The sequence below is a fragment of the Zosterops lateralis genome (genome assembly GCF_965231275.1).
Source record: "Zosterops lateralis genome assembly, chromosome: 2".
Classification (NCBI taxonomy): Eukaryota; Metazoa; Chordata; class Aves; order Passeriformes; family Zosteropidae; genus Zosterops; species Zosterops lateralis.
In genome coordinates, this window is record NC_139763.1 from 36,763,221 (window position 1) to 36,907,399 (window position 144,179).

The 144,179-nt window shown below is 38.2% G+C and overlaps 2 protein-coding genes and 1 long non-coding RNA gene across 3 annotated transcripts; 2 read left to right on the forward strand and 1 right to left on the reverse strand.

The window, feature by feature from the left end:
• Positions 1-52,427: 52,427 nt before the first annotated feature.
• Positions 52,428-63,364, forward strand: ARGLU1 (arginine and glutamate rich 1). Its single transcript, XM_083884977.1, has 4 exons — positions 52,428-53,044; positions 56,976-57,201; positions 59,532-59,615; positions 60,886-63,364. The coding sequence occupies exons 1-4, from the start codon at positions 52,689-52,691 to the stop codon at positions 61,048-61,050; spliced, it is 831 nt and encodes a 276-aa protein (XP_083741103.1). The 5' UTR covers positions 52,428-52,688; the 3' UTR covers positions 61,051-63,364.
• Positions 63,365-66,395: 3,031 nt separating this feature from the next.
• Positions 66,396-68,632, reverse strand: LOC310906010. The gene is made up of 3 exons (XR_014589325.1): positions 68,616-68,632; positions 68,234-68,303; positions 66,396-67,004 (listed from the first exon to the last, which is right to left on the reverse strand). It is a non-coding gene; the product is annotated as an uncharacterized lncRNA (long non-coding RNA).
• Positions 68,633-69,023: 391 nt separating this feature from the next.
• Positions 69,024-113,372, forward strand: EFNB2 (ephrin B2). The gene is made up of 5 exons (XM_083854413.1): positions 69,024-69,989; positions 91,355-91,638; positions 108,023-108,115; positions 108,871-108,984; positions 110,596-113,372. Exons 1-5 carry the CDS (start codon positions 69,862-69,864, stop codon positions 110,976-110,978), a joined length of 1,002 nt encoding a protein of 333 aa, XP_083710539.1. The 5' UTR covers positions 69,024-69,861; the 3' UTR covers positions 110,979-113,372.
• The last annotated feature ends 30,807 nt before the right edge of the window (positions 113,373-144,179 follow it).

A 144,179-nucleotide genomic window follows, 5' to 3' on the forward strand; every position in this document is an offset into this window, starting at 1 on the left:
GCTAATAAGTTGCTTCCTCCATCATGGCCTGAGACATTTTCTGCCAATATTCAAGTGCACTGAAGGCTGGATAGGGGGAGCAGCCAACAAACCCTTCTCCAGAATCTTAGACACTCATTATATGAACACATTTTCTTCTTACAGATAAGAATAGCCAAATTCTCAGCTTGCCTAAATCACCACAGAACCATTTAGAAGCATCACACCAACTTAAACCAATTTGAGAGTCTTCATGTGCAACACCAGATGATTTTCCAGATACATCAGGTTTGATAGTTATGCTGGTAAAAGTGTGGAAGTCACGTCTCCTTTGAATGTTGATATTAAAATAAAGAAATTAATCTTAATTCTCCAGCCTAGTGAGTTGTGCCTACACACAATGAGGTGGCAATCCCCAAAGAATGTTGGGAAGGTACTGCTGAATTAAGGCTTGTAAAAGGCCTAAATAAAGAAATAAAAAGCAACAATTATGTGATGTTTCAAAAGAAGTACTAGCTAGTTTTATTTTAAATAAATAAATAAATAAATGAAATCTAGGAAAATAGGTATCCCATCAGACTCTCTTTTTAAGAGAAGAAAAAAATAATATTGAGGAGGATAAACATCTATTAATTCAACAGATTTCTATTATATGTCGAAGGTGGCTTGCTCTAATTTGGGGTTAACACACTCCAGCTCAGAAAAGATCAATGCAAGAGCTTAATTTTACACACTGAAAATTATCAAAATATATTTTCACCATGAAGAAATTAGTCTCCAGAGGTTTATACATGCATGACACCTGATAGGTTACAGTCATGAGACAAATCCAGGTGTGTAAAAGTTGAGTTAAGACCTCTGTTGCAGGAAAAGAACTGTAACTGTTAAAACTGAGGACAAAAGTATTTTTGAATACAGGTCTTAATGTCAGTTCCAATGTTGATAGAAGCAATCATAATTCCTTACTCTAATGTGATAGGCCATATCAATGGGGTTTTTTCTGCCATTATTCTTTTATTTGTCTAGGTCAAACATCTCTATGAAATACATACAAAGACCGGGGGGTTTATGTATTGTCTTTGTTTTGGGATGGGGTGTTTCTTCACTCATTAAAAATATTTCCTTTATTAAGAAGCAATAGGCAAACTGAAAGGAGATAATAACACAAATTATATGGAACTATAAACTTGTGTGAAATGTCTACCAAGTTATTCAGGCTACTGGGATGAGAGAACAAAATACATTTAGCAGGATATGACAATATTTAACAAGCAAGAGAAGAATTTATTCAAGCAAAGGTAATAACAGATGCAAAAAAAAAAATCATATTACTTTTGAATTTTTTTTATTTTTATTTATAAGTAAGTTCATTTCATGTTTTTCAACAGATTATTTACAAGGATCACCACAGATATGTATAAGCACAGTGAAAAACAAACACAAGATGAATCCATTCTACTTTAGGAAACGCAAGGTTCTTCCAGGAATGTGGTGTTTTTTTTAATTTATTCTTCAATGATAACAGTCTTTTGACATATTTGCTATGTGCTGAAGAATATCACACTTGGATTTCCTGCTTCAGTACACAAGAGGCATTGATATTCCTATGATAAGTATTCTAAAATGCCTTATTAATATGCTAGGTCTACTGGTTTCTCAAGTCTCAACACAGAAATTGAGACATTAATTTTCTTTTCATAAGGAAAGAATTTTCATAATAGCCCCTTCATAAAAATCAACCTATCCAATTTTTAAGGATCTTTCTTATGACTTTATAGTTCATGTCAAGCTGGCACTTAGCTTGTTGACATGCTTATTTCTTGATTTAGGACTTAGCAGTATAAACAAGCTTGTAGCCTGGAATTTTTTTGCATCCTTCAGGGGAGTCATGGGAAAAAACTGCACATGGAGGCTGCTTTTTATGACCATGTGCTCTCAGTCTGAGTCAGCTGTGTTTGCTTTTAAAAAAATTGAGTCAATGTGATGGCCTATCTTGTAGTGACACTGTGCAGCTGCACACAGGCTAAGCCCATATTACTGTTAAAATGCAGTTTGACAAGTGCTATGAACAGACCATTAAATGGGGAAATGGCAATACTTAAACTAAAGAAACATTTCCTCTCCTTATGCTTTAGTGACCAAATTAAGCAGCCTGTAAAGGGTTTTCCTATATATGTACCCTCCTTATGTATTGTTCAAATTTGGGTGGTTTTTTTTTTTTAAGTAAAATTAGCATTTCAGTAGCAAAAATGTCAAAATAATAGGAAACTATACTGTACAGGGGTCATAAAAAAGTTTCAGTCTTTTAAAACTCCTACAAAATTTTAGATTATCACAGTCTCAGAAAGACCAGAAAAATGTTACTGAAAAATGTTTTTTGACAAGGAGAAATAGACCTGTCTGTGGCAACATCCAAGATCAGACCTAGAAGTAATGGGTCTATTTAAAATTGAATGTGGAAAGCACAAGTACGGTAGGACAGGGAAGACAGACAAGGAGAAGTATCACTCTAAATTTGATTAAATGCATACCTATTACATCATGCCTCCTCTACTAGCTGTCACTGGAGACACTACTCAGGGCAGAAAACTTGTTCTGCCTGTATTAGATCTATATGGATAAATGCACCTGTCCCAGAGAATGATTGTTCACCTTTGAGCAGGTGCTGCAGCTCTTTTCACATACATTACTTGGCTGTTCCCATCTAGAGGAAAATGGCCTCACTCATACTGCATACCATTTCCTGTTTGAATCCCCTCTGCCCCATGCTGGTGGCCCTAGAACACAATATTTTTTGGTATGTTGCGTTTTATTCCAGTTCAAGGAGTTTGAACAATTGTTCAAATAATGCTTCTGTACACCAGAACAGTAGTTATATGTCACTTGCTAAGGAAGTTGTTGCAGGCATTACAGGGGTGTTTCAGAGTGAAAATCTTGCCAGGAACATCCAAAAAAACAAATTTATTGAAATCTTTTCCAATAATATTTTTCCAATAATGAGGGACCTACTAATTGAACTATCCCCCAACCTATAGCAAGTTTTTATCGGATGGAGAGCTACAAGCATACTTCAAAAGAAAGCCAGGAAGTCAAAAATACTTCCAATCTGTAAGACTTCAGCGCATTTCACTGTGTTCAGTTCCTTACATGAATGGACAAATCAATTATATTGAAGCTGTGAAAAGTAACAAGAGTATTTGAGATGGTGTCCCAAACACACAACTGCAATCAGGACTCTACCTCTGTTCCTTTACCTCCACCCACATGGTCTTTGTTTGGTTCATGCCTGAATGAAAGACAGAGCAGCATCTAGATTAAAATAACTTCTAAAGGATGTGAATGAGTGCCCTGGTCAAACATTCAAAACTTAGGATATCAGATAGTGGCAAGAAGACAAATAACCTCAGACCATTCCTTCAAAAGCTTGTCAGAGCAAGTCATAGGGAAGGCATGGATATCTGTAACTATAAGCACAATACCAATAGACAGATTTGATATCACTATGTAGTGCAAATGGGCTGAACATGGACAGCAGTATTCCGTGTGAGGTTGTACAAAGAAACCACAAATGTAAATATTAAACTTCGCCCAGACGGGCCCATCACTGGTACAGGCAAGTTATTACTGCTCCAAATACTATTTACCAATGTCTAACTACAGTAACCAAATGTTTGGTTTGAACATGTATTTTAAAGGTTGCCTTAGCTCAGCTATTCCAGTAGACCTATTCTGAACAAAACAGCAGCCTAGACAAAACCTACAGCTGGGAATTTTTAGGGAGGGATTTCATGTATCTGAACAAAGGATTGAGGCTGAAGACCTGACTAGTTTTGCTGGTGTGTGACTGCAATTTAAGTGATTCATATAGTTCTGTTAAATTGCACTATTCAGGTAAGGTTTAATTCTTTACTGGAAACCTCTGTTTACACCAATTTGTTAAGCATAAAATAATGACAGTTATTTTTCAGAAATATTTTTTCAAGGTGTGGACTGACTAAATTAGTGGGAAAATATTGGAATTAAAAAACCAACGCAAAAACCCAACGCAAAAACCCACAACTCACAACAAAATGGGGGTGGGGGGAAGGAGATTATGTGTGATTGAAGTTTAGAAGTACATAAATCACTTCAGAAATACAATTTGCAAATTCATTGTGCAAAGTAATTAATCAAAGCATGGCTGAGTTACAGTACTTGAGAGACTTTGATCTGACAACTGGAAGAAATATAAAGAAACTACTGCGTATCAAGCTACAGTGTTAGGATGTAAAGTGTTTCTCCATGCTAGTCACAAGTTTAATTACTTCTTCTTTTTTCTGCTGACAGATCCAAATTAAAATAAATGGGCCACATCGAGACAAATTTCAGATGCATGGAGTGCTTAAGAATATATTGTTCCCATAATACAGAAATACCATGGAATTTATTAATAAAGCTGTTCTTTTCTTTTTTTTTTTTTTTTTCTTTTAATTTCACTGGGAATTGTATTGGGAAAATAAAATGGAATATAACAAGTGCTTAACATTTTCCATTTAGCATGCTTAATTTAGAGGTTTTAAGGGGTTGTTCTTTTTTTTTTTTTACAAAAGCATATGTGTCTACTCAGATTTATAGCTGTCTATAACAAGAAAAATAGTTATAGTAAAAAAACACAGACAGTAGTCACATATTAACTGAACAGCCTTGATACAGTCATTCCTTACTCTCAATATAAAGAATTTCAGTTCAAGTAATACATAGTGATTAGTTTGCAAATCTGAATTGCTGAAAGTGATTTGAGGTGCTTCTAAAATAACTAAAGGCATTTTAGAGTGACTAATTGCAAGAATAAAAATGCAAATATAAAATATTTATTGGAAAAATATCTGTAAATCTGTGCATCAAATTTAAAGGTTTAGGAAGTGAATGGCACCCTTGCTAAAGGAAATTTTTAAATCAGTATGTTCTGCTGCCACAAAACCTGTGAAACATAGATGGGGCTAGTCTGTCCTAGTGGAACTCACATCAATAAACATGCAGTCAGAAACCAGTCAGGATCAACACACCCAAGGTCAAGTTTTCTAGTCATCTGCCTCAAATACAAAAACCACGAAGTTGAAAAGAGCTGTCATTGCTGCATCACCTGCGTTCTGGCTTTTAAAACCATAGAAGTTTATTTCCTAGTCTGTATCAAATATTTCAGATGATTATGTAGTGTCCAAAAGAAGCAGACAACATGTAGAAGCATTCTCCTTCTTATCCTAGTCCTGGCAGATGGGAAGAGGTCTTGAACAGCTCTTTAATCTCAAGGCCGGTGATCTCACTCTTTCCCTTTTCACTTTCTTATCCTCCCAAAGCTACCTTCCAAAATATTTCTTCCCCAACTTCACAGTCTCCTACTTTCTTTTCACAGTTTTCTGCCCCAAGTTATCTGTAGCCTCTACATAGCAGTCAGTCAATAAAATCCATAATTGCTTACATTAATGAAGAAGTAGGGAAAAAATTCTCCTTTTTTTTTCTATTTGAGTGGCCCAAATGTAGATGTTTCATTGGCTACTCTGCTATTACACAGCCGTAATTCCTCAGCATATGCTACACACAATGGCAGTGAAGAAGGTTCATTCTCCTGTCCCTGCTGACTAGATTGCATTGAGTGATTATGCAATCTTGCAGCAGAGGCTTCCAGAAACACTACTCGATGTGTATGAGCCACAGTGCCTGTGGGTAGGCTGGAGTTGTAGGTAAAAGGTGAACTATGTAAGAGGAGAGTAGCGTTTAATGTATTAGCACTTCCTCTGGGAAACATAAGTAAAAGACAGGCAAATCAGAAGATGTGAACACCTTGTCTCTGTGTGATTCACTAGTGAAATTATCCTTAAATAAGGTGGTTTTAAAGTAAATCCTTCACTCTTAAGAGTCTGAGGCTTTAAGGTCCCCCGCATCTGGGATCCACTGACATCTTCGGATTTTATTTACTTCACAGCATTGAAGGAGCCAGAAATTCACATGGACTGTCAAGCCTGAAGTATCAGTCCTAAAGCAAAAACAGAATGAATAATCTTTTATTCTGCAGACAAAACCAAACCACAACCTTAAAGCAATGGAATAATTTAATTGCAGCTGTAGACACAATGTGCTCTGCAAGCTCCAGCCGCACTGTATCCTTCCTGAGGCCCTGCTTCCTTCCAGACATCAGAGCTGGATCACAGGCACCCAGTCCCAGCGTTCAGAGTACTCAGGTCTGCTGAGTTCTCATGTCGCTAAAGCTTTGTCTTGCAATCCACCTATTCCCTCAGCTTTGCAAAGGGTGCCTCAGTCTCTTTCCAGGTTTTGAAAGATGGTACAGCAGAGGTGAACAGGAAAAGCAGTGCCAGTTTGGAAATTTGAAAATAAAAAAAATGAAACCCAAACTAAAACAAAATCAAAACCCCTTTTGACTATTTCTTTGCTCCACATCAATCCATACAAGCAAGAGAGGTTACGGAAGGCCCAGAAATGGGATATACTCTTGTTCACAAAAGTGAACAAAATTTCTTTAAAATGTGTGTATATGCCTAAAATCCTAAGACATAAGTAATAATTATCGTTTTCAAGATTTCATTGTCTTCCTCAGAAGTTCACTGAAGGAAAAAAAAATCATGCAAAAAAAAAAAAAAAAAAAAAAAGGTTGTCTTTTCACTTAGAATGAGGAAGTGATTCAGTCGTTTCCTAGAACTTTCTTAAGGTAAAAAGGGTTGCAAGGACATTTGAATAACAACAGACAATCCATAACATGTCACTAACCTTAGTTATATATCTTGGAAATTCATTCTTAGGCACTTTTTTCAGCATCTTACACAGCAAGGAAGATGTTGTGATTGTAGCCTCCTTCCTCCTGCCTTAATTCCATATTATTCTTTCAATAAATGTGTTTATTGTGAGATTTGATTCGGAAAACAAAGGTGGAGGTAGGGTGTTGAGGAGTAGGAAAGCAGTGAAAAGCAGGCAGAATGGGAATCTTTGTGGATAAGAGTAAAAGGTAAAGGGACACAAGAAAGTAAAATATAAAAGGGAAGGAAGCAGAAATTATGAAATGTCATTATCAAATGGCAGAGAATTTTTTTTATAACGACCCAACTTTTAGTTTTAAAGGACTATGTCTAAATGTTGTATTAACCATTCAGAGCTTTATCCTATCTGTATAAATAAAACTGTCATGAGCACTCTGTCCTTAGGCACTCTAGAAGCTCTGTAGCCACTGTTTTTTTATATTGTTGATGTTTCTTTCTGAGACTAGGAGATGCAATATTCTACTCCATTGGATTGAGCACTTTGAATTTTTATAAATTCTTATGTTCTCTTACCACAAGTAACACAAGTGTTTCATATGTCTGCAGATATTTAATCTTGATTTTTCTTCTATTAGCATTCAGACAGTGTAACCCTTACTTCTTACACAAAAGTGAACAATGTTCAACAAAATGAGCATCTGTTTCTTTCATCCCTTCACTTTATCAGCAGGTTATTTGCAGAATCTTCTATTCGCTCACCTATTTTGCTTGAAGGAGATGAAAAAATTACTGATATGATTGCCATGAATTCTTCTCCTTTAGCAACCTTTGAGGTACATTGAAGTTATTTTCTCTGAAGTATCCAGTAAAATCAAGTCTTTATAGAAGATGCACACCAAGATCCATTTTTCTCCACTGAATTAAGAGTCTATATAGCATCAATATAAATGCTCATGAAAAATATTTTGTGTATTTTTTAAATAAAGTCAGCAAAGACCATCTTAGGCAGCTGTGGATATAATTAATTTCTTTCTTTTGTTTTCAGAATTGAACAGTTTTCCACAAAATATGTGTCATCTATATCACTACCTTCATCTCAGAAGATATCATTCCATTTCTATATAGTGGATATGGTAACAACGGCAAATTTCTGGCAGCATGGATTATATCCCTTTTGGTGTCCTTTCTCTCACAGCCACAACTTGCTTCTCTTCCATACTCTCTGAATACTTTTTCATGGGATTCCATGGCTCTCTTTCTTGAATATGACTTGGAGAATTTTTTTGAATCTGATTGTCTAAGAAATAAGGTTTTGTAGTTTTTTGTTTGTTTATTTGTGTCTGTGGGTTTTCTGGTTTGGTTTTGTTTGGGAGTTTTCCTGCATCTGAAAATGAATGAGAAATTTTAACAATAAAATTGATGTCTTTATTTTGGTCAAATTCCCTGCTGGAGGAAGTTTTGTGATTCTCGACTTAGAGTTAGAAAACAGAAAAAGAAATTTAATGCCACAAACCTAAAATCAAATATGGAAATATTGTGGTTGTATGTGGAATAAATAGTAGCTGAAAGTTTTGGGCAGCATCTTCTCTTCCCTATTCCCTTAGGTGAGATTACAACTCAAGCATGCGGAAACTTAACTGGCACTGAAAAGTGTCCTCTGCGCTGCCATGTCATACTGCAGGGAAAAATGGAAGGCGGCAGACATTGTGGGTTAGGGGTGCGATATCTGCCAGCCCTTCGGTGCAGAAGGGAACGGGAGGGGGAGCTCTCAGTACATCGCCCAGCGACGGAGGGACGCTCAGCGCAGCCGGGCAAGGAGGATTCGCTTTCCCACCGCTTTCAGATTTCCTCACCTGCAGAGTCTGACCTTCGGCATTTACTAACCAAATAATATTCTTTAAATTGCATCTTCCCCTTTATCGATCACCGATACAGAAAAAAGAAAAAAGAAAGAAAAAGAAAAAGAAAAAGAAAAAAAGAAAAAAAAAAAAAAAAAAAAAAAAAAAAAAAAAAAAAAAAAGATCTTTTCTCACCTTTGCCTTTTGATAAAATGCATCTAACTTGGTTCAGCAAGCAACCACAGCAAACAGCTGGAGAAAGAGCTGGGACAGCACCACTAACAAGTCAGAGATACAAGAAATGTTGCACAGGAAGAGAACCATACACAACTGCTTTTTGCCTCTTTTTCTGCTAACATTAGGTCTTTGCTTCATATGCTTGCAGACCAGCACGACGATCTTCTCCTGTCCTGCAGCCCTATATGCCAAATGCAAGCCATGCCTTGGCCTGCTATCTGCCAACAACTAACTCACCACTAGAAAATCACATTTCCTCTTTGCAGCTCTCCTCACTTATTACAAGGTGCTGCACTCACTCAACTTGAAATCAAGTAGAGACACTTGGGATGCCTGAAAATGAAACAGCTAATTACAGAGCAGCTACACAGGCAAGTAGCAGGGCAAAGAAGTTAATTTTATAAACAAAACCAAAATACTATTGTAATCAGTCAGGAATAATTCATCCAGTCATTGCTGCCTAGAAATTTTATAGCAGGGAACATAAATATGCAGAAGGATTGAAACAAAAGTTTAATAGACATGGGACAGGCTAGACACAGAAGGTAGACTGTATATATTTTGAATCATCACCCATCATAAATTCATAATAAACCAGGATGACTTAGAGTGCAAAAATCCAAGGCAAGACAGGTACAACCCAGAAAAAAAAATCTGTAAATGGTACTAAAATTATCTGATTTTACTCATCTGATAATTCAGCAAGTAGTATTCTCTTCAAAAGAGAAAACAATTGGACATTTTCTATCCTTTCATTATGAGTTGGATTCAGACCACTGAATACTGTAAAATCAATAGTTTTTAGGTAAGCTACAATAAAAAGAAGGAGTTAGAGGAAGATTATTAATAAATACAATACTTGATACAAATAAACAGTGACTATTGATTATTAAGCACTTACCAACTGTTCATTATTGGCTTCTGAAGTTAGAAAGAAAAAAGAAAAAAACAGCTAAATTAAGTCAAACAATAATAAAAGTAAGAAATCTGAATAAATGCAGAAAAAATAGTTCCTAGGATGGTCCAGGGAATAGAAAGAAGATTTAGATAAGTCTTGATTAATCTAACAGAACTAGATGCTGAGAAACAAGTATATGCTAGAGAAGTCAAAGAGCTAGTAAAGCTGAGAAACCAACATTCATCCAAGGATGATCAAAAAAAAGTATTATTGGTAAAGATTAGACTGGAAAATTAAAAGAAAGTTTAGAATTGCTAGAGAAATAAAATGGCATCTTAGTTACTTCTAAGATCAAACTGGAAAGGAAACTATGGCTGCCAGCAACAGCAGAGGACATTACTCAGGATGTTGTAGCTGCTCCCCATTATTCAGGATGTCCTTTCACATCTCATGTCCTTACCAGACAGAGAAGCAAGTCAGAACTGGTTGGTATTCCACAAACAGAAAAAGAGGCTAAATATGTCAAATTCACTTTAGAAGTAAATTATCCACTGCAAATTACTCACAAGTTTTATTATTCCATAACTCATGCAGTGAATGAAGTTCATCTACTATTAATGAATTCTCTTAGTAGGACTAATTTAAAGATTTGTGGTTAAGCACTCAAATGACATGCATCAGACTCTCAAAGAATGCTGGCTACTATTTAGTTCCCTGACATCAAGATTTGGCAGTTTTCTTTTTCCTTTCTTTTTTTCTGTGACACATATTTTCCATGAATTATTAATGCAAAAATGTTTAAAGTTAAAATATACTACAAAAGTAGTATGAAAGAACTGCTGGGTCTGTTGATACATCTCCAAGTCACTCCATGGAGGTAGCACCCAGCCTCTCTGCTGAACGTTATCTATATATGATAAAAGATATACATATATATACATATAGTTATAGGCAAATATCTAAATTGCAATCCCAAAGTTGTAGATGAACAAGCACAATAGTCAAACTTATCAGTGGAGAGAACATCAGTAATAGAAAATATTAATCGTCTGGCTAAAGCAGAGAATGCACTAAATCAGCTTGGAAATGCCTGCACATAGATAGTAAAAATGAGAAAGAGAAACTCTATATTCTGACTTAAAGGAAGGATCCAGAAGGCTGCTTTGAAAAATCTTAATCATTTTGAATGGAATTGATAGAAGAATGGAGAAGTATAAATTCTGATCAGAGAAAGATGCTGAAGTTTAATGAAGAGTCTTTTTGTCATCACACCTGGGAATCTGCCACTTCCTATAAATTTACTAAGTAAGGGACTGAGCTACAAATTTGGCAGAGGGACACTGAAGTCCAATGTTCAGTTGTATTTAATTTATAGAAGATCTTTTAAGGGAAAGTTTTATTTAATTTACTTATAATTGTTCCTTATTTTTTCTGATTTGTATATAGTTTACCCATTGTGGTTTATAGATAAGAAATTATTGGTTTAGGCAGGCTGTTGATGGAAAAGACATGACTTCTTGTTTCATTTGCTCCTATCACCAGCAGCATGCTTCCTGACAGCAATATTCCTACCTTTTGTTCGAGGATGTTTGGAGATACTTGAAAGATATTAACAGCCTATGACCAGGAGCAGAGGCCATGTACCAGGTACATATCCCAAAGCTTCATTCACTCTGCTCCCTCCTCTTTCTCAGCCAATGGTTGTTTCTATTTCTGCAAAGAAGAGGAAATTTGGAAGACCTCTTACTGAAACATTTTACAGAATGACTTTTGAGCAGTAGCTGAATCCCTGGAAGATAGATCTCACATTACCTGGGTACCACACACACTCTTTATGTTACCTTTATGTGTCACCACACACACACTTTATGTGGCTTTATGTGGTGTTCATGATCCAGAACAGTCTTCAGGCAGGCACGCAGGTGTGAATCACTGAAATGAGCCTGGGCAAGCTATCCTTTACCAGATTTTTTTCCTTGTCTAAATCTAAACCTGCACTCTCCAAAACCAGACAAGTGGAGAAAGCGGAAGAGCCTACCCTCAGTCAGAGGTACTTAATTTACAGCCATGTACCTCCAAAATTGATTACCCATTTGCACATATAGGTCGTCCTGCTCTATTTATAGCTCTAAATCAAAAAGAATTCTTTACCCAGCAAGTTTAAGTGATGCTACGGCTTTGAAAATTGAGTGACACAATCAGAAAAACATGGAAGGAAATAATACCTAAATAGTGAAATGAGTCCCTTCCTTTCTTGTGAGAGAAGAGAGAGGGAAGTGAAGGTGTGAGTCATTTCCAGATTTAGTTCTGGAGCTCTCTGGGAGGTACTCAACTACAGCTAAAATGGCTGCCATTATAAAGTCCTGGATAGATGAGATGCATAGAAGATAAAGTGGTAACCAGAGTCTCCCTTGGAGCACTTTAACAACTCGGTTTGAATTCGTAAGCGGCCTGATTGTACATGTGCAAATACTTCCATATAAAGGTTAGGCACCCATTGTTATTGCAGCGTCTGTTAAAAAAAGATAGCCATATCGGTTGCTAGGAGATGGCAGACTTCTGGAGAAAAATCACTCCTGATAAAAAAAAAATTTAAAAAAAAAATTTTACATAAAGACCCTCTTAAATATAAATATCTTTGACAGCAGCTATTACTATTCCCTGAGTTTCTTCACAAATGAATAAATGGCAGAAAAATATATTATTTGAATACCATTATATCCTAAAGTGTTAAATAGATTTTTCTCCCACTTCTCCCCTCCCTTTTTTTGTTACACAGAAGCGATATTTACTTCCAGCTAAAATTGCTGCCTTCCTTTTTCTAAAGACCATTCAGTGAAAGAAACATTTGGAGAATTGAGCTCAAAAATTGAACTCACTTGTCTTTCCTTCCACTGTAAAACCAGCTTTGATTAAAATGAACTGTACTGTAGGATAAACACTTTGTGGGGAAGGAACTTGATGCAAAAGGACGAAAAAAAGCTGCAGCAAGTCTTCACAAATGGATAGCTGGGAGAAAGCAGGTGGGAGGCTGTGCCACATGAAAGAAACTAACCATCCAATTTCATTTCAATAATGTTTGGAATTTTCTTCCTACTGCGGTTGCTGGAAGTACAGCTGCCCTATAGTTGTGTCCATGTGCCCAGCTTTTGGTGAAAATGACCTTAACAAATAAAACATGAAACAAACTATATACTTTCTGTTTTAAACTTGTGTAGCCAATAAATGAAACAATAATCTTTCCTAATTTAGTGTGCTCAGATTGGCTATTGTGGACATGAGAACTCCCCAGCTGCAAAACACAAAGGCACACTGCCTGCACAATATGGGGATTCAGCAGCTGTGCCTTCCATTGACCAGAGCTGGGAGAAATGTAGATCAAATACCGACAATAAGAGATCGATGATGTAAATATTAGCATGAGAAAGAGTGCACCAAGCTATGAGTGTGTGGTTGTTTTGTTTTTTCTGCTTGTAATAAAGTTTCTCTAGAATTTTGCACGCAGTGGGATGTGTGTGCGCATGCATGTGTGTTAAGTGCTCCCAAATCAGAAAGCAGCATGTTTCCTTATACAAATATTGACAGGAATCCTTCAGTTTATTTGGAATTTTCCTGAGAAAGCTGCAACAATATGCAACAACCTCTTCACTACTTTTCACACAGTTATTTCAACTGTTGGCACCAGGAAATCCTTATTGTTTTAATCAATACCACTTGGAGTGATGACGTTTCTTTTTTACTTTAAGTGACTGACACAGTGCATTTCCTTGCACAAAGTTCTCATGAGACACTTTTATGCTGTGCTCAATATATCCAACAGAAAATATGTATTTGCCAGAAGGCTGAAAGGACGGGCTGCTATTTTTTCCTCTAACATTTTTCATCCTGATACTTTATGCTTCATTGCTGTACTTTCAAACTCACAAATGACCCCAAGAAAAGCAATGAGACTTCTGTCAATGGTTATAATGAAACATCTGAGTAATATCTGGAAGATCAGGATTTGTTCATTTAATGAAGCTTTGACTTTAACCTTGATGGTGCCTTCCTCCTCCATCTCCTTTTTAATGCTTACACTTGAACAAAAAAACTATACAATAGTGCTTTAAATGCATACTTTAATGCTTTACAATAATTTCAGAATTGATTAATGTTATTAAGACAATTTGAATATAATATGCATATACGAAATTAATAGACTATGATGCATGAAAGCAGTTCAGTAGTCTCTGTCCCTGTGCTAGCAGCAGCAAGAAATACTCCATTTTGAGTACTCAGAGAACAGGCAGGACCATCACTCCCCTGTTCCCACAGACCCTGAGCGGTGAAGGACTTCAACACTCACAGCACTGGTGTCAGTGTTTGGGATAAACAGAGAAAATGTCTTTGTTTGCATAGCACTATATATGTTCATCACTCAGTACAATAAATGAGTGTGCAAAATAAACATTTCTGACTTCAAACTTTTTACAACTAAACACATGCCCCTTAAAGAGCTTAATTGCTGCAGCTGCACATCCACTGATCTGCTGAAGCTTATGTGCTATGACATCCTCTCTGTTCTTTTTTTCCTGACTTGATCAAGCAAATTTGTAGCTTCCAAGCTTCATTCAGCTAAGTATTGCAAAGCAAACAGCATTTTGTGTTTTCCGAGTTTGTTTGTTTGGGTTCTTTTTTCCCATTTCTCCTCTCTTTCCATGATTGGGACTTCCTGTTTACCTCTCAAGGACCTTCAAATCATCCTTCAGTTGCAAACTTCCTCTTTCTGCACCATCCTGTACCACTCCAGACAGCCAAAAATTAGACATCTGCTTTAATGAAGGTGGGATTAAAGCCCAAATTTTATCTGTATCACAAGGCCCAAACTTCTGAGATGTTGACTTTTCTTCTCATGGACTCTTGAGTGTAAGTGACTGCATGGTGGTCCATATTTCTACAGTTAAGGCACAAAAAGTGACAACCATCTCATCCTATTTCTCTGGTGCAAAAGTAATGTGGGTAACTAAAAGAGATGGCAGTAAAGCATATTCTGCTTTCTGAAAAGAAGCAGGTTTGAGATGGAGAATACAAACAGTTGGATTGCCATTTCTTTAAAATCTGAACTAATTTGTCTCAAACAGAGCCAGTCTTATGTGATCTATATCAGCCAGTTCAAGGAGTTAAAAAGTAATTATCAATGTTTAGACCTTGAAGTAATACAACACACAAGTATAATTTTTCCATTTTGCTAAGTTATAAATCACTGACTAGGTAAATTTCTGAAAATAGTTCTGTTTTAGAACATTCATAATTAACCATCTTATTTGGGGCAAATGCAGGGTCTTATTCCTTAAAATTAAGTTTAAGAGCAAATAGAAATCATAGCTATTTTCCTGGGAATCCTTCCAAAAAAGAGAACTATGTGAGTGTAAAGGTATTATTGCTATGTTGTAAGATTAAACAGGACATTCTGAAAAAAATTTACATACTGAAAAAAAAAAAAAGTATAGCACCAAATGCATAGCACCTCTTATACTTGTAAGACTTAAGTTCAACAATAGAAGGGGAAAAATAAAGGGGGGGGGGGAATTAATACGTCAGGAAACATGTCTACAGCCCTAAAGATTACCTTTTATTTTTCTAATGACAAAAAATAATTCCTGTTTCATATGCAGCAGAAACTTTGGACAATAGCATTCTGACTGTAAAATGCTCTTGAAAGAGAACTTGGTGAGACTTGCCCTTGCTAAGCTTGAACAATTTTATTTTTCTGAAACTCCCTGAAAAATAAAGGAAAGGAAAAACAACTCCGCAGAAAAATACCCGGTTTTGTGTTGTAGTCAGTCATGAGAATTAGGAAACACATTCTGAACTGTACTGAACTACAGACCATTTGACCATGCAAGATATTTGGCTCTTATGTCACTGGCATTTAATGCTGATTCTATGACTAATAAATGCATAAAGTTGGGAAGGGCACAGCTGGGTGCATGGCTGAGTACAGCACAAAATTTTCAAAGTGTTAGGGGTGGTAAAATTACCTTTGACTTCAGCATAGTAGGGCATACTTCACTTAAACAACCAACTTGCAACACTTTTGACATTTATACCATCCACCTCCTTAAAAACACATCTAATTAGTTTAACTTGATCCAGACAGCTTTTAAAAATTACAATAAAAACAAATCCCCTGATATCCCCATTTTACTAGCAATAAGTAGAGAAAAGTCTGAGTTTAAATGCTAGCTTTGACCCCTACTCCTCACAGAAAGTTAACGTACAGAAAAAAAGAAGAAAAAAAAAAAAAAGGAGAGAATCCAGTATGTCCTTTATCAAAAGTCAATTCAAATCTCAATCTAAAGTTCAAACCTTCTGCAGCATACATGATCATTAAGATGAAATATTTAGTGGCTCTGTATTCTGGTCATCTTTTGACAATAACCTACAATGTCTCAGAGGTGGCAGGTGCTGGAGAATTCAGTTAATTTTTAAAGAATATCTCATTTTTCAGGAAGGATGGTTGAAAACGGTTAATTTGTATTTTTAGCATGCCATTGATTAAATTGCACCTTCCATTTTAAAAGTCCTGAACAACTGCTATAAGTATGAAAAATTTTAGCTGCTTTGAATCTTTTACATGTGGTTTATAAAACCTTGAAACATTGCTATTTAATAGCCATCTCCATCTGTTTTCCCAGTGAATGGGTATAACTCTTTGTCCTGTGGAAAACAGGAAGTCACATTTTTGGAGTTCATGCAATGCTCTTTAGTGATAAGCTTTTCACAAATCATAGCTACTAATAATGTTTCAGGCTTCCCTGTGTGATAGGTGCAAGGTGAACACAAGGTTGGAGGAAAATTAAAGTAGAACTGCTTTAACAGTTTTTTCAGATTAAAACCTCACTAACATTTAATATTTGAATTCAAGCAAGTGGTAAATGTTTTAAAAGTAAAGCTTTTGTGATTATTAAATGAGCACAATATGAAAATTGCATTGCTAAACATCCCATTGTATTCACGTGGATACACACAGAAGATAGTCCACATTTTGGAAGGCATATGCAAGGAAAAAAGTTTTTAAATACATATTTTTGTGTGGAACTCTACTCACAGAATTAATTCACACCACATACAGGACAGAGGAAAAAGTACCTCTGTTAGGGGGGTTCAGAACAGCACTCCATGCTCTCTGAGATTTTCAATATCTTCATCATAGATTGCATTACATTTCCATGAGTCTTTACTAATCAAAGGAATTAGGCTGATCTGGTACCCAAGACCTCTGGGGGCTGGTACCACACTTCATGTCCACAGTTACCAGCCATGCTTACAAAGACTGTTTTCACCATAGGTAGTCCCGCTCCACCAGAAGGTTCAGCTGTGACAGCCAGACGTAACTGGAGCGTGCAATAGCGCAGTCATAAATTATAGAATCACACAATCATACAATCAACAAGGCTAGAAGAGACCTTTAAGAGCATCAAGTCCAACCATCAATCCAGCACTACCACTGCAGCCCCTAAACCATCCCCTAGCACCAGACCCAGGCACTGCTTAAACACCTGCAGGACTGGCAACTGCACCTCCTGCCTGGGCAACCTATTGCAATGCCTCACCACTCTAACAGTGAAAAAGATTTTTCCAATATCTAATCTGAATCTTCCCTGTCTCAGCTTAAGGCCATTTCGTCTAGTCATCTCACTGCAGGCATGGTAGAAAAGACCAGCACCCACCTCACCCCAACCTCCTTTCAGGGAGTTGCAGAGTTGTGCCATTGCAGGACAAAGCAAAGGGGAAGCCTCTGCCTTCGAGATGTACAGCCCAAGTCTCCCTGGCAGTGAAAGAGAAGGTAACCTTGGACAGCTTTGTGAGATCTGATGAACAGTAAGGGCTTGGATGAGCACGACTCTGTTGTCTCTTTCACTCCCTTCTTCTTTCTTCTTTGATGCCACAGAGAATAAAAAAGCAACTAATTTGCACTTACCTGAATCAAAAGTTCTGGATAATACTTACACATGCCATACTTGAGAGGATACCCCTACATTTCAAGAAAAGATCATTTCTATAAACATTTCTGCCTCAATATATGCAAATCATTAACATTAACTAAAAAGGGTGGGAATTAAGCTGAAGTAAGCTTACCAAACCAGCTATATTAGCAATAGAAAGCTTCTTTTTTCTTTTAATTTCCTCTCCTCTGGCAATAGGATTCCAGAGAAACCAGCTTCATAGAAAATGAGCAAGTGAACAAGTGCCTAGAAATTAGATCTACACTGGAAATAAGGACTTTCCAGATGTAATTTCTAATGCCATTTTGAGACTGACTTCACAGAGGAAATGAACCCTTCAATTAATATTTGACTGATTCTGTTGCCTTGTCTTCAGTGATATTTTTTTTAGTCTGAGAGAGTAAAATCCAGATTGTTGTGACAATTGTGAGAACAAATTAGTCAGCATTTATAAATCACTTGGAAGAAAAATTGGTATTGCTGATAATTATGAAATTGAATGAAATCAGCAAAACATGTTGCATTGAAAACCAGTTGTTTTCTGCTTTTTTTCATCTCAAAGTTAGAAATGCAGAACTGCAGTAATCTATTATTGGTGATGTGGTTGTGGAGGCTCCAGTACTCCATTTAAAGCTGTTGGAATTCATACTCCTATCTCAGTATTGACATAATTTTGCCTTTCCAGTTTTGTAGGAATGTGAAGATTGAGTCATTTGCACAAAACATCAAAAGTCTGAAAATTTTAATAAGTTTTCCTTTAGCTTACAACCACCTAAACTGTGCAAGAAATAACTGTGTGCTTTGATCAGGTTTACAAATAAAGTGGATGACTCCTGGATTCTTAAAAGAATAATTCACACCTCAGTTAACCCATATCTCCTAGGAAACACTGGCATTTGACTCTGTGCGGAATTGAAGGTAAAAAATTATTGGGGAAGGTAAACCTCAGGGATCTGCTTCCCCTGCAGCCAGGCAGCCACACCTGCACACATACATGTGCACACACACAACCCATGCCTCTCACATCATAGTTGTGTTTTTCTGCGGTTTTTTTACAGTTTATTTTATTATCTTACTTTATTTTACTTTTACAGTTAACCTGAGGCTTGCACAAACAAAAATGCATTAGTTCTTTCTTAGCTGTATGATGAATACAGGCCACTGTTTGTTCTTGAATTACAAAACATTGGTACTAAAATATATAAGAATAAACACTGGAAAAAAGGGATAAGTTTTTTTTGTTTTAAACATCTGTTTTAAAGTGATATGAGGGAGTTAAATTAAATTTAATAATCTCTCTTCCTTCCTCTGCTTTTGAAATCATAAGACAATGCGGTAGGACATGTGTTTCAGATCTAGTGTGGTATTTTCAGATGTAGACAATTCATTATCCGTGGTTCTCCTTTTCTGCATAAACCATGATTTTTCTAAGTACAAAATTGTCTGCTAAATTGTCCCCAGGTTACACAACATAAAACAGCACTTATGTATAATAAGGCATTACCTCCACCTGCTATAGACAGTGTTTATTCTGCACATTTTGTTTTCTCTGTTGGATTGCAGCCAGTGAACTCAATAGTTTGTTGGAAAGCAACGGATCTTACATGTCAAATTGTCTGATTTATTTTACATAAGTTTAATCATCTGTCAGCCTTTTTTCAAAGGAATAGAAGGGAAGTTCTTCCATGCTTTTTAAGAGATATTTCTCCAGTGAGGTTTTTCCATGCTTTTTAATGGATATTTCTCCAATGAAAAATGCATTTTTAATATCTTTGTCATATTCTAGCTCACACATGTGTGTGTTTAAATCAGGCCACAGGGTGTGAGCTGATTTAGGCACTGAGCTACAGGACTTCTGCACTCACATTAACCACACACTTGAAAAGACTCATCACTTGTGCCAACCACCTGCTCATTCTGATTTATACAACGTCTTCTAGACAACCTGGATTATATCTATGCTCATCTTTATGCCTACAGCTGTATGCCTCAGGGCATCACACCTCCTTGGACCAGTGAATCAACCTAATCAAGAGAACTTTATCACACAGAAGCTAAATCTTTTGACTGACTGTCCATTTGGATCAGTCAGTTGAGAACAAAGCAGTAAGTGACATAACATTTTTTCTCTTCTGTGCAGGACAGAACTGTGCTTAATTAGGCATTTAGGAGCAACTTAACTTCTACAGTTCTTACCACACATGTTATTTTCAAGCAGCTCAATGATCTGAAACACCAATTAGTTTCAATTCACACCTATTATCCTCCTTTAGTGCACTGTTAATTCAAAGTCCAAATTCCCATCCTTGTCGAAAAGTGGTAATTTTCCCTTTTTGTAAGTGTTTCCTCTGAAGTTCTGAAAGATATAGTGCCAAATAACATTACTTAAAACTTCACACGGAGGCCTTATACCACTTGCCAATTTTCCACTTTTCATGTTTTCAGGCCCAGCATATTCTTTTTCTTTCTCTCCATTGATGAACATATTGTTTCAACTCCCTAGAAACATTCCCTCTTCAACATTTTTCTTTCCAAACCAGTTATTTACAGTACACCAGTGGTATCGCCAAAGATGACTAAGATGACTGCAGTCTCAAAAAGCACTGCAAACAAGCATGCAATATATGTTAGAAAGGTCTAAACATAAGGTCTTCACCTTTTTCACATATCACAAGCCATTCTGCACTAACACCAGAAAAACATTCAATGCTTAATATAACAAAAAAACCCAGAAGCTTTCAGGTAAGAGTGCCTAAAGAAGAAAATTCTCCATTATTTACCAGTTAATTTTCAGATCACTCATTTTCACCAGGCCATAGTCCAAAGACAGAGGAAAATTCTTAGCCAGGTTTTTACTATATATGATTACAAGTCTGTAAAATCAGTGATACCTACAGTTCTATGGCCATAGCTGATAGAAATTCCTTATTTGTTCCAAATATGTCTATTTACTTAGCAGATGAAATCAATGGGAGGGGAATAACTTATTGCATAAATATGGCTTTTGTTTGAATGTCTTTAAGGCATCTTAAATCAGGTCATGCTTAGAAGAAGAATCAGAAAAAAAATACCAAGTAACAAAATAAGCACTTTAAAAATGCATTTATTACTTTACCTTTTCCTTCAGAAAAAGAAATGCTGATGACTGATTGTATTAATTGCCCTTATTAACTTTTTTAATAATAATAATAAACTTTTTCAGCTGTTCCTTAGTTTTTGAATGCTTAATTTGAATTTTGGGAGAAATATAAGAGGTGGGATAACATCTCCAATCTCCTGCTTGTGAGTTGACAGTACAGGATTACCCATCACTATGCAACAACTTTCCTTCCATACAGAAAGTCACTTACCTGTGCACCTGCTGATGTTCTTTCATGCATGCTGTCTAAACAAATTAGCATGTTTCACAAACTGCTCCCAGCTAGTACAAATCAAAATATCAGTTACACATTAATCTTTTCAGTTAAGCTGCCAATGTTGCTCAAAATCTGTCAGAGTGCTTTATCAGGCCAGTCTACCATCAAACATCTGTACATTCCACATCTATCTGACTAGTTTTACATGTGATCCTCTTAATAATGGTGACAGATTGCATAAAAAATTATTGTGTTTGTAGGTAAGAAGACAAAGACAAAAAGATTTTTCCCAAAACACTGGAGAGACAGATCTACACTTCTTGATTGGATTTTCAGGAAAAAATTATGTAAATCCATTGATTTGGATGGAAATCTGGAATTACCTCGGATATGAACTATGGGCATGTCTTATTTCAGCACAAATGTAAATCTCAGTTTTTATATATGCATGGTATATGCTACTGCCAAACAAAATATCTCCAAGCTCAATTTTGTATGTCTCCTGCACACTTCCAGTCAAACGTACATATGAAAACCACTCAATGAAAAAAAAATAATTTTCCCTCATATCAGCAGCTAAGAGATCTAGCATATGTACAAAGGTCAAAATTTGCAGCTAGCTGTATTACAGACACAAGTAACCTCAATGCCAGACAAAATGTAAAAGCCAGACTAGAATGCATCCAAGAGGGACTATTCACTTGAGATCATTTTTATTCAGATTCATAGAACTACCTTCTCATACTCATGTTCTGAAATGAAAAGGCTAGACAGCACAGAGCACCAGCATTCAAGTCCCAAAAAACTGTTAAACAACTGCTTCTCTGTATGTAAATTTGCACAGACCCTCCCCAGCTTTTGAAGACGTCATAACAAAGCAAGGACAAATCTTATCCACAAATGTAGTTAATAACCTTCATATTTGTCTAAAGACAGTGAACAAGGATTACCAAAAAAATACGCAAAGCACAACTACTTGTCATAATTATTTCTCCAAACCAACAAGGAATCTAACTGCACTTTCTTTGCCAAGGGTTAATTCTGGATATCTCAACAGCACATTTTCTAGAGATTTTTGTTCCAGATTGCAGTTAAATCTGGCCAGGGATTCAGACTCTCAAAATTGAGGATGTTCAACCTCTAAACAGTCACAAATGCTCAGCTTTTCATCTACAGCTCCTATCAAATATAGAAACATCTTTCATATGTTTAGTTTTTATACAGATTTCAGTACTCTTCAAACTTATTTTAAACCATTTCATTGCTATCCTTCCTGCCTGTTAAACACATCAAGTGTTTCAGTGCCAGCTGGTGTCAGAAAAGAAAGTCTAAAAACAAAAACCATACTGCTGGCTGTCTTCTACCCTTACTGGCACCCACTACTTGAAGAGAGATTTTAACACTACTTTTAGCTCTTCCAGCTTTCCACAGACACCAGAATTTTATAGTGGGAGAGGCAATTAACAATACTGCTGTCCTGTAAGGGGCATTTTTGGAGTTCCTTTGCTCAGTTCCTTTATGACCTTCTATTTTGAACACTGTTTGTTTGCAAAACTGCTTTCAAAAAAAACCCCTAAAAAACTCAAACAAATTAAAAATCACAAAAAAAAAAAAAACCAAACACAAAAAAAAACCACACACACAAAAAAAAAAAAAAAAAAACAAAAAAAAAAAAACACAACCCCACACAAACGAAAATCTCCAACAAAAAACAAACAAACAAAAAACAAAACAAAAACCACCACCAAACCACAAAAAAATGCAACTGAGAGAAATAGAAGGTAACTCTCATTTTTTAAATTCTATTCTGGAATGACCTGTGAGCAGAGGAAAAAAAAAAAAAAGCCTTTGTATTGTGTGCATTCAAAAATTTCAGATTTATGCATTCAATCTAGTAATGTCTCCACCTTCCCTTTTATCTCCCCCACACTGACCCTTCACAAAAAAAGAGGCTCCAACCACCTTATTTCCCTCTATGCTCACCACAAGCATTGGAAGAGATACTAAACTACACCACCACATCAGATGAGACAGAGCCATACAGCTCCATGTGTTCAAGAGCACAATAACTTTGAAAAAAAAAAAAAAAAAAAAAAGGAGATTATATAAATCCTTTCAAACTAACATGCTTGAGTTATGCCCTACTTTGGTCTCCAGTTAAAGAGATAACTAGGAGATATCTCATTTATTCCATACATTGAGCCTGAGGTTTTTTTGCAAAATTATAAGTTTTTACAGTCAGTGTGACAATTTTCCTACAAGCAGGAAGGTTTTGTACATACAAACATTTTGGAAAAACTCAGATTTGCAGTTCTTTTGGCTTTAATTGGATCCATTTTGTGAAGCACCTTTAAGTGAAGACTATGAGTTTTTAAACAAATTCCTACAGGACTGAACCGTTATGCAGTAATTGTAGGAAGACTTTAATAAAACAATTGCTTAATATTTTCTGTTATTATTTTCATAAGACAATTAATTAGTTAAAACCATTTAAAAATTAGAAGGCAAGTGCATATCAGTTCTCTCACCATTAGAAATTTTAAAAACACCTGCAATGTTTATCCGTTTAGAAGAACAAAGTCTAATTTAGTCAATGTTAATCAAGTTTGTGGAAAAATATCAACATATTAGAAATTACAGTATGTAAGTCTCCTAATTTTACCTCCTAGTAGTAAAATTGAAAGATCTAAAATGTTTTTTAACATGATTAAAATATTTTAATCCCTATTGCTGTTACTTTTCATAGACTCGTGGAATCATTAAGATTGAAAAAGATTTCCCAGATAATCTGCTCCAACCTTTTGACTGAACACCCCCATGACAATGAAGCCATAGCATGAACTGCCATGTCCTGCTGCTTCTTGTAAAACAGTACCTTACAATTTTTAGCAAATGCACTGAAAATAAGTGTATAAATAAACTGGTAAAAGTAGCTGCAACTGAATAGAAGCATCCCTTCATATAACTCTGGTTTTCATGTCTACTATTTTTATGAGACACAAAAGCCTTTTTTTACCTATAAATAGATGTTTTAAATGAAAAATTCAACCCAAAGCATTATTAAAAGTTTAAATCCAATGTCTTTGGTTATTATTCATTGCTGGAACAAAAAGAAACAATAGTAAAAACTTCCATTGGCTATGCCCATTCTGGCAGACAGTTTATGAAGTGAATTAATAACTACTTTGCAAGCATAACTTTTGAACTTGCAAAATAATAGACATTTTGGCACTGTTCTAAATGTTCTGATAGAATTGCATTTGCTTCCAATCTCCAAATTTCTAGATAAAGCAGAATAAACTTTATGGCTCAGTTCCACTTAAAGACAACTAATTCTAAATAAACCATCCAAATCAGGAGAGAAATTATAATTGTGTTATGGACGTCCTTCAGCCAGACTAACTTACCTCTCCGAGAAACCTGTTCCAGTATTTCTATAGTACAATTTACTGTAATTTTTAGACAAAACTAAGAGTGAGGACCATGGGAGGATGCAGGCATCTAAGGCAAAATACAGGCCAATGCAAAGGCCTGTGTACAAAATAGCAGTTTCATATTGGAGGTGCTTACCAGCAGCCCAGCAACAGGTAATAGAGAATAAAGGTTTTTAAATATATCACTGTAGTCACTGTTTTCCAATTCACAGCTCTGCAAACTCCCTGCAAAGCCATGCATTCTCTCAATGCTTATGTTTAAACAAACAAACTGAGAATTCCCAAGCAGCAAAGCCCGCTTACATTCTCCAAAGGGATCTGTCATGTAGATAACGATTCTCCCTCTTCCATACTTTTCCTTTTTCTCACTGCCAGTAATGGAAACCCTACTGTACAACCACATTTATGTTCCTATGGAACTTGACTCTCCCTGCACATTGTATAGGAGTACAAGGTGTCCAATTCTGGCACCTGAAAAGGGAAGAGTTTCAATGCCTAAATCTCAGTAGTTGACCTATATCTGCAAGTGGTTATATTATATATGTAGTTATATATATAGTTGCAGCCAACTCCACAAACTTATTGGATCTAAAAGAAACACTACAAATGTGCCACACTCTATAAAAATAATCAGCCTGAATGCCAATCTCAATCTGGTCTTGTAAGCAAAGATTAGAGTGCCTATTTCTGAGCCAGTAAAAATAAAACAAAGGGGCACTCTACAGTTACAGAATAAGATAACACCAGTCCTGCAAATACAATTCAGGAGTTTAAATTTAAATTGTTCTGATTTAGTTTCCAAAAACATTATTAGTAAGTGTAAAAAATTAAAAATAAATATTTCAATATAAATATATTAATAATATTTCAATATATTATATTTATATAATATATAAAATATATTAATAAATATTTCAAGAATGCTCAAGAACATCTCAATTGAAGTGACACTGTCAAACTTTTGTACTGTCTCACAGTACAAAGCAAAGACATTCCAAACCAGGAACAATGCCCTGATTCCCACTCCCTCCTCCTCTTTTTTATGTAACCCTTTCAACACTTAAAAAATGAAAACACATCTTATTGCAATAGCTGATGATAGTTCCTCACATTTACTGTTTCTAAAAATATCCAACTTTGACAGAATAACTTGCACAGAATGTCAGATGCTGATGTATTTTGAACTAATCTTTAGGAAAACAAAGATATTTCATCCCAAAATATTCAAGCAATTTACAAATATGATTCATAGGTGATTAATTATGGTCTTGATATTACTTGCTATACCAATAAAAACAGTAACTCAAGCCTTCAAACCTTTTTGAAAGTGGTCCAAAAACACTTATGAAACTTTTTGAAAGAGATGTCCAAAACCAAAAGCATTAATCTTCAAAAGTATTTTATAGCTTTAATATAAAATCCATGTATGTACTCAAATTCAGGTTGATACTTAGCAAAATCACTTTTATAACAGTAAATACTTGTAATAGTTCCAAACTGACTATTTCTTATGACCCTCCCTTTGAAATCTTATTATTCTGGGATTTGTAAATGCTTTTCTGTGAGGACTGAGAAAATTTCTCTCTTCTATATTGTTTATTATTTTTTAACTGGTTTTAAATGTTAAGATTCCTCTTTTGCAAAGGATTTTAGGTAAGGTTCTAGAAAATTATATTTAATTTTATGATTAAAGTTCCAGCTTCTCAGAGACTGTTCACATATAGATTATATGTAAAAATAACATAACCCAGACAGATTTAAAAACAAAACAAAGCCACTCAACTTCTGTGAACCAGACTAATGACACAGGCCTGTGATGTTTTTGTCCCTGTTTCTAGGCACTCTGTAGAGCCAAAAAGAATAAAGTTTATGCCAGTCTTCATCTAACCATGGGAAAGAAACAGCCAAAGATATATAGCCAGAACTGTTTATGAGATAAACAAAAAGTTTACTGCTTCCCACATACTAGGGAAACAGTTGGATTACACATCAGCATCTGGTTTCTCCAGACAATACTACCAGGAAGTTAATGAAATTGGAACAAGGAAATTACTATGACTCGGCACTCCATAAAAAAGTGTAATTTATCATCAGTAAAAAAACAATGGGAGCTTTGCTGATAAATTAACAAAAGAAAATAAAAAGGTGGTATAGCTGTAAAACAATAAATCAATTTTTTTTTTTTAATATGTTAGTTCTGTTCCAAAAGCTGATGTCACCTAATATTAGAAAAAAAGGCAACCTCATTCTGGTGAGAATTTGTGACCTTTTTGGGTTACAAGTAAGATGTTTATTTGAAGTTTCAAGATATTCATGACATGATATTCAAATGAAAACTCTCTTTGTTCTATTCTAAAGGGCTTTGATTCAAGCAAGACAAGGAAACCAGAATACATTCAGCATTTAGGAAAGGTTCTTCCTCTCACTATAGGCAAAATAAGTTTTTTGGTTAAAAGACTCATTTAATTAACCCTGAGCTGGCAGTTTGGTCACCTGACAGGAAAAATATTCTGAAACTCTGACATTTCATTGCCTGAAACTTCTCAACTTCACATTTTTAACCTTTACTCAATCCACATTGTCTATGGAGTACTACAAAATGTCTTGTATGAAAGTTCCAAAGAAATAATTTCCTTCAAAGCCAGAAAATTTCTCTTTCAGGAATGTACTTTTCATGCTCTTTGGCTGTTTCCACAGCAGATTTATTCCTGAATAAGATCTCAGTTATGGCACTACAATGGAGTAGACTATTTCCACTTCGGGCTCTTAAGAGTATCTTCAGATCACTGTGAACAGAGCACACCTAGGTCAGTACACCCTGAGGGACAGCACTTATCCATTAGCCCTGGACCAGAAAGATTTTCTCAGGCTGGTCCATTTCCACTCGTGCATCTGCGTGCCAGAAACCTGGCATACCCCATGGCCTACACAAAATTCCCTGGCTGACTTATATCAGCAACTGGCAGCACTTCTCAACAAAAGGAGGAAACTTTGGCCCCGATCTGGGTTCCTTACTCATAAGGCATATTTGTTCATGTGCCAACACAGCAGCAGGCAGCAAGGAGTCACCCTACAGGCTCAGTCTTCCGCCATTAGCAAACTCATCTTTTCTAAAGACAACTTGAAGGGTATGGTAAGCCTTCTCTACTAATTTCTCCTGCATGGGCCTAAGAACACAAGTGCTCCATACCAAATTAAAACTCTCCTTTGGATCAGTATGAACAGATAACAGCAGCAGGCAGAAACGCAGTTCTTAAGTCTGGAGGGAATAAGGGATAGCACCACATGTCTGCATGCTGGAGGCAGAAAATTGAGTTAATGGTGGAGAATCCCAGTTCTCTAGGAGTTTCTATTAGAAGACAAGTATAAAATGAAATGTTACTCCCTTCAACTTAATAATAATAATAATAATAATAATAATTAAAAATCCTGTAGTCTTTGGGGTTTTTTTGGAGCAAATACATTGCTCTCCCTATTCTTGTAACTGATGAGGAACAGGCATGCACTACCAGCCCCTAAACTACATCTTCATGTCCTTAATCATCTTGAAAACCTGTAGCAGTAGACAGAATAATCTCTTCCTCTAGGCAGCCTCTACTCTAAAATAATGCCCACCTAAAGTCAGGCCTGTGTTCTTTTGCACTACACCAGATTAGGGAAGTCTGGCAATGTTACAAAAAGCATCTTCTTAAAAGAACCTCCAAAGATATTCTGTAAATTAAAGGTGTTGTAGCACCTACAGACTTCAGTTCCAAGAAGTACAGAACTGTACTAAAGACTCAACACGTGTCTATTGGGGCTGACCTTCAAATCAAGATGAACGACATCTCCCTTTCTGACTATACAACTCCCCAAAGTAAGTGATTTCACTCCACAAGGGAAATTCCAGTGGCAAAATGGCACACTCAAAGCTGCAGACTTGTGGTTGCCCTCTACTTACATCTAGCATGTGTTCACCAAAATGAGCCCAGGGGCTCTTGGGAGAAGGTGGGCTGTGGGAAAGCTTGCTTCAGAGATGGCATAGTTTGCCAGAGCTCTTTTCTCAGACAGTTGTCAGTATGGAAAGTAAGCTGTCATCAGATCCTTTTGCAAGCCAATGCATTTTACTAATCTGGCAGAAAAATACAGCAGAATAAAACCTGACTAGCTTCCTGCCAGACTAGTAAGACGAATTTATCTTACTGCAAAAGCTGACACAGGGGAAGGGGTGGAACCATATGGCCAGAAATTGGAGTAGGGGTACAAATGAAAATGGGGAAAAGATTTCCCAGTCTTCTTGGCAACATCTACATCGGCCACTTACCCACAGTCTGGGTACTCACCCAGTTCACAGCACAAGATGGTAAGAGCTTTAGATAACGTGCAGTTGATAAATGGCAAGGGCAGGATGACGCAGCAGCATTTCAATGAGACACTACGGTTCATGGACTTGGCCCTGGCCCCCCCTCAAGTCAGTGGAACAACTACAGTCTTCTCCATCTGGCTGGGCTTACTATCTGTCTGTCTCATCAAAATCCCACTGCAGTGTTTCCAAAACAATAGCCACTCAGAGGAGTACTCATATATTGGATAAAATACATGCCACTGCAGATAAAGGAAAAAAAAAAGACAGCACAGTAGGATAGAAGTGCCTCTAGCATTTGAAGCTACAGTGCTCAAGAAATATATTGCCTCATTATGAAAAATACTGCTTATTGGCAAACTTTTACCAACATTTTGTCACTCCATAAAATTAGTACACTGTGACTGTTCCCACTGAAACTGCAAAAATTTCCACTGTTTAAAAGGCATGTATAAGTCATTACACGATTTAAGCCACAGATATGAAACTCTACAGCCTGGAAAATACAAACAGTAGCATTGTAACAACCCAGGAACTGTACTAAAAGTTAAACAATGCTTTTGGACATTAAAGATAAGACATAGAATAGGCTAACAAACTACACAGCTGATGAAAACAGTAATGAATTGAAGACTTGAACAAAAAGCAGGGAAAGGAAGAACATCTGCAATACTTAACTACTGAAGGAAACAAAGGACAAATATTCCTGTTTCTTTAGCTGCAGTCTGTATCCCCACAACAGTTAAGTTAAAATTGAATGTATCTAGGAAGTAGTACAGCCCAGCAGGAGAAGTGTACAGAAGCCAAGGATAATCATATGCAATTTTATAAACCCCATAGGCAAAACACTAATTCTATAGCTATGTGAAAGAGAGCAGACCAGCTGGAGATTCATAATTTTTTCAGAGAGAAATATAAAGTATCCTCATTATTGAGAATGCTTTGCTGACAACCCAGTTGTTACACATATGCACACACGCACTCTAAGTAGGAAGGACCACACCATTTATTTGACTGATTTAATGCATAAATTATGAAAGTTTCTTAACAGCAATATTTTCAGCAAATTCCTGATTTCAGGAAACCATCAAGAAGGTCATTCATATTGTAAACCCTTCAAGGGATAGAAGTATACTGCTAAATAAAAGTGAGCTAGGAGGGAGGCCAGGTATTGACTCGTTGCTTAATTGTTATTCAAGTCCCTGGCTCTGTTTGGGGATGCTGCAATGTCATGTCCAGCACCATACCCCAAAACCCTTAAATAATGCCAGCTTATTGCAATGACCACTCCCAAAAGCAAAATAGGTGCAGAAAAATTGAGAAAAGCATGTCAGAATTCAAGTAAATTCTTTTTGCCATCAAAAGCAAAGAAATATTAATACAGAAAACATTATTTCAAAATGAAAAGTTTGTACAGTAGCATTTAGTAAAATTTGAAAACCCTGATGCAAAATAACATGAGGAGGAAAAACTTCTGATTTGAAGACAATTTGATATTGAAGATATTAGATAAGATTAGATATTGAAGGTAAGTAGGAAGTTAGTAGGTACTTAAGAATTTCTAAAGAAAGCGCTGCTGAGTGTTGCATGCCACATAAAATCATCTTAAATCCTGATGAAAAGCACAGGACATATATTCTCCCTATTAATGCAAAAGAAGCAGACTAAAATTAAAAGAAGCACCAAGCCTCATAATGATACTATTATGTACTTTCTGTGAGACATTTAAAAAGGACATAGAGAAATCTAGGGCTGGGATCAAATGAATTATTAATAGTAGGCAGAACCCAAATACTAGAGAGATTGAAACAGATATTAGACAGTTTAAAAATAAAGCCAGCCTCCTTTTGTACTGCTACCTAAGGAAGGCTCCACAATTTTTAAATACAGATGATGTTAAAGAAATGTGAAACTTAGAAAAGAATGTTGCAAGTCCAACATCTCAATCTTAAACATTGCACACTCTAAAGCCTAAGATAAAGGTTGGAAAGTCTAAGACTCTAATTCCCGAGTTAGTTCATTTGGCTAACACAGGATTAATACAGGGCACTGTTTGCTGATCGCCGTAATGAAATTGCTCCACGTGGGATGCTGAGCCAAGGTAATTAATAAACTTAAGAATTTCTGGACCATGAATGCTAGTGAGACATTTGACTTGTGAGCACTTTTTTCTAAAAAGGTTTTAGAGGAATGCAGATTTAGATGCATCTACATACTGTATAAAACACCAGTGCACTCAGGTGGATAATTAATCTGTAATTAGATCAATAAAGATAAACAGACAAACCAGGGATGCTGTTATATGTTCTGTATTACTTAACCAAGCTATTGCATTTTTATCTTCATTAAATTAAAGGATTACTGCTATAGAAGGCATACAGATATTGGAACAGGGGGAAAAAAGATCACTTTCCCTGATAATGATGTGAAAGTCTTTGTTAAGGATTTGTAAAAGGTCTGGCTGTGTTTCTGAAGGCTTAAGGAATTGTTCAGGATTGTTGTAATACAACACGAAGAATGCTAAACCTAAAAAGACAAAAAGGGACAAGCAGCAGCCTAATTTGTCTAGTGACACCAGAAGAAAATGAAATAAAGAAAAAAAAAAATAAACAAAAAACCCACTTAGAGATTTGTCATTCTTATCCTATTGCTCTATCAATGCCGAACTTTTGACCAATAAAATATTTTGTGATCTGATAAAACAATATTCAGTCCCATATAAAAATATGAGCTGTTTTAGGTAGACATATGGATATACGAGGGTGGAAAAAAATGTTTACATCTATTTACTAAATTTCACTCAGACTTTTGAATATCTGAACATGCATAGTCTTAAAAGTGTTTCAAATGACACATCACTATAAAATGTTTCAAGCTAGGAAAAGGATGAAAAAATTGCAGCATCACCAAACCTAGTTCAGATGGAGAAAACAAACAAAAAACCCAGCATAATGGGTTTAGATTCTTAATATTTTACAGCTGACTATCTCTCCCACTCTGTGCACAACAAGCAGAAGTTCTTGTGAAACCTTGGAAAATATTCTCACATATTTATTGTGGAGACTGAATCTTTTTCCACAGTCAGCAACCATTCCATAAACTCTGCAATTAATTGGGAAGCATTTTCCCTCAATGGGAAAAGCTAATTAATTGAGAAGAATTTTCCCTCCAAATTTAGGACCTCAGAGGCACAGTAGCTTCCCCGTTTACTTGTACAGAATGGAAAAATTACCTGACAACACTTCTCCCCAAGAAAAGGAGACTGTAACTAAGACATGGAAGAACAAAATGTTGCACCACATAATTGTTCTTTGTTGTCAAGTGCACTAAAATTTTTTATTTGTAATGTGGCCTACAAGAAAATTGTGACAAGTGGTATCTCTGAAATACAGCATGTATTCCAGTGATGAGAACTGCATCTCCTGGGTGCAGGTAACAGTAACCTGCTTTGTACAAAAGGCACAGAAGACTATAAGGAGTCACAAATTATATATTATTACATATCTAAATGTAAATGAATTACATAATTACTTTTACATTTTCAGTAAGATAGATTTCATCTTCAGAACTTAATGAGTTTGTTAATGTAACAAATCCCAAAGTCCTCTGCAGTAAATGCTTTTATGTACAGCCAGAAAGAAATATGAGATACTTCAAATGACAGCCTGAATGCTGCTTTAGTACCAGGGATAATTTAGTGGTCTCCTTCTGATTCAGTTGTTGTTTAGGTCAGCGGAAGTTGTGAATCCCTTAAATGAGAACTGTGATCAAATGAAATATAATTCTCTAATAAAGGATAAGTTGTTGCAAAGCTATATTTTATACACTAATTCCATCCAGCAGTTAAAACTCGGGTCCCTGAACAATAAAAAGTGTTCTGCTGAGCACAGTCCTTCCAGCTGCTAAGCTGCTCCTTCCCCCACTGTCTTCTATGTAACCAGGCAAATACAAAAGAGACCAATCAAACAAGATTTTTGTTTACCTTTCACTGGGAGATAGAAAGTGGTGAGCCTGCATATACTCCTTTGTCCACAGAGGACATACACTAGATTTTGTTTGATACACATTTTTAAAGTTCCTTTTAAGTTTTCACTTCTTAGGGAATGGTTGAGTTGCTATAGCTTTTGGACCCTTGCTAACAGGAGCTTTTTCCCCCTCACCAGAATTTGAAGCTTTTGATCTCTTTTATCTGCTGCTTGCTCATAGCTTAAGAATTGCATCTGTGGCAAAGCTTGTTCTCTTAAGAGTCCATTGACTTATTGCTAGAAAACAAGGAAATAGCTTTCTTTTCACTCAAGTCCCTGTTGAGATAATACATTCTGAAGGAACACAGTCTGTATGGAGTAATCAGAGCTATTGTTCATCACTGTTTGAAATGCTACTGGGAAGATGTGGGGGGAAGGTGGAAATCCAAGAGGGCTTCTACATAAGAAAAACATAGAGATGGCAACCCAAAGTAGTCTTTTCTTAAATATCACGTATCAGGCTATGCTACATCCTGGACAATAGCATACATTGAACATTTAAAAAAAAAAAAAAAAAAAAAAAAAAAAAAAAAAAAACAAACAAAAAAAAAACACAGAGCAAAAAGCTAATAAATATGTGTACTTTATTTCATTTCTGTGCGACAAGGGAAGACAAGGCATTAGCAGCACTCATCTTTCTAATTCCGAACAAAACAGTTCAGAAGACCATCTCATGGTAAGACTGGATTATGTTTTCAGGCTGATTTCCTAAACACTGGTGACTTTTCATAACATCCCTACCAAGGAAAGAAAAAGCAGTCACTGGCCTCCACTGCACTATTATGCCCAGAGTTCACTAGCAGAGCACATTCCACAGCAGCTGGCCAGAGGGCTGAATTTCCTGGCCTCAGCTGGAAAAAGAGATCTTCACTTCCATCTTACATTGCAAAGCACTGCAAGGGGCAAACGACAACTGTCACCAGTGGAGCAATGGTAGTGCTTCAATTGGTCAAGACCAAACACCTTCCTACAAAAATCCAGGTGCAAAGATGCTCTAAATGTGACCTACTGGCTCCCAATCAGCTCCTCACTGCACACCATCTGTGATCCCATAAATTGGTTCTGATAGTGCCAGTCTATTCCACCAGGATAGTGGAACTATGATCATGCAGCTCCTTATTCTGGAGCTTATTCTCCTATGGAAAGGGTTTTCCCAGAACAATTTCTTTATTTCCTCTCAATAAGAGAGAAAAAGTGGGTTGAAACTATATTTATATAGCGTCTCAGCTGTGATGTTCACGCCTCACAACTGCAAATTTTATTTTTAAAAATCTTTGAGTAGAATTACACTCTACAAAAGAAGGCTCATTATTTTAAGAGTGCTTTTTTTTAACTTCCATTTCACTTGATTAACACACTGTAGAGACTGTACAAACACCTAATGGTAAGAAAATTTTATATATCACAGCCAAATTCTTAATTTAATACATTACCATGTAAAAGAGCCCACACATTCATGTCATAGAGTTAATTATTAAGAGTGGAAATTTTGTGTGTGTGTGTGTGTATGTGTTTAACACCTCCTTCTTTTTTTTATTTTCTGCAAAGAATTTCATTTTCATTCAGAGGAACAGAAAATTTCAACCCTGGAAGTAGAGAAACCCTCTGCAAAATTCTGACAATGCAACTTCTACATTCTAGAAAATGAAATATTGCAGGATAAAAATCATTAATTTTATTTGCTTCTGAGTTTGGCAAAAAAAGGATATGAAAGCATATTAAGTCATTAATTTCATGTTCTACATACAGTGTCATAAGGGAATAAAGATTTAAAAGTTAGCAGAGCAAGAAAGACAACCACAGCAGCACTAATAAAAATTAAAAAAAAAAACAACCAAAAAAAACCAACAAAAACAACAACAAAAAAAATCAGCAGTCTTGCTATCTTCAGAAAAAAATATATTAGTGTAGAATGACAACTGCCAAACGAGTTCTTCAAACTTTACATAAAAAACTGTAAAAAAGGATAACAAAAGGCCCTTCTGGTCTTCTATTCCCTCCCAATTTCTTGTCAAAAGCCATTTTTCTGCCTAAGGAAAGGGAAACTATGCAAAGAATAGTCATTTAGGCCCAGGGTTTTTTTTGTTGTTGCTGTTTTTTTACAGATATGGGATGTTATTTCACTTCATTTCACTTGCCAAAAACTCTCTTTTCATAGTTCAAGTCATCAAGCACTAAGGATATTGCTAAAAAAAACTAAGAAAAAAATGGCAGAGATATACAACATTTAGACTCGGATTGCCCTTTCCCCTTGTAATTTCTACACGACAAAATTTATTAGGTCCTGCATAAAAATTTTCTTACAAAGATTTGCCTCTAGAGACACATCATTTTGAGGAAAACTCTTCAGAGCAATCTTATATCTACTGGAATTTTGGTGGCTTCCTCAAGTGAAGTCCTACCTTATGCATTCCCGCCCTGGAGGGTTGTTACTCCAGTATGCACCATCCACCAAAGAAATCAATGAAAATTCAATGTTGCCTGAAGTTGCATCAATCTGGAACAGGAACACTAAACATTTCCTCTACCAGCTCCCATCATAACTGAGAGTCAAAACTGATGCAGTCAGTGTCACAGCTTTCCACAAGAATTAAGAGGTAGTGGGGAAAAGCCATTACAGTAAGGAGATTGAGATAAAGCTCTATGCCCTCCAGGTTGTTTTCTATGAGTACAAGTTAACCTAGACTAGACCTTCAGCTTCAGTGACAACACCCAAAGAGAATTTTAACTGCTTTTTTTGTTTTGTTTTGTTTTTAAAAAACTAGCTTTTCTAAGATGCACACTTAAAATAATGTCATAAATTACAAATTAATTCTGTAAAAACAGTTCGGCCACAGCGATATGAGTTCTCAGCAGTAGTACTGAGTATCTCCTAATAATACTTTTGAAGTCCAAAAACGCCCTCAATAATTTTTCAGCCAAGTCTTCAGGCTGCATATCAGTTGGTTTAACTGTTTTGAATACCACAGTGCAAATGTATTTAACACACTTATTTATTGCCTAATTCCCTTTAGATTCTGTTATGTATGGACAACATTTTTATACAGCAATTCTGACAGAAGCTTTAAATAAACTTAATTTGTAACATTACAGCTCTACTAAGCTTTTCAAGGTAGCAAAACAAATAGTTTCCAGTCTTAACACAAGGCTTAAAAAGAAAAAAAAAATCCCAAATCAAACAGGAAAAAAACAACAAAAAATTATCATATAAAGGCCATTTCTGTTTTCACAATAGATCTGTTCTTACATAGTCAGCTACAAAAAAAAAAAAAAAAAAAAAAAAAAAAAAAAAAAAAAAAAAAAAAAGTCCAGCTGCCTCTGAACTTAGTAAGGTCTGCAATGATGCCTTACAATTGGCAGTGAGAACACCACCAGTGTCAGTAAGAATGATAGCAGTGAGGACTAAAGAAACAGATCACAGTTACATGGTCAATCAAAAAGCTGTCTCTGCCTTCCAGTATGGACAGTCTTCAAAATTTCATCATGGTTAATGGGGTATTTAATATATTTTTCTTGAAAGTGTAGTCCCAAAGTTTGTGATGATCATGTAATCCTCAAGTTTAATTTGAAACTTCTAAGAAACATTTAAAAACTAAACATCATGCATTCAGAGGAGAACAGAAAGAAACAACAACAACAACAACAACAACAAAAAAAAAAAAAAAAAAAAACACAACAATCCAACAAAAAGAACCAAATACCCTAAACAATAAAAAAAAACCCTCCAAAAACCCCACAAAAAACAGAGACAGTATTTACTATTTTTTTAAATCTTCACTTTTTAAACTTGTCCCAGATTCCGTACATTTGGAAAGAGATTCAGACCTCAGCTTAAGATCCTACTCAAGGCAGTTGTGTAGACACCAGTTCCCCACAATAGCCCTTGCAGGAAAAAGAAAGACAGGCAGCTGCCAGGGATAAGGGTTCCCACTTACACTGCCACACATTTGCTGAAATAGGATTTGAGCAGGTCTCCTTCTCTTCCCATCAGGTATTTAGGGGACTTCATTGGCCCCTAAACTTAGATGAGAATTCTTTCACACCAAGTTCTAAACTAAGAAAAAAGTAAAGGTTAAATCTCCTAAGCTATGTATCGATTAACAAATATTAAAAAAAAAAAAAAAGAGATAAAAGTTCAGGAATATTTGAATTCTAAGGGACATATTTAGTTCTATTATAATGTATTATTCATATAGGATACAAGCATTACAATATATCCCAATAAAACAAAATCAATTAATTAATCTTTGACAGTAAATCAGGGCTATGAAATCAATATAAATTTCTATTCCTATAAAACCAAAATGATTTCAGGAAAAATGCTACATCATCTTTTCACCACCAGTGGTCCAAGGGTAGCTACAACAGCCAAACCAAAGAAAGGTTTAATTTCTTGTGCACGTTATCATATGGCAATAGACATCTCTGAAATGGCAGCCTCAGAAACAACAAATTCCCTAAACTGAGATGACTGCCAAGAACCAAGTTCTGTGTAATGAACTTGCCCACTCTCTGATGTTTCACATGTTCCTGTTTTTACATATCACGAGCAGTCAGCATGACTTTAATACAGGCCTTTAAAAAATGTACATGCTTTATGTTAGAATCTTTATTAAAGGAAATCAGTACATAAAATACTTAATATCTCCAGTCACATTCTATTATTCTAAATTTTGTTTTTACAAATGAGGGAGTCGTTTCACTGAAATAATTCTTTTCCATTAGGGTTTGCCAGTTCAGAGATAACTACTGTAAGGTTATCCAAGATCTTCAATCCCTGTGGCTTGACACAAGTAACACACTGCCAGAAAGTCTCACCCCTCACAGAGCTCCATTATTATACATATTTGTAGTCCAGCAGGGAAGGATGACAGTGAGTCAGCCATAGTCACTGCCCCAGGGAGATGATCCTTTCTTGATGTCAATCACAGTGAAGATTCTCTCCCTCTTTCACTTGCAGAAAGGCTGTGATGGCCAAGAAAGGGTTCAGGAATGCAGTTAGCATTGAGCCACAAGAGGTCTTGCTCAAAGGTGCTCATTTAGGGCTTAAATGCTATTAGAATGATGCTACTGAGACAATGTATTACAAACCCAAACATTTCACTTAAAGGACAATTTTACTAAGCTTTATAAAAGATCAAGTACTAAGGTTCTAGGACAAGTAGATTCCCCTTCTGTTGCTACACAAAATGTATTCTTTGGGTCTGAATTAGTGAAAGCAGTCTTTGCCTTCCTAAACCCAAGACAGTTGGCTTCATTTTCTACTATGGTAGCTTAAACTAATTACATATACAAGAACAAAAAGGGTGGTTGGAGGAGCATAAGAGGAAACATTGATGCCTTCAGCCATGGAACAAGACAGACTCATCTGCAACATCTTCCCTGGAACTGTACAGGATTACTCAGTGTGAGGCCAGATTTTGAACTCTTTGTAATGATGATAATCCTAATAATAATAATGTGTTTGGAACAGGCAAATGCATCTTAAATAGTAATGCTGGAGTCATCATTAAACTTACACGTGTTCCTGATATTAGACCACAGCAGGATTACCATGGATTGCTGGTACACTTTGGTTTCTGCAAGAATCTGCTCAGTAGGGGCATTCAAAATGCTGCTCCCATAGGTATTTGTACCTGTAGAGCCTATTAACATCAGCTATAAAGACAGACACACAGCAAACCATATTACCTGCCTTTTCCAAACCCATTCTTTGTCGGAGTTCCCCAATTTCACAAGGATTCAGATGCATTTAAAACACAGGGTGATATAAAACAGAGTATCAGACTGCATTTGTTCACTGAATACACTTGCTTTCCAAAGTCTTTATGAAGCAAGACATTGTATTTTTACTAAGATCCACTACTATTTTTCATTGTCATTACTATTACCATAATCACTCATTAGTAAAATGAAGCACAGAAATTGGATGCGCAAAGAAAACACCCTGATCAGGCAAAAAGTGCCATTTTAAACATGCTGTTGCATCTACAGACGTACTTGACATTACAAATACACTTTGTTTCTATAAATTGAAAACTACTTTAAACCAGTGATGAAGTTATTTATTCAGCAAGGAAGTTAATGTGCTTTTCAGAGAATTGTGGATTATAATGTGTGGACAATGAAGGGAAAAGTTCTTATCTCTGTGAATTGTTAACTTGCTGGTGGTTCTGCTCTAACATTAATGCTCTGCAGGTGTTGCTTACAAGGAGATTTATGGTACAAAGAACATATATTGAAATATACAATATATATTGAAAACTTTGCTTTTAATGCAAAACTCCTTTTCAACTAATTCCTGCACTGTTACGCACCTGAAGCCATAAAAACATTAATGATCTCCCATAAAACTTAATAATGGACAAATTTATTTGTCTCAAAATAGACAAAAATAATTGGACTGAGAAGTTACATGCCAGGTTTCCATTTGGAAAAAATAAATAGTGATTCTGACTACAACAAAATATTGAAGGTTCATAATGGAAATGCTGACCAACTTCACCCATGCTAGCTAGACATATAAATGCTCTCAGACAGTCTGTAAAAATCTGAATCTTTCTCTGATAAATTTTGCTTACATATCCAAAAATGAAAATCCACCTTTCCCAGCTTTTCAGATCAGTACAGATATAGGTACAGAAATTCCTATCTTGCAAATTTCCTGACTTCCTAGAATAGTCTGTAAGCAGGAATTACTATAAGACATCAGTGAAGATGTATTATAAGAAGTGCTACAAAAGCATGAATTACACTTTTTTTCTTTTTTTTTTTTTTTTTTTTTTTTCTTTTTTTTTTTTTTTTTTCCTTAAGACACCATCCTATGAAGAGGTCACCAAAGCCAAAATATAATTGCAAAGTTAATATTCTCTTTACAGGGCAAATTGAAGGCATTTGTTTCAGATTGTCTATCCAATACAAGCTGGGAAAATAGCAATCTTATCAAATCAAGCATGGTTTATATTACAGTTTAGCAAAAGACACTGTATCTGACACTTCCAGAAATGAATCAGATATCTGGGTACAATAATTTCTGTATAGCAGTAGGCCTAGGCCAAGGCCAAACATGCAATGAAAATCATTAATGTAAAATCCTTTGCCCTATGCAGCTCTTGAGTCTTTTTCACTAGATCCTTTCAACAGAGAATCAAACAGCTTATTTGTGATTCATGTTTTTGCCTCTCCTGAGGGTGGTTCCCAGTATAATAACCTTTGCCAATGGGACCAAATCAGTCTTCAAGAGCATGTTCCAGATTTAGCCCTGTGATTCAAGCTCCCACCTGCTTTTAAAGGGGAAAACCCTTCTCTGAGGAACTATTAACCTGACATGTTCTCCAGTCTAGACTAATAATTATGTTAAGAATTGAGTGAGTCCATTATCCACATGGAATGGGTGGAGGTTTTGATAAACCAGTAATAACAGGCGTGAGACTAGTCATGAAGGGTTGTTCTTACTTGCCTTCTTATAAAAGGGAACTTTAGGCTCATTCAGGAATTCTGCTTCCATTGGGACTGACAAACAGTGTGTTTATTTCCATCAAAGGCAAGGGACTGCCCTGTAGTGCCTATAAAATGGGAAATGGAATATTGTTCAACAAAAGTTGACCTGCTCCTGTAGATTTTTGTCAATACTGCTTTTGTTCAAAATGGGAAGCAGTGTTCCTCTAATTGTATCATTCCAATTCTTCTCATTGCAATATTCTAATGGATGCATTCATTTAAGATATTCTATGCTTTAAAAAAAACCAAAACCAAACAAACAAACAAACAAAAAAAAACTCACAAGCAAAACAAGTGTTGAGAACTGGATAGAAACTGGTGATCCTCAGTAGAAAAAAAAGTAATGTACAATTCACAGTAAGTTGTGAAACACAAGATTCCCAGGCCCCGTTTCAGGAGCGGGCCTGGCTTAGTTTTCCCGAGGAGCACCACGGAAGGAGTTTCAGTTCTGCAGGAATCTGTCGCTCCATCGGCAGCCGGACCCGCGGGACTGGGGGCTGTGCGCTCGGGTGCCCTCTACTGGCACACGCACTATTCCTGCAATCGTGTTGGCAGTCCGGCATTAATGCACGCAGGTAGCCAGCTCACTGTCCAACATCCACAGGCATGAGTGCAAATCCTTTTTCTAACCTCCCTGAGCTTATCCAAATCTCTTAAAATGTTTTTTTTCCAATTCAAGAGTGTTAACCAAAGTACCTAGCTATACAGAAAACTCTTTATCCCATTTTGAAACAGGCAAGAAGAAAGATTTTCAAGCACTCTTCAGACAAAGGAAAATAAAGTATATAGGGGACTATTATAAAATATTCAAATTATTTGCTTGCATTTTCCTTTCAAATATCTCAAAGAATTGCAAGGAGATTGAGATGCATTGTTAACACCGTTTGTCACAGAGGGAAAACAAATGAGGAAACTAAAATGCAGCTATTTCTTACAAGCAATGTTTTACTGAAAAATAAATAAAATATCGCAGGATTGCTTCTACATGCTGTTTTTCATATCACTCTTAAAAACAGAATATCTGAACTGGTTGCTTTCATATTAATTCAGGAGTTTGACATTTTTAAATAGCTGCACACAAATGTCTAATGAAAGATAAATCTATGACCGTTTGAAAAAATATTGCTGATATCTAACTGTGCAGAGTTATGTCAGAAGTAACAACAGTTATGCTCACTTATAGTATAAATTTCTGTCATAAATGAACACTTCAGAATGAAGCACAGTCAGTTTAATACACAGACATACAAAGGTCCCAGCACAACGATCACTCAACAACTATAAGTCTTCAGCTATCAGCATAGTTTCAAAGAAAGCTATCAGCTTTCTTTTGATAACAAAAATATATTTAACATAAAGCTTCAAGCCTACTTTAAAAAAAAAAAAAAAAAAAAAAAAAAAAAAAAAAAAAAAAAAGTATGTTTAGAAACAGCAATTTGCATGGCATGTTTCGCTCCTAAGCAGCAAGTTCTAAAAGATGACTATGCTTAAAATCACTATTCAATTTACTATTCAATTTATAATGTTTCTGTAATACAAAAGCTTGACAATTCAGAGTGATGTTTTTCTTTCTCTTCTATTCTCTGAAGTAACTAACAGGAAATAGCAATCCTAAGAGACTGAACCCTGTTGGGGAACAAAGATGGCAAACACAGATACAAAGAAGATAGAATAAAAACTCTAAGATTCAGTTAAAAAAAAAAAAAAAAGCAAATATGACCCTAAAGCTCTTGTAGATACCTTAATGTATTAACATAAGAAATGGACATCACTGAAACAAAGAACAAAAAAATAATCAAGAAAGAAGATCTAGCCACAGGGCTTTGTTTTCCTGCAGATGAGAAGCAGTGTGCTACAGTTCCTATAGAAGCACAGTAATTGGTGTGTTGTGAACATCCAACTCATCCACAGCCCAGAGGACTGAGTTTATGTTACACAATCTAACCCTTCCCAGCAGCATTAGCCTGGACTCTTTCTGGACTACTGCCTCTCAGTCACTTTCAGCATTGTACTCAGGTCTGAGAAAGTGACACTTGCCACAGCACACTGGTTTTATGTAAGCCCCGGTGATTGAGGAACAAACCTTCTCACAAATCACTACCCACTGCTAGTAAAGATAAGATCACTGAGAACGCAGAACAACTGCTTGCAGCATGACAGAGCTAAACTAGATGGTGCCATTTGTGAGTGGTAACCTCATTCTTGAGTGAGGTTACCTCTGAGAAAGGGCAGAGTAAGGGCTGTGGCCACATTGTCAGGCAGGCTGCAAACATGACCAGAGCACTGCACAGCCTCTTTTTGTCAAGCTCATCGTACACTCATCTGTTAATAAACAACAATGGCTGTTACAATTTGGCCTTAACAGACTCTGCCAGTTTTAACTTATAATAAAATTGCACTCCTTTAAATAGGGTCTTGCTGCAATACAGATACTTCATTATTAATGTATGTTTCAAGGCTATATGGATATCCTATTGAAATTGCTGAAGTTATGATTTAAGGATTTTTTAAAATTTTCTTTTTCAATAGCAAGCTTTGTTCATTTAGATCCTGGTAGGTAAACTTGACTGTTCAACAAAAACCATTTTGCTTGCCCTCCTACTAATATTCTACTACTCATTCTGTCATCTCAGAAAGTGAGCAAAGAAAGCTACTGGCCTGTGATTTGCGAAGTCTCTTGCCTGCTATAAGCTGTGCAGCTGTAAGCACTGCTCTCCTGCAGGCTCTGTCCCTCATTTGTGAAGCAGAGATAATAGCTACTCCTTGCTTGCTGCACAATAGCTATGAGAAGTCAAACACAATAAACCCTTGGGAACACTGTGGTCATAAGAAGAGTAAAGCAGCAAAGATGAAAAGTCAGGACGTACTTATTTTCCTGGCAGAGCACTGCTCTCAGAACAGTAAGGCAAACAGGCAGACCCTGGTATAACAACAGGTAGGGTTGATGGTTGCTAGTAAGGTGTATTTGGCCTATTGTTTTTAACCGGTATTGTTTCTGTTGCTAGCTTTGTAGAGCACTGTGATCAAATAATTATTGTTTCCTTGGTTGCCAACTATTTTTCTTTTATTAGTAATACCAACCTTTGTTTATTCTTCTTCCTCCCATGGGAAATTTCAACACATCTCCAGAAGGGATGTCGTATGACTCTCATTTATAATGGGATCTCTCCCTTTCTTCCCAGGCAAGGCTCTTTCTTTCTTTTTTTTTTTTTTTTCCCCTCTGTATTTGTAGAGAGGAACAACAAGTCAAATCTCTCCTGTGTTCACATTCATGTGACCTGAACAAGATGAACAGATCAGCAGTTCTCACACATTCGCCTAGGAGATGTACAGCTGAAGAGAATTCATCTCGGACACCATTCCATTTGAACTGTTTAACATTCATCCTGATAACATTAGCAACAGACCATAAATAAAATTAGTATATATATATATATAGCTATTACTCACTCGCAGCCTGTACCTTGGTGTGGTTTTGTCTGCTTTAGTTACACCCCTCCACACACCTGATCATCCTCTACATGGTTGATTTTGCCTTCTTATCATGAACTACTACCCTTTGTCCTAGAAAATCCTTTCCTTTCACTAGGTCATCATGTACTTCTGTCATTCTCATTTGTAGCCCCCAGCTCCACTACTGGCAGCTCCTGCTGATGACAGATGTCTCACAATCAGCTGCAAGCCTGCTCTTGGCTCCAAGCCTGAGGGAAGCTCCAGACTTTTGTTCACATTTTCTCTTTGCAGCAGCACTTTTATACAGATGCAGCAAAGTCACCTTTTCCTGAAGTACAGCTTCTTAGAGAATTCCAGGTCTCTCTGCACCACCAAGACTGAATACCTGTAGAAACAGCCTGAGAAAAATTGCAAACAATGCTATCCAGCAGGGTGAGTAAGCATGGATGGCATTTTGCCCTGGAAGTCCTGTTTTGAGCAGTCAGAGCATGTCAGTGCATTATTTCATTGCCTAAATACACAGCAGGAGCTCCAGAACTGAGTGTGCAGATGAACCTTCATCATACCAACCCCAGGCTGCATACATTCTCCTGCACCATCTAGTGCAATACTTTCATCTCTTCCCATGACTCCTGTGCCATTCAACCTCAGTATTATCTTCTCCTACTAATTTCTTCTACTTAGCTTTGGCAAGCCATAAAGAACACATAATTGTCCACCATGGAGCTAAATGAAGAGAGTCTACGATGTGCTAAGTCATCAAGCAACTAGCAGGAAAGACTATACATTCAGATTAAGTAGATATTCCAATGCTATACACATTTAGATTGACCTGGTGCCTATCTATCAGGTGCTGGCAGCCAAATACCACAGTCTTGTAGGCTGCAAAAAAATGTCTTAAGGGGCTATGTCTGTACAGATCCAATATATAAAATAATTGTATCAACTTCTGGCCTTTTTGCCCTATGTGCTCCGGAGCAAAGAAACCAACACCAAAGGACTTGCTAACTCAGCTCTACATGATGTTACCACATTGGCAAGTAGAAATTTTCAATAAAAAGTCTGTGAACTAAGACAGTGGCTGCTGAGAGCTGGATGCGCATGTGACCTGCTTTTGGCAAGAGCTTCACTTTCCACTAGCTCTAGACTAGTCCTGCAGACTGCAGTCCCAATAGCAGAGAGAGTTCTAGAACACATAATCAGATACCACAGAAACACTGAAACAGTTCATGCTGAAAGGGACCTTTGGAGGTCCCCTTGTCCAATCTGCCCTGTTCAAGCAGGGCCACCTAGAGCAGGTTGCCCAGGAAGATGCCCAGAATATCTCTGAGAATGAATATTCTAAAACCTTCCAGGGCAACCTGTGCTGGGTCACCCTCACAGTAAAAAAAAAAAAAAAAAAAAAAAAAAAAAAAAAAAAAAAAAAAAGTTCAAACAGAACATACTATATTTCAATTTTTATTTTAGATTTAGTCTTACCCAAAAATAACCCAGTTCACCCAGTTTGAGACCACTCCAAATGAAATCAAATTGATGTTTGAGAGGTTTACTTCAACAGCAAAACCAAGATTTTATTCTAGCTGAAATGTGATTGTAGATTTGTTCACTGATCATCTACAAACCATGCTCTGCCACTCATTCACAATCAGCAGTACCTGCCTTTAAAAAGTGGTGTTTAACATAGTATTTTTTCAAATGTTTTAACATTGTATGGACAACCTTTTTCTTCTTCCCTTAACTGTTTCCCCATCTCTAAAAACAGGACAAAAAGCAAAATACAGAGAACTGTCCAAATGCAAATATACCACCAGACTACATATTGCAATGATTTAAACAATAGAAGCATATGTTTCATCCATTCAAAAGTTGGTTAAAATCCAGGTAAGAGATAAAGAAGAAATGTGCTTTCCATTCCACATTTACTTTGTTTCCCAGATTACCAAGATTATATCCCAAGGCTTCTCAAAGCCACAATGAGCATCTGTGATAGAAACGTAAAAACAACTTTACCAAACTTGTATTTCAACACCAAACACTGTCAATGACCAGAAACCACACAGATATTGATGCCAGGTTCATCTCTGGAACAGTACAGAGGCAGGAGATACTCCATGCATTTAGAAGCGGGTTTTGTTCTAAAGCAGTGTCATCTTAGCCCCAAATGAACCAAATCCACTGTGAAATCAGTGCCCAGCTGGGCTGACAGCCGATGAAAGAGACTGTGCAGAGACACAGCAGAGTGTGTAGCTGTGTGCAGCGTGGCAGGGCACTACATAAGCAGTGGGTTGGATGCTACACATGCTGAAGGTGCCTGGTGTTCAGAGCTTTGCCAATCATCAAGACAGCCCTGTTCCAGTACTGCTGAGGGCACGGGTATGGTCACAGCTCTGCAGCAGATCATCAGCGGGGACATGTCTGCCAGATCCCTCCTGAAAATACTGTTCAGTTTGACCTGCAGAATTGCTATAAGTGCAGTTAAAATTTTTTCAGATAATCTGCATACAATTACTACTGATACAATTTAGGAATAAAACATGAGGAACAATACTAGGGGAAAATAGCACATGCCACAGTATTTTTGGTCTTCCAAAAAGAGTTGAGACACTCAAATGAAAACTCCCAGTAGAACAGACTTCAAAATCTCTATTTCCTCATTAGTATTTTATTACTTTTAAGATCATTTAGAATGATATTTACAAGTACAGGTTCTCAGCTTTTGTCATCATAGTGAGATTTTTCTCAAAAAGTTTCAAAAGTAGAATTTCTGTTAAAATGAAACTGTACAATACAATTGCATCATACCCCAAAACTTAATTCCTTCAACTTTAACCTAACAAGTCAGGGAAATTAATTAACAAATCAAGTTGCAAAACAAAGCACTACTTTTGTGAATACAGGAGGCAGAAACTGGCATTCAGAAGACTTCCTGCTAAACTGGCTAGCTCATGTCTTATATTTTTTAACTAAGCATAACTGCTATTTTCTGCCCACTCTAACACGTACAAGTTTTAAAGTTCATCAATTTGCATGGTGATTAGAAAAAAAAAAAAAAAAAAAAGAAAAAAAAAAAAAAAAAAGAAAAAGGTTTTACCTGACCTTTTTTTTGATAAAATTTTAACAGAATAGCTGTAAATATTAAATAATGCTTCAGGACCAATTCCCATTAATTGTGGTAGCATTGATTTAATTCTGAAGTGTGGGTAGGATGCTCTTCCCATTCCTGCAACGCTATTTTTATCACGAACAAGTTGTTTCTTGACTACTTAAAAAAAAAAAAAAAAGTAATCACTCCCAGTCATTTTCATACAAAAAAAAGTGGTACTACTAGAGATATTTGTGTATTTAAAGAAATAGGCAAGAAAAAAGCAGGAAAAATCATGGTTACAGATAAAATATACAAAACATTCAGGATATAAAATTTCCACAGCCAGTGGAAATTTAATCCAAATACTTTTTTCAGAATTAAACATAATTTAGGAACTCATCAAATACACATGCTAACTAGGAGTCACCAAGCCAAGAGGAAGTGCTGTACAAGGAGGCGTGGCTGTTGCCCTGTTAAAGCCAAGGTGTCTGAGTCAGCACCACAAAGGTGGCATCTTCATCTATTCAGGAGCCAAAAACTGGGAGTCCTCTCCTGAGGGCACTGCCTTTGAAGAACAGAACACGGCTCACTCCTTTTGAAACGCAGCTGCCGTGGGAGAGGAAATGTTATACGACACCCAAGCAGTTACAGCACCTGCCAAGCTTTGTGATCCAGCTCTCAGGGTTAGCCCTGTCTCTTTTCTCATGATTATGTAACAAAATTCAAAACTAGTCTGTTGAATAGATTTAAATCCAGAGCAACTCACTCCCCCTCTTCCAGAGTACCACTGACATTAGGTTACAACATGTTGCCTCCTGCCTCAACATTCATTTTCTGTTTTGTGAAATCTGTGAGGGGAACTTTGCCCCTAGCTCCCTTCTCACCTTCCTCCGGCCTAGACATTGGGCCTGGTGATTAACATATGGTCATGGGAAGGAAGAGAAATGATATGAATGAGGACACACCTGAATCCCATTTTCCTGCTTGTTCAACTAGTCTAACCACTATGTTAACCACTGAATCATCAGCAACCTGGTTTTGAATAATAGAGTTTGTTGCTACTCTGGTTTGTTTTGTTTGTGGTTTTTGGGGTTCTTTTAAAGACATTATTCCAGTATTCACATTGGATTAGTCCCTCACGAGGCTTAGATGACACTTCAACTCATTGCTGATTGGCTTAAATCCCTAGTTACACATACCAACACTATAATTGCTATGAAACTTTTCAGATAAGTGAGAGCATGCCTACAGAGTTAAAGTAGCTCTATGATTATCCAGCTCCACAGGAAGGTTGGTTGAACTTTTTTTATTGCCAAACTTTGATGGACTAAGTCATAGGTCCATATATAAATAATTATATGGGATCTTAAATGTGCATACTTCACATGGTATCAATGATATTAAAAAAAAAAAAATACTGAGAAAAAGGTGCATTACTATGAGTCACTATGGCTTATAGATCAGTGTCTCAAGTTGTGCTCAAAACTTATATTCACCACTTCTAACAGCATTCAAAAGCCTTTGTTTAGGACCTAAGTAGACTAGGCACTCCAAACAAAGCATACAAATAATCATTCCTTTCTCTTCTCCCATGTAGACAGAAAAAAGTAGTCCAAATGTTAAAAAAGTGGTTAGTAGGCTTACATAAAACAAAAATAATAAAATGTCCTCCGAAATGGGTAATTAATGTAATTTTTAAATTCCCATGTTGATCATAATTTGACAATTTTATTTATTTTCTCAAACTAAATCCACATGGGAAAGAAACCAGATATTGTTTTTAATTAATTTGAATCTCGTATATACACACACTAGTCCTGATTACTCAAGCTGTGCCTTTTTGCATATTCAAATTACAAAACACTTTCAACAGCATTCTGTACAGTATTGCTCATTTCCAAGGACATGATTATCATCTGCATATATGGAAAAGATGAAAATAGTTATTTTACCTAATAACTATACTTACGTATATAATCTTCTCAACTTTCCTTTATAGGTACAATGTGAAAACTCTTTCCGTTTATTTAATTTCTCATTTTACAGCATTTCCTCTACATTCTTTCAATTAAAGTGTTTTTTCCCCTTTTTAACAGTCCTTTGAAGCAGAGCCTTAGTTTTAAGTTTTAGAAAGGATATTTCTCTTCCTGCCAACTGTTCCATGCTCCTGTCATGCCTTCCTCACAGCTGTTCTGCCAGTCTCTCGGGTGCTTCATCTCCCTACCTCTGCAGCTTAGCAGCTCAGAACTCCACAGAGCTGCTCAAAGAGAAACAAAGCACCTGACAGAAAACACATAAGCACAACAAGCAACTCTAACATTAGATATTAAAAAAAAAAAAAAAAAAATCGTTAAAAAGTGACTAAGTGATAGATACAACTTCTACTCCTAGCCTCTGTGAGCTACGTGACATGAATCCCAGTGCTGACTCATACTGAGAATAAAAAATAAAAATTAAAAAACCCCCACCTGTATTCATTGTTTCTGACCTTGTAATAAACTCTAGCTGAAACAGCTACTTTGAAAGAACCAATACATGTTTAAACCACCTTTTTCCCTTAGCTCCTCTGTGCTACTTCTGCCCTCTTACTATAGCGAGGAAGACTATACCAGATGACAGCAAATTACATACCAAACACCTTATCCTATTATGCTTTTGCTTTCTTTCCCGGGTTGCCCTACAGAGTTCTTCAATTTTAGACCTATTGCAGAGATCTCACATCCAGCTGTGCCACACTAGCACAACCCAAAATAATCCACCTTTAATCTCCCAAGATCCCTCTTGACCCAGCTAATGACAGAAGTGGTAGTGCAAGTGAGAGCAGGTACAATCTGGAGATTATAAGAACATAGTATCTCATGGAGCTCCCTCAAATGCCCATGGGTTGAGAGATTTCATGTGATGACAGTAGCCAAGGTAAAGAAGGGCGAGGTGCTTTAATTACACCACCATTTGGCTGTCAAATAAGGTATTTTTCAACTACAAGGTAACTGTTTTAAGAAGCAAATTGTGCATTTTAATATACCGAGATACATTAAAATGGGAAAAAAAAATCTGAAAACAAAAAAGTGCATGGAAATTCAGTATGGCTTGCAAACTGGGAATAAAACATGTACTTACAAGAGATTAAAATATCAAAAAGTCTAATATTATTTAATCCACAAAAAAATTGCACTACTTTAATCAAATATTGAAAATTTTGAAAGGAAACTGACAAGGAAAATTACCATCTTCTTTTTTAACTGACTGAAAACAAAAAATTAAATTATGTAACTAAACAAAGTTTTTTAATTAAGTCTTTACTAAAAGTTTTTTCTTGGTACTGTAATTCCATATCAATTGTAATTACATCTGGGTGGAAAAAACCCCTAAATATTAATATTTTACTACTATTAAGCTAGGAAATATAAGGTGATAGAAATTAAAAAAAAAATCAAACAACTACCAAACTTAAAAGTAAAAAGAAATGATAGGCAGAAATGTTCTACTAATTTTTCATCTGTTAGGAATATTAGGAATGTATTTTTTAATAGGACAAAGAACTTTTTCCAGAAGTACTAGACTTTAGTCCTCAAAAATAACAAAGTAAATAGACTAATGACCTTAAGCCATTACAGGTATTAAAAATGTTGTGTTCTTATTAATTTGGAAACTTTAAAAAAAATGAGATGGAACAATACAATAATGGATTGGGTAAAGTTATTACATTAATCTATATAGCTCCTTAATTCTACACAATCTATCATAATTTATTGTTCTCATAAAATATGGCACATTACACTTTATAGCTTTGACGAGTGAATATTACTAAATAGGAATAAAATAACAATAAATACAGGTCCAAGTTACTGTGACTTATCAAGGAGAAAACTCGATTTATGATGAATATTTAAAAAACTCATTTATAGTTATAAGTGACTGTATAATAATTAATCCTGCCCCTTCCTCCCTGCTACACTTCAGGTAAAGTTTGGTACATACACTATGATATGTAGTCCTAAAAAAATTATGACCCATTTTTTTACCCAGAACCTGATGCACCGTGTGAATTTAAAAGCTCCAGCCCACACTTGTAGACGAGTCACTTGCAGGAAAGGTGCCAACTAGAAACTCACCTACCCAGTCAGGGGCTAAAAGGTCTGATTACCAACTTCCTTAGTCACCTGTTGGAGGAGCCTCTCCCCAGGGCTAGGGACAAATAAGAGTGCCCAGGGCCTGTGCCGCTGGAATTCCTACCATGCAGGTTTCACCATGTCTATTACTCTGCTGTTACTTGCACAGTGACCTGTCAGAAAGATGTTTCCATTTTATTCAGTTTTTGGTACTCAATAGACTGAATTTCAAAATAAGAAAATAAGAGGAAAAGAAGGCAAGTCAATCAAATGAATTAGAAGAAAAGACCTTTTACTGAGATTTTGTCTAGTGGCTAAAGGAATGTTTTGCAAGATTAGTAAAAGTACTTAGAAAAAATGCAGGCCTATTAAAAAAAAAAAAAAAAAAAAAGGCACAGAAGCTGTGAAAAATACCAAGGAGCTAAAATTGTGGCTCGAAGTAAAGAATGAGGTTAACTATCTATAGATTGCACCAGTTTACTCAAATAAAGAATAACATCAGTTCCAATTTTTTTCATAGCCGAAACGGCTAACAATTACATGGCAGAACTGGGATAAAAACATCCTACACAGATCCCTACAGAACCTCCCTGAGCTCATACTCTGCCTGACCTGGATACCACGGAGCTCATGCTCTCCTGTGCCTGCACACCTGTAGCTGGCAATGGACAACACCGGCCATAGTGAATACATTTAACCAGGGCCAAGGCAGCCCCTTCCCGGTGCCACACTGGAGACACCGCCAGGAATGAGAGCCTTGGCACCCTGGGCGCCTCATCGGCCAGCCCGACACAGCTGGATCGACATCCCCTCAGCTTGCTCCACGCTGGTCAGGAGTGATGACCTCTTTGTCATCTCTCTTTCTTTAATTCATCTTTCCCTCTTTAATTCCTCTCTTCCCTTTCATCTGATCCTCTATCCAAAACCCACTGCCGTGTGCTTATACAGTAGGTCAGGGACTAACACATTCATTTCTTTGCCAAGTGTGTAATTCACTGATAAAACTTTTTGATTGTTGGCGATCTCTCTGACTTTTGTCGTTCCTTTCGACCATCGAGCATTTACGAATCTCAGGTGATACTTTCCCTTTAAGGGAGGGTCTTCACAGTGGGGCAACAGAGGATTCAAAAACTCATTTTCACCATTTTGGGGGGCTGCAAGTGTTTTTTCGCAGCTTCCACAATCTAGTGATAATTCTCTCTCTTCCCCGTATCAAAACAAAATAAAAAGAAAATAATCAATGTTTGAGAGAACTTTCAGTGAAAGGAAACACAGCAATCCCCCCTGAGGCGACCCCCTGGCTCCCCGCGCTCCCCACCGCCGGGGCCGAGGGGCCCGCTCCGAGCGGCGCTCGCCATTGGCTGCCGAGTATTGCCGAGTGCTGTCGGGCTCCTCCGGCGCGGCGGGGAGGGGAGCGAAGGGCTCGGGCACGGCGCGGTGCATTGTGGGGCGGGAGAGGAGAGTCACTGCTCAGCCAGGGCCGCCATCTTGGCCGCGTCCGGACTCGCTCCCGCTCCCCGGGCCTCTTCCTTCTCCTCGCAGCGCAAAGCGGTGGAAAGGGAGAAGACGAAGGGCCCGCCCGGGCGGTGCTGATGCGCGCAGAGCCTCCTCGCACCTCTCCCGGACGCCGCTAGCAAGGGGGCAGGGGTGGTCGAGCGGTCGCCGGCGCGGCCTCTCCTTTCCTCTGTCGGGATGGGTCGGTCCCGCAGCCGGAGCTCGTCCCGCTCCAAGCACACCAAGAGCTCCAAGCACAACAAGAAGAACCGGAGCCGATCGCGGTCCCGCTCCCGAGAAAAGGAGCGGGCAAGGAAGCGCTCCAAGTCCCGGGAGAGCAAGCGGAACCGGCGCCGGGAGTCGCGCTCCCGCTCGCGCTCCAACACGGCCCCCTCCTCCCGGCGCGACCGGGACCGGGACCGCGACCGCGCCTCCTCCCCCCCGGACCGCATCGACATCTTCGGGCGCACCGTGAGCAAGCGCAGCAGCCTGGACGAGAAACAGAAGCGGGAGGAGGAGGAGAAAAAAGCGGAGTTCGAGCGGCAGCGGAAAATGTGAGCCCGGGCCTGCGCTGGGGACGAGGGGGTGGTGAGGGCTGGGGGAGGAAGGGAAGTGCTCGGTGCCCTGGTGCCTCTCTCTCCGCGCCTTCTTCCTGTGAGCCAGGGCCGCCTGCGGCCGGTACAGGCGTTTGGGCCCCGGCTGAGGCCTGGCCAGCGCCTGTTTTCCCGCCATCCGCCCCTTTCCCAGAGCCCGGCTCCCTCAGGTGCGCTCGGAGCCGCCCACTCGGGGAGCGAGCCCCCCGCCTCCTCCTCCCGCTCGGCCGCCTCTGCCCGCTTCCCGTCCGCCGTCACTGCTCCCAAACTTCCCTGTGCGGCGGCGGCCTGGGCGCCCCCGGGGCTTTGTGCTGCACTGCCCGCCCCTCCCCTCCCCTCCGTGGCGTGGAGCTGGTTACGCGGCGAGCGGAGGCATCTGGAGTCGCTCGATGAGGGTTCCAAGAAACACTGTGCAGCTGCTGTATTAACGCTGTGGGATTACTGCCTTGCCAAGTGGGACGGTGGGGTCCGGTGACTTGTTTCGTTTGAAACCTTGGCCTTTTTTCAGTTTTATGTTACGGGTAGTGTGGTTATTTATTAAGTCTGCAGATACAAATACTATTTTTATAAACGATGGGGGTGCATTAATATATATATAGCAGCGTATGAAGTTATGAAACAGATCTTTATGCAACAGAGAGAAGAATGGTTTGAACAGTTGTAATTAGAGGATTCTTTTACTTTGAACACTATCCATGCTCATTGGACCACCTAATCCAGAAATAGCACTTATTTGTACTTATGAAGCTAAACGGTGCTTTTAATTCTCAGATAGAGCTTTACTTCAGCCATGAGGGTCTCAGTTGTCATTGTTGGGCTTGGTGACCCCAAGGTGTCACTTTCATTTTTGTTTGAAGATAATCACCTTTGCTCATTTCAGAATTTTGACACTCAGAAACTTCTACAGTAACACAAACCTGTGAAAATCGACATACTTTGACATATTGATTCTACTTTTGTGGTTTAATTTTATTCAGTACCTAAATTAGGAAAAAGATTCTGTGCATATCTACAATGAAGAACTGGAATGTGCTTAAAATTTTGAGAATAGAATTAATAGTTTATTCTGGTACTTAAGAGCTGGTTTAGTTCACATGTAAGTAATTTTTCTATGTAGGTTAGCTTTAAAGTTTTAAAAAGTTCATGAAGTCTCTATAGAAGGAATATATTTCAGTGGTACTTGCTACAGAATAGTAGACGTTTGAGGAAGAATCAATATTGGAAAAGATTGGGTATGGAATTTTGATACTTCTACAATACACTTTAAATTTTAAAAAGAAATAAAATTTGGAGGAGAAAAATACGGTATTTTAGTGAGTCATCTGTAAATAGTGTTACATTTGTTAGTATAGATTCCTGGTAGATAAGGAAAGAAGTACTTCCTTTCTGTCTGAATAAATTAGTGGACAGTTCATCGACTGGAACTGACTTTCTTCTTCTCATGTCTTGTTCAAACCTCAGTGCACAACCTAACTTCAGCCCTTTCCTGTAGTGCTCATTTTCTTGCCTTGCAAGTATGACTTTCTTCCCCTCAGAAATTTGGTAAAATGTAAGTGGTTTCTTTTCTGCAGATTTCATACAGTGAGTCTTTAAGAAGTAAATGGATCATACAAAAAATAGTTTTTTACATTAGTGACTTATCTGTTGCTCTGGAATCATAACTCAGTAGGCCAGGATTATAAAATACTGTAAATTCACGTGATTAAAAAAAAAAAAAAAAGTTGTTATATTACAGAATAAATCACTGAGATTTATAGCTGTGTTTATAACTTTGTTTTCTTAATAAGGTCTAAGCCATTGTAATACCATTGCCTATAAGTCTGAAAATGCATTTGATTGATTTAATTAAATTTGAATGGAGTTTGTTGGAGTGAGAAGAATGAAACGTGCAGGGACAGTGCTTAATTTGAGTGCATCATCAGTTGCTGAGAATATTTGAAAATCATTTCAGACATGAGTGTCATGGCATTTTTGTAACTGTGCACTATCTTTATTCAATTAGTTAACTTTTTTTCTAGATTTCCTGATGTTAAATCTGAAGCTATGATAATCTAATAAAGCATGAAAATATGAAGTTAATGACAATATATTTCTCTAGAACTGTAGCCTCTTAAGTGTACTAAACAGTACTGCTTCAGGATGGTGAGAGTACTCTCCGCTGAATAAGAGAGAAGGGAAGCCTTTTAAAATAAAATCATATTTAGTATATAAAGGATATTTAAACATTTGTCCACAATGGGTCATGGCTTGGCAGAGATACACTAACAGACTGCTCTAGTTTTTTTGTTTGTCTTATGTTGCTTTGGGGTTTGTTTTTTTTTTTTTTTTCCTGAAGAAAATCACTTCAAGATATTTTGTGTCCATTCTGGAAAAATGAATGCTGATCTAATGTACCCGAAGCTAAATTTGCTATCTCTTGAGGATTGCAAGACTAAAATTGTTCTTCTCTGGCCAAAGGAGTTGTGGATTCTAAAACTTCCTACTAAAGGAAATCCACTTAGTTCAGTACACTTTTGAAAAGATGACACATGACATGGGGAAATTGGGAGCCTTCCACCTTTGTATTTCCCATGTTTATCGAGATAAGTAATCCATACTTCATCATCTCCTACTGCATATTTGCAAGTTGTGCCTTGGGTTATCTAAAAGTTGTTAAATTATGGGGGTTTTTTGTTTGTTTTTTTAATTAGTTTTTCAGATAAGATAGATTAGGAAAGATTTTCCAAATGAGATAAGAAAATGAAAACATCTGAAAATGACAGGGTATTAAGATATTAAAACAGTAGTTCTTGTAAATCCTGGATTTGTGTTGCTGACAGGCCAGAAGAAAAGTTTCATAAGATTGTTCTGTACTTCATGGAACATTAGAAACAAAAGTTCAATATCAAGTTTAAAACCAAGTATTCTTCCCAAAGCCCATCGTAATTCCAGATAAATAGTACTTCATGAAATGTAATTACAGAGTATTCACAGGTGTTCATCCTTAGATATTTTGCCATGTTGTACTTATGATTACTACTTGGATTTTTTTGCTGTATGTGGTAATTAACCTGCAAATTTACCTAGTATTTTTGTATCCTTTTTAATGAAAAATTAAAGCAATGATCAGGCTGAAGGATAATACTGCTGCTCTAATAAAATAAACACAAGACATTTGAAAATATTTCGAACATGAAGAACACGGAAAGCTGCAGTTTGAAAAGATTTAGTGCTTGGTATTGATATAATTTTTTTGGATCATTATGGTAGAAATAGAGTACTCCAATAAAAAAGTTAAAAGCTGAAGTTACTGAAATTTGTTAAGGTAAATGATTAGATAACTAGATTACAGGTATAACACCGGAATCCTAGGTAAAATATTGAAATTACAAATTTTATTGCTTCTGTCTTTCATTTTAAGATGCTGGCGATAGTTTGGTGCCTCTAAGGTGGTGGCTTTAAGGCAAGATTTTACAGAATCTTATTGCTGTATATGGCTTAAAATTGAGACCATATAAACTCCTGCAGGGTGAATGCTAGTCAAAGTTGGGTGGGGTTTGGACTTTTTGGAGGAGGGGGGATTAGTGTTGTGGTTGTTATTTTTTGGTTGGGTTTTTTTCTCTTTTTTCCCCCTAATTGGGATCACAAAGTAGTATGGTAAGTTGTCTTCAATTTATTCTGTTGGTATATGGAAAGGTGCTAAATATGGAATGGTCTGAATGGATTCCCTGTGATAGGAACACCAGTGGCCTGAATATTCACTTTCTTTAAATGCAGTGCAAAATATTCTTTAAATCTATAATCTACGTGTAAAAGTTACTCAGTAGCATAGCTGATGCTGTGTGTTGAAGGAGTTTCTTTCAGTGCCAGTGTTCTTGATTAAAAATGTAACCCTCATGTTTGCATCTTGCAGTCGTCAACAAGAAATTGAAGAGAAACTGATAGAAGAAGAAACTGCTCGAAGAGTGGAAGAACTCGTAGCTAAACGTGTAGAAGAAGAGTTGGAGAAAAGGAAGGATGAGATTGAGCGAGAGGTTCTCCGCAGGGTGGAGGAGGCAAAGCGCATCATGGAAAAACAGTTGCTCGAAGAACTCGAGCGACAGCGACAAGCTGAACTTGCAGCACAAAAAGCCAGAGAGGTAACGCTCGGTCGTTTGGAAAGTAGAGACAGTCCATGGCAAAACTTTCAGTGTCGGTTTGTGCCTCCTGTTCGGTTCAGAAAGAGATGGAATACAGCAAATCTAATTCCCTTCTCATATAAACTTGCTGCGAAAGTTAATTTCTTGCCTATTCAGAGGAGCTCACTGATATTTAAACAGTTACTCTTCTAAAACCTGAACAAGGATACTTGATTCTTAATGGAACTGACCTACATAATTCAGAATTGTTTGAAACTTTTGCCATGGCTGCAGGATTTATCAGCAGTCCTTTCATTTTGGGGAAGGGTATTAAAAAATATGTAATTATGTATCCTTCATTTGTTTCATTTTGTTTACCTAGACTGTAAGAGGCTTTTGCCTTCAGCCAGGCAAAAAGCAGGGTCCAGCAGTGAGCTGCAGTACCTGTCTTTAACAAATAGGTTTCTTATTCTTCATTTAAAATGAACATTTTCCTTGAGCACACATTGGACTAATTCTGGGACTTCGAGCATAAGCCCATCCACGTCTTCACGAAGGATCTCTGTCCAAATCATTATATCCATTTTTAATAACTACTAACAACTCCTTTTTTTCTCCCTAGAAGTTATAAAAGAGCAGGTTGCCCTTGTCTGAAGTCAAGCTGAACGTGTGACTTGGGTTTTTGGGGCCTTTTTTTGTTGTTTTGTTTTTTAATCAGCAGCTGGAGCAGAAGCTGAAAATGTCTTTCTGTGAGACAGTAATTTGCTACTAAAGGCTTTGATGCCTGCCTGCACCAATCATTCCAGGATCCAGACATTTCAAGACAGACTTCAAACTGTAGAGGAAATTTGTGCTAAATAGTCATAAGTGTCAAATGCTTTTTTCACTCTGTACGTCCTACACAGTTTATTTTAAATTAATATTTTGATTGGCTTACGAAAGGAGAGACAGTAGCAATGCAGCTTTCCCCTTCATACTAGATGTGACTTGTCAGTCACATGGTATCAAATTAAATAGAAACAAATGGAATGCTGAGTTATGATCAATATTAAAAAGAATAAATTATGCTTTTTTTGCAAATTCAGACTTTAATATCAAAGAGTTTAAGTTGAATTTACATGTTCATAATCAGCAAATTCTTCATATTCAGAGGTTTTCATTTGATCAGATGGATGACTTTTTTATTTAAAAAAAGTATTTTTGGTATTGTCATCATGTGGAGAAGTCCCACCAGTTCCTTGTAATGCAGAATGAACCTCCATGCCTGGAGTGAAGTGTGCTAGCTAGTAGCTGGTTACTAGTCATAGTAAGAAGTTTTCATATGCTTGCTTTGTTCGTATTAACTTTTTTTTCTTACACAGACACAAACCTCTGGCTAACTTTAAATCCTCCAAATATAAAAATAATTTGGATATATATTATGTGAACTGAAACACTTCAAAATTTTTCACGCAGTCTTCATATTTGAGTTGCATAACAGAGTTCCATAAAATTCACCAAGAAAACAACAATTATAAGGCTTTATTTCCTGATCTTGCCTTCCCTGGACTTCCTGAATTCCAAGTTCATACTGCAGACAGTTTCAGCTGTCTTAAAATTGTCAAAATACTGAATGTTAAGTCCATTCTCCCCATGAAAGAAGCCCATAGCTCCATGAAGTATGGATTACCATTTGTATTTTTCACTAACAGTAAATGTATTTTTCTTATTAATTGTTTGCCTTAGGAATGATTTACATATTTTTGTTCCTTCTTACCATAAACATCTGCATTCCTCAGCTCAGCCTTCCTTGTATGTTGTTTCTTTATAAATGGTTGAGCTGCTGATGCAGGTATTGCCAAGCTAACAGTACAAATCATTTTAAAGAGGAAGCTGGCGCGTATGGCAGCCGAGGAGCACACTCTGCAGGACACTGGACAAGACAGTAAATATTCAACTTTTAATGCTGATTAAAGGAGTATAGGTAAAGAATACGTAGGTATACTTAATTGGTGAGACAAACTATTCACTTTATTTATATTTTCTATATTACTTTTTAATTTGGTAAATACTATCCAGTTTTTGTAGTTGTCCTTGTTGATTTGTGTGATATTAAAATTCTAGTAATAAATTGTCAGGATTCTGTGATTAGGGAGGGTTTAGTTGGTTGCTGTTTGGACTGGGCGGGATGATTTAAATTGAGTGCTAGAAACCAGTTTTAGTGGCTGCACAGTTTACCGTTGTGAGGCAAAATAGGTGGCTGTAAAGCTGCCACTTTAAGTCAGTTCACAAAAGAATTCTGAGAAAGATTAGTGAACATGCAGAAATGAATATTTTACTTTACTAACATCTTGCCCTGTCCTCCCCTTTAGGAAGAAGAGCGTGCAAAGCGTGAGGAACTAGAGCGAATACTAGAAGAGAATAATCGAAAAATTGCAGAAGCACAAGCTAAACTGGTATGTGAAAGTGTAGTTAACTGTTCTGTAGGGAAATACAGAAGGTGGTGTCTCTGCCAGATTTGCAACACAATTAAAATAAACAAATCAACCCTTTCTAGAGTTTACCTTGTATATTGCTGGTTCCATCAGTAACATTGCTCTCCTTCCCATAAGCATAAAAGACCAGATCCTTAGTGGTAACAATAAGCTGGTAAAATAGTTTAGATGCAGTTGATTTAGAGGGGAGACAGCTGCCTTCAGAATTTTAAAAGTATGTTTTAACTATATCTCATGGAGAGAGTTGAAGTAAGTTTGCAAACATGTTCAGCTTTGTGTGACTAAATCTCTTTTGTTGAGTGGGACAAGTACAAACTAGATTTGATTCTAGTTATACAGATACTTGATGCAGAAGTGCTGAAAGGGACTTTCAGCATAAACTTAATATGTGTAAACTAGGAAAGGCTAACTTATGTTGGTCTTCAAGCCCTTTTAAATCAGGTGCTTGCCACATGAAAACATTCAGTATGATTTAGCTGATTCTAATCAATTGATTATAAGACAAACTAATCTGCTTCTAAATCCTGTTTGAACTCTGTCAATTTCCATTGCCCAATTAATTGCACCTCTTTCATATAAAAATGAGGCTACTTAAAACTTTCTGCTTGAATACATCTGCTTTAGATTTCTTTCTGGTTTACCCTTTTCTCAACGTATGGTGGAAACAGGACAAAAGGAAAATTTAAAGTATTGACTGATGTAATGAACTGTATAAGCACCTTTAGAAGACCACTGGGAGAGCTGTAAGAACCATAGGTCAATGTAAGGATTGACTAGTTTCAAATCACGTGAAGATGGTTTTGGATTAGGGGTTTTTAGATGGGTTTTGGAGCAGGGAGACCTCAGCCAGAAGGTATGTGACTTCATTATGTGTGTATGTTACTTCAGCTTACACATGACAAAAGTGTTGGGACAATTTCTGTATGTATCTAATGTCTTCCTTAGTTAAAATGTAATGTGTTGTTTGCAAAGCAATGCTGATAAACATGGTACGTAAGCACTCCAGATTTTGGTACATTAGCTGTAGAAAGTTCTCAATGTTTCTTCTAAACTCAATTCAAATAACAATTTTATAAATGGTTTCACTGAAACCAACTATGGCACCTAGCTCAGGTAGAACTGCTTACATACTTATGCAGGATTCAACCTGTTTGGAAGTTAATATGGACTTGTAAATTGCTTTTATGACTGCAAAATATGCTGGCCTAAATGTTACCATTTTCCTATATAGGCTGAAGAACAATTGAAAATTGTTGAAGAACAAAGAAAGATTCATGAGGAGAGGATGAAACTAGAACAAGAGAGACAGCGTCAGCAAAAGGAAGAGCAAAAAATTATCCTGGGCAAAGGAAAGTCTAGGCCAAAACTGTCCTTCTCCCTAAAAAGCCAGGATTAAATTTCAACTCTGAACTCTTAAAAGAAAAAAAAGAAACAAACAAAAAAATAACAAAAAAAAAAAAGGAAAACAAACAAAAACTTTGTATGGTAGCTTCATGTTGAAGTGTTTTTTGTTTTTTTTTTTCTTTCTCTCAAGTTTTTTTTTTTCTTTTTTTTTTCTTTTTTTTTTTATTTTTTCTTTTTTTTCTTTTTTTGTCTTTTTTGAAAGTTGGAAAGTTAGCTTGTTCTAATAGGGGCTGTGCTCTGCAATTTTTTTTTTTTTTTTTTTTTTAACTTCCATTAAGTTAAATCCTTATCAGATCATCGTTGCCTTTTAGAGGTTAATCTGTTTTCATCAATTTTGTTTCCGTATTGGTGGTCTAAAGCAACTCATGTCACTTTATGAATTGTGGATGATCTGATAAGGTTTTACTGACCTACTCATCAGAGTCTGACTCTGATAATTGACAGAACTTTATACTGGGTATTGCTGACTTTTAATGTTTTTATTTTAAAGTCAGTAAATACATGAGTAAATTGCCATAGTATTACTGGACCTCTGTGGTTTATTGTTAAATCAGTGTCCTATGATACTGTCCCGTTGTTGCGCTTGATGTTCCTGATACAGGTAAGGAAATAGTTTGTCATTTCTGCTATGAATACATAGAGAGAGTTCAGTATTGTCTCTGTTAGATTTGTTTTTATTACATTGACAGCATTCAACCAGCGTTCCCCATTGTGTAAATAAACCAATTTGCTGAATAAAGTGAAAGTCTTAAATTCATATGTTTAAGTACATTTTTTTAGTACACTTCTATAAACAACTATAAGAATGACAATTCACATTATTAAATTCAAAACTATAGTGATATTTTTTTAAATTTTGCTTTAAACTATTGTGGCTTCTACTTATAATGCAAAATCACACACGGTAAAAAAATCCCTGCAGTTGTGAATGTTATTGATGGCTGCTGCTGTTTTTATGAATGTTGGTTTTTATTCTGACAGAGACTTATTTCAGCTGTAGTATCATGTTTTAAACGGCTGTTTGGCTTACTGCACCCAGACAGATACTTCCAATATCTAAACCCCTTCAGTTCACTTCATAATATAATCCATTGTATAAGTTAAGGTCATTACCATATAATGAATCTGATGGATCCTAAAGGATTTAAAAATGGAAGTTTTTCCTCTCAAAGGACTGGACTGGCTAGTATATTTGAACTGAAAAACAGAAAGTGAGATTCTATCTAAATATAATATTTTAGCCAGAAAGCAACTGTTATACAGATCTTGAGTGTTATTCATTTATATATACAGGCTTTATTTTGAAAAATGAAACTGCAGATTGAAAACTATATATATAAAGTCCCCCTTTTTGTATGTAATTCCTCTACCAAAACCTAGATTACTATAGCTTGTCCAGTTCTAAAACTTTATTTTTCCTGTCAGTGTGCAACATCTGTAGTAACCATAAAATTCAAGTTACCAGTAGTTGCCTGAGCATTTGAATGTCACTGGACAAAGTTGGAAATAATTCCTGATATTCCCAAAGGGTCTGTTTCTGTAGATTTAGCAAATTAAATGTGGGAACAAGTTAAATGTGCCACTGAAAACAGTATTCAACGAGCTTTGTATGAAACCGGGGCTTGGGGGCAGACTGATGTGTATCGCTTTGTCCAGTATGACAAGAAAATGTGAAGATGGTAAAATACCTACACTATTACTGTACTTAAATTTGTCTATATATTGTATAACAAAAGAAGGTTGAAAGTTGCTTAATGCATAAAAACAAAAGCTGAAGCCAAATAAATCATGTACATGACCTGTTGGCAGGAGCAGGCTGTATTTAAAGATCAACTGATACCTGTATTTCTAAAACAGAAAACATCCCCTGTTCCCTTATGAGAAACAAGCTATTAAAAGTCAATACTCAAAACAGACCTATGCAGTTTTGTTTCCTCTTCTGAAAGCAAGAAGCTAAGTAATCATACAGCTGTGGTATTGAGCATTTTGTTCTGCATCACGTAATTTGCTGCTAAATACCAATATTTGTTCTCTGCATTTAACATTGTGTAGGCCTAGATGTTACCAGGTTTTTCTCAGTCCCACCTCTAGGACTACCTTGTGCACAAAATGCCCATTCCTAATGAGATTACCTTCTGCCATTCCACATTTCACTACCTGTTTCTCTTTCCCCTGCCTTCAAAAAAAAAAAAAAAAAAACAAAAAACAAAAAACAAAAAAAAAAAAAAAAAAAAAAAAAAAAAAAAAAACAAAAAAAAAAAAAAAAAAAACAAAAACAAAAAAAAAAAAAAAAAAAACAAGGAAAAGCAGCTAGGTCTTTGATTTGGTTGGGGGTAGATGTTCACTTGGTGGAGTCTGCTGTCTCTTTGCTGCCCTAAGGCAGTTTCTATGTCTTAGATCTTTGTATATCTGCTGTGGGTGGATGTTAGGTTTGCATTGCTATAGAGTCTTCTTTTTTAAATTATTGTAGGACTTCAGAGATACTGATGATTTCTAGAAAAATAAAGATGCATATAGTTTGGAAAGGGGGCAAGTTGACATTTGATGTTAAGAACTTTGGGTAGTTCTTAGTTCCATAGAACTTCATACCCATTTAACACAAAGTATGCAGGAACATAGACTGACATAGTATTTAAACCGTGAGCTCCCTGCATGTGTCTGCGTAGAGAAAATGCTGTTGGTGATTGTGTTCAGTATTTAATTTTTATTTCATTACAATTTGAAGTTTGAACTTCAAATTTTGATTAGACAAGTTTTGGGTTGTTCTGGGGTTTTGTGTGTTGTTGACCACCCCAGGGAGGCAGGTAGGCATTTCTGTTGCCACCTACCTTAAGCAGTATTCATTTCTCTTATATGGTAATAGAAGAGATCTTAGTTTTCCCAAACTTGTTCATAAATGTCCTGGATAATTATTTTAATATGAAACAGTGCATCTGTCTGGCAAAGGTAGGAGCTTGGAAGGCCTTTGCACACTAAACATGTGCTCTTACTTTGGTGATTTGCTAAAATGCCCTTTGAACTTTGCATGTTCATTTATCATCATTTTTCCAAGCCCAAGTGGAAAGTTGACTCCTGAGAAATGTATTGGAGGGATGGCATCCTTGCAGCTTAGCAAAGCAGAGACCATGACTTTAGTGAGATGTCTAAACTGCCAAGCAACTGCATTTGTATGTATGATCTCATGAAAGTATCAACAGTTCATCCATTCCTATCTTGTCTTGAAAAAGGATTTACTTTTGATGTCTGCTTTTCTCTTGAGCTATGTGCCACCTCATACACCTCGCCCTATCTATTGTCCTTCCTGACCTGAATCTGATATCCCCCTCTTTGCAATGCTGTTAGCATCTTCTCAGGATTAAGTATCTGCCATTTTTTGCATGTACACCAAATATGGAGATGTTGGCTACTGTTCACTTTTAACTGCATGCAGTATTTCATCAAACATTTTCAGAGCATTTGGGGTCTTAGCTCTGTCATTGCAAGGTCTCAACTTGGTGCAAGTCCAGGTGAAATTCGAGTCATTAAACACTTTCCAGGTTGCGTTACAGAAGGGATTTATTTCATAAGAGAACTGTGGAGCTGTCTGTGTGCCTAAGGCTCATTCCAAGGCAGAAGGATATGGTTGAAGTGCCCAGGCTGGTATGGTTTCGGACTGACAGGCCAATCTAGCTAGAGCTGAACCATGACTTTCACGCACCTCTGTTCTGTTCTCATGCTGGTACTGCTATGTGTATGTTTCAGGGTTATCCCTCTCTTTCCATCCCACCATTTTGTGAGCCTGCTGAAGAGTGACAAGTTTCTGCTGACATTTCTGTCCTAAACAACTTCATGCTTACAATCATCTTCCATGGACTGATACTTAAAATCAAGGGTTATGCTAGCTCAGCATCAGCTCTGCTCAGAAGGACATAGATCCCCTTTGACAATAAAAGGCCAGTTGTGTGGCAGAAGCTTGATCCCAGGTCATTTTTCCTACCCCTCATATCACTGACCATAGAATAATGTAAATATTTTTGTTTTCAAAGAGTGGTACAGATAATCAGCATAAGTCAAGTCAAACAGAGTTAAAATGCATGGTTTGGATGTATGTACATTTTCTCTGATTTTTATTACAAGATGGCTTGAATTCTATGGCTGTATCTGGGAGAAGCCAAGCTCATTTTCTAAGCTATGGTTGACCAAAACTAGTCATAAGACAGAGCTGGAGAAGGCAAATTAACATCTATACATGTACTTTACCATAAGTGCAGAAAATGCACTGTTGCAGTGTGAATGATGTATTAAGAGCTGTTTCAAGTATCTAGCACACTTGGCCTTTTGTACAAACGAAAAGCAATCCATTTAAGCCAATAAGCATCAGTTGGGATCATTTCTCTTTATTGAATTAGCAGTAATTGTATCCATTGAGTTACATCTTTTCGACTTTCAAAACTGGTACATTTTCATGTAATGATGAATGATGGTGAGCTTTTCCACTTCGAAAATTTCATGTTTTGCTGATGTTTAAAAAAGAATCAGGGATTCTCTTTTGGAGAGAAGAAAGGGGCCAGTCCTGATCCCATTCAGATTAGCTGCCTTTCGTTATAGATTTTGTAGTACCAGAGCCCGTAGCTATATAATTATTGCTGACATTACTGTTGGAAAGAAGGTGAAAGAGGTTATTCAGCGATAAACAGGAATCTTTTTCCAACCCAGTGTGAGGTACAGGACATAAAGGTTTAAACGGTACCAACAGCAAAGTCCCAGTTTTTCAGTGAAGGCAAGGAATAGGCAGGTCTCACCTGCTGGCTGGCAGCGGGCCTCCATCCATCCGTCCATCTGTGCGTCCATCCATCCCCGTCCGCCGAGCCCGGGCGCTGGGGACCGCGGCAGGATTTCCCTCAGAAGCCTGTTCCCTGTGTGTTCGTCTGTCAGGAAACCACGTTCCTTACGACTCCCGAAATGTCTGCCGGGACCTCCTCCTGAAACAGCCCCCAGAGAAGCGGCAGCCAAGCCGATTTCTAACTTCCGAACATTTGTCGGGGTTTTTTTTGCATTGAGATCCCCGTCCCCAGCCTTTACTCTCGCGTCTCTCCCGCATCCGAGGCGCTCCTCGGACAGAAAGGTTGGAGGCTGATGCGGCGGGCGCAGGGGTCGGCACCGGGGCAGGATTGCGGTGCTGCCCGGGGGCTCCGCGGCCCCTCGGAGCGCCGCCCGGCCCGGCCCGCTGGGGACCGCGGGTGGCTGCGGCTCTGCAGGGGCGGCGCGGCCCGGCACGGCCGCAGGGACCGCTCCTCGGCCAAAACGGTGACCTGGGGAGGGCAGCCACCGAGCTCGCGTGTCTTTGAATATCTTAATCTTTGTTGATTAGGTTATCTCGGAAACGAGCGCCCAGTTTTGTTTTGGTTTTGACTGAAATATGATTTTACTGACGTGGATTTTTATACACTTACAGTGTGCATCGGTAGGATGCTGGACAGTGGAGTAAAACAGCTGTATTTGCGTAAAAAAAAATGATTAGGCACTGGACAATAGAGCCGTGTGATATATTTAGCTACAGGAGGATATTTTCAGACAATACCAGGGCTCTTCATTTCCTCTGGTTTACTTAAAGCAAGGATACGAAGAGTTAGAGGTCACAGTTTACTCACCGCTTTTACAAAACACCGCTCGTAACCTTTTGCTTCTAAACAAACAGAAGCAGCAGCATCACGAAATTGAGGTAGAGCTATTTTACACGTCCCTGTGGCTGGAAGCATTTATCAGGCTCCGTGTTTACACTGTCTCACGACCGGCTACACACCACACATTTGTTTTAAAAGTTTAATAATTAAGTTCTTTCCTCCCCTCACTGGTGAAGTTCTCCTTTGATGCCCCTCGGTGTGCATAGATACCTAAACTCCCACTTGAGTGCTAAGTTTCCGTCCCGAGAATCGGATTCTTTTCCTCCAAATTGCGTCGCCGGATCTGCAATTCCTTCGTCAGTGCAAATTAAATTTAATTAAGCAGTTTACTTAAAACGCATTCGATGTTTTGTGTGAAAAGCAAACTGATTTCCTTGTTTTCTTGAGTGGTAGATTTCATTAGGGAGCTACCGAATACAATTAACTCAAAATCTATGGGGCTGCGAGGACGCTTCCAGTTTCTTTCCTCTCTGTTGGGAGCGGAAGGAGCGAGGGGCTAAAACACCCGTTTTGTTGGAAAGGGGTCGAAAGAGTTCCAAAATTGATTCGGGAAATAAATTACAGTGCCAGTTGTTTTCCTTTTAAGAGCTTCTTGGCGTTCGTCTAAAAGTCGGACAAAGCCTATTTTTAAGCGAATACACATATTTCTTCAGGAATAAAATTATGCGAAATTGGCTCTTTATTCGAGTTTTTGGTAGGACGTTCTTTGCGTGCCTCGACTAAAAGGTAGGGAAATGGCAGAAAAGAGCGCGGTAATTTCCTGGGATTTAATTTTTAATCCTTTCTGCAGATACTATTTTGGCAAGAAATCCCTACTGGAAGAAATTCGGTAACCCTCTTCATTTCACAGGAGCGACTGTGCCATTTGCAGCCTCCGTGCCATTTACAGCACCTCGGCACAGCTCCTGTCGCGGAGCCCTCCCGGTGTCGCCCCCGCAGCCCGGAGCCGCCTCCCAGCGGAGGAGGGTTTTTTTTTCCTTCGCCCTTTGCCTTTTGCCTTTTGCGGCTTTGGCGGTGGAGCGGCGGGCGCGGGGCGGGCAGGGCGGGGGGCGGCGGAGGGGACAGCGGGGGGGGGAGCTGCGGAGGGCAGCGCTGGCCGCTAGTGGGCGCTGTGGGCCCGTGCAAGGGCCGCGCCGTGCCGTGCCGGGAGCGCCCGCCGCCCCCCGCGCCCCCTGAGACCTGCGGAGCCGCGGGGAAACATCCCCGGCCCGGCCCGCGGGTAGCTGCCTCCGCCAGAAATAAGTGATAGAATGAAATACAAGAGCCAGGTGCCGTGCCGCGGTGTCTGAAAACGAACGGTGTCCGAACCCCCTCCCCACGAAAATCTATAGGGGAAGAAAGAGTCTCCGCACAACCGCCAGAGAAAGGCGAGGGGATCAAGAGCCGGTCCCGGAGCCCCGCGCCGCCTCCCGCTCTGCACCGCTCTGCGGGGCTCCGCCTGTCCCACTCTTCTTTACTCAGGGCCGGCCCGTGGCTAATTGTCGCGCAACCAGATAAACTTGGAAAACTCACAGAAGCCGTGGGAAGGGCTAGTGGGAATCTAGCGCGGAAGCACCGCCAGGCCTCCTCCTCGGCAGGGAACCTGCAGAAAGTTGTGCACGGAGCCCGGCCCGGCCTTTCCCGCGCAGTGCCCGCAGCCGGGCCCCGCGGGGTGCGGGGGGCTCCGCGCCTCCCGGCCCTGCTGCCGCTGCTCCCCGCTCTCGGAACGGCAGCCTACTCGGGGAACAGCTTTAGCAAAAGGCTAGGGTTTAATGCTTATTCAATTTCATTTTTCCCCCTGATCTCGCTCCATGTGACCCGCCGCGCCTCCCGCGCACCCCGGTGTGCCCAGAGCGGGGGGACAGGCTCCCGGCGGGCAGCGGCGGCCCGCGGAGCGGAGGGCCGGGGGTGTTACCTGCCGCCCGCCCGGCCCGGCCCGGCCCGGCGCGGCCCCGCCCGCCGCCCGCGGTGAGTGACAGGCGCGGCGCCCAACCAGCGCGGCGGCCCGGCGGCGGCCCTGTGAGCGGCCCTATGAGCGGCGGCGGCGGGGCCGCGGGGCCGCGCTTATATGGCTACGGCAGCGCGCTGCCGCCGGCCGCGCTCCTGCGCCGGGGACTCGCACAGGCGGCGTCGGGGCTTGGAAGCGCCGCGGTGGGAGCGACGGCGGCTGGCGCCGCTCCTCTTCTCTCGCTCCGTTCCTTCTCCCCCGCGGAGGGCTGCGCGTCGGCGCAAGTCCCGCGCCCGCCGTTCCTCCTCCTCGAGTCGGCCGCCGCGGCGCGCACTGCAGATCGCAACGGGAGAGGGAACATTGGACGCTGCAAGCCCCGCGTCCCCCGTTTTGGTTTATTTTCATTTTAATTTTCGTAATCGTTGTCCGCCCCGTTTGTTTCCCTGGTTGCTCCGTGGTGTTTGCCGGCGACAAGGACAGCAGTGCCCCTCGGAGAAGCCGGAGCCCTGCGGATGCGCCTCCCCGGGCTGGGGGAGCTGGCTCGGAGTGGATTTATTGACTCGCGGCGGGTTCCGAGCTGCCCGAGAGAGCCCGGGCTGGCGGTGCCCGTGCGGATTGCAAACTGCGGGGAGCGGTGAGAGACACACAGCAGGAGCCGCCCGCCGTTTCCTTTCCCCCCCGACCCTTTTATTTCTCCCGCCACCTTTTATTTTAGCCTTTTTTAAATTTATTTTTTGTTTTACTCCATTTCACGCGGGCCTTAGACACTGTGAAGGCGTATGGCGCTCTGGATCCAAATGGGAGTTGGCAGTTTGAGTGGCATCTTCCAAGGCAGCCGGGAGACCCCCACTAAGAGGAAGGACTGAGGCGTTTGATTTTTTTTTTTTTTTTTTTTTTTTATTTTTTTTTTTTTTTTTTACTATTGCTGTTACTTGGAAGGTAGCTTGGATCTGACCTCACCGGAGCTATTCCTACATGCGAGTGGCATACATGACTCAGTAGATCTGCCTGCAGCTCTCGCCAAGTGCATCGTCGACTCTTACTGTGTGATTTTTTTTTTTCTTTGATTTTTTTAAAATTATTTTTCCCCCCCATCAATCATCCCGGCTGTTGGGATACCGGGCACCCATCCTGCTGTTGCCGCTCAGGTGCGTGGGAAGGCGCACGGCGGAGTTGCTGAGGCTCCGGGAGGGACTCGGTGCCGCCTGCGACCATGGCAGCGCGGAGGCGAGATGCCTCCGCCTGGAAGTACTGCTGGGGAGCCGTGATGGTTTTATGCAGAACTGCACTGGCGCGCTCCATCGTTTTAGACCCCATATATTGGAATTCCTCTAACCCCAAGTAAGTTCCCATCCCGCTGCCGCCCGCCGTTCCCCCGGGAGCCGCGCTGTCCCCGGTGCGGGGGAGGGACGGGCCGGAGCCGCGGGTCGGCCGCGGCCGCCGGGGACGCGGGGACGGGGCGGGGCGCACCGCGGGGAGCGCCGGGGGCTCCGGCCCGTCCTGGGGCCAGCCTTCCCTGTGACGGTGGAGCTGCCCCTCGCCCCCGGCGGGAGGGTCTGGGCAGGGCAGGGCGGGGAGGCCGGGCCGGGAGCGGGACGGGGAATGGTGCGGCGGTAGCGGGATAAACCTGCGGGCAGAGCTCCGGGCCCGCCCGGGCTGGAGCAGCGGAGGAGCCGCGCTGAGTTGCCAGGAAAGGGTGATACTTTCCAACTTCTCCGTCTGCAGATGCAAACTCATCCCATTGACTCCAGCGAAGTTACATCTGCTTATAACAGGGCTAAATTTGGTTGTGGAGTTGATGGTATCAAGGCACATGTCAGTGAGTAATGAACTAAGCATTACCCATCACACAACCATTTAGTGTCATTCTTCATTAACAAACCCAAGCAAAAATGTACATGCGTTCCCAGGACCTCACTTTTACAGCTCACTCTTAAAAGGAGATGTGTTATCTTAAAAAAAAAAAAAAAAATCCCCCAGCAACTTCTTTACTTAAACGTACAAATTATTGCTGTTAGAAAGAAGAACTTTTTGAAAAGTGGGCTGTCCTTCTAAAGAAAAGTCTGAGGCAGTGATGTAAAGCTACTTACACTTCTCTTTTGTCTCCTTGGATTTTTTTAACATACAAAATGGAAGTTGGCTTTGTTCACTTGTGAGAGTCTCTGAACTTTAGTGATTAGAATCACTAGTTTGGAGAACAAAAATCACGATAAGAAGTAGACTCTGAGTTAGGAGAATTTTAAAGCAGAAATCCTTTAAAATATTTTTTATATGTATGCTCCATCTTCAGTTATATATATTTAAAATTAAATAATATGTAATGTGTTAATTGAATTTAGCGTTTCCCATTAACTCCAGTAAGTGCATGTCTTGTTTTCCCGGGGGAGTTTGTAGAGGAAATGTTAGGTGGTGATGAGACAAGTATGAATGAAGTATTTCCTGGATCAGGGATTAATCCTGTGCAGGTGTCAGGATATCCAGGAGTTTGGTGAAGATTTCAAAGTTTGAATTAGGAGTAGCATCTCAAGTTTACCAAGTAGCCTTGCCTTACAGTCATCATCTGCTGTTGCTTTCACTAAAGGAAAAAATCACTATAGATTTCTATCTGTATTATTTTTTAATACTCCCTCCGTTTCTTTTCACCAAGAAGTTTCCTGATCTTTCTTTAAAAAATAGAAAAAAAAAAGGCAGGAGCGCGGGGCTCAGTTCAGAGTCTTTATTTGTAATATTGATTGACAAATGCTTTTATATATATATGCACCAGGTGGGAAGCCTGTTAAAATTTACCTCTAGTCACTGGCTCAGCATTTACATGATGCTGCATAGCTGAAGTCTTTCTTTGGCTTAAGAAAGGCACGGCATCACATCAGAGAATAAAGCGAGCTTTATAAGGCTGTTTAGGCTCTCGAAAGGCAAAGGCTGAGAGCCGGGGTTGCATTGCAGGAGTGGGCCTGCTGTGCTGATGGAAAACAGCCTTGGCTCGGCCTAGGAGGAAGGGGAATGCTTTTGCATCCGAGCCCTCGCTGGGTTTGTGCCTACAGAGGTCACTGTTCCAAAGCAGAAGAGCCGGCTGCACGGGCTCTCCTCTGCCAGCCCCAACCTGCTCTCGCTTTTTTTTTTTTTTTTTTTTTTTTTTTTTTTTTTAACTTACCTTGATCGCTTTTATTAGCCATCAGTGAAACGAAAGCATCCGAGCAGCTGAATTCAGCCCATCTCACAGAGCCTAGGGATATGCTTCTTTTGTCAAACACGATTTGTGTTTCCATTTAGTTAATTCTAAACTGTTTGATTACAAAAAAGGTTTGAATGTTGTTAATGGTAGATCTAATGATAATATCTAATTGCTTTTTCAACTTAAATGCACGCTTAAAAATAGGTTGTGTTGCTGATGTAATTGAATTTTCTTGAGTGATTCATTGAGGCTTAATCACCACAGTGAAGAAGTACACTATTAAAATTAGTCTTTTCAATTGCTGGGGCTAGTGATTTATAGGCCTCTTGGAGGCCTGGAGTTTGAGGAGGCTTGCAAATGCATTCCTGATACTGCTGCTGGTGAGGCAGCTCTACTTCTCCCAGCAGAATTTCTTACTAATTCTTCTCACACTTGTTTGCCTGAAGGATCCTGAATAATTTGTCCTTAGATAAGGTTGTCCTCACTCTGGATTCAAGCTGAATGTTAGCTTGGGAAGTAAAGCTGTTGAATAGATCTTGGCATGGTATAATAATAAAGCTCCTTTCTAGGTTTGAAATAATAACTATCTTGGGTGCTGGTTAATTTATTCAGGGAAGCTGTGCATTTAACTCTTATTGAAAGTCTCAAGACATAAATCTGCTGAACAGGTAGGCAATTAAAATGGGAGAAGTTGTTAGGTTAATATAAAGTATGAAATAATAAATTTTAGGTTAAGGCGAACATATAAACTGAATTGGTTTTGCACTGAAGCCTAGAGGTTGTAATTTCTAGCAGGTGGCTGGGATGGAGAGCACGCAGTAGCTATTTGAACGCAGAGCTCCACTCCCTGTTCCCCCCTTACCTTTTTAGAGATCTGCTTTATTGCCTTGACCAAATCATGAGATTGAAGTGACCTCCGTAAAATAATTATTATTATAAATAAACCTGTGACTTTATTGCTTGGGGGTTAAACATGGTTGTTGTAGATGGTCTTGGCAGACTTTATAGACTTATCAGCTGAAGAACTTTTTTAGATCACCTGATCTTGAAAACACAGAGGAAAAATTACTCTAGATTTAACTCCAGTTGACCCTTTTTAACGGGAGACTTTCTGCCTGCGTTGTTTCTGCCAAGACAAACAATGTATGCAGATAGCATAGATTACCTCAGTTTCACCTCACAAGGGCTCAGCACTGCCTTTGACACTCAGGACCACACGTAATGTTCTGGAGCGCCTTTTAGTGAAGCAGTAGAGAAATCTCATTCAAAAAAGCATCGCTTATGTCTAAGCGTCGCTGTTTCCCTGCGTGCTATAGGCCAGTGAGCAAGGCGGTTCTCTGTAGTGACATGTGGAAGGTTATCCTCATAAGTGGTGCCTTTGACACTGATTAAGTTAGATTATATAGCTGTTTTTCTCTCCCTCTGATAACCAGTTATATATGGGATATTTCACAGCCTGCCTCTGAATGAATGCTAACATGTCAGAAACTGATAAAATAAACTACAATTGATGACCCTGTTAAATGTTCTATTCAGTAGCATATAGACTAGTCTGCTTCTCATTGTATCTAAAATTCTTATTTTTGTAGGTAAACAAATGCACATTCACTACCGATTGAATAGCCCCTTGAACTATGCTCTGCAGTTTGCATTTGGGTTAATCTTGTCGGTTTTAATACAGAGGGGAAAAAAAGGAGAAAGCACCAGGGGTGGAATTGTTAGTGCTTTCACATCCACATTCTTCACATTTTGTCAGGATGATAAACTGTAGGTAATGGACAGCCCTTGTTTCACAGGACAGGCAAGCCAGCCAGAGCACAAAGAGCTTGCTAAAACGGTGTCTCACAATGTGTTTGGGAGGCTCTCAGCTAGACAAGAATTTATTTGGGAGTCCTGTGCTGTGGGACTACACTTTCTAAGCTAAGCAATTACAGCTTCAAGCTGAAGAAACATGAGCGGAAGGTTAAAATGGTTTAAACACATGCTCCTAAATTGTACCCAAAACATAGCTGTTGACACTTGGAGTGCTAATGGGTGGGAGCGAGTGGTGGCTTCCAGTTAGTCCATTTGATAGTTCCAGCATTTGTAGCCAGGTCTCAGAAGCACAAGCGAATTAGCAGAATGAATTCAGAATAAACTGAAGGCCTATTTCTTGAGCTGGTTATTTTCACCAGCCTTTTAAATGTAGAGTATAATTGCTATATTATTTATAGTAATTGTCTTAAAGCATGTTATCTGTAAGCTGTGCTACGTTGCTACGTTATTTCATTTTGTTTAAGGAAGTAATTGTGTTTAGAAAGGCGGTGACTAAAAGTCATGCTAAAATCACTTTAAGTTCTCCCTCTTCCCACACACAAGAATGCCTTCCTTTTTTTTTTTTTTTTTTTTTTTTTTTTTTTTTTTTTTGTCTCCATTCTTCCCTGTTTTATTGTAAGGAGATCACATTGCTCGAGGTGTGATAGTCTGGATCCTCTCAAATTCGGCCCAGGTTCCTGGCATGGGAAGTCAGGAGCGGAGGAGGTGGCTGCTCGGACACGCTGGCAGGGACAGGCCTGTCAGCCCTGCGCGCCAGCCACGGGCAGGCCTCCTCTGGGACCCTTTCTCCTCTATGATCTGCTCCTCATGCATCCTGCAAACCTGCAGTACTTGAAATTGCTTGTTGCAAATGAGAAGAAAGTGTTCTTCTGAGGAAAAAAAAAAAAATAGTGATTAAAATGTTATTCATGTGTGCCTAATGTCTGTCTGCCTTGGCTGCTGACATAAAGAAACCTGTTTTTCTGGTCATTTATCATACATCTACATGGATTTGCTTATGAGCTCATTCTTTGTGAGGCGTTGTGGAAACTTACATAGGAATGTTAAACTGCTTGAAATATTTTGATTAAAATACCGAGTGCCACAGTATGTAGACTTTTAACTAACACTCTCTTGTCTTGAGGGAGGGGGAGGGTTTTTTGGGGGGTGGGGAAGGGACCAGCAAGGGAGAAGAGTTTGTGGGGGAGTTGCATGAAAAAGCAGAGGAAGGGAGGATGGCAAATGGACAGTGTTAGAAGAGCTTGGAAAAAACTCCTGTGGCTTCATTGTCTCCTTAAAGCCAGAGAACACAAAGACAAATGCAGTTCAGCCTTTCTCCCATGATGGAAAATGTAAACCGTTGACACAGCTCCCATGTTTAACTTGTTTAATTCTCATTTTAAATTCAGTACTATACCAGCCGTGTGAACTCTGAAGATTTCTTTAGTAATCCATTTTGTAGTTCCGAATCAAAAACAAAGTGAAAAGGTCTGACACAATTTGCTTTTATTTTTAGGCAAATCAACCCTGGTCATAGTTAATAAGGGGATTACAACCCAGACTAGGTCTTTACAGATGTAATGTAAATCAAGGGCAGAGTATAAAGAAACTGATCCCTTTTGATTGAAGTATGGTAAAAAGGCATAGAGAAACTAGCAGCAGTAATCTGATTGTATGGCAATAAAACCACCATTTTCTGTCTTTCAGATAAAAATAATGTGGTAAATCCATGCAGTTCATAAGATGTAAAGGCAGATAAAGGGTGATGCCATGGCAACATATAGATTAGCTTGATGTTAGAAATGACACGTCTCTGAAAGGGGTGTTATAAACTAAGGGCCTTGCTCCGGGCTGTGAGGTATTATGTGAGAACCGCACAAAACTTGGGGCCGGGATTAGGAACTATGAAAGGCCTACTTGTGGCTTGGGGTGGTTGGAGCGGTGAAGAAAAGCTGCTCAGTTCTTGCTCATTGGTGGTGTATAATATGGTAAAGATAGATTTCATTTACTTCTTTTTGCCGAGATGGGGGCCGATTAAAACTCGAGATGGCTGCAATTGTGAGTTGTGGAAGATTCTCCTTTTTAACTCCTGCCCTAGCAGCAGGCTTTCCGAAGAATTGGCTGCACTTGGGATTTGTTGCCTTAATCTATTTGGGCTTCGGGCAGGAGCATGCTGGCAAGGCACAGCGAACAGAGGGGAGAGGTACTATTGGGGTTATCTGGAAGGAAAACAGAGAGCTTTTGATTTCAGCTGTGTTTTAGTTTGTCTCACACTCCATGGGAGCAGCAAAGATAAACATACTGCATTGTCTGTGCCTAGGCCAGGTGATACTTCAGCATCTCCTTTCCCATCCTGCAAAAATAGAAAAGAAAAAGAAAAAAAAAAACCATAAAAACGAAAACAACCAACAACAACAACCAAAAACCGAACAACCACAAACAAGCCAGCATCCATTCCTATTTACCAGTCAAACTGCAGATAACCAAATGTCTCTGGCTCAGTCTCTAGGTGGTGTTTATTTCCGAAAGGCTGGCTGAAATCTAGGAATGAATGAGATAAGCATCTGCCTCCCCCCATTCCCCTCCTCCCCGGCCAGCTTACAATCACTGAGATGAGTTTGCTGTCAGCCCCTTGAGTTTAGCCGGCAGACAATATAGCTATTGTTTCATCATTTATTTTAAGTGATCTGCAGCTGTAAAGGTAGTAAAATATCTTTCCTAGTGCAGCTACTTGGATGTGTTTTTTTCTTGCTTTTTCTCATAAGGAGCCTTTAAATAGTTAATACTCGCTTTTCTACCCAACTGACAACCCTGAACGCCCACAACTTAAAGTCAGCATTACATTGCAAATAAGGGATACGATTCAAATGAGAAATACCTACTTTATTGCCTGTTCACTTGTCTGCGAAGGGGGGAGAGGAAAGCATTCTGCATTTGTTAAGCGCAGTCTAGACACAAGGGGAAAAAACACCGAATCCTACAATAACAGTTGTGTCTTTCTTTACTGGGAATGAGCCTGGGATGAGCTCGGCAAAATGGAATTCATGCTGTTTGTTTGGCAGTGGCTCGGACACTTTTAAAGTGGATTGGTTTTTGGTTCTTTGTTTGTTTGTTTCTTTGATTATTCCAGTTTTTTTTTTTTTTAATATATAAAGATGTTAATTACATGCTTGAATTTATCATTCTTACCCTATCCCATAGTATGCTGGAAATCTTCACATTTCTGACTAAAAAGGGAAGTCCAGACCCCAAACTGTCAAGCCGCTGATGCTGATGTGATTTAACAAATGAAAAATACACAAGTGCATATGGGGAGCCCGACGGATTGGCAGAATACACAGGACCTGAAGTGCTCACATGGGTTTCCTGTCTTGAAACTTAACCTTCACAAATCTATAGCAAAAGATCCAATTCATTTGCTGAAATTCTCCAAAGCTCTCAGGGGCAACCTCATCTAATTTACAGGCCGGTCACATTCAAGCACCTTGCATTCTGCATTTGACAATGATTGCTAATGGGCCATTCAACTAAAGTATTTGCTTGTTAACAGGGAACAGAGCATGATAAATGTCCAGCAAGCTTGCAGCCTCCTTCAGCTTTTCAAATGCAGACTGGTGCATATTTATGGCAGGCAAATGACAAAGGGGGAAGCTGAATTACTCTGGCCTTATGCTTTCTGTTCGAACAAGGGTTAAAGTAATTAAAGAAATAATGCAAAAACCGATGTCCTTTGTTTGCCCACCATTATCCAACATTTAGCTTTCGAACCTGCCTGTCATGTCGCATGTCAGAAATGTCCCAGATAAGGCCAGACAACTTTGGCAGGGCACGGAGAGAAATGGGGGATCATCTATGGAGAGCATCTTGGACAGTGGACTCCAGCTCTCCTTGCATCCAGAGTCTTTCCCCTCCAGGTTCCCCTCACCTTAAGGAGTTTTCACTGATAGAAACTCGAAGGTGTATTTAAAACAGAGATTTTGCAATTTTCATTCCTGTTCCCTAAACAGGGGAAAAAAAACCCCAACACTGAAGAGTGGACAGGCTTTGAGAGAGAATGTGCATTGAGCTCGGTATGTTTCTGGACGCCATGAAAACAAAATGGCAGAACAGAAACCAGTTTTGCATTGCTCCTCTACCGCCAGATAGATCTTAAGACCCAAAAAGATAAAACATGCACACAGAAATTTCCCAAACTTGGAGAGTCTTCAGTGTAATTTTGAATTATCTGGGTTGGGTTATTTTTTCTTGTTAGCATTTTTGTCTTTGTAAATTCAGGTTTAATCTCAGCCTATCTAGCTCCTGTTCAACTTCACGAAAATACCTCCAGTGATTTCAGTCAGTACTGCAAGTCCTACAAGCCTGAAAGTGCTTTACATTATAATTATTTTTGGTTATAGGCAAAATTTAAATTTTCTTGTTAGGGAAAAAATCTATCATTTTACTCTAGGAAAGAGAACATACAGATTTTTTTTTTTTCTGTTATCTGTGCTGCAGAGAACTTTCCTTTGATGTGATTATATACATTGTCAAAGACAGCAAATAAGGGCAGGACCTCTATCTTTTTTGGCAATCCTGGCCAGCCAACACCCAGTGTTTATTGAGGTATCAGCATGATAATTATAATGCAGCTGATTTAAACTTTGATGTAATAGTCTATGCTTTCTTCTGGTTTTAAATATAAGTTCCAAGCCAAAAAAGATAAAGGTTGGTAGAGGATTGTGTTGCTAGGTGAATCATTCCTGATGTATGACATATACATAACTATAAGATGTGTTTCCTACCTGTTCTTTTAAGTCTTCTTTTAAAATGTCTCACGGGTGATGGCTAAAATAGGATTTACAAAACTTTATTTAGCAGGATCAGAGCTTTGTTTGCCTCAAAGGAAAGTCAAGTTTTACGTATGTCAATGGAAAACAAGAAATTATTTGGCTTGTTATACACAGCAGGATAGGTTAGATGGTGAAATGATGTTAAGCTGAAAAATTTGTGGTACTGCAAATTGCTTCTTACTGTTTTCTTAGCTTTTGTTTGAATCGGGCATTTACTTAAATACCCAAACCAGAGAACAGCAGTGGAGAAGGTGAACTGTAAAGCGAAATGTGTTTTAAAGCTAATAAAGAGTAATTTGAAATTTTATTATCATTATTATTATTGTTAGTTAAAGCCCACTCTCACTTGAATGCTGTTTTATTTTGGATTGGGAGTTCTGCCAGTCTCCAGCTTGTCAGAGCTAAGAAGACTCAAATCAAGTCCAGGCCTATTTCTGCAGCAAACAGGAATCCTGGCTCCTTGCCTGTGGATTCATTCAGGAAGACCCATCTGGCTTTTGATGTTCTGCAAGTTTGAAGCAGTTTGTTTAAGGAACCTATGCAGCCAGCACTGGTGGAAGCACACATAACTGCGCTTCTTCTGACTTCTCATCAGTGATGCATCGTTTCACAGTTTCATTTTTGCTTGGTGCTTGCCATCTGCTTACCTACTGCCTGAGCAGCAGTTGGTTTCTATACCTGGCTGGATGAAAGTGTAAATTTGGAGTTGGGAACATCTTGAGTCCTTTTGAGGATTTGCAGTCCCATAGCATTCTCTGTCCACACTTCAGTTGCTTTCTTCATGTTTAATTAATTTCAGTTTAGTTCAGAAGCAGTCTAGCTTAATCACTGCACAACACTTTACCTTCAGGTTTTTGGGGGCTTTCTTTTTCCAGGGTATTTCTGGGCTGTGTAGATTAGCTGAACAGGGGTCACATTGGTGGACAGATTACTTCACTGCCTGAAAAAATATTTAAAAGGTGGTTTTTAGTGGTAATCATTCTTTGTGTCAGTTAGTTTTCAGGCACTTTTTGAAGAAAACCAAAAGCCACATCTTAGATTTATAGCATATTGTGGTCTTCTGTTCTGTGGATCAGTGTGTGTGACACCAAGGCAAGCCAGGACTGCGCTGTGCTCCTACAGCCTGACTTGGGAAACTGTCCTTATTCAAGAAGGCTCATGTCGAGCATGTGCTGAATGCTGAATATTCTTGCTGAAGCAGGACGAATTAAGCATGAGCTGTCTTGAACCAAGGCCAGTGTGAAGAGGTTTTTTGGGGTTGGACAAATACAGATCTCTCCAAAGCTTTGTTGCCTTTTTTAAAATCAGAAAATTATGTCAGAAGCTATATTCCTGTCTGCATTTGGAAAGAGATATATAGCCTGCCAGTAAGTCAGTATGTCCCTTGTGTCAACTGGGGGGAGCTGAAGCAGGTCTATCAGCTGTGCCTCTCAAGTCTGGCTGCACAGGTAGCTCTGTCTCAACTGAGTTTTCTGTGCTTTTTTTTTCCTGCTCACTGTTGGGTGTAATGCCAGCAGCACATTTCCACTACATCTGATCACTGAGAGTGACCCAAGAGCCCAGGTTTCCCTTTGCAGGAGAGAGCCTGGTTATTGAGGGGTGCACTGACTGAGCCTCCTTGCAGTAGAGGCTGAACCAAATGTCAGTGTCTCATGAGTGCAGGGCAATGGGATAAATCTGAGTGGCTGGATCTCCTGTTATCCCCAGCTTTCTGCTGAACCCCTCCAGTGGACTCTTCCATCCTGGGGCAGGGATGTAATTTGTGTCAGATGCACATTTTGAATGTTTACAGAATTTTTAAAACTACTCTGGTGTCAGTTAAGTTCATTTCAGAGGCTCAGGCATTGTAGTGAGACAAAATCTGTTTCTTCATAGGTCAGAAATTACTACTGTCTTGAAGGTGGCTGTAGCCAGCTGGTTTTATTCTGCTTCTGCACCTCAGTCAAACCTTGGAAAGGTTGGTACTTCATGTAAGAACATAGGATCTTTGTGTTTGAAAGTGGCTGAATCTAGGGTTTAATCTAAGAAGCAAGTGGAGACTGATTATAGGTTTGTTTATACAGTTCTGTTACTGATTTGGCATAACTTTTCCTGAAAGTTGTGAGTTAACAATTTGTTCTACTTCCAGTGATTACTTATTCAGGCAAATGGTATGCAATAATACATTTTCTAACAACTGCAAAGCAGATGAAATTTTGTCTTTGAATTGGAGATACAATCACTGATTATTAATGTCTCATCAACTAACAAGACAGTCCCCGCCCTCTTTTATAGACTTTGCTTGGAGCATGTCTTGAAACAAGACTGTACAGGTGTGAGCAAACTGTAGCTAAGAGAAGGAAGACTGCAAACTGGTTGGCATCCTTATATTGTGGCTGGCATAAGACGTTTGTTTTTCTAACAGGAATGGTAGAGAATAGCACAGCAATAGAACAATCTGGTTTGCACTTTTCAAAAAGTAGTTCTTTGGCAAATGCCAGCTGCTCTCTGTTAGCTTTCTAAAAGCAAAGGCTTTAGTGACTTGTGTAAGAAACACACATGGTTTGGTTTGACTTTCTGTTCTATGCTAACTACTGCTCTGCATCTTTTCAATAAAGTGCCATCTCTTGGGTTTGGCACACCCTGCCTCTATGAGCACAAGTCAAATAAAGCAATGGTTTTGTGTTACGCTGAATTCATGGCACAGATTTTTTTTATTTTACTTTCTTTTTAATTTTTTCCCCAAATTCAAACCATATAAATACCTGATTATCTTTGCCGTGAGAGCAAAGAACTACTTTAATATTCCCAGTAGCATATTTTGAACAACAATTCTTTAATTAAAACAACATTGGTCTCTTCCTGTATTTCATGGCTAGCAAATGAGAGAAAACACCAGTGTTAATATCAAAGGGAGTCAGTTTTCATTACAGTAATAGTTCAATCGTGCAATGCTGTAGGCACTGAAATTTAATATTATTGTGACTTGTATTGTAATTGTAGGATGACAGAGGAAAATGGATTAAGTTTAAATGTAAGTGTACACAGCAGCACATGGACTTTGTCAAATGGAAGCCAAGGGTTGGTACAGGATGGGTCCCCCTCTGGCTCTGTCATAATGAATCAGTATTTTGTAAATAACTGGCCACTAGACTATAGATTTATTACCTTTTGCAGATCTCTATGGACACACACAGACATACGTAGATTCTGTGCTGACTGTAATTGCAGTGTGGAGTTGCGGAACAGGTTTATGCCTGTAGGCTTGCAGAGTATTTGAATGTCTAGGCTTCTTGTCTTCACCTTTCATGAAAATATTCTTGCCTGCCAGTTTGTGAAGTTTTGTTCTGAAGGATACACCCATCCTTTTAGTTCAGGCATTGCTAACATATGCATGGCCTCAGACTGGAAAGCCCTTTGTCATCCTGATGAATAAACCGAATTCAAGTTTCAGATGATCTTTGCTTTAGAAAATTATGCTTAAGACAACTAGTGTTAATGAGCAATATCCCCCTCTTTTCCAGTTGCCCATAAACATTCAGATTGCAATGGAAGACAGCAATTTGAACCATCCATTACTGATCTCTTCCATAGAACATTAAGGACAATGAAAGCTAGTTGTTTCATTTGTTTGCAGTGTAGGCAAGCGGAAGATGTCCCTAAAGCAATGCCTGATAGTGTATTAGTGAGTAAACATGATGCCCTGTCGTTTTACGCCATGTCTTCACGCTGTTCCTCAGATGTATGTTCACACTGAAACCTGTTCTAATGTTAAAGTGCAAAAGGGGGCAGTAAAGTGCTATCCAAAAAAAAAAAAGCTTTTTTTTTAATGGGTACTTTTTGTGGCAAAAGTTACATTTCTCAATAGGCTTATAATCACCCATATTAAAGTAGTGATCACAAGAATATCTTCTGTTTGAAAGACTTAAAAATGTTGCCAAAGTGTGTCATAAAGTGTTGTGGAGGTAATGTTTGTCTTGTGTATTTCCGTGTACTTCTGTCCTTGAATGGAGCCCTGAAACATGCTACGTATTTGGAAGGAGTCGAAGTCAGGAAACTTTCCTCAGATATATTTAGGATGTAGCTATATGAAACACTTCTGAAAGAATTCCAACTTTGCTAATCATCTCTGATTCTCATGTTGTGCATTACTTAGCACCACGTTTCTGGAAAAAAGCAAAATGAAAAGAATGCTGAGGCTAGGGGTTTCTGCTTGAAGTACTGAAGTGTGTAGTGGTGGCGTGGGTCAAGAGTTGGGCTCTCCTCCAGACCCACATGCATCATTTGTCAAGAGGCAACTAGAAAGAGCAGCTAATTACAATGCACCTACTGAGTGTTTTTTCTTTCAGAAATTTCTCAGAGTAAGCCATTTATACAGACTGGCTGCTTCTTTCCACTGTGACCACTTGCAGCTTTTAAACTCTACACAGAAAGCACATTTCTGCTGAAATGAAATTAAATAAAAAGGAGAATGTGCCTGCATGTTTCTGTGCTTGTGCATGGGAGCAAGTGAGCAATGATTCCATTTGCTGAAGCTGAGTAAGTCCAGCACTGTTGTGAGGTTCATATTTCTGTAAATGCTGATGAAATGTTAATATAATACACTTTAAAATAGAACATTGGTCATACTCATCCCTTTTTTTTTTTTTTTTTTTTTCTCCTTACTTAAAAGACTGTCATGAAGCACATTAGTGGTTCTTTTGTGGTAACAGGAATTGATTTAGTAAATGGATCAGAATTCTCTAGTGCTTTAAGTACTTTAAGCAGAGCAGTAATGGCTTTCTGAATATAATACAAAAAGTTAATTGCTATTAATAGTGCCTTATATGGAGGTCATGTATGAAAACGGACTATAAAATCTATATTTTTTTTTTGAAAAAAAACATCCTTAGATTTAGTAAAAGATTGGATTGTGTATCTTTTCAACATTTCAGGCTTTACCCTTGCAGTAAATGTTCTGAGCCAGGTTTCACATTCTTGTGCGAAAAACCCATTGCGCAGGGAAAGGCAGATAAGAGTTTGCTCTGAGAAGTTTTTTAAGGCAGGGAAAAACGTGGCTGACTTCTCACTTTTACGTGGAGAAAAGCAAGCATTAATTTTTGCATTCTGGATTTAATGGGGGTGGAGGGGTAAAACACGAGTTGGTTTGAAGGTTTTAGTTATGTAATCAAGTTTAGTTATGTATTTTTTCTGCGAGTGAGAGCCAAAGCAGGAAGGGAAGGGGCAACTTTCCAGCAAAACTGAACCACCTCTCGCAGGCAGAGATGATGTCCCATTGAAACAGATACACTGCCTAACAGCAAAACCCTTGTGGCAGATGCACACCTGGCGGCTGAAGGCAGGACACTGCCTTGGCTCCGCATGGTGGGCTGGGGAAAGGGGCTCTTGCTGCCTCTGTCTTTGTGGTTGCTCTAAGATGCCATGATCCCAACCTCAGGTGACATGATTCCTTGGAGAGGGACTGGAAAGTGACCTACCTCTGCTGGAACCTAGGATTGGGGTAGCCTTGAGGGGGAGTCTGCTGCAAAGCAAATGCTTTGGCTTCCTTGCTTTTTGTGAAGAGGGAGATCACATCTGTAATCTTGTACATCACAGCATTTAAGATTTTCTCTTCACAGAAATATATTTTCTCTTTGAATGTCTTCAGTAGGACGTGCTTGATGCTGGGTTGAACATGACCTTCCCTATATGTGAAGGGTGAAAGGGGTACGGTTTTGCCAAATATCACGTCTTGGCTGTGGGGTTTGTGTAAGGCACCTTTAGACTTGTGACGATTCTGAGCTGAGTGGAATGAAAAGTTGTCTGTATTTCTGCAACAGCACTAGTCATAAGAGTTATTTGTTGAAGGAGGCTCGTGACAGATCTTTCTAGGAGACCAGCTTGGGCATTTTCTGATGTGTTTGGAGACAAATAGTGTCTGTGGGTGTCTCTGTACAGTAGAAGCTCTGTGTCTTTAGAACTGTGATGTGATGGTACAATTTGACTGTCAAATCCAGCAGGTCCGTGTAAAAGAATATTTCCTTTGGAGAGAAGCATATGCATTCTAAGGCCATCCTTGGTTTACATGTATTAGAAATCCTTTGTTGTATTTTGAATGCTTTCCTCTAGTATTTTGCTAAAGGTAGTGGAATGAATGGATAAATGAAATGGCTAAAATTTCACCCATGTTCCTAATTCCCTGTCCACTAAAAATTTTCAGAAAATGTAATAATGCTACAGAATCATTCTTGTTTAGGTTATTAAGATTTCAGTTGCAAACACACTGCATTGTTTTGCCCTACTGAACTCAGTGGGAATCTTGAAACCAATGTTATTAAGAACAGGTCCAAGAAAAGGCACCAAGAGCGGTGCCCCTTTGCCTGGCTACTTGCGGCACATGAAATGGTGGCACCACTGACATATTGTGTCTAGCGTGATTAAAACAGTATACAACTTTTACCATTCCCTTTTTCAGTGCACTGCAAGCATTTGCCCCCAGGCAGCCTGAAAGAAAATGGGCTCCTTTAGAGGTGAGGAAGAGTGAGAATGAGGTACCTCAAATCCTAGGATGGAGGTCAGCTGTGGTTTCAGGGGACTGCTTCAAAGCACTTAGAAGATTACTGCAAGTTTGTTTCAAGGGAGCCTGAACACAGGTTTTTGACTTTGAGTAGAAGTGAGAAATACAGGACTTGCTGCTTTACCAGCTTGTGTTATAATATTTTATAATTTGGCTTTTTATAATGTCATACTTGCCATTAAAGATCTTAAGGGATGAGCATGAATATATTTGTTTATTTATTTGTTTGAATTCCATTTAGTTTCTAGCCTGTGAGTCCCATTAATGCTAGTAACCATTCACTACATAAATTGTTTCATTAACTGTGTGGAAAAATGTTACATATAAATAAAGGTTAGGAGATTAAACTTCTTAAATTTTATTTAAATTCAAAAACTTCCCTGCTTAGCATGTTGTGTAAAACTTTCCTGTAGTATTAAAATGATTTAATAAGACTGCACTGGTAAAGAAAAGTAGCTTCCAAACTCACTTTAAAGAATTTTAATAATATGAAATGCTATACTGTTTTTTGTTTTCAAAGTTTCATTTGCTAGTCTTTGTATAAAGCCAGTCTGTCATCTTGCTGTGTCACACTATGATATTTTTTCTTGCAAAGATTTTATGTAGGCCCAGTGCCCTTTTTCCTCATAAAATTATGTACCCATTTTGAGACAGACTCCACATTTTTTGATGAGGCTTGTTTTTCTGTCTGTCCACAGCATTTACTGATCCTGCTTTCATTAAATTCATGTTCACTTAATTTATTTAAACTGGAGTGAGATGAGTCCTGTAAAATCACTGCTTCTGCACAAAAATGCATTTACAGCTGGGTGTATACCTTATATGCACATGGCATATTTTTGTACATGGCATTGAATATGACAAAAACAAACATGGAAGTTTTGTGTAGAGCTTTTGCAGAGAGCTGTGTTCTGTGTTTTTGGATTTTATGCAGTGCAGTGGTTTTGGGGATCAGGAAACTGATTTTCAACTACTTCACTGAAATCACTAGCCTTTTCCTGAAACTTCTATTTGCTTTGCATCAAGCTGGTAGGACTTTTGCCTTGTTTAAATATTTCTCCTGTGGATAAAATGATACTTGAAATATGAGTGTTGTTACTTTCTCAAAAGTCAGATGATGAATACATATACTATTTAATAACTATTCTTTCTAGACAGAAAGGACTTGTATGTGGAATGCAATTCTGTATTCTGTTTCAGTTTGCAGTTTTACAAGTAACGGACTAACATACTGTGTAATTAGTATTCATGATATTTCCTTAAAACTTCTCAATTAATAAGTATAGTCAGGCCTGTAGTTAAAACTGCATAAAATTAAGTGGGTAGGATTCCCCAACAGTAGGTTTCAGGCTGCATTTTAAGAAGCGTCTTGATTGTTCACATTTTTAGGATTATTTTTGTGACATTAATTTAAAGCTAACTGCCTACACCAATTAGTTCGGGAAAGTTATTAAAGCACAGAAATTTGGCACTGCCTCCCCAGTTAAATATACAAGCCTTGCATCAAGTACTAACATGCTTTCTAAAATCATATTTATTTTATAATTACTAGAATACAGTTAAAGCTAAGTGTGCATATATATATTCATAGTATGTGTACATCTATGTATGTGTATGATTTTGCAAGTTGGAAAAACCATGACGAAAACCCTTGGTTATATCACTCAATATTGATTAACAAAATCTCTCAAGAATTTATTTCTCTAAGAATTTTTTCTATTGATAATTTTACAGTTTCAGAAATTTCTGTCTACTAAGAAATGGTAAAACAGTCTCAGTGAATGAGAGTGTTAGTGGGTTAAATTCTACTTTTTTTTTGAGAATTTGCTGTTATGAGGTTAGGCAGGTTTGAGTGGTTATCATTAAGCAAAATTCCTTTGTAATTTAATATGGTTGAATGTGCTAAGTTTCTCTAAACAATAAGATTCTTAAGAAATTAGTTGAAAACTAATATACATTTTATTTTCTAATAAAATTTCACAATCAAATTTAACTTCTTGTGGACTTTGACAAGTAAGGTTTCATTAGTGCCAGGAACTGCTGCTGAGGCTTAAAATAAGTGTGGTAGAGAAAATCGTTGAAGTGTTGGTGTGAGGGGTGAATGAGCTACTCTGCTCCTAATTTCTCTTTGTGTCTCATGTGACTTTTTGGTCAAGTTCAATAATTATTTTAAAAAAGGTTTGGGAACTCTGCAAGTTGTTGTTATTTGATGAGCTGCATGACTAGTTGGGTATGTGGGAGGGATTCACATCCATGGGCTTTTGCACAGATGTCAAATGTCGCCCACAGTACACCAGTTTTGGGCTGACAGTAAAAATGCCATCTGTATCGAAAAGTGCCAGACAGAAAGTGCATGAATTTCATCGTACAGCTTATATGGTACTTAATATACTTTTCTGTGCTTTCTCACAGCAGGCACCAGGATTATTTATTGTGAGCAGGATTTTTCAAATGCTCCAAGAGTCTCTCTATATCTGACTGCTGACAGAAATGAGCTGAGAAGCTTGCTAAGCTTTTCTCTTAAGTTTCTGTTAGGGTACAGGGGCCTATGTTGATATTTAAGTTTTGCAGTAAATCATACTTAAAACTGAAATACAGAAAGTTACAAGGCTTTTTATAGAAAGCAATGGTTCCAGTGCTGTCACTATCCTGACTACTTAGAGAGCGTGTCACTGTCCCAGGCCATCACTGAAGTAACAGCCTCTGCAGGATCAGTCATAGGATTCTGGAAGCACCTTGCTTCATTTTTATATCTCAGTTTTCATGGGGAAAAAAAAAAAAAAAAAAAAAAAAAAAAAAAAAAAAAAAAGCTTTCTAATTAGTTAAAACCACATTTTGATCAGATTTTTAAAGCCATTTCATTAACTTAATTTTTATAGACACCGTCCTGCAAACATTTAATCAGTCTTGATGCTACTTTGGAATACTTAAGGTAACATCAACATTTGCAGAGACAAAGACTCAGGATTAATCCTGAAGGGGTTTTTTAACCTCCACCAAAGCTGAATGTACATTGTCCTTTCTAATTTTTTTTCCAATAGAAGGTCTTCAAAAATAGGATCATAAAACAGTAGTCTTAATCCTCCTGACATTTCATAAATAGCTTCAGAAAATGCTTAGTACCCAGCAAATGATTTATTTAAAGTCTTTATAAAAAGTACAGTGGCAAAAGTATTACACAAATGCAGGGATAATAATCATGCCTACTACTAATCAGCCACTGTAAGTTTTGTGGTTGAACTGAAATGCATGAGGTGAAACTTTTTTATTATCTCCATCCATATTTGGGCTTTGTTGTTATAAGAAAATAAGGAAAGTAAATTGGAAAAATATCTCTCCTAGCAAAGGTCATGATCAAAAGTGCAAACTGTGGAAAAAATTTCAATACAATCAAGTCCTCAGATTAATCCTTGCATTTTAAGCCTTTTTTCTTCTCTAATCCCATCAGCATTAGATCCTGCAAGTTCACACACACAAGTGGAAGGAGATTTACTGAGTTTAGTTCTAAAACTGTACAGACTTCAGAGTCATAGCAAGAATATTCCCTGCCATAAAGTCTAACAAGTGCATTGGTTTAAAGCTCTTGTAAAATGTAGTTTTAACTGTCTGTTGGGGATGGTTCTGTCCTCTACCTTTTATGGGACAATTCCTGGCTGAAACTAAGCCTCACAAGTGTGCCTTCTCTCCTGCAACTGTTTCTGAGGATTGCCTGGCATACTATCTCTCAGCCCATCCTGTTTGTGCTCAGAGTTTGCATGGGAGAACATATACTGTGGCTGTTTAATACATGCACGCAAAGTCTAAAATTAGAATCAGTGTCTTTTGTTTCTCAGGGCAGCTTTTAGGTTATATTATTGATAATGGTGGACAGGTATATTTATCTAATCTTAAGAATTTCATATATGTTTTATATGTGAATCTAAATTGATTAACTTACAAGCAAAGATTCAATCCTTTAAAATCTCGTGTGTTTCCTATTACACAGTCCTGTTATGCGAGGAAGAATTGCTGGCAGGAGGAAGTATTTGCAGCAGTGGGATCATAGAGTGACCAGCCTTTGTCCTGGCATGCAGAAGGGGGAATATGAGTGATTGTCATCTTCCTGACACAGCATTGCTGCACAGGAGCAAAGTTAAAATGGGGTTGTGGTCAGACAAGGTAGTAAAGTCAGTCACAGGTGACGCAGGTTGGCTTGGAAACTCTGTCCCTTTGCTTTTGCTTGGTCAGAGTTGATCCCTGAGGAGAGCCAAAATCAGAATGCATGCTGTTCCCTTGGGAATCTTTGCTGGCTGGGATCCTCTTCCCTGCCTTTTCTTCATACCCTTGCAGAACTGGCCTCTCCCTCAGCTGTAGGATCATACAATCGTTCAGGTTGGAACAGACCTGTAAGATCATCAAGTCCAGGTTTTAACCCAGTACTGCTGTGTTCACCATTAAACCACATCCCTAGGTGCCACATCTGCATTCACATCTGGTTGTCCTTCACCAGGCTGGTAATGCCAAGGATGCATTCCTGCCTTTTCATTTGTTTGACCATTTCAGCTTTCAGGAGGTGGTAGTCTGCATTCCTTTGGCATGTCTGAAAACTGGAGGAGGAGGCGCAGCTTTGCCCCGTCTCCACTTCAATCTCCATTTGAACAGCCGTGGCCAAGCCCAGTTTCTGCAGGCTGGAAATTACCCTGCACAGCACAAAAGAGCGCAGTGATTTATACATCAACAGTCGCTTTTCTTGCCATAACATTTCATTGTTCTAGTTCCCTAAATCTGTAATTACATGTCTTTGTCCTGCTACGTGCTGCTTCATAACAAATATAATTCTTACACTGGCTTTGTGAGTGAAAATAATCCTGCTCAATTAGCACAGATCATAAACTTGAATTGTATGGAGCAAGCAGTTGTAAATGATGGATTTGAAATTTGGGGCGTTGCATCATTCTTTAATTTAGTGGGTTCTCCTCCACCAGTACTTCATGCTGGTGGCTCCTTTCGCCAAGCCAGAGGTTGGAGGTCACTGACGCCTACAGCTTTGTTCTGTGTGGGCCTTGATACTCTAATTTAAAGTTTCCAGGAAGGCTGCCTGTGAATAAGCTAGATTTACTACGTGTGCTGTTTAAATATTAGCACTTGGAGAAGGGTGTTCATTAGGCAGGAATTGTTTCGCTTGGTTTTTCAGGCCGATTCTCCATTAAGGAAGATCTTTGGAAAATGCTGGCAGGCAGGAAAAAGAGGAAAGAAAGTCAGTCTTTTAGGTCTTTGCATTCGAGTACATTGGTTGTGTTTCTGGCTGTTGTTCTAAAACACGCACTTCTTGGCCTTAATGGAAACAAATATGTCTTAATGGAGAGAGAAACAAACAAACCTGCTATGGCTTTTGTCCTTGTGAGAATGTGACTCCTCATTTTGTGGATGAATCAATACTATAAGTAATTACTTATATTTTTCTTCCATGAAAAGGTGGTCATGTTTGCTTGTTAATTAATATGAGTAGGAAAGACAAAATACTATGTCTAATTGCAAATATTAAAGCTCACTGCCAGTTTGTGTAAGATGTCTTCCCATACTAAGAAAGAAAGCACACCTCTCTTTAACTACTAGCACAAAAAAAAAAAAAATCAAAAAAGAGCTAAAATAATGGCAGTAATGATGGAATTTGTGAAGAGAAATCATTGTGATGGAATGGTCACACTGTCTTGGATATAAGTGTTTTTCCCAGAAGCATGTGTGGTCCATGGATCAGGTAGATCCATTGCAGGTCTGTAAGCATGGTCCTGGTTGAGTGACTGATGTTCCTATGTGTTACACTAGTAATATCAAACAGCATTTTGTTGCTGTTGATACATTGTTAATATATCAACAATATATTGTATAAAAGTCTAAGATTTTTCCTGCCCCACATGGCTGGCTGTTCAGGAGGGTTGAAAGATTATTTTTGTTATTCTCTCATGTCCAAAATTAGCAAAATATGTGCAAGAATAATAGAAATAGTAGAAATATTAGCAAAACAGGAAAACAGAATTATAGCTCACCAGGTATTGTATTAGCTGCTCTGCATGGCTAAATGCAGTGCATGAAACAGCACTGCCTGCCAAGAGACATCTAAAATCTGCTAGAGTGCCCAAAACTGGGCTAAGGAGTAAAAGACTCAATCCATCTATAATTTCCAAGATCTAAATAAACGTCTCGTCGATATTGAATCAAACCCAAACTAGTAAGATTTGGTTCGCTCAGTCTGTCATTTTGGTTTTGGAAACTGTGTTCATTTCTGTCTGTTCACTGCAGTTGCTACTTTTCTGTATGAGATTTTATTAAGTGTCTCAAATTTTACTTCTTCTTCTCTTCCCCAATCCCCCTCCCTTTTTTTTTCCCTTCCTTTTAGATTCCTTCCTGGACAAGGATTGGTACTATATCCACAGATAGGAGACAAACTGGATATTATATGCCCAAAGGTGGACTCTAAAACTATTGGCCAATATGAATATTATAAGGTCTACATGGTTGATAAAGACCAAGCAGATAGCTGTGCTATTAAAAAGGACAATACACCTCTACTTAACTGTGCCAAGCCAGATCAAGATGTTAAGTTTACCATCAAGTTTCAAGAGTTCAGTCCTAATCTCTGGGGCCTGGAATTTCAGAAGAACAAAGATTATTACGTCATATGTAAGTTCAAACTTTCAGTTGTTCATTCTTTTAAATACAATTGTTCGTTATTTTGCATGCTGTCTTGTACATTATAAGCAAACTAAGAGGAATATGAATGGGTTTGTATATTTTTATCTGAATATGATTTCTTACTGGCATATTTTCAATATTGTTCCTGATTTCCGAAGAGTGTCTGCCTCTTTTTTCCTTGGTTTGTGTACTTCTATGCCTGTAGAATGAGCTTTCTTTTCCTTATGCATGGTATCGTGTCCTGTATTTGTGTTAGAAGTTGTGTGCAGCTAAACTGTGACACATTTCCTGCTCACAGCCCTGGTGATGTGCTGGGCTGTTGGCTTTGTCCTTGAGTTCTCTTATGCCAGGAGTAGGAGTATGGTGACCCAGCTGTTGTCAGATGAGGTAGCCCATGTGACGTGGCTAGCCACTGCTCCAGGTGGTCTGGGGACCCTCACAGGAAGCATCTTTTGGCCACTTTGGTGCCAGTTTTGTCAATGTACTTTCCTCACAGGGGTTACTGATAAGGGCCTGTAATTGAGCATGCCTTTCCTAAAAACATACCTACTATGTCCATACAATAGCTAGGAGAGTTATTGGGTAAAACCTAGATTAGCATGGTCTTGAATTTTATCTTTTTTCATGGTCCTGGCTTGCAAAACAAATGTGCATGACACAGGCCTCTGTGCAGCAGTACAAGCTTTGTGTGAGTTTCTGAACAGGGATTTACGTCTGAAAGCAAATCTGGAGATAGCCACTGTGTTCAGTGATTCAGATTACTTATGATGTGTAAAGTTAATGATGTGAATCAGGAGTTAGCACAAGCTGAAACCTCAGCAGTATAACAACAATTTACATTAGTTTAGGTTTTGTCATTGTAATATTATACCCTGTGGATATCATTTAGCCCCGTGGGCACTTTTGAAGTCTTGAGCAAGTATCTGCAGTTATTAGGTGATGGAGCAAATTCTGTAAATACCTGGCTTCTCTGCAGTTACAAGGAATATTATGTGTCTTATTTCACAGGATCGTAGAATAATTTGGGTTGAAAGGGACCTTTAAAGCTCATCTAGTCCAAGCCCCATTCAGTGTGCTGGGTCATCTTCAACTAGATCAGGTTGCTCAGAGCTCTGTTCCCAGGTGTGGAGCATCTACCACCCCTATAGGCATCATGTTCTGGTATTTCACAACACTCGTTGTAAAAGATTTATTCACTATACCTGGTCTAAATCTACCTTCTGTTAGTTTAAGACCATTAACTCATGTTCTGTCACAATAGGTCCTGCTGAAAGATTAGTCCTTGAATGTGTTTCTGCCACATCCTTGAAAACTGGAGTATTGATAACTGTTTCATGTAATATCTGCCAGTGTAATTATTTCTTAATTTCTGATTTAAAAATTTCGGCAGTTTTAAAAGTGCTCTGATCAAATCCTTTTAAAACAGAAATTCATTCACTATAAATTAAAGCTCACTTCCCAGTTATGTCCATAATGGTACATGGTAGTGTATAAAACAGGTTGTATTATCTGTATTCTGTAAAACAGAAGCTTAAATAAGAATTAACTTCATTACTAATATTAATTACTAGTTTCAGAAATTACTAAATAAGAGTTACAGGAGATACAAACCACCTCTTTTTTCTAGTTTTAAAGATTGCTTAGTATAAGTACTTCCTGTGTTTAGCTGGGGAGTATATAAAAATGTGATCCCACTTAAACAATATTAACTTTGACAAACTTCCCACTGAAATCCAGTGAGATATTTACCAGAGCAAGAGTGACAAAATTACATACTGAGAGGTAGTTTTCTGTAATTCCAGTGAAAATTTGTAGCCTAAAAATGACCATGCTCAAATATTTGGCTTAAATGAGGAAATGTGCTCATTATTTAGTGCTGCTTTTAAAAACATCCACAGAAGACCAACTGTAGTGGAACAAATGGCACTGTTACAATTATTACCTGAAAATTATGGGCACAAATGGAGCTTTCTGATGCACTGTCAGTTCTGTCATATCTATGTCATGGATTTACCCAGAGAATTATTAAGTACGTCTCATTTTCATTAGTTTTGTATAATTATTTCATTATAGCAATAAGACATAATAGACGTTGCATTTCCTGGAAGATTACAGTGTAACTTGGTTGAAAGAACTTACTCAGCCTTCAGTCTAATGCCTCAAAAATCACACTGGCCTAGCAGTAATACTGGAGTGCCTCAGGGTATTACTTTTCCTATTCATTGTGGCATAAACAAATGGCCAACTTATCACTCTGTTGCTACTGAGTGAGCTTCAGCTATGGGTAAAATGTACCCATACATTTTAATAGGCTGGACAAAAAAACACCCCACCCTTGAAAACCCAGCCATCCTGAAGCTAAAACCCTCACTTTCCTGTCATTCAGGGAGAAAACAATAAATTCAGTGATGTTGGTCTCAGAAGCACTAAGAGGCATAGAAAACTAGGCCAGTGCTCAGCTAGGACACCATTTTAGAGAGTACTGGGGCTAGGTAGGGTTTTTACAATTTGTATTCAAAAGCTCATGACACAGCCTTGCCAATGCAAGTTCTGGTAGTCAGGACATTTGCTGTCATTTTTATAAGTAATAAAATGCCTCTTAGTCATGTATGCAAATCAGGCTTTAAATTATTTGCATGCATTCCTATTCACAGACCTGTAATTCTTTCTTTTCCTTCCTTCCTTCCGTCTGTCCATCCACCCATCCATGTGTCCATCCATCCATCCATTTTGCCTTGCTTGTTTTGTTGGGGTTTTTTTTTGAGAGAGTGGAAAAGCTGTGAAATGAAGGCAATGATGCATTTTATGTGCCCGCTTTTGATTTTGAAGTATTTTAGGATCTTGCATTCCCTCAGCTAAGTGGCATCAAACAAACCTAGCACAAGAGCTCACTGAGCTCAGCATCTTTGCAGTGCTTGCTCTGGTTGCGCCTACAGCCTAATCTCACGCTGTTTATGCTGGCAGGCTGTTGTCAGCCCTTTAAATGTTTTGTGCATCGTCATGCACCTTTTATCATCTTGCCATTATTTGAAAACAGAGTTTGTTTTTCTGAGGTAATAGTATGTGGTTTGCGGAGCTGTATTAAACAGTAAAATCTATTCATATTAGGGGGTTAGTCATTTTGGGATGAGGAATTGCAGCACAGGATGAAGCAGCTTCCTGAGCCCTTTAGAGACATGTGATTGCACAGGAATTCTTCAAGCCATAATTTTTATATCATCCAGATGTATTCATGATAGGTATAGCAGAAGGAGATCTTTTCTATTCAGTGCTTCCCTGGGCCTAAGCATATAAAATCTCCTCATTTCACAATTCACAATTTTTTAAAAAGTAGAAGTGTGGGTAAGTTTCTCATACCTGTTTTCACATTTAGTGGTACTTTAATAAATAAAAAATATATAATCCATTTTTTGGCAAGGTATTCCCTCAATATGACTATCAGTATCCAAAGGGTTAATTCTATGAACAGCAGTAATTGGAAAGACGATACTGAATGGTATTGTGAAAGTGAATAAACGATGTAACAGAGTGTCCTTGCTTTTCTCTTCTTTGCTATCATCAATTTTTCGTTCCTGGGAAATGAATAGATTCATTTTCCTACAGTTACCTGATTTCTTTTCAGCAGAACTGGAGAAGGTCAAATGTACTTGAGATCTCAGAAGTATTAATGTTTGATTATCCTAAAATATGTGACCATTTAGTTAACATATCTTAAGTCCCTAAGGAAATCCTTATTCAAATGCATGAAGGAAGATACATTGTGCCCAACAACATAAATATCTATGTGAAGGACAAATTTGGGCAGAGGGGTGTGAAGATTCGTAACTCTGATATTTGCATTAAAAACTCTTTTTATGTCTTGGTTAGGGAATAAAGAATAATTTTCTGCTGTTGTGAGTTGCTCAGAGCAAGCAATGAGTATATTCTCAATACTGAGGAGATACTCAGTACTTGATCTGCAAGTACTTGGGTCATGGTGTCACTGCTTCAGTACCTCTCTCAGATGCAGATTCTTCTTGTTTGTCAGAGAGACACATTAGCATAGTTCAAGTGCATTTCTTATACCAAAGATGTTTACTCTTGGTGTACAGGAATCATCCTGAACTCTTCCCAGTAAACTTGGCCTTTAGTCAGAGGGTCTGGAGAGCCTAGTGATACACTGGCTTTGTGATGGGAGCTCTGGGGAAAGCCTGTGGGAAGCTATGCCAGAGGGAAAGGAGCAGTGCCAGAGGGAAGGGAGCAGTGCCGCCTGCCTCTAAGCCACCGTCAAGCTCCTTAGGTAGTTTGGCCCAGCAAGCACATATTTCACGCCATCTCTTCTTTTGCATAAGTGAGGTTTATGGGCTGACATCATCAACAGTAAAAAACAAGTCACCTGCAATGAAATCTTCACCTGTTCCAAATTTGTAATAGAGTGACTTGGGACTTGGGAAGGGGCTACAGAATGGTTCCTGAAAGATTCCTCTATAAGGCTTGCTCTGCCTGGACCTCATTAGCCGAGCTTGCCAAACTAACGATGCTCATTGGCTTTGACGCTGGCAAAATTGAATATGCAGCTTTCCTTAAATGTTTTTTTGTCAACTTTTTTTCAAGTGACCCACTTACATAATTGGTTTCTGGCTTAAATTAAAAAACATATATTTATATATATTTGATCCCTGACTGATTTAAAAGTTTATACAGGCTAGTAGCACTAAATTTGGGGTAACAGCTTTAATAGTACTGTGGCCTTTAAAATCAAAACAGTCATTCTGAAACTTTAGCATTAGCTGTGTTTGAAAAAAATTACAAGGCATTTTATGTTTTCACTTTGTCATTCTGTTACAATTAAAGGGCAATAACTGTCTGAGGAAGAACATATTAAGGGACAATATAGATTGTGCCCTGAAATATGGCCCAGCTGGGAAGAATAAATCTCTTTGCATGACCAACTAGATGTACATTAAAATGTTATTTTAGTATTCTGTCCAGTTTAGAGCACTGGCTAATCTGTCTGGCTGGGCATTCTGAAAACGTTCTGAGGCAGATTTCAGCCTGCAGCCCCTTATAACCTCCAAATCACCTAGTGAAAGCTGCCCAAAAGAAAACAGTAAACAGGTTTTCCTTTGTTAATGCCAAACTAGCCGAAATGGGAGCAAATACTGTATTAGAAATTCAATTCCTTTACTTTGCAGCAAAGACATTTTTCCTGGGTTCTATTAAAGACTCCGTGGTCCAGAAGTCTACTGGTTTGAGGGGTTTTTTTGTGGTGGTGGTAATGGTGTTAATGAAAGCCAATGCGGTAATAGTCACTTCGATTCCATTTGTACAGAGATCACTTCTTTTTTCTTTCCTTTCTCCTCCTGCTTCCTCAGAAAATTAGATAAATAATTTCTCCTTAGTGTAAAATGATATCCAGAGGTCAGGCTTTGACTTTGCTGAAGAGTCTTTTAAGGGATGTATCAGCAATACCACTTAGCTCTTGTTGAATGAAATATAAATACAGCTTATACAAATAATATTATTAGAAAGAAAAATCACTGTGTGCAGCTTTAGATTTCTAACAGAGTCTAAAACCTGCAGGATTAATGGAGTCATGGTCCTTTGGGGTTTTGTCCCAGACCACACAGGTCTTGTAAGAGAATAAGGCTATTTATATTGATGGACTTCATTCATATTCGGTGCCATTACCTAGGCAATACCAATCGTTTATCTCCTTTAAAGTAGACAGAGATAGTTCAGCAGGAAATCTGTTATTATGTCTCTATTCCTAAGGGAAGGAAATGGAAGATAGGAATGCTCAGTTTGTTAATTGATGGCATGTTGTGAAAAAAAAAAACAAACAAAAAACAGTTATCTTCCCTCACTCCCCCGCAAGTATTCCAAATAGATATAGAATCGGATGAAAATGAAGAATAGTTGTTCAGACTGGAATAAAAAATTATTCAGGAAATACTCATGAATTGAAGAGGTTTTAAAATTTCATAGGAAGCTGTTTAATAGTTTTAAGTCACTATTTTTATATCTCTCTTGCATAGTTCCTCAGAAACAGTTTATAAATACAGGAAATATAATACATTCACAAAGAAAGATACATTATTCTCCCTTAGAAGTCTTTATGTATGTAGTATTTGTAATGCTTTGTTAAAAAAAAAAAAAAAAAAAAAAAAAGCTTAAACCCTGATCTTCTCCAAAATGTGTATGTTCTTAGATTTGCATAAACATCCTTAACGGGACTGCATATAGAAGAAGAATGTGCTGAATGTGTATGTTATCCTTTATATTCAGGATATGAGTAACTATTTAAATCAGGGGCGTGTGTATTGGAAAGATGTGCCATACTATGAGGAAGGGATGGAGAAAGTATCTGCCTAAACTGAAACTTGACAGTGCACTACCACACTGCAACACAACTTCTGTTTCGTCTGTAAGTTCAGTGATGATCATTTGGCTCATCAAGTGGGATGATTAGTCTTCACTTTATGTAGTTGCCTGTATCACATGTATTACGTATTGCAGCATTTTAAGTCCTATAATAAAAGATGAGTAGCTGCATAAGGATTTATAAAGAGTTTAATGAAACTCATTTTAAAGACTTGAAAGTGTTTGCCTCATTAAAGCCTTTACGTAGCTGGAATGGAGGGAAATATACTTTTGTCTGAGAACTGCATTAGCTAAAACAAAAGGCTGGAATGGTTGAAAACCAGGGTTAAATGTCAGTTTGGATTTTCTCTCCTGACTTCAGTCAATCCTGGAAACCTTGGATGAAGAATATTTCAGGATTTATTTCTGATAAATCAGACTGTAAAACTAAGCCCTAATGGGCAGTCTTCCAGTTTCTTTTTTTCAGTCCCAAGGAAACCATGCAAATATTTCTGGAAGTAAAAGCAGGATTAGGCTTAAGGTAGTCTTAGCTGTTCTTGGAGAACAGTCCGCATTAAGCTGATAAGGCTGGTTTTTAAAAGTATGTTTGGATCTTTGTTAGCATGAGTTATCTGTTTTCTGTTCAGTAGACGAAGACAACAAAAATCACTAAACCACAGCAGCAGAGTAGTTCTTATGTGCTCACTGGGCTGCTGTGAGAGAAACAGAGTTCTGAATCCAAATCCTGCCAGGAAAACTTAAAATTATTTGTTTTTCAAGTATTCCATGTTAGCATATAAATGCATTAGACCACAACAGCCCAGCTGATTACAGAATCCCGGAATGGATTGGTTTGGATGGCACCTCTGGAGCTCATCTAGTCCCCTGCTCAAACCTTTGCTCAAGCAGGCCTACCTGCAGCCAGTTGCCCAGAACTGTGTCCAGCTGAGTTTTGAGTATCCCCAAGGACACAGCCCCAACTCCTGTGCAGGTGCTCCAGTTCCTTCGTCATTTCCATGAGCACTTACTGTACTTGCTCCTGTAAGTCCGTGTCTGTCCGGTGTTGAGGAGCCTGTGACTGCACCCAGCACTGCAGGTGTGGCCTCACCAATTCAGAGTGGTGTGGAAGGATCACCTCCCCAAACCAGCTGCCGCTGCTCTTACAGATTGAGCCTCCTTTGTTTGCCTCCTTTGCTTGACAGATTGTTTGCCTCCTTTGCTGTGAGGGCACATTGCTGCCTCGTGGTCAACTTGAGACCACGAAAAAAGACCCTCAAGGCTTTTTTGCAGTGTTGTTTTCCATGTATTTAGCCCCAGCCTGTGCTGAAAGTTGATTCCACATGCAGTCCAGAGGCTGCCACAGCAGGTTTAGTAGCAGAATCAAGAGATTAGCAAAATAATTTTCATTGCAACAGGAAAAAAAACCCAAAACAACTAAATAATGTTATACTGTTAAAACCCCAGTGAATTTTTAAAAACTCTATGAACATAAGTATTAAAAGTATCAGTTCGCCTGTCTAGTTGTGACTTCAAAATTCCAAACACTGGCAGAATTAACATATCCCACTGGAGTTTCTTAAAATGAACTAAGATGATACATGATAATTCCTGAAGAAGCTAAACCTCTTAATTTCTTAATGGCATGTATTTGAACAGGAGGTCCTGTAGAACCGTGGAAATTCAGATTGCTTTATTTCTGCAATGTTCCCTCATTAAGGTTTACTTTGTGGGTATTTTACAGCTCTAAACACAAACATAAGCATACTGCAGTCAAAACAGTGCTTAACTTCTGATCATCTTTGCCAAGTGTACAGTCATCCAATAGTATCATAATTGATCTCAGTACTAAGGTGCCAAACTCTGTGTTGCTGAAGGATAGTTAGATGATGTAAATAGCTTTTTGTGTTTTGCAATAAAGCTCACTTTTGTTGTGCTACATGTAAAAGCAGGAGATGAAGGTATTCTTTTATTGAAGCAAACATGTGGAAAATTGCTCTAGATTGTTACAGTACAGAGCATCTCTCCTGAAAGGAATGAGGTTCATCTACAGGGCAAAGTCTGACTGTGGCACTTTATTGGGGTTACTCCTAGACTCTGTGTGGTCAAAGCAAATAACATCATGTCCATCTAAACTGTTATAACCATGAGACTGGCACATTTTCTCATCTATAGTGTTATATTCTAAACTGTCACTAGGCATTAACTCAGTCACTGGTGAAGTCCTACCACCTAGAGATGAACTCTGCCTCAAAATGATGTTTTCCACTTCAGTGCTACTCGTATAGCAATTACTGGGTCATTAATATCATTGCATGCAATTAGTGACAGTAGAATGAGCAAGAGGTTTGTTATTTATTTAATATGAACTTTTGCTATAACCCTTTCTTATCCTAGTGCCACAGACAGAAAGCAGAGATTTTCAAGGCAGGTGAACATCCTTGTAGAGTGAAGTTGAATTTGTATGATACAGAAAGTGTGTCCTCATTTAATGTTAAAGCTTCTGCTTTTGTTTTCAGCAAGCTCTCTTGTCATTAGCAACAATCAGTGTAACTTGAATGCTAACTAATTCTATTAGTTCTGTTCAGCTGAACTGTTAAGCAAAGCTTGCTGTGGTAGTGGGAGACACTTCTCATCCATGAGAGGCTTTAGTCGGTAGCATGCTGGGAGAGAGGATGAATTTGCGTAAAATACCTGTTTGTGAATGGTGAAGTCAACTAACTAGTAATCTGTTTTAGATGCATACTTTCGGGTATACACTAAATACATCATAATTAGTGGGCTTACATCTGCCACAGTTACTTCAGCACTCACAAATATATAATTTGTTTATGTAAACTAGAAGCAACCATGTGTGCAGTGGATCATTATCTGACAACATTTCTCAGAGTATGTGAAATATAGAACTGAAATGCGTTTAGAAATGCTTAACTGTAATGAAAGACTCGTTGTTTATAGTGATACAGTATTGAGATGCTTTTCTGGTTTGTTTTTACATAATCTCTAAATCATTCTCAGAGAATTTTGTAAAGGGGCCCTGCACTTGACAGCAGTGAAGCAAGTAGGATTTTGTTGTGGGTGGGTAGAACCTGTGACCTTCAGTAATGGATAATAATTCAGCAAATAGTTTACTCTTCAGTACATTTTAGCTGTGGTATTCCTTAACCCAGTGAGAAAGTGGTGGTGTTTTTAAAATGATAGGCAGCAATAGCCAGTCAAAATTCACAGGGGGTTTTTTATATTTTCCAGCTCTCTCACTGTCTCTTTTTCTCTTTATGGAAGGGCTTTGTTGACATAAATGGCTTTTTTATTTTTACCACGTATATTTTTCTTACTTGGTGCCATGCCTCCCTGGAATTAATAAAATCATTCTGAATGTAGGAAACTTTACAACTCTCTCCCTATTTTGTTGGATGACATGAGATGTGGGAAGGAGAGTCTATGGATTTCCAGAGATGTTGTTGGAATCATACAGCTGGTATATACCAAAGAATATTACAGTGCAAAACTGATTGGCTCTGTCTTGATTGCGTCCTCCACATTGCACCCTCAAAAAAACATTGAAACAGTAATAGAATCTGTCCCTCTCTTAACATATGAATACAAGTGGAGACTTTTATTGCAAATTATATAAATACCCTTATACCATGAGTCCCATCTACGTACCACGAGTCACGCTATTCACAGTTGGACAAGATACATTTTAGAGCAGTGGTTAGAAAAGTGAATTACAAAGTTTTGCTTGCTGTAGAGCCTTTGCTTCTTCCTGGCAAAAAAAGAGGCCTGTCTTTATTTTACTTTATTTTGTTCTGGTTTTAGCTTGACTGGAGAGGGCATTGCTGCTTACTTGCTGTAGAGAATATAATTTGTGGATCCTGTTTATATATAAATCCTGAGACACACAGTATAGGACTTAATTTAAAAAACAAGAATGCAAAATGAAAAAGAAGAATAGAGAATTCTTGTCCTTTCCCTCTCATTGAAGTTCTGCCTCACATGAGGATAGAGGGAGAAAAATGGCTGTCATCAGGAGTATTTATAAACACTCCATGAGCCTTAGTTTAAGGAAAAAAAAAACTATCTTAATTTGAAACTATATGTGGAATAGGATAGAATTAGATGTTTTTTAATGGTGTTTAGGCTGAGAAACTCTTCAAAATTCTGCTGCCACCTTGACTTTGCAAGTAGGGCAAATAAAAAAACCAGACATTAGAAAAAAGCAAAATTATTGGTAAGCTACTTTTACACATTTTTCGTTATAGTCTTGGTGTCCTAAATAATGTTGAAAAAATTTAGCAGGTTTTTGTTTCTTGGTTGGTTTTTTTTTAGGATCATTTCTTTGTCTCAAAAGATAGGTAGAAAGTTTTTATTTTATTGTCTGTTGATTAAAAACACAGTCAACACATAACAGTACTCCATTCAACTATTCATAATGCATTTACATTTTAGTACTTAGAGTCCAGGCTTGGGACTGCTGACAGTTAAATTTCAGAGGACAATTTAATTTTTTTTTTAAAAAAAGCAAAGGTTTCAGTGTCAATCTTTTTTCTATTTTTTTTTTGTCACTACAAGAAAAGGGAAACCATTAGTTGCTAGTATTTGAAATTAGCGTATTTCTGTTCTCTCTAAGCATTCTTCAGCTGACCCAGTGTAGTGATGTGTGCCAGCTAGCTGTTCTTTGGTGAGAGGCCTGAACAATTTTTTATTTTCAGATCTCCATGCAGAATTAGTTTCATTTAATTAAAACACACTTTCTATTATCTCAGCTATCTTGTTCTTTCATCCACAGCTAGTTTAGCAATAACTTCCCTGTTGTGATCAGTCATTTATGGTTTTGTAGTGTGTGATTTCTGGTGTTCTTAAACCTTTCCCATAAATTATCTAAATTTATGGAAAAGAAAAATTATTTATTCAATGCTTTACTAAGAGGATCATTAAAAGGACCAAAAGCAGACGAAAGCAGTCAGAGCACAAACAATGACGCCTGGCCAGAATAGTGTTCTATTACTTGATAAAATAGAAAGCTCTCAGAAACTTTACATGTACTTAGTAATCCTGAGAGTGCATGTGAGAGCGAATGCAGCTTTGCTTTAAGAATAACTTCTTACTACCATTGGATTTAAAGCTTGTGTGGATTTTTGCTGCTGGTTTTTCATTCTGTTTCTAAGCACAGCAGGGGAAAAGTGGAAATGAGTAGTGTCGTTTGATTATGCTTTATTTGGATTTTGAGAAATCTATTTTCTGATGCAGTATTCAAGCAGTATTTAATAAACAAAAACTGGGAATAGCATTACTATTGGATAGTAGTGATCTGCCCCTAAAAAAACCTGTAATTCTCAATTTGCTATTAACAGATCCACATCAGCAGGAATTAATTCCTCATGACCTCATCAATTACGTGTCTTTAATGTATTGCCAAATGACTTTCACTGTCCAGCACACTAAGAAGGGACAAAATCAATTTTGCTGTTGCCCATCAGTTGACATCGCTCATTCATTCCTATAATCTGTGGTTTAAAGTCCATTTAGTTTGCACAGGAAAATTAAATATGATGATCATTGTTTCTCTCATCATCTATGTAGTCCATTCCATGATCAAGCTCGAGAAATAGATGTGTTTAAAAGTTGTAATGGTTCAAAGCATATGTCATTTAATTTGCAAATAGGTAATGTTTTTCACAATCCTAAAACATGAAACTGTGGGTAATATGTGTAGCAGAATTAAAAGGCCGAGATTTTTGTCTGCTGATGTTTTAAGTAATTGTGATGGCATTTTTTTCATCTTGTAAAGTGTGTTTTTAGGAGTGAAGGAAGTTGAATTTTTGTGACTGTGCCTTCATTTCTAATCTCTTTGTGAATGAAAAGCTATATACAGGCACAAATCCAGCAGCTTAGTTCTCCGTCTGATTAGAGCAATGTTACCAGCCTGGTAGGTTGAAAACAGCCATGATCCATGCAGCGGCGTAGCCTCCTGGGAGGCAGAGTAATAACAATCAAATGAAGACATATTAAAATGTAATATTACTTCCTCTCCATGGGGACTGTATAAGAATCATAGCCAGGAACTATTCTTGTCAGCTGACTCTGCTATGCTCACTGACTCCCTGCCTCTGCATTTATGACTAATGCACTTTGTACAATAAACAGTGCTTGTGGAGTTTTAAAAGCAAATAAATGTAAAACATTATACATTGGTTTACATGAGTTCCAGCCTTTTTTGTTTCTTTGTTTGCCTTGTTGGGGGGGTTGTTTGTTTTTATACAATTCATATATTTGAAAGAGGGGGAGGCAGATCAGATTGAAGTTCTTTGGTCTGAATAATTTAATTTCCCCCTTGTGTATGGAGGAGGATATGTTAAAATAGTGTGTTATGAACCTGCAAATGTATACTAGCTCCTCTAAAGTAGGTATGTATCAGCAAGACTCTTAACCATAATTTCATAACAGATAAGTGTTTTCTGAATGTTGAAAAGCTAAACTTGCATTCCTTATAAAATGGCAGCTGCTGTTGTATTCAAGGAATGCAGACAGACAGTGTCTGATAAACTACTGTAAAACTGGCCTGTAAGTTACTACCATTTTGTTAGAAAGTCTTAAAATTAGTAGAGATTTTAGCACAATTATATGTGTTTATTTTTAAGTGTGGGCAAACTGTTGAATAATTTAATGTGGTTTTGACTGCCAGTATTAGTTTTGCAGTCAACACCAGTGGAGCAGGACAGGTCTCAGAAAATCAGAGGTATTTAACCAACAAAAGATTTAAAAATATTTTGCTCCCTGTTTAGCAGCATTTTACTTACTTCTAGGTTCCTATATGTTGCTGTATTAATACAAAGTGAAGTGTGGGATACTGAGAACATACTAATACTAATGAGAAACTTCATATTAATCACTAGTTATGTTTATTAATGTTAATATTTAAGTATTTAGTCTTCTTTGCAGAGGATTTTGTATGGTAGCTCATCCAAGTAATGGACTTTAAAATATATCCATATTTAGACCTAAATGGAAAAAACTCTGTTCTTTTTTATATATATGTATATAAGAATAAATTGGATAGAAGGTTTAAAATCTGATTATATCAACACACTGGAGGATAACATTTCCATTTTGGATACCAGAAACTTGTGTTACATTTGTGTTTAAATCCAAAACTCCTATTGAGGCACCTTTTTTTTCCTTTTTTTTAATATCCTTTCAGTGTGAGTAGAGCTGCGGATGCTGGGTCACTTTCCCACAGAGCTGTGAGTGCAGTGGAGGAGCTAAAATGACAGTGGGTGTAATTTTCATTTGGAGATCAATATAGAAAGGCTGCAGCAAGTGTTTGAGGAATATTTTGTACTCGCTCCCTTGTTTGACTTCTGCACACTGCACTGTCAAGGGGCATTAGCAGCATGAAACAGTGTTTTTTCTGCTGTCCCAGATTACTTCTTTTTCTCTGTGCAGCTTTTCAAAGCCTAAAATGATGTGTTTAAAGCTGCCCACTTTCTTCCTGGTACACTAGGGATATGCAAGGTTGTATTTCGATAGTCTTAATGAATTTTGAAAAATAATTTCCTCCAGTGGCCTTGGGTAATTGTCAGTTTAATTACAGGAAAAGCTGAGAAGGAAACTTTGCTTTGTCACTGAAATGCTTCTCTTTGAAAATTCCCTATTCCTCAGGACGTAGCAGTCTGTACTCTGAGCTACAATGTAGGCTTTCCTAAAATCCCTTGAAGAACTCTGGAAAAAGTGAATATATCTGCAAATTCATTCATCTGACATCAAAGCTATGAAAGCATTCTTTTAGCAAGCAAGCGAGGCAGATTGCGCTGGCGTAGGCACACAACCAAACTCATTGTACATCTGGGTCTTCCCATTTGGAGACTGTATTTGAAGTAATTTTGCATTCTTTTTGCCATCTTACTTTCTTACTCTGTACTGAGGTCAGACTGTGTCCTCTGCATCCTGTTGAGGCCTCCTGCTCTGTAGGTTAAGTGGATAGGCCTTTAAAGAATAAAAAAGGCATTGATGTTCAGAAGAAGCAGAATTGTATTTGATTAAAATCAAGTAGAAGGTGTTTAAGGAGATGTGATTCCCTTTGGCTCGATTAAAAAAAAATCAAATAAGAAAACCACAAGACAAAGTCAGTGTTCATTATTTGTACATTCAATTGGTGCTCAGCTTTGGTATTTCTATTTACTGCATTTTTTCTCTGTGTCCTTGTGCTGGTACATTGGCAAATAGATCATAAAAAACACTTTCAGCAAAGACACATTTGATTTATGTCCAGGATGGGTTCTTGGTATTGATTTTTTTTTCCCTCTGGAAAAAAAAAAACAAAAAACAAAAGAAAACAAAACTATATGTCTCCATTATTTTCTGAGTCTGACAATGCACTGGCACATTTCAGATCAGCTTTTATCTTAAATTACTCAACCTGCTCTTTCGTATTTTGAAAAGTCTTTTTGCCATACAGCTATTGTCATGTTTTTACAGGGGGGAGGGAACAAGAGGAGGAACTGGGAGGGACAATGTATGAGGAGAAGGGAATTTTAGGAAAAGAGAGCACAGTTTGGGAAGTTTGTATGGTGGCTGTAATTCGAGTTGGTCACAAAAGAGTCAGAACTGGAACAAAAACAAGAAGCAGATCAAAGGCTAGGAAGCAGGGTTCAGCAGTATGGGGTTTATATCTTTACGGCTAGAGAGAAGATTAGAGCAAGAAAAATACTGCCATGGGGGTAGGAAGACTTTGTGAAGGAAAAAGGAAATATACATAGACTGCATTTGAAAGAAAATCCCCAAGGAAGGTGAAAGAGAAGGAGTGAGAATTAAAAACAAAGACCTGAAGAGTGTAAAGCCCACAAGCTGAAAGGAGAGGGGCAGAGGGAGGCATGTGCTGCTTCAGCAGTTCACCACGGCAAACAGTGAGCTGACATCCCATTTTCCATTTGTCTTCTCCAGTTGGTGGACCAGTGCTGATGCCTTTGCACCCTCTCATAAATTCCTTTTGGGCCTCAGATAAACAGCTCCAAGAAATGACAGTGAAATTTCCATCCTCAGGACAATCAGGGTAGGAAAAGCCCCTGTGCATTCCCTGCATGGTGAATCCAGAGCCCACCGTCTGCAGTTGTACCCTGCTCATGGTGCCCGGTGGCCAGGGCAGTGCATTGGCTACTACCTACTGCCGAGGAGCTCCCAAATTGTTTTCCAGCAGCTGTTTTGCAACCAACAGCTGGCTGGGGCAGCAGCGGCGCACCCCTGCACCGTGATTCAGTGTTGTGGATTCTCCCAGGGAGTGGTGCTTTGCCTCCGCATGGCACGGTGGTGTCAGCCTGCGCCCGGATCGCGCGGCTCCAGCTGGCACCTAGATAAGCAAGAACAATATCAACACAGGGGAAAGCGCCCTGTTGTTTGTATGAGCTAAAAGGTTTCCCTGAGAATAGAGCGTGTTCCCCTTTGCCACCCACCCCTGCAGAGGCTCCTCAATGCTGAGAAAAATGAGATTGTACTTTAAAATATTAAATGATTTTCCAATCAGTTCAGAATCTTAGCTTTCACCTGGATCTTTTGTATGCGTTCACTTCTTCCAGCAGGAGATTTGTAATAGAGGAAGCAGGTGTAACCTGGTGATTATACAGATATTGTTGGGAGGGGAAAAAAAAGGGGTGATTTTTCAGTGCTTTTCTCCTCTGAGCCTGCCAGAGCTTCCTTTTCAGCTGACTCCATCACCTTTTTAGCAAGATGGTGTGTTTTTGTCCAAGTCAGTCAGTCAGTCAATTGTGCATAGGAAAATAAAAGGCTGCTGGGTAAATTCGAAACCTCGATAACACATTCCTCCATTTGTGTATATTGTACAGCTTACTAGTGTATTCATTCCTTTGGCTTTCAACATTTCACAACTTTCCATAGGTCAGCCTGAGCAACAAGAACAGGTCCTGGTAGATTGAAAGATCCCTGCTTTCAGACACTCATGTTCACATCACTTTGCCTGTTGATTTCCTGATTTTTATTTATTTTTATTTTTATTTATTTTTCTTTTATTTTTAATCAGCAACATCAAATGGGTCTTTGGAGGGCCTGGATAACCAGGAGGGAGGGGTGTGCCAGACAAAAACCATGAAGATCCTCATGAAAGTTGGACAAGGTAACGACCATATGCTGTTTCATGAAATCACTTTGATCGGTCTCAATGTCCTTTTTAGTTTTCAGGCTTCTTTTAGCAGTGTAGAGCAGAGAGCCAGTCGAGTCTAGTGTGGTCATTCCTCCCTTATAGTCTGAAAGCAAAGCCTATTTTCTCTTCCTCAGCTACTGACAGATTTCTACAGAAGGAGGGTTAGTGTAATGAAATCTCTTCATTGGAGAGATCCCTAGAAGGAAAGGTCACCTGGGAGTAGTGTATTTCAGTCATTTTTATTTTTATTTTAAAAACAAAAGCCACAACTCTGCTGCTCAGAATTATTTAAAATACATGAAAAGAGGGAAGCTAATATTTCTATAGTTTGCTTGTTATGAATTCTGATTACAGAGAGGTTTTTGTTCTTTGTCTCTTTTCACATATAGATAACCTATTGTGCAGGAAGAAAGAATTATTCTTCTAAGTAGAAGTTGGTTTAGTAGTCAATCAACTTCCTCAGTTAAACTGAAACGTCATCTGCAAAGCTTTTCTTGCCAATTACAGGAGACTCTATAGTTTCTGCAGATGGCCTCACAATTTAAACCTGAAATTACTAATATAACCATTTTGTTTTAAAAGGAAAATGACGTTCTTATATCTCCCAGTCGTTTGCATAAAGGTTCTTCTGTTAAGCCATTTGTGTCTCACGAGGTACCTAGAGCCAGCTTGTAAGGCTCCATACCGTCAAGTACCAAAGCTGCATGAGTCGTCTTTCTCTCCCCCAGATCCCAACTCGGCAGGGCAGCCCCGGCACACGGATCCCACCAAGCGCCCCGAGCAGGAAGCTGGCACCAACGGGAAGAGTTCCACCACCAGCCCCTTTGTGAAGGACCACTCAGGTAGGTGTGGTGGGACTATGCCCTGGAACATCTTCTCCTCCTTTGTCCCCAAATGTGTTTTATTTTACCATTAACATGCTAGTAAAGCAAATGTTTCCATCATGAGGTGAAGCGAAAGCTGGTTCAAATTGCTCCAGTGGATAGCATGTGGGAGCTGCACATTTTGACAACAGCTGTTCTCTCCCCTCTTCCACTCTGCTGTAGAAGTTAATTACATCTTGTGACAGTGTCTCTCATTTACAGGAAAATTTCTGGATAGGATATTTGCTAAGCATCTTTGCAGTGGTCAGTGCTGCCTTACATTTAGTACTCTGGCAGATGAGCGAGTCTCTTTCTCTTCCCGCATAATACATTATCAAGTGGTTCTGGACAGCCATTTATAAAGTTTATTTCAAGGCATCTATAATTAATGTCCTGATCTTTTAGCTGACCATACAAAGTCTAGACATGTATGGCTGATCTTTTACTAAATGTAAAGTTTTGGGGGTTTGTTTTGGGTTTTTTTTTAAATAATTATCTGAACAAAATAAATAGATGATTCAAAACAATATCTTCAGGATGCATTTCACTCACAGGGTGAACAAGAGAAAACCTAACTCTTAAGACTCAAGCTGTCCATAAGAAAATTCAGTAATCATTAATGCTACAAAGCAAAACTTTGCTGACAGGTGATTCTGGGTTTCCCAAAAAAGGCCACAAGTTTTCCTTGCCAGCTCTGTCTTTAGTTACTGGGCTAATGAGTCTTTGATGTAGTGAGTGGCTTCAGCTGATCCCTGCAGAGGCTTTGGTAGGAACAATTGTGTGAATGTAGCATCTGTACCTTTTTCCACTGTGAGTGAGCATCAAGAGAGAGAAATAGGTTCAAACTTAGAAGTGAAAAAGTGTCAATGAGCATTCATGTAATTTTTGTGACAAATAATATGATGGTGTGATGAGCGGCAAATACCCAACAAGGCTGTTCAGCACGTGGAGTTTTCCTGACTCCCAAATGCATGGTATTGTTTTCTTTTAATGATTTTCTTTTAAGTAAATGTAAGCTAATAGTAACAGACATGCCATAGCCATTCTGCCTGTCTCCCATGCTGCCTCAAGCTCCTTACTTTCATTTCTAAGCAAGAGGAGTCCATGTAAGGAGGCACAAAGGATGGTTTAACTTAAATCAATATGCGAAAGATAAAATAGCAGAGGGAACAGTGTGGCACTGAACAGTACCAGTTGTTCTGAGAATTGTCATTTCCCTGTTTTATTTTCCGTTCCAATCCTATCCCACCCCTCTCTTGTGCCTGGGGCTGGCCAGCATCTGTTAAAAGATGCCATGTGCATCAAAGGCTGCCTTGTCAGTGACAGTTCTCGCTGCTGATGGATGATGATGTATGAAACAGGGTGGTTTGGGAGCAACACAAAAGTGAGATCAACAGGCACAAAGTCTTGTTTTATATTGATTGCTGACTTCGGCTGTTTGCATTTAGCTATCTAACAGGGTAATTGGTTTGTCAAAGTTTAGCTGTCAGTTAATTCTTCCAGTCTTGCTTACTCTACACATTTTTAAACAACATAAATGGGTCATAGGATGGCAATAACTTTTGTCTATTGTATTTCCGTTCTTTCCAGGATCTAGCACAGATGGCAGTAAGGCTGGGCATTCCAGTATACTGGGTTCAGAGGTGGCCTTATTTGCAGGGATTGCATCAGGGTGCATTATTTTCATCGTCATCATCATCACTTTGGTGGTTCTTTTGTTGAAGTACCGGAGAAGACACAGGAAGCATTCCCCGCAACACACGACAACTCTGTCACTTAGTACATTAGCCACCCCAAAACGCAGTGGCAACAACAATGGTTCTGAGCCCAGTGACATTATCATTCCTCTAAGGACTGCAGACAGTGTCTTTTGCCCCCACTATGAAAAGGTCAGCGGCGACTATGGACATCCGGTGTACATAGTTCAAGAGATGCCTCCTCAGAGTCCAGCGAACATTTATTACAAGGTCTGAGAAACACACCACCAGCTCTGTGGTACAGTTGAGTTATAGAGGAAACTCACTGGTGAAATGCTTTCTGTTGGGGTTTGTGATGACGCCTTGTGCGCTAGCATTGACTTAAGCACAGGGGGGAGAAGGCAACAGCTCTTTCTCCAGGAACCGACGCGAGCTGGACAGCTTACCTAGTCTGTAGAATTCCTATCTCAGTGAATAAGTATTCACTAAAAGCTGGAAGACTTTTATGTAGAAGATGCCCATTCTGATTGCTGTACTCTTGTTACATTAATCATCCTCAAAGCCATGTGCTGTGGGCGTTCAGGCATGTACAAAAGCCAAGGGAAGATGGAGCAATCCGTGGATGTTAATAGCTCTAGGCATCCTGGGAAGGTGCTCTAGGATATATCAAGCTTGAAATGCAATCTTCTGACTTCTGTGTGTCTCTCTCAGTGTGTACTGGATTTGTCACACAGACCTTGGTGTTTAAGTAAGACTTGTTAAAGTTCTCTTGCTTTTAGTCTGTCACTGTTCCATTTGTTTCTGTTATCCGGGGCTCTGCCATCCTTCACATAAGATTTCCTTTCACTCCACCTCCTGAATCACTAATGGAACATTAATGTTTGGAGATCCACACTCCATCCATCTGCTACAGCAGCCTCACTCGAATGGGTAATGCATTTATAAAAATTGTGTTTGATAGTACGGAGCCTTCCAGCCAAAAAGTTAGGCTGTCAACAAAGTCAAGAGCAGGACTGGGTGGTGGAGGGAAGGGCTGATTGAAGTTGCAATTGAATATTGCTGCCTCAAAAATAGAAGCTGGGAAGAAAAAATAAAATGCATTTAGGTAGCACAGCACTTTGGTATGCTAAGTTTTAAGAGGCAAATAGGAAACACAATAACATGCGCAGTGGATTAAGACTGCATTTGAAGGAATTCATGGTTATCAAATACCAGTGTGCAGAAAAAAATAGTACCTTCAGTACAGTAGAACAAAGGGGTATTGTTAGTAAGTGAACAAGCCTGGAGAAGACAAGACAATAGCAGGCCGCTGAGGATATATTAGGGCAGGGCTGTTGTGGTACTGGCAATAAAATACACAGCTTTGAAGCTGTAGCAAAAACGTAGTCTGCTTTGGATGACTTTTAAGCAGACTCAGCTGCTATACTATCACATTATACTAAACACAGGGAAAGCATTTAAGAAAACAACAGAGAGCCAAGTGACCAAGATGATTATAAGCCAATGGGTCAAGTGAGCTATAATTCTATCACTGATAAAGTTGTGGGGGAAAAAACAAACAAAACAACAAACCACAAAACCTCGCTCATCTCTAAAAGTAAGCCTGAATTTCTTTGTGACTGACCCTTTTGGCACTTTGGCTTATTGTAGTGCTGTCCCTGCACAGTGAGTGTAGGTACTGACTGACACAGCAGTTCATTGGTGCTCTGTTGCAAAGTTAAAGCACATATGGCAACCTCTGGCAGTCCGTAAGAGTAAAATAAATTATGACACTGAGATGGAGAAGGAAATTATGTCTTATTTATAATAGGTGTATAGAACACAAGGGATATAAAGTGAGAGATTTTCTTTTGTTCATTCTTTCTTACTTTTGGTTTGTTTTTTTTTACTAATATATATTTTGAGATTGCACAGAATCTACACCAGAAGATGTGAAATTCATTTGCGGCAATTACATAGTCTTAACTTGTCATCATTTTACATATCTACACACATATATAAGTCTATATATGCATACGTATGTATATATACATATGCATATGCGCACAGGATTTTTTTTAAATACTTCTGGAAAAAAACCAATCAGCTATCCAAAACCACCAGTGGGAGCATAGTTTAAAAAAAAAATAATTCCAAAGCATCTTGTAAGAGAAAAGCAGAAAATATAAGGTCCAAAATATCAGGAATTCAGTGTTACTGCATCACATATTTAATAGCAACAAGATGTGCCGGCATTTATTTTCTGTGTTGTGTTTTCCCTTGCCTTACAGGCTGATGTGTTCTGTAGATTTTGTTGAGGTTCGTAGAGGGGGGTTTCAGGTTAAAGTTTTCTCTTTAGCATGGCTATTCCCCTAAAGCTCCCACACTAGGGAGGAAATAAAAAAACCTCTTTTTTTATATGTGCTATGCAAATAGACATTTCTAACATAGTCATGTTACTATGGTAACACTTCGCTTTCTGATTTGGAAAGAAAATGTAGCAACAGCATTTTAGGGTTCTCAGACCTCCGGTGAGCACCTGCAAAAAAAAAAAAAAAAGGAAAAAAAAAGGGAAAAAAAAAAAGAAAAAGAAAAAAGAAAAATATCTGTCATAGAAATGATCACTCTCTTTGTTTTCTGAACGTGAAAATAATGTTGGGATGTTGGTCCAAAAGAGAGAAACAAAAAGAATTCCAACCCATGGTTCTGTGGAAGGTTACCATGGTGACTAACTACAGTACATATGTAATTCTTTTCAACAACCCTTCTTTTCTATGAATCCATCTATACAAGGTTCTCTTGTAAGTCATTAAGATTTTATTTTGGGGGAGGGGGTGAAAGGGAAAAGATGGGCTTACTGGTCCTTATTTTTTATTAAATCATATCTATGCTTCATCAGTTGGCTACATTCTAGTTACATACTAAACTGTGAAAAAAAATCAGATGAATTGCTCAAGAGCAACCTGCAACCAATTGAAAAAAAAAATGTACTGTGCGTCTGTTTTGTGTCTGGTGCAGAATTATGACAATCTACCAACTGTTCCTTTCTTTGACGTTGGTCCAGCTTTGAAAAGTTACTGTAAATGCCTTGCTTGTATGATCATCCCTAGTCACCCAAATTGGAATTTGCACCATCATGTCTAAGTGAAGATGCTGTAAATAGGTTCAGATTTACTGTATATGGATTTGGGGTGTTACAGTAGCCTTATTCACATTTTTAAATAATTAAAAAACCCACATGAAAACAAGATAAACAAGGCTTTTCTTAACCAGATTGTGTATATAGAGCAATGTTGGTTTTTTATAAAGTCTGAGCAAGATGTTTTGTATAAAATTTGAATTTTGCAATGTATTTAGCTACAGCTTGTTTAAAGGCAGTGTCATTCCCCTTTGCACTGTATTGAGGAAAAAATTATATAAAAGGTTGCCAAATTGCCGCATATTTGTGCTGAAATTGTGTACCATGAATATTTATTTAAGAATTTCTTTGTCCAGTTTGTAAGTAACACAGTATTATGCTTGAGTTATAAATAATTTCTTCTTTCTTTTTCTTTTTTAATTTTATTTTTTGGTTTTGTTTGTTTGTTTGTTTTATTCTGTATTAAAACTAGCCGGTCATAAGTTTGAAATCTGCTTTAGTTCCACATTGCAGTTAGTTCCCAGAAAATGAAATTATGAAAATCACATTCCACGTCTGTTTCAAACTGAATTTGTTCTTAAAAAAATAAAATATTTTTTTCCTATGGAAACCTTGCCTTCTAAGTATTTTCTTCTTTAGTTTTGCAATTTTTTTTTCATTTTTAAAAGATGAAAATAAATAAGAAAGTCACCAAGCTTGCCTGCCTGCCTCCCTCCTCTCTCTCCCTCCTCTCCCCCCTCTTTCCAACTTGATTGCTAGTGGTTTATAGGAAATCTCCTTAGAGTACACTGACTTCTGTTAACCTAGTTCTTTCAAATTCTCACTTCCATATATCAGCAGATTTTAGAAAACACCTGGGCATCTTATGCCCTTGGAAGTCAGTGAACTGCAGTCAGATGCAGTAGCCAGGTTTCTTGGATGATCTTGGAGTTGAGAGTATAACCACATAAATAATTCCCAGACATTGTGGGGTAGATGTACTCTGTGGGCAGAATCACAGGAAAAAAAAAAAAAAAAAAAAAAAAAAAAACACCCTGAAGCCTTCTGGGCACTGTTTCTCCTGAGGAGGCAAAGCAGTGAGCCTGGGGTGACAGGGCTGAGCAAGAAGGGACAGGAGATGGAAGATGTTAGGAGGATGATGTAGGTTTGGAAATGCTGCAAAGTCAAGAGATCTCTTCGCAGTTCTTCCACTGCAGCCTAGGAGAGACAGGGGCCAACATGCAGGTAGCACAAGCCTTAATACAAGATGTGTGGTTCTGCTGCCCTAATTTTCCACTAGGGTAACAAATCCATTTAATAAATAATGCCTTAATTTTCTGACAAAGCCCAATCACCCTGAAAGTGAAGCACCTTTCCATTTGTTAGCAGCACATAAGTGGTATGATCATCCATGGAGTAACGGGTGGGAAGGTCTACAGAGGGCAAATATGCATTTGTCACTTTAACAACAGATGCCAACTAGCCATAGATACTTCATGGAAGAAAGGCAGTTAGCTATTTGTAGTATGGATTGTGTAATTCCCATTTGTCAAATTATTTCTTATTTTCTGAATGATCAGAGAAAAATGACTGTATGGCAAAGACACTTAGCATGTTGCAATGGCCCAGGTGTTCTGAAATGGGACATACAGAAACCCCTGGACTGGGACATGGTTGAACTAGGTATGACCTCTTGTAGATGGCGCTCATTTTAGAGATCCAGTTTACAGAATCTCTGCTGGAAGTTGATCTTAAAGGGAAAGTCACAGTGGCACTTAGGTTCACCTCCTGGTTCTGGTACAGATGACTTGTGAGATTTGGTCCAGCAGAAGGCATAAGAGTGAAACGTGATCATCCTCTGGCATCTCAATGTATCTTGGGCCTAATCCTCTATTTACATCTGTAAGTCACTTCAAAGGAGATAGCCTTGTGTTCTTTGAGCACAGATACTCGGCTGGATTGTGTTTTCTCTCCCTGCTTCATGGTTGCACACAGGCAATCCCACTTGCTGCTCTCTGTGGGTTGTTGTGAGGGCTCCCACGTCGTCATCTGCTGTGAGGTGCTCAGGTCTGGTCTATGCTGAAAGCCTGTCTAGCACAGCCATCTGTTGGAGCTGTGGCTCTAGCTTAGGCCAAGGCTATTGTTTTTATTTTAATCCCTGCTAAATACTGGAAGATGTTGATAAACAAGTACTTCAACAGTGTCAAGCTTACATGGCATTTTCATTACTGTGCCTCTTTTTTCCAAGTATAATAAATATATATTATTGTATATATTTATAGCTAGCATGTACTGACCCCCATGGACACCTATTTTTGCCACTGTCTTAGCAGTAAGGGAAAACTGGTGTTTCTATAAAGTGTGTCTAGGAGGGAAAAGTCATTGCCAGTGTAGTAACTATCTGTATATTTATGCCTGGGGCTAAGGGTGCTTGGTTAACAGGAGTGCCTTGCACGCATACCTTCCCAAACAAAGTAGAACCTCCACTGAGTTGCTGAACTCATTTTAGTAAAAGATGCCTTAGTCACTCAGCATAAAGTCATTGTCTTACAACCCATCTTTTATAACTTGCAGAGAAAAAAAACCCTCCATTTCTTCCTGCTGCTGACACCTCACTATTAATTATCAAATAAGCACAAAATTGAATTTTACTGCCTTTGTTACAAAACCAATTCTCTGGCAAGAACTAGTCCAAGTCAATAGACTCCACTCAGTGGAAAATAAAATTATAATTCACCCATCTAGTACTAGTAGTAGTTACCCATCTAGAGTGGAATTAGGATCTGTTATATAAAATAGTGCCTCACAAAGTAAGCATAACAATGTTACTGCCTTGGTTTAAAACGTTGTAGCTCTTGTTCAGCCTGTCCCTTTAGCTTTGCTGTGGTGCATTGATCAAATGCTCACTCAGTCAGCAACGCACTCGTTTTGATTCTATGGGCATCATAAATTTTCTTTTTGCAGAAAATCTTGAAATTTTGTAGTGGTTAGCAAAATAAAGGACAATGAAAATTCCGTCTCTCTAACTGCCATTCTCCATCTTCACAGCCACAATACAAATTTTGGTGGGGAAAATGCCCAGGTTTTAAAAACACCAAACAAACTCCTTGTACAATTGGTATGTCATTACATGAAGCATCAGACCAGAAATCAAGTAATATTTGTTTTGGAAAAAGATGAATGTTGGAGCGTATACCACAGTGTATTAATGATCATGCTATTCATAATCCAAATGGTGCCGGATTCAGCTGCCTGAGCTATCATCTATGAAACAAAATAAAGGCGTCTTTCACATGGTGCTTGCAAACGCTTTGATGTGTAATTAAGGCATAATGCAATCCATGGGAAACCCTCTTGAGAAGGAGGGACAAGAGCCTGCCCATACACTGTGAGGATGAGGAGGTGGAGCTGCTGGTGGCTGCTTCTGGAGGAAAGCCTGTGGAACAGAGGGCGGTGGCAAGAGAGGGAAAGTGTGTGAGGGCAGTGCCTTTCTGAGGAGGAGGCTCAGGGAGATCTGCAATCACAAAATCCAGGGAGAAATCAGAGCAATGTGGCAACTGTGGAGGGAGAGAAACAGTCTTCACTGCTCTGGGAAAGGCTTTGGTAGAAAACACGTAACAGCAAACAGAAAAGTGTTGACAGATGAAAGGCAAGTGTAGTGTTTGATAAGTATTGGTTGTTGTGTCAGGTAGGAGAGGAGATCAGGCCAGGTTGTTCTACTAGACACTGAGAGGAGACTGAGCCTATATAGGGTGGAGAACCCAGGCCAGAACTCAGAGCTTTCTGCAGCCTGGGATCCTGTGAAAAAGACACCAAGGATCTGCAAGAACTGAATAACTGTAGGACTATTCAAACCCCAAAAAGCAGAGAACCTTCTGCACAGCTGTCATAGGCCCTGGAACAGCACTTGTGTTTTGATAAGTGCATTGAAAGATCCTCATGTGCTTAGACTGCTGAAGAAATGCAGTTATTAAATTAATAATATGGGGAATTCATTGAGGGTGGGAGGATAGTTGCTTCTAGATCAGACCTTCAGTGGATATAAATTAGCATAGTTCAGTTTGATATCTGATCCTCCTTATCACAGTTCAGAATTGCACACACATAAGCAATACTCAAACAGATTTTATTATAGCCCTCAGCTATGAGAAAATGCTTTATAAGAGTGTTGTTCTGAATATTATGAAGATTGTACTCAAAAACATACCAACAGTGACTTGCTTTTATAAAAGACTTCTATCAATGCCATAAAAACTGTATTTTGTATTTTGTTGAATATTGTCAGCAATTTGCTGTATCTGTTCATTAAAAGTAGGTTGGATTACTAGCAAATGTGTAATAAAAATTATTCACTTTTTAATGAGTCTTTTTTGCCTCTCTTTAATATTTAAACTCCTTCCTTCCTACTCCTGCATTCAATTCTATTCTTTATGCATAACAGGCAGGTCAGCTGTGCATTGTTACTACATTATCTGTTCATGCCCACATGCTATGTTTCTAGTCTTTCCAAATCTCTTAATTCGTTCAACATACCTAATTTTGACTGTCTTTAAACTCAGCTGTTGGAATGACCACATGAATAATTTAGTAATTATTCAGAATCAATAGCACTTCAGCTTTCATTGCTATGAGAACTATGGGAGGATGTGAGGCCAGGAGGCCAAAAGAACCCTTTGTTTGTCACGCTAAAAGATCTCAAGATTTGGGGAAATCTAAATGACAATGAAAGAGTTAAAAATCATGCATGTGCTGCCTTTGCTTCACAGTTCCCTTTCATTATGTGTTACATTTTCTTTTCGTACATAACCAACAAAGCATATCTGAATTTTCCAGGCCTCAAAACAGTGTCCAAGCTGTAGAGATTCAGGCTGGGTCTGTAGGTCTTTTCTCAAGTTTCCACTGTTGAGTAAATTTCCTTCAGCCTGTTTATTGCAGACCAAGATGCCATGCCCTAATCACCTGCTCATCACACCAGCCCTGCCCGTCACACCAGCCCTCGCTGGGGCTTCATATGTTCCCAAATAAGGTTTAATTTCTGGACAAAGCTTTTGTTACTCACCCTGAAAGCTTCTTTTCAAATATTGCCCTAGGCTTTCCTCCCTTTATATGTCTGTCTCTGGATTTCAGCTTGTGACGACATTTCCTGAAAAAGCAAGGTCCTGATGGAACACAGGAGCTGTCCCTGTACCAAGAGTGTGTTTTCTTATAAGCCCCTTATTTTTCAATCAGCTTTAGTTTGAATTTTTATATGGCTTTATCTCTTCCTTTTGTATTTATGCAGTTGCATCTGAGGGAAAATAGCATGCAGTAAAATTCCTAAATACAATTTAAATATAGCTCATTTCAATCCGCTTGGTTTTACATTTCCATTCATCAATACATTAAGCTAAAAGTATCCCAGATTGCTTTGTCTTGCTTCTTTTAATTTAAGAAAAATTATTGAATATTTTATAATTTCTTCTCAGAAAAGTGTATGCAGTTCACCTTAGAAAGCATCATTTGAGCAGAATTAAAGAGCAGTTATTGATGTGCAGCACAAAACAGAGTGAACATATTTGAAAAAGACAGAATGGCTTTTGGCAATAACCAATATTTGGGTTTGATTTTTTTCCTTAAGCCAGCTCAAAACAGGAGAGGAGAAAGTGCTGTTGGTTTTACTGTCAGTGCACCAGTCTGGTAGCAGCCAGCTTCTTTACACTGTCCTTTCAGTCTCTTATGAGGAGTAGTGATAAAACTGAATTCTGGATGCTTTGGCCACCGAAAGGTGTAACCTATGTGATTACACACAATACAAGGGATTTATACTAAGACATTGTTCCTGCAGAAGAGACATAAATCCCTCTTGCCAGCTCCCTTCCACTCCATTCTAGTGCTGCATTTTAAAACAGCAGACGTTTTTGCTTTGGATTTTTTTACTCAGCCTAAATATTTCAAAGATAGCATCAGAACTATATTTATCAAGTTATACAACACTTTCGTCTCCCTGTGTAGCTGGCTGCTTGCAATGTTTCCACAGCATCCTCTTTACACAAGACACCATTAATAGACTGGTGCCTACAAGCACCCAGATGAGACTTTGGAGACTCATTTTTGCATCAGCTCTTTGAGAGATATTTTACCACTGCATTTTAGCTGTGTTACACTGCTGATGGATTGAAAAACCAACACACTCTGCTCCATCATTGCTGATGAAAGTTAGACAGACTGGTTTTGTTTTCTCTTTCAGTCACCATCAAGGAGGGATTACTGTGGACTGTTCAGGCAGGGAGGTGGAGAGGAAGTGGCGAAGTCTCAGTGCCCAGAACTCGGGTAACTCTTTCTCCAAAGGAAGAGCTGCTCCATGTCGCACAGGACAGGGGTTTCACGCAGCTCTCCCTTGTGTGGCACCGAGCGAGGCAGGCGCAGAGCTGAAGCTGCGAGTGATGAGGCTCGATCCGTTCAGCTTTCTGTGCACGGCCCTGAGAGCAACCGCTTGGAATTCAAAAGATTCCTTGGAAGGGGGCTGAGCCTGTAAGGGAGGTGCGTGGGGGCTGATCCCGGGCTCCAGGCACGCCTTAGCTCATCTGCTGCGCCGCTCTGCCAGACGTGCTCTGCAGGGAACAATGAGGAGGATCCGCCTTAATGAAACCCTTGGAAGCCTCACGGGCGGTGAGAATCAGGGCTGCAGGGATAACCAGCTGTGACTGTCACAGCAGTATCTTCTGCAGGCCCAGAGGTCGGCACCAGCGTCTCTGGAGAGGCTGTTTCTGGGAGATCTGTGAAGGTTTACGCTTCCTACTTACTATTTGACAGCTCCACTTAACATTGCTGCCGGCTCCTGGAACAGCGGCTGACCCAAACATGGTCTCTTAAGCATGAAGTGAAGTTTCTCCTTGATGCAGCTTGATAATGACTGATTTCAGTGCCCTGAAGAATTTGGCCCCTGATTACCAATCAACTGACTGACATGAATCAGGCGGCAATTAAATTCCTATAAAATATGACTCATTCATTCAGTAACATTTCCAAGTCCCTTAGAAATGCTCTTGGAAATATCCATTGCCAGCTATTCTAAGATAAACATAATTGTTAAGTGTACTAAATTCTTTTTCTTTAGGGGCAGTGAAAAATCAGAGCTCTGAGCATTTTAATGGGTGTTGAAATTAGGTGGGTTTTTTTGTTTGTTTGTTTTGTTTTGTTTTTGTTTTTTTTTTTTTTGTTTTGTTTTGTTTTGTTTTGTTTGTTTTTTTTTTTTTTGTTTTTTTTTTTTTTTTTTTTTTTTTTTGTTTTTTTGGTTTTTTGTTTTTTTGTTTTGTTTTGTTTTGTTTTAATCTCCCTGAATTCCAGGCCTGTGTGGCTTTCTGTGGAGGTGAGTTTTACAGTTCAGTCACACATCATAGGAAAGAGTGTTTTCTTTGATCAATTTTTAGCTTTCCACCTTTGAATCTTTCTATTCCTTTCTTCTGAGACAGGAAAATCAACTCCTAAGTTCTATCACTTGTTAGCATATTTCTACCTTAAAAAAAAAAAAAAGTCAAAATTCATTTATCTCATTCTCTTTCTTGTGGTACCCATGCTTCACTGTCTATTTCCATTTAGTGAATTTTCCATGCCCCAAACACTTTTTTTTCTGTACTTTGAACTCTCTCTTAGTTCTGCTTTGTCTCTTAAAAAGAAACAGAGAGGGAATATATAGTTTGCTAGTCAAAATTGCATGTCTCTTTCCTACTGTATAACCTTAGAAAAGATGAGGAGGAACTGCATGAGAAACAGTTTGGATGCCATCCTGGCCAGTTTTTGTGTCCACAGCATTTTAGGAGACTGCTCCTGTAAAACATCCTGGATGGTGATAAAGCACTTTAAGCTTGCATTAATAGTAGTAGGATTTGAAACTGCTCAGCACCTCTTAACTATCCGATCCAGAAAGAGAGGATTATATTTTTGGCTGCAGCTGCAAAGCTTAAGCGGTTTCTACCAATGTTTCTCTATAGCAAAATCAGGATATTTCCTTTATAATATATTAGCAGGAAATATTTCTCTGAATACTCTGTTGTTGTATCTTCCAACCAGACGCATAAAACTCCTTTCTCAAATAGGCCTTTTGATCCATTTTTTTTCCCCTCACAAACCACATGAATCACCCATGTACCAACAATTTGCCTCATTTCTCAATCCATCTTTTTTAGACAGACCACACCCTGAGCTATGTCTGGATCCTTTCCCACGTACTAAAAGTCCCTGCTAAGAACCAGACTGTCACCATCTCCATGACCTCTGAAAACATGCAGTTTAGGTCATTCACCAGGGATGTAGGAGTCCTGGGTTTGAAATACAATGCTAGCATGACTCAGAATAGAGGTGTGGTTATATGATTTCAAGTTATTGCCCTGTCAGGTATTTTCTGTTGGAGTTTTATCCCTTATGGTAGATGAAACAACTATTGCTCAGAAAAACCTCTAAAATTCGTGAACCAGCAGTCTGGGGAGTCAGGCTGCAGCACTGACTGGTGAGTCACGTGCAGAGACATTATCCTGTTGTTCAGTGAGAGAGGTGGATCAAGACTATCCCCAAACCTGACATTTAGGGAGTTCTCCTTTAATATGGAGGGCATGGCTCATGTCTCAGAAGAGACTGCAAGCCCATTTGCACAGCTTAAATCTTGTTTGAGGTCTCTGACCCTCACATTGTCCCTATTTGCCACATCCTGAAGTGGGAGATTTGGTCTTACTGGCAGTGCACTCTCCTCTGAGCTTTTGTCTTGGGCTGAGATCGCAAACACATGAGATACTACTAATGGTGGACAGTAGACTCTTTCAGGAGGTTTCTTTCAGAAATCAAGGCACCCTCTGGCGCCCATGTCAAGGAGAGGTGTCAGCAGCACCAATCAGACAGATTTAGATGAGAAAATGCATAACAAAGAGCCTGACTGCTTCTGAAGATCCAAAAAAGATGAATCTGTCAATTTTTGCTCTAAGTGGGAAGCTGAACTTTAAGGCACGGCTTAACCAAAGGGCAGCATATGGCAGCAGTACAGCTGTTTGAAATCCACATGCACTTCACACTGGCACTTTGACAAACGCTATTGTGTTACAAATACTGGATGACACAGTAAATCTGGGGCTGCATTCAGCTCTGCCCTACGCAGGCATAATTCCCACTGACTCCGTACACGTCTATACCAAAAAAATGTATGGAAGTGCGTAGGCTCGAAACAAATACACGGTGCTTGTAAGGAATCCTTCTGGCAGGCTGAGCACCATTGGATACGGTTAGACCCCTGTAGCAGGAAGCGTGAATGCTCTAATATGGGACTGGAGGAAAAATTAGGGAATCCATGAGGTCTAGAAGATGCCTGGTGATTTTAAAGACAAAACTTGAATTTCTGCACTGGAGCAACAGACGTGCTGGCTGGTCATTATAAGGGGAACAGGGCTCCTCCTGCTGAGATCCATTTACTGTCTTTCATACTCTGCTTTTTGTCTCTCTGCCAGTTTCTACAAGGAAAGAAAGAATTCAGAGGGTTGTTTTTTTTTTTCTGAAGCAAAAGCCTACAGGAGGCCTAAAAAGAGCACTACACAAATATATCAGAGAAGAGATCATGTTGCAGGGAAGCTGTGGCTGCCAATGATGAGATGTTCAGTTTCTTAGCCACTTTAGGTCAGAAACCAGGTGTTATGTTGTTGATCCCATGGCTGCTTGCCATCCCCTGCCTTCTCCTGTAACAAACAGTCTCAGCCGAACAGCTTTCACAGCTCCAGATGTTTAAGAATACACTTTTAGAGTACTTGAACAAGAAAGTGCTCTTTGCAAAGTACTGCTTTCTATGTTCAGTGGCAGAGCCAGTGCTGAGTCCTCTACACTGATTTTTAGTTGGCATTTTAAAAGCTTCAACAAGTCTGGACATATATTTTCTTTGCTTAAAACCTGCTTAACTCTTTCAGCACTGTGGTTTTAGATCCCCCAGTTACTCATATAACTACAAAGGCTTAAAATCTGAACAGTGGAAAATAAATGGGAAATCAATGGCCTTTTTTTTTTTTTTTTTTCCAGAACAAGTAAAGGCAGAAAGGAAAAATGTTGTTAATATGAAATCAACTTACTTTTGCATTTTCTACCACTAAGAGCCAGAACAAGCTGGCTTATACCAAATGGTCAAGCAGCAGGGACAATTTTTGCAAAGGGCACAATAAATGCAGAAAATACCATCCCACTGGAGCATTTGGGGCATTTTATAACAGTCACAGCTCCAAATTTACTTAGCCAAATGATATTACAAACTGTGGGGAAAACGGACCAAGAGTTAAAAATCATTTAAGATTTAGGTAAAAATCTATCCTCATGTTAAAGATAAGTACTTTATGCTAAAAGAGGCAGAGCTGGTGCTGGCATCAAAGACAAGGATGTCAGCAGGAAGTGCCAAGGAAACAGCTGAGGCCTTGCACTTCAAAAAGCTTAACTCTGGGTGAGGGATGTTCCCACCAACAGTCAAGATTCACAGATGACATTTTCAGATGTCTGGTTTTTTTCATCCAGGCAGTCACATGATGGATCCTATGCCATATGTCTTTTCCATGGGCTTGAGTTTCTTAGGTGTCTACAACTGCTTTCAGTTCTCCACTATAAGGTGGAGAAGAAAGCCTCGCTGGTTTGTCTTGTTATTTTAGAATTAGTTCCGTGAGATTTGGACAGATTCCTATTTTTCTTCCATTAGCAGAGACAATTTTTAGCTGCTAAATGCAATGTTAACCAGTTTCTCTGACAAGGACATGGCTGACCCATCAGATCTTTGACAAATGATTGATTTAATCTAGAAATGTCTATTTATAAACTAATGTGAAAAAAATATTAAGGATGAGTAAACTAATTAATAAGCAGTGTATTCCTGCTGGCAACATGAATAAAATTACTGCTAGGTCAACAGAGAATTCAGCATTGCTCCATATGCTTCTTTTAGTGCTGTTCAAATAGCTCAGGTGTAAACTTTGGTTGACCTTATTTATTTTGTGTTTAGGTGGGTCAATAAAGGAAACAGTCACATATTAAACTAATTGCTTATTTTAATTCCTTCCTTCTACTGTGAAGAGGAATAATAAGCATCTTATCTTGTCGATATATCTAGAGTTCTTATCAAACTTATCCTGCTTTTGGAAAAACTGTATCCTCAGAAATGAGGCTGAATTTTTCCTAAAATGAGGCTGAATTTCCCCTAAAATTTTAATCCCCACAATCTTAAACATTTATAATCTGAATGAGGGAAAGAAGCACTCTGACTTTATGTTTTTAATGCCCTTCATTCATTTATTTGCTGAGGTGGGGCAGGAAACCTCAGTCTACAGGGGTAGGGGAAGGGCAAGCAGCCTCAGGCAGAGCTAAGTTACATCTCTGTGCCTCAGATGCAGAAATACCTGTGGGCATTACAATGCTCAAACCTAAATTGTAGGTGTCTGACTTCTGTCATGGAATCCAAGACCTAAATGGTGCATCAATTCTCCACTGGACGCCTGGGGAGAAGAGTTAGGTGAATCATAATCTACCCAGCTAAATTCATCTATTATGTACAGGCTCCGAACCCAGTAGTGTTAAATTAAAAATTACATGGAGAACACTCAGCCTGTGGTTTACTTGAAAGAAAAAAAAAAAAAAAAAAAAAAAAAAAAAAAAAAAAAAAAAAAAAGAGTAAAAGTGTGTATTTCTTTAAATTTTCTGCTGACAGTCCAGAGATAATTAGCCTACAGCTGCAGGCTGGGGAGAACAGCTCTTTTTTCTGCCTAGAAGCAGCAGGTGAAAACCCTGAGAGAGAAGCTGGGTGCCACTGACTTAATTTAGTTGCTTAAATGAAGGCAGCATACAACAACAGAAAGAAACAGGGAGGTGGCAAATCTTCAAGGCCAAGATTTCTGAAGAGTGGCAGTTAATAAACAGAAACGAGAGTATGACTAGAAAGAAGAAAGGATCAAGTGTACGTACTTATGACACCCCTGTAGTATCATGAGTGCCTTGGATATGTATCAGCTAGACACAAGCCCAGCCTCAAAAGTAGTGCACTCTGATGAGAAATGTGATATGGCAATGGAGAACTGTAAACAACAGAAGATGGAGGAGTGTTACAAAAAAAGTCACGAACCTATATACTGCTAGGCACATATGCAAAGAAACCTTTCACATTTGTCTATTGTGCCCCCACACATTGTTCTGCACCTTACCGAGGCCCGCTGTTTTGCAGGCTTTCCTTGTGACCTCCAGATACTCATTTCTGTTGTGAGCCAAAACACAAACATGCATTTCTTGCTACTTTTCTTGTATTGTGAGTACCTTTATTTTAGGAATGCATTAACATGAAGATTATTTCATTTATGTGAAGGGGAAATTACTTATCTGTTTCAATAAGCAATAGTTCAGTAATAATAAAAGGCAATAATAAAAATGAAAACAAATTATCATAATTATCTGCCCACATAAATTCTTACAACACCTGTTCTATTGGGCATTTGTTTGAAGACGTTTTTTAATCTGCATGAGATGATAAAATGTATATAGAGAGAATTGCTCCATTTTTTTTTTCAGGAAGGATCTTCAAAGTAGCCTGATCACTGTATGCTGACATTTTAATAACATCAATGGGACGACTTGTGGAGTAAGCCTAAGTTAGTGTGGCAAAGTAAAGTACAAGATTAAAATGTATTAAAATGAAAGAGTAGAAGTTGTCTTTCCAACACTTTCATTTGAAGGTGAGAAAGAGCAGTGTCAAAGAATACTGTGCTGCTTTGTGAATCAGGAGATAAGGAATACTGGTTACTGACAATCACCAGTCTCTCCTTCTTCCCAAGTGCTAGGTACACACATGGTCAGGTCTAGTGAAGTGAAAGAAATCCTTGTTTTGGGATCTTAGTAAGTACAGTAAAACATTGCTACAGCCGTGATGTAAAACTAGGTATGACTCCACAAAAGAAACATAGCTCTAGCCATACTTAATAGATTAGGGATGGGGTGGCACAAATACTTGGAGTAACTGTCCAGAAACAGTAAGGTCACATTTGAACAGCCTTTACCCAAGAATAATATTTTTGCTGGGCGAGGGCTCGCTAGGTAAGGCACAGATACAGGTGGAAAAAAGCCACAAGTACCCAGTGGCCGAAGTTGTCTCTGTACCCACACTCCACTCCACCTGAGCAAACAACCAGAGCAGCAGGTAACCGGGAGTAGCTGCAGAGACAGCACCATGAAGGTCAAATCAGGAAACAAGCCCTTATTACTCCTGTTTGTTTTGTTTTATTATTTCCCCATTTTTAAATTTCTCATTCCGTCAAGTTATGGAGGATTTGTTTCTTGAGATGCCATAACAAAGCATGCACGTTATCCAGTGTGATGTGTTACAGAATGTTGTGGGTTTTCTTTAAAGCCTACTCTAGCAGCCATTGTATTTGATATACCATCACATCAGCAAATTTATATGCTTTTGATTAAACTTTTTTTGTTTAGAATGGCACCTCTTATTAACACATAAGAGCAGAGCCAAGTAGAATAGCAAACAGAAGGAAGAAGAATGCTGGAGGAAAAAACCTGCAGTTCTTGGATAGCTGCTTACAGATTTTGTATAAAAACTTGTGAAGATCTCTTGTCACTGAGCAAAAAAAAAAAAAGAAAAAAATGTTTTAGAGGTTTATAGGAAGTGTTAACAACTGCATACTAGGCGTTATTTTCCCCTTGTTAAACAAAATAAATAATGAAACTACCAAGGCTTTTCAAAGATTCTACCAAGAGGCAACTGCCAGCTTTTTGTTTATTTATTTACATTTATAAATTAGTGATATATTGCATGCAAAATCATTTGAAGGGTTGCATATTTATCCAGTGTGAATAAATCTCAAGGCCTGTGTTAAATTTATTGCAGCACAGTGAAACTCAGCCATGCCCACACACCTGCATGAAGTGGGTGTTTTAGTTCCTTGGATCATGTGGATTATCTCCACTATAAACTATGCATTAATAAAGAGCAGAACAGGCACTTACCATATTCCCTTTTGGAATTAAGAAATAAAAGTCAACTTGCTTACTTGGCTGCCTTTGAGGAGGCTTCTAGAAAGAAAAGTTCAGAAGGTAAATGAAAGGAGTATGATGACTAACAAAATAAGGAACAATACTGTGCCATTTTAAGTGCAAATGTAACTTGGAAATACCACCCCAAAATGCTACTGAGTAGCTAAGTCTATGCAAAGTATTTTTGCTGGCCATTTGAAAAAAATAACACAATCACCAAACCTAAAAATCCTCTTTTGTAGAGATATCAAATATAAATTATAACTTTCTGTTAACCTTAGATCTGAAACTTGTATTTACAGGGAATTAGAAAGGCCATGACAACCAGTTTGATTTTTCCACCCATTCCAGCCTCAGGAAAGGAAACAGAATCCAGAAAACCAGTCCCGCCTGACGCCTATCTCATCATCGATTTTCACAGTGCAGTGCAGTGGCAAGAAACAGTTTCATCAGGAGATCAGGAGTTTGAAGAGCTGCTAGTGCAGAGGGCAGGCATTCCTCAAGGAGGAAGAGAAGCAAGACTGGGGTGGATTTAGCAAGTGAGGGCAATAATGTACAGATCCAGCAAGAAAAATGCAGAAGGGAACGCTGGCAGGCAGAGAGCAATGCTCTGCAGAAATCCACAGTGTCTCCACTCGGTTCCCTATTCCCTGTACAGGCAGCTTGAAATCAGCATGGCTGGTCACACAGTGTGGTATAAATACACTATAAACTAGTCTCAACTAATCAAAAATATCCTGAAGATTTTTACCACTGAGATCCAGAGTGCTAGAAGAGTGGAAAGCAGTACTGCTCTGTTGGCTATATTTGGTTTCTTACTAATTTTGCAATAGTATATATACCTGGTATAGAACAGATCAGCTTTTTTTGTTCTTATTCTATAATTTTTTAAATGCATTTTCCTTTCTTTTTTTTTTTCTCCTTCCCCCAAAAATGTCACAGTAGTCTATATTAGTGCCACCCTGTTTCAAGGAAACATATTTACATTGCCACAAGAATAATCATGTGGTTCAAAAGCCCATGAGTCCTTTGTGGCTGTGGGCTTATGTTGCGTCTTGCAGGAGGATTGTGGCTACTGGGTTGTTTTTGGTTGTTTTTGCGCAACTTCTTTCAATTTTCTTAAGGCAGAAGAAAACTGCTGTGGATAAGCATAATTCCTTGGTTTGTCTTGTCATTTTTTAGGTGTGATCACAATATGAAATACTATGCAATTTCAGAAGGATATAAATGAAAGAATTAATAGAAATATAAGTAACTTAATCTATGGCTCATTTTAAGCTTCATGCATAGCCAAAAAATTTGATAGTGAAATATATATATATTTTCCCTCTTTAGATTTGTATTTGAACATCTGTGTCAAAAAATCAAATTCAAACTGATCAAGTCTGTACCTGTGTGAATATACCTTTTCCCTGAGGCAGAATTTTCAGACAGATTGCTGTACTACTGATTTGTGAAAAAAGAAAAAAAAAAGATGCCAAAAAAAAGAAAATGCAAGATTCTTTTCAGTTTATTTTGTGCAGGTTGGTCAGGATAAATGTCATCTCTTCTTAGGTGTTTGACTGCTCAGTCTCATTTGATTTTGCTCGATGAGCTTTCATGCCAATTTACTCATGGGCCAACTTTGCTTGCAAAGTGCTAATTGAGAGAAGGCACCATTGCTCAGGGCTATCTGCTTTCTGGCTAGGACAGCTGATTTTACTGACAACATTATCAGCCAATGTTTCCAACCCAGATGATGAAAATGGGAAGATTTGAACTGGGTCATCATTTTGATACAATTAAAATGAAAATGTTTGTTGCATCGCCAGGGTTTAAATAATCGGCTAGTGGATGCTGGAAGTTTTAGCACAGAGCATGTCTGTGTCAGATTCAACTCAGGTAATCATAGGTCAGTTTAAACACCACAATTTCAATGTTTATATCTCTTTATAGTGGTGCTCATTCAGGCACTCATTTAGGCTTCACTGACACTAGGCTCTCGTGCAAGAATTTAGGCAGAAGAGGTTCCTGGAGTACTTCATAACTGTGAAGGCCTTGGTCAGCTTTTAAAAGAATGGTTTACAAAAGCTCCTCCAAGTGAAAGCCTGGAGGTATCCTAACCCCACACAGTGAGGGTGCCAGTCAGTCATTGGGGTGGGTCACAAAGGTTACTGGAGATAAAGGAATTTTGCAAACCCTGCATAGACACTGCATGATTCAACACACCAAGAGGGCAATGTGCTCACTCCACTGAGCAATTTAATGTTCTGGAGTAATGAAATGATAAGTCTGTTTCAAACAATGGGCTTGTCAAAAAAAACCCCAATAATAAAGATAATGGCATTCCTGTAGAAGAACTGTGGAAAGTTTTACTTGGAAGACTTAAAATTGTTATTTTTGGATGCAAAATCATAATTAACTCAAATAAGCTCCCGTAACTCATGGTGAAATAAAGATAATCACTAACATTGAGAAATACTGATTCAGCCATTTTCATCCATTACACACGGCTGACATAGTTAACTCCTGTTGTCCCTGTGAAACATTGTGGATTGCTGGAGAGGAAAACATAGCGTGGTCCAGGAAGTGTGTACTTAATTTTACCCTAACTTACATTTCATTTATTTGTTGGTTTAGCCTCAAATTAGATGGAAATTAGAACCCTCAAATTAGACCTTATCTTTCACTTGCAGGTGTACTGAGCCTCTCCTAAAAGTAATGTGTACGCATGTATGTGCCACAGTATGTGCTTTCATGTCCACACTCCTGTAATCTTCAGATGCTTGTGTTTAATTAATAGTTATTAAATTAATCCTTGGGGAAAAAAAGTGGTTAATATGTAACAATTGCTCTTTTTCAGAGCAATAGCCATTTATAAAAAGCATGCAGAATATTTAAAACTAGTAAACCCAAGTAGCCTAAAATATATTCTTCCTATTATGCATTCACATTCTACAAGGTCTCTATACCTAGACTTTGACAGGTTGCAACATTTTTTTTTCTCTAGTTACATTTCTCTAGTTCATTTTTACAAGCTTTGCTCAGGTAGAACAGGATGAAGGATGACTCTGCTTCTATCTAATGAGCACTGCTACAGTTATGCCCTCAAAATATTGTTTTAAATTTAAGCAGTAAGATGGAGCCTCTGTTAGTATGAACAAAGGCATTTTATTATCACTACTGATGGCATATAAGCTTTAGATAACTAATTATCTCAGGGTTTTTTTTTCTTGCATCACACACAAGTTTTGCTTTGTTTAACCACAAATTTAGGGTAAGCTTGCCACTGGCACAGCAGATACATTAATAATAGCCATTTCATTTTCAGCAGTAACTGGGCTGTATTGTATTCAGTAATATCCACTACAGAACTTGGAATGAAGCCATTTTTAGAATACAGCTTTCAAACTTTTTTCAGAAAGCATGCATAATGGGGGAATGAAATACGGTTGCAATACAGGAGTAATGTTTGGACAGTTATATTGTAATTGTATGCTGTGTTTCCTGAAGTGAAATCCATACTTGAGTACTTGCAAATGTGAATGTAAGTTCCAAAATTTGCTGATTTTCTACCAAGAATCATTGTCTGCTTTCTGTTTTACTTCATTCTAGTCTTATGTCAGAATATTTGATGTCACTGTAAAACAAAAGGAAGGTAATTCACAGGCATATATATTACCTTGTTAAGTTCAATTGCATTTACCACTGAAAGATGAAGTTTTAAAGAAAATGCCCAATGTTTCTGAGTTTCATAAAAGATTTTGCAAGCAATGTTACCTCTGTCCTGACACTTAAGGATAAAGTGCTTTTATCACCTGACTTGGCAAAAGAATTGGACAATTACTTGATTATTTTTCTCTATATATAAAACCCTTAACCTTTTACTTTAAAACACTCATTTCTAAGTGCAGTGCCAGCCTGTGGAAGGCTTAATAATAGCTAATAGGCCCAGATAAATATGATAATTCTTTTAACCTTCATTTCAAATCCACTTATTTGTTACAGGCATCAATCACATCTAAAAGCTGGAAGATTAATGTATGAGCTGCACTTGGATGTGTAGTTTGAGTGGTCAGGAGCATAAAGACATGAAGCACAGATGTAGTGCAAGCTGAAGTTGGCAGCACAGACAAGGTGTGAAATAGCAGCCTTGCAGCTCAAATACCAGGTGAATGAAACATTTTGAAGCTAGTTTAAGGTATCTGTTACTAGACTTTTGCTGTTTGCATTAAACATTTGTTGTTTTGATAGTTATTAATGTTTAGCTCATACAACTCAACATTTTTAGTTTTCTTCAGCTTTAGACATGGGGGCTTTTGTGTTTTATATCACAGAGATTCCATGTCAAGCCATCGTTTTCTAATCCTATTAGAGCTGCATCTGTTATGATATTAATTGGTGGAAAATAGTATTTAGTAGTTATCCTATTATACAGTCTTTTCCTTTATCACTGGTTTGTTTCATATCTCTAGAGCTCAGATTTTCTTCTGGCTTTAGTTCAGTATGTTTGAAAAATCAGAGCCCCAACAAAGGTATGAATGGAAGCATGATATCCTCACTCCTTCTTGGCTAACACAAAGAAAGTGTAGTATATCTCTCCTTTGTTTCTAGGTAAGGATTTAGAATGGCTTTTAAAATATCTCAGATTACTTTTCTCACATTGTTTATCCAATATGACCAATCATAGAAGGCTCTCTTCCAATCCTCTTGTTTAACTTATCAGCTTGTTAGTTCTGTGGAATCTTTCTCATACATTTTTTTCCCTTCACACAACACTCACCACAGGTGAAATTCATTCCTGGGTCTATAGCCAGTTCCAGGATCTGGAACTTATTATATTAATGATAAGTTATTGCTTAAATTTATAGCAATATTATGAGGACATAAATTAATTTTTAAGGACCTGGTATGGTCCTCTGAACAGGTGTGATTTTTAACTATTAAGATAGAGTTCTTTTCAGCTGGAAAATTTGCAGCTTTGCTGGTACTTTCAAACCATTTAAACTTTCAGTCTCCTTGACTATAAATGCAGCTTGCAGTGGGTGAAGCCCTTGATAAAGTGATGCTTAAGCCTCATTTGTATGGAAGGCAAACAATGGCTGTTACAGAGTTTCAGAATGGTGTGGGAGACCAAATTATCCAGCAGCTTCAGTGTGAGAAATTCAATGAAAATATTTTAAAAATTTCAGAAAAATTAACTGACATCTGTATGCTTGATATTATCTACAGTCGAATTAACTGGGAGAAATGGCTATGAAGAGAGTGATTATAATAAGAAGAAAAAGAATCAACTAATTTCAGTGCTTGACTCATTTCTGTAGATTAATAATTGATACTAGATTTGGTTTAAGGAAGATCAAAAAAAATACTTTTTTTTTTTTAATTTATTTTTACTCTAGAGAGAAAGGAAAAAAGAGACAGACTTACATAAGTCTAACAGGTTTTTTTTTTTGCTACTTTCAACTAACAACTCTAGCAAACAACTTTTCTGTTGGAAAACTAAGCATTCTCATAGCACATTCACTGTTCTATATCTCAGTCAAAAATTCAAGATGATTATTAATACACAATATGATAAACTTAATTTAATTTTATATATGGAGCCATGGTTTCTGATACATATAATTACAGTTCTCTGCATAATATAAAGTTGGGATCTGTGCTGAAGACCTGAAGCTGGATATAGAAGTTTTCTTGTGGACCTGCAATGTAAATCCTAGCACATTTAAAATACCATACTGTGTTTTATTTTTGGAAGTTCACTAAGAGGGCTTATTAAAAAAAAAATCTAAAAAAAAAAAAAAACAACTCAGTGCAGCTTTCACATCTCATGTTTTGAGCAAATTTGTATTTTGCAAATACAAATAGAGTGTATCTTCTCGTCAGGCTTCATGTGAAAGGGACTTCCCCTAGAACGGTCACTACCTGGCTGTGGCTTTGTGGACCAGGCCCTCTTCCAATGATGTGTCTTTTACTCTTGAGTACTTCTCCTTTCACTTTTGGTGCCACAAATCTGCCACGAAGGTGTGCCACATGTCCTGGTATGTTGATTGGCATTGCTTGTCACACAGTGGAGTGTTTACCTGGTTTTTCTGGACTTGTGCTTTGCTGAGGCTGTGCAGTTCTACACACCAACAGGAGGATAATACCTGAGGGGTAAATTTGGCACTGAGGATGCCTGCTAACAGACTAAGATCTCTTTATGAAATGCCTCCCAGCAGCAATGTGCCTATGAAACAAAGGCAGCTATTAACTAAACACAACTTTGTAATTATAATAATACCCACTCCAATACAAAATCAGTAAAATTCAGAAATGAGGAGCAACTACTGCTGACTGAGATAAAAGAGTAAAGATTAACTTTAATTAAAGGCTAAAAATCACAATGTTTTTGCTTCAATGTTTTTTCTTCTTTGAAAGGTCACTTTCTTTCTCGATGCTCCCTCATATAATTTCATTTTTCTTCTAGTGAAAAGTATTTTAGGCTGCATGACATTCAGTCTAAATGCATGTCCATTCTTTTCTTGCTTATTTTTGCATGTTGTATTAAAACTTCTGATTCACTATGATATTCAATAGTTGATATATTAGACCCTGTTACTGCATTCACTGTTCTTGTCATGCTTCCTTCCTCTCTTAATATCTGGCTTCACAATTACTCAATCATTATCTTTGTTATTATCCTGTTTCTCTTGTGCCTTATCTCTGTTTCACTCATCTTTTCCATCCCTGGAATGGACCTGCAGCTGTTCTCCCTCTCCTGTCACCTCTTTGGAGTCTAAAACAAGGCTTGTGTCATCAAAGAAATATTTCATATGCATTGATTTTTCCCTAAGTGCATCTGGTTGTCTCTTTACTTCTACTACTTGATATTTCAGTACCATGAATGATAACATTTTTAAATGTTCAGTTTTGGTTCACCATTTCATTCCTTCACAGGGAAAAACAAAGTTTTATTGCATACCTGAAAACTTGACACCACTTGAAAAATCCCCAGTAGATTACACAAATGTTCATGATGATTTACTGTGTCCACATTAAAAGCTGACTTCAAGAAGAGGTTGTACACCATGTCTACAGAAACTGGCATTTTTTTATTCTGTGACTATCTCTTCCAAAGTTCGAGCAATTTGCTCTGTTGAGGGAAAGAAATTAACTCAGACTACTTCCACTGCAGTGGTAATGATGTCTGAGCTAACTATGTTAAGATAGTCGAGATAGCTCTGTGCTTCAGGGAACTCACTTCTGAGCAGCCATATCCTAGGAATAGTGAGATAATTAGGAAGCACTTTCAGATAACTGATGGCAAGGCTTCGCATTTTAAAGGTATTGCTATATATGCTAGAAAAATGAGATTTTTGAATTAGTAGTTTCACATGCCTCAACTTCATCCTCTAAAAATCAAGCCTGTTAAAGCCCGGATGGTTACATGAAGTCAGCACATTCAAAGTCATATAACACTCTTAAACAGAGTGGTACTATGAATGTTCTACAGGGCATGTTTGGAGTTACATTACCTCCTGATTAACAGTGGATTTTCTTACTTCTTTCATTTGTGAGGATGACAAAAATATTTCTGTCTTGGATGTGTGTGAAAATTCCCTTGGGTAGCCAAACCTTAATAGTACCTCCATTTTCAACTTCTGGTTGTGAGATTCTTTTCTACAGTGTTTCAGAGGGTAGAAAACTTTTTCTTTCCTTTCATCTCAGAAAGCCTGATAGGATTGTCCAAGAAATCCCTAGAGAAATAGAGAAATAAATCTAGACCTTCAGGACCTCTTCATTCTGTCACTTCAAGACTTATATTCAATATCTGGAACAATGATCAGTGAATGCTTAAAGTAAATGATTGGTGTATCGGTCTCTGCCATGTTAATCAATGATGCTTCTTTAAATACTGTTTCACAGCTATTAAACAATGCATTTCTGGTGAGTGAAACAGGATTTTCATAAACAGCATATGGAGCTGACTGTAAACCAGATTTGCTTCTTACTTTTGTTATAAAAAAATCAAGCTGACTCTGCCAACATTAGGCAAAGTCGGTCATCTACATTAGATCTTCCTGGAACAAACAAGAAGATGTTTTTATTAGTTTTTTTCCCTTTTTTTCTCCCCTCACAGCAATATTTTTCTCCTTAAACATCACATTTATGGTTGTATTTCAGCTGTAATTTAAAATAAACAAAAATAATTTTTAAAATGTGGGGAAGATCTATGCAGGCTTTTTTGAGAGGTTTTCATCTGCATCCTTCATGTATTTGAGGGTTTTCATGTGTATCCTGCTATTAAATGAACAGCAGAGGATAAATAAAATATACTGTATTTTTTTTCCACCTGAAACCAGCACAGAGTTGAGTAAAGGGTACACTGTGTGTGTGTACATACTGTGGAGAGAAGTGCTTCCTTATTCCTGTTTCAGGGGGCTATACCTAAAGTGAGACCACATAAATGCAGAACAAAGAAACATGGAAGAACTGAAATCTAGTTACTGGAGTGGGAGCAGCGACTGTCCTCTTCTGCCCCACATGGTCATGAAAACCTCTTGAAGACTTCATATGCATATAAAGGAGTGAGCAAGAGAAAACAAAATCATAACAATTTACCTCTTCTTCCACATAGTTTTTATTATTGTTTTCATCTCCTTTTCCATTTAAGGGGAGGTACTATACAGTTCATCAGATTTTAATGTGAAACATTTGTGCACATATTAAATCTTGTGATTACTACTTGCCCGGCACTATTGAATAATGATTTGAATGATGGCTATCTGCATATTCTATACTCTAAAATTATAATAAAAGCTCTGAATATTGCATTTTGCTGTCATTCTCTCTTCTGAGTAAATATATATTGAAATGAGATAGAGTTCAAAAACATTACACTGGACTATGATTAAACCAAGATGTAAGGACATCTGTCAGAAACAACCTCATCGCTAATATTTTCACAGTAAAATTTCTCTTTATTTATATATAGAGTGAGAAAATGATTCTCATATATGATTTCCCCTTGTCTCAACTACAGACTTTTCCTGAGGAAAGGCAGTTGGCTCAGATTTTGACCCTTTGTCCCCTTTCATTGTTTTCTTTGGCTACTTGTATAGCAAAAATTATTATTTTTTAAATTAGAGCCAATTATGTTACTGGCTGCACATGTCTGACAGACCATCAAAATTTAATTGCCACAAAAATTGCTTTCAAAAAAATCAAAGTTACCTACATAGTCTGCAAGATAAAGAGTTACTCTGATTCTGCAAGCCTATTTGATAACAACAGGTCACAAAATAGGGAAAATCCAAAGAAACTAGAAGTGATAATTGCTTATTATTGGTGGACCAGCACCAGCATTCTTGTAAATCCTCCCTCAAAGATTAATACAAGAATGTCAGCTCTAAATATTTTACAGTTTAATAGAAATTTAATTTATTTATCATTTGTTCTTCCCAGAACCAATGCTTACATACAAAGCTAAGTGCTATATAAACCAATGAAAACAGAGGATGTAAAAAAAGATTAGCATCTCTTTGTGCCAGAGAAGTATGCAATATGAAGTATTTTTGTTATGCCACTTTATTGAGAAGAGCTTTATACATTTGACAATGTCTTTGAATGAATAGCATTTTAGATAACTCAGTGTAAATGTTTCCTCCTCCAATCAAGATTATCAGAATTAGAACAGTGTCATGGGGACTGTCTAAAAAAAAAATATTGGTAAACATGAAATTATTTAGTTATAAGAATATTTTCCAGCTTTTCAGCTGATAAAATAATTGAGCCTGGAAAGTAGATAAAACAATCAAATAATATAAAAATTCTCCCCCTACCTCGCATATGTGAAGAATTAAAACTCCATGATCAAAAATACATTTAAAAATACCTACAGAAATATCATTTTAACACAAAGCTGGCATGAGTCAACTTGTCATTTTACAGATAAATTGCTTTTGTTGTTATTTCACTCTTGCAAAACAAAGATTAGTGCTTGATTGCAGTGGAATTCTGACACCTGTGAAGCCCATTTTGTTTTTTAGCTGAAGTAGGTCATGGCTTCAACCTTAAATTTTGCAGGTGGAGATCATGTTCTTTATAGCTATAACCTGCCTTGACTCAACCAGTCTTTGATGTGTTGGATGGACATTAATAGAAAGAAGGAGAAATGCCATTCAAAACAAGAGGAAACAATGTTACTGCCTTACATGAACCTGTTTAGGTCTGGATTCAACATCCTCTGAATTTAATGGCAAAGTTCCTCCCGATGCCAGTGGAACAGAAAACAAAAGGGGAATAGACTTAACAATTAGTTTTGCTTGCTTTTCACACAGAATAGGACTCATAACAGGGAAGGGGACCTCTGTGAAAATAGAGAAACTTGTGTAGATCAAAAATCATCTGTAACGTAAACTGTAGCCCCTGAAAATAGTTAAACACTTGTGGGACATTTTGCAATTATTTTCGTCTAAGGTAAAGAAAATAAAGCTTATGAATTACTGATTGCAGACTATATGAATCAGTAGGAAGAAGCAGAAGATCAGACTCTGACCTGCATTGGGAAGGAATAGGGGTGGGTTGTGCTGTGCAGTTTAGGCGATCCCTCTGCCTCTGAATCTCCAGTACGAGAGTCTGTGTGACCTCCTGCATGAGTGCACGTGTGCCTGTGTGTGTGCGTGCATCCAGAGATAACAAAATGGATGGGTAATTCCCATCCGACTGGAAGGAAAATGTGAAGTATGGGGAGATAGTTGAAATAAATGGCAGATGGCTTGAGCTTGTAAGATGGAAATCCCAATCTTACATGCTACGTAGGGAAATTAACATTGCTCATGACTGTCTCAGATAATTTCAGTTTAGGAAACAAGGAAGCTAAATGCTTTTTTGAACTGGAAGTCCACACTAAAAAAGTTCTAGGCAAGTGTTTGTATCTATATTTTAGTTAGAGGAGGAGTTCTCCTTGAAGAAAACTGAGACACATGAACAAGGAAGGTGTTGATACACATGCCAATAGGTCCCTCCAGTTTGGGTGGTCAGGAGCCCCTCTTTGTGGGGTGTACCTTGGAAAGTGACAGTCCTGTGGTCAGGAGTTGGTAGCCACCTGAAATTAGGGATCACTCTTCCAATCACACCTGCCCCACAGGCCAGAACAGCCTTTATCAACTGTTGGGAATATCAACACTTTCTTCAGTGAGGTCCTTTCCAATGGAATGCAGGACTCACTCACTGTCCTTTCTGCAGCAGAAGGGTATGCTCAAGAAGGACTAGTAAACACTCCTTCCTCTATATAAACCCTAATAAAACCCTGATTTTCCAACAGTTTCAGTTTAATACATTTTTTTACCTGACTAAAATGGGTCCATACCCTATAGAATTGTAGTATCAAAGTGAAGGAAAGAGGTTGCTAAGGGAGCTTCTACTTTAACTATGAAACTGAGCTCACTGAAAAAAGTATTGTTGTAGTTACAGGTAATGGACATTGAAAATTTTGTTTTGTTTTCTGTGAACAGATCTCCCAGAAGATTTTCCTACATTATCAACTAGTGGACATAATTGTATAATTCACTAGGGAAACCAAAGCTATGAATATCTTACCTTTGTTAAAAAAAAAAACCAAACAAAAACCCCATACATACTAATTTTTTTTTTTTTTTTTAATATTATATATATATATTTTCAATTGTATGCCTTGGAGTCTGCAGCCAGATTTCACAAGCACTTTAAATCTTACATTAGCATTAGAATTTCAGCCATAAAATCAAATTATTTTGCTGACCTGTTTCAATTAGTTCACAAAGATAATCTGTGTTTCCAATAGAACTTCCATGGCAGACAGCTATAGGAAAGATAGAGCTGGTTGAGAAGTATTGATTTCTTTTTAAATAAAGTACTGTGTTTTTTAGCTTTTAGTTGAAACCCAAAGTAATATATTGTTTTGTTTTCAGAAGTCATAAATATGAATGTTAGCCTATAAAAAGAAAAACTCCTTTTAAAGTGCATGATCAATTTTCATGTGTTTAGTGAAAAAGTGAGCAATTTTAAAGATTTTTTTCTGCGTAACATAACAGCCTTAAGAAAAGAAAACAGCCAGAAAAGAAATTGAAAATAACTTTTTTTATTCACAGTGTTCTTCTATACAAGTATTTAAAGAGCATCTATCAACTCACACAATTTTATCTGATAACAGGACCACCGTTGTTTAAATTGATGATTTGTATGATCATCTCTTTGAACTTTCTTTATCAATAAGTCATCTTTAAAGATGCAGATGTTAGCAAGGTTAATATATTTGACCAACATACTTTTACAATCTCCTGTAGAGGCAGAATGTCTGCAGCATATTATGTGCAGTAGAGCATTACAGGCGATTAATATACAGGCAGAACTTTCAGAGAAAGGCATTCCTCATTGACTAGCTGTACTAACAAAAGGGAATCGAATTACAGGAGCCATCAAACCTTGTGCTTGGGGAAATAGGTAGATCACCATCTGTGCTTTGGCAGAAATTTAGCTTTATCATACAGAAATCTAGGGCTGTATACAGTGTAAGGAGTTTACAGCTTCTTCTGAAATACTCAGCTTTGGTTATTGTAAAACACAGGGAAAAACTGAAATTGATTAGTATAAGAACTTCTGATCCTTCAAAAAAAAAAAATTCCTGCATTGTGCTGGGTAGCTACTGAGCCTATTATAATATGTATAGCACAATCCACCCATTCAGTGAGATGTACGTAAGCTTACTGCAAAGTTATATTAATTAACAAATATTGTGAGGGTTGAGAAGCAAGAACTTTTTTCCTACTGAATAAGACTTTTGTTCTCAGATTTTGTTTTGTTTTGCTCTTGATAAAAGTATTTTCAAAACTGATGATAATTCAGATTCAGTGGTGTTATATTTTATAGCTTTTAAAAATATATCTATAGTTAAAAGTTATAACATGCTATTATGCTTTTGTTCTGAAACATATTGTGGTCAAAAATACTTCTTCTTTGTCAGAAAATATAATTGAGTGTTTCCAGCTTGTCTGTTGTATCTGTGAACATTCATGTAAATTACATGCTGGCTGGATGGGTGTACACTATGCCAAGGACAAATCAGCTTGTAGACAAGGCAAAATGAAACTCTGTATACAATATCCTGAATAATTCCATCTCATTCATACTGCACTGGTTCCAGTTTTATCTTCTTTTTCATTTCATTGAGGAATAACTGTATGGGATTAGATCAAACGTACCTGATTGCCTACTAGATACAGATGAGAGGAAAAAAGAGAACAAAAACATTAGTAAAGACGCACATGATTTGCAGATAATTGTCTTAAGCACCAAACATTTCACCAGAACACTAGAGCATCCTGTAAGATCGGTTTGCCTTCTATTGTTCTTTGCATTCATTCCATTGTACTCTGTTCACTTAGGATTGACCCAAAATGATTCCTATGCAATATATCAATCCTTTAATAAATCTGATTTAGAAAGTTATTTGCAATTTTGCATCTCATAGAAGTATGACATCGGATTTCACGGTCTTATCCTATTTTACGACGTGTTCCTGGGTTGCTGTAGCAACGCTGTTGCTATGGATTACACAATGGGAGTCAGTAGGGTCAGCAAAGATCAGAGCCCTGCCATTCTTCATTCAAAGGCAATTGTCCCTGAAAAATGTGACTTACTTCAATATTTAAGGCCTGGGTAGTGATATTAAACCAGAACGATACTTCTGTTAAAAACCCATAATTAACCTTGTCTTCAACTCTAGGTCACACATTAATAGCAATTTCATAAAGTGGACATTCCTCTGTCTTTCATTCTCCAAAGCTGAGACAGGTTTTAAATAATATGTCTCTTGGAAAAATACATGGGTAATCGTTGCAATTTATTTTATGTCATTATCTAAGCCCTTGAGACCTCACATTCCCAGCTCCTCTCCCCAAGGTAATTGCATACATCTTGGGAATGTGTGAAATGGTGTTAATATTCAGTGCACCATGCCTCTTCAGAGGATCTGCAGCCTACAATGGTGCACTGTCTAGATGTTTCTCTGCAGAAACTATTTTTGGGCAAGTGTAATATGAAGCAGTTCTTCAGAAAACAGAGCCCTGGGATATTTAATGATTCCCTGGATCCCAAAAACGTTCTTAGCAATTTCTGTTGTAATGGTGTCCTCTACAATTTAGTGGTGCAACTGACACCAACTCACACATTTCATCAATATTTTTTTCTTTCATCAAAGAATCAGCAGTACCATTTCTATCTGTAAATTATTCTGTCTAATTCCTGTTTAATAATATTTATGCCCTCTCTGAATATTCTGGGAGAAAGAATTGCATATAAAGGTACTTTTCCAGATTCAAAGCTTCAGGATGCAATAACTGAACTCTACACTCTTGTGTCTTGTACTGTCATTACTTTGTACAAACTGCGTGCAAAACGGTACCATCACTCAAGGGCAAGCCAACAAACAGTCAAGTTCTGGATGCTAAATACTATTAGAATTTACTTTATTTCCTGTGGAATTTAACTTGAAAAATAGTATGTGATCTAATTTCTTGCTTGCTTCACACTATCAGTTGTAACTACATAAGATACAATAGCTTCTTGAAAAGGGCAGAACAAACTTAGTCTTCACAGTATTTTTATTTGTTGTTTCATGATTAGTGTCTTTAATAAGAATGTACTCCCATGTATTAAACACACAGCAGTTAATATAATTTATTTCTAAAGTAGTTAATTACCTGACAAACTTTTAAAATTAGCCTTGAACAGCCCAGCAGAACCTCAAGGTACACACATTTAGCAGAGAAAGCAGCTGATGCATACCACAGATGCATTATTTTGAAAAAGCTTGATTTACTTTTCCAATTGTCAAATACATTGTCTGCTCAAGAGAAGCAGTACTTTCACATATTTGTTTGACCAAGTTGAAGCTTTGCCTGTTTTCCCCAAACCCCACCTAACCCAGTTATTAAAAACTAACCCATTCTTATTCTCCATAGATCCTGAGCAGATAACTGAATGTTGGTGACTTGCTGCAAAACCCCCACAAAAGAGCTCAGAGCACTCAGGATTCATCTCACCCATCAGCTGTGCAGAAATGAGGAGTTTAATTTAAGTTCATTATCTAGAATCTCTGTAGAGTAGTGGAGTGAGATATGCCATTCATTCTGTTCCAGCAAGGTGTTTAGGATGGATAGATTTTGGAGGGGAACTCATAGCCCTATTGAACACCTGTACTCAAAAGTGCTATGTAATTTGCTGAGGAAGTAAATTTTATTCAGCATATATTCCTTCTGTAATCCAGTCTCTATAGGCTGAAATCCAGCTGTAGGTTTCAGAGGAGGTCTCCATTTGACTTGGTGTTCTCCTTTTTCCTTCTCTTTATTCCCAAAAAAATTCCCCTAATTATTTTGGGTATCTTAAATGTTAACCTGTGAGTGTTCCTATTATAGCAATACCTTCTTATTATGGCTGAAAAAACAAGGCTTGCTTTCCTCTGAAAAGGTAAGGATTGTATGTGATAGTAAATTCTGTGAATCTTAATCAGAGGTGTGGCTTCTGTGAGGTCTGGAGGGCTATTCAAAAAAATATTTGCCTATCATGAGTTAAAGAAAGCACAGTACTCTGTTGACATTAGTTATGCAGATGAAACATGAAAAATAATTACTTTCTCCAGCTACCATTTTTCCTCTAATTCAATTCAAAAGGGATATCAGTGATGTGACATGCTCAATTCAGAAATCATATGAAGAATATGACTGATGCTGAAAAATGAAGTGATTCAACACTTGTTTGATTATTAGAAACATCAACTTCCAAACAGTCAATTACTTTCGTGGATAATTCATACTCAGAAACTCAAATGTAATTTTGAAAAATGTAAATTATTCCAACATCACACAGTAAAACGAAAGTTGTTATATCTGAGGGATTTTTTTAATGTCACAACATCACACAAACTATTGCACATGGGAAAACAAATTGTTACACATTATCTTTGGCTCTGAACTTGGATCCAAACTTCAGTCATACGTCAACTCATCTTTTCCAATTAGCAACACTGTTTGGAATGACTTTTCTTTTTTTTATGCAATCATTTTTAATGAACCTTCTGATCAAATACACCTCGTTATCTTTCATGAAGAACTGAGACAGGCAAGCTGATTATTTAAAACAGTTAAACCTGCTTTACATTCATTTAGCTTTGATGGGGTAAAAAAATGTGAAGGAAAATAGAAATATTTACTTTGTCAAATTCTTAAAGACCTTTATATCCATGTTCAAGTCAGATTATCTTTTTAGCCATAGGTGGCAGAATATAAATAATGGTTTTTATCTTCAGATTGTAGAAGGTGATGCGCTTAAATATTAATACTTTTTATTTCAATCTATTTTCC

Excerpts from the sequence above, each read along its gene's own strand:
- ARGLU1 (XM_083884977.1), top strand. The coding sequence starts at position 52,689 with ATGGGTCGGTCCCGCAGCCGGAGCTCGTCCCGCTCCAAGCACACCAAG. Across the intron at positions 53,045-56,975 it reads TTCGAGCGGCAGCGGAAAAT|TCGTCAACAAGAAATTGAAG; the intron begins GTGAGCCCGGGC and ends TGCATCTTGCAG. Across the intron at positions 59,616-60,885 it reads CAGAAGCACAAGCTAAACTG|GCTGAAGAACAATTGAAAAT; the intron begins GTATGTGAAAGT and ends TTTCCTATATAG.
- EFNB2 (XM_083854413.1), top strand. The coding sequence starts at position 69,862 with ATGGCAGCGCGGAGGCGAGATGCCTCCGCCTGGAAGTACTGCTGGGGA. Across the intron at positions 108,116-108,870 it reads CCTCATGAAAGTTGGACAAG|ATCCCAACTCGGCAGGGCAG; the intron begins GTAACGACCATA and ends TCTCTCCCCCAG. Across the intron at positions 108,985-110,595 it reads CTTTGTGAAGGACCACTCAG|GATCTAGCACAGATGGCAGT; the intron begins GTAGGTGTGGTG and ends CGTTCTTTCCAG.